The sequence below is a fragment of the Lissotriton helveticus genome, chromosome 11, assembly GCF_964261635.1.
Source record: "Lissotriton helveticus chromosome 11, aLisHel1.1, whole genome shotgun sequence".
NCBI classification, from domain to species: Eukaryota; Metazoa; Chordata; class Amphibia; order Caudata; family Salamandridae; genus Lissotriton; species Lissotriton helveticus.
Genome location: NC_136072.1, coordinates 292,089,426 through 292,233,604, shown reverse-complemented (window position 1 = coordinate 292,233,604; position 144,179 = coordinate 292,089,426). Strand labels below are relative to the sequence as shown.

Genomic DNA, 144,179 nt, shown 5'->3' with positions numbered 1-144,179 from the left:
CAAAACCCAAATCAAAATAGTTTTCTACCAACAAATAAGTCGCAAAATCTTTCCACTGACTATTATTTTCATCTTCACTTTTTAAATATAAATCAACTAACCTAGTTTGACTTTTGTAATGAATGCGTCGACAACTCACACATGAAAAATTTGGTTTTTCACCTGCAATGACCTTAAACTTTGTTATTTCCTGTTCAAAATCTTCAGTATTAAAATTTCCGACATTTTCGAACACATTTCCTTCTATAACTATATCAGTTTCTGCATTGTCTTCATCTCGACCAAAATAATTTACCTCAATTTCTGCACAAATCCTCTTAACATCTAATTGACATCCATGCAAAAGAGCACTATTTAACTCTTTAAGTTTAAGTGCTGGACTTTATGAATAATACATCTTTCTCACTAATTTTCTCATTTTGTTATGATGCACTGCTAACATCCTGAAGTGATGAAAAATACTCTGGCATATTTTTTTTAGAAAGACAAGCCAGAGAATGGCCTTGCAGACCTATTTTTTCTCTGACTCTGCAACAGTCTAATTCTTGCAACATTACAATCTTTTTTTTTAGACTTTCCTTAGTGTACTTAAGTAAGAAATTGCGAAAGAAATCAATTGAATCCTGTCGTACACTGCAAATACTACTACAATTCCAAGTGTAAACAGGAACATTAAGACGTCCCTGTAAAACTTCTCCAGCTATCACCTCTTCTGCATTTCTAACCACAATTTTCTCTTTCTCAATAGGACAACCATCCTTCACCTCATATGCTTGACCACTGGTGTCAACTGCATGCAACAAATCGTTACTTTGAAAGTAACTCTCTTCATTAAAAAATGGCTCAGAATTTGAAGTATGCATCCATTTCCCAGAAAACACTTTACAAAAATTACTTCTATTTATGTGTCTCTTCCATTTACGCTTAGCTTTTAAAACTCTGATTGCCTTATTCAGTGTATTTATTCTATTAATTACTAAAATAAAAAAAAACATTTGTCTCAAACGCGCGCTCAACAACATCCTCTATATATTTTTTCTTCTTATAAAAAGCAGATTTCCTTTTAGAAACTTTTTCCTTTTTTAATAAATTCGAAACCACTCTGTTATAAAACATACGCTTCCTGATTTCTGCAAACTGATTAGTACGTCTTTTACTGTACATATTTTCCTCACCGCTGATTTCAGAAACATTTTTCTTTTTTCTCGCATTTCTCCTTGTACATACTGACAACTGTTTTTCCTTTTGAACATTATCCAATTTACTTTTTGTTTGAGTCAACTTTTTTATGAAATCCTTGCTGCTCTTACCAGGAGCACTCTTGTTTTTATCCGTCCGTTGTTGATTACGTAATTCTTCTAATTCTTTCCTCTTCAAATGGTATGTCCGTTTATACAGCTTTCTTTTTTCATTTCTGGTCGGCATATTGATTGATGTTTGTGATAAAAATGACAATCTGTTAAGAAAATAGTTAAAAAATATTATAGACCTCTACTAGCATATAAAATAGAAATTATCACCACTGGTTTATTTTATAAGTACAATAAAGACAAAGAAACAGTCTCTGAACAGAGTAGGAAATCCTGTAGTGAATGTTGGTTCTAAATTTATGACAGTCCATAGTTGTGTCAGCATTATAGACATATTGTCTGATTCGAATTTTTCAGGCATATGAACACTACACTAATTTTCAAGCGCTGTAGGTGATCCTAGTGGTTTTAATTTTTTTGACTATAATCTCTTATACACTTCATGAAAACATTTATTCTCATTCTGAGAAAGCAGATCATCGACGAATAGTACAAGAAAACTGCCTTCAAGAATATTTTTCTATCAAAAATAATTTTATTCATTTAAAAGTTCATATTCTAAAATGACTTGTAGCATAATCTCATCAGGTACTTCTTCATAATCAAAATTTTCATCATCCAAATTCTGCTCTTCCCTTCCACCAATTCTAAGTAAGCACTGTCGAAAGTATTGTCCATAAAGTCCTCATTTTCTGACTCAATTTACTCTTCAAATACTCCATCTAGTAATTGCTCTATCACTTCATTAACAATTTCAAAATGTAAATAAATGTGATCGGAGTAATTTTCCATTTTAGGAATCTTTCTGTTTCTTCTGTAGCCTTTTAAAAAAATATAAAGACTAAATTATATCTTTTTCATGAATACATAACAAAAAATTACCTTTACTAATTTTTAAAGTACATACATTTTCATACTTTGTAACACATTAACTACATAGATTAAGATAGCACCTTCCTCTTGTTTGAAAACAAACTGACACTATGATCCTACACATTAACACTATCCCTTTTAATTTTTTTAAATAAATTCTGCTGTAAAAAGACATCTTACTGTGAAATTTGTTTTTAGGTTTTCTGGACTGTAGAACTGTTGATAGACTTTATAATTTATTTTTACGGATCTATTTTCTGAGTTCACCACTACAAACTGCTATTGAAACTGTATACAGACTGAAGGGGGAGCTCACAATGTACAAATGAAAACATTCACTAAACAGATTACTACTTCCCACAGAGACAGTTGCTTTTACCTTTCAACAGCATACTCAGCATGTGAATTTCATCATATGTACAAAATTTCATGCTAAGCATGAGGAACCACATCATAATAGACCTCTGCAAATACATACAAAAAGGGTGCAAACAGATAGTAGAGTCACAGACATGCAGAAAAAATGCCCATCACACCAACAGCCATATCATAATACATCTCTGTAAATGAAGAAAAACGACTGCACACAAATGATACAGCATAAGTTAGAGAGATAATGAAGACTTAGCAAGAATTAATCCACGCAAACAGCAAACTCTTACAGTCAAAGGATAGATGAACCAGAACTGCATAGAAAATAACACATGGACCAGCCCATGAAAAGATACTGCCAACAGACAGTGGAAACCTATCTCAAAATACATATCTAGTGCAAGCAGGTACAGACATGGTAAATATAGAAGATAAAATCCGCCAGCAAAAGAGAAGCAGTGCAAATATTCTTAAAAATCTTGCTTATTATTTTAATCTGCACAAAAATAATTTGCCTTAAAAAAAAAAAACTTACCTGTAAAAAAAGAATTTGATCGTTGAAAAGTCTATCAAGTAGAATACAGGTTGTTGCTTTTCAGCACCAAACACTATAAAAAAGAAAAATACTGAAATGTAATTAACATATTGAAGACATATTTATTACACAACATACACCCATTGTGCCAAATAACAAGCCTAACAGATATATTCCCTAATATTCTCTACCATTAGATATCCTAAAGCCTAACTAAGTTCAATAATTGTTCTTTAAACACATTAAATAACCACATTTTTCACCCACATTTATTTAAAAATGAAACTTCATTTACAGTGTAATCTCACACACATTTCGAGGATACTACATGCAATCTTTATAATTTGCACTGCTAGACAATCTTACTTAGCATATCTGTTACCCATCTTACTTGCCAAAATAAATCACCATGGAACACCAACATCACACTGTGATGAAAGCTTCTTTTTACATAATTTTGGGTGAATAATTTGCTTTCGAGTTTTATATTTAGATTCTGTTAATTATAGTGATTTGTTTTCTTTCCTACAATTTCGTAATCACTAGTTGCACAAAACTAATGACAGAGATGGAGAGAGATGTAGACTAGGAAACAGACACAGGGCAGGACGGACACACACCACAGGAGAAAGAGAGACAGTAGCAGGGACACGAACATACAGAGAGAGACCAGCATTGAAAGCACAAATGGAGAGAAAGAAAAATAACAGAAGGCAGAGAAAAGTCAAGAAAAAGAGGGAACATACAAAAAAGAAAAAGATGAATATGGACAGGGTATCACAGAGTAGAAACAAAAGACAGGGCACAAAGAAAACAAATGGTAGGAGGCACAGAGAGAGAAAGGACAGCAGGCAAACAGCACAATAGGGAGAGAGAGAACACAAAGTACGCAAAGATAGACAAGCAGAGTAGAAGGGAGAAAAATATGGAGAGAAGGAGGCTGAATAAGACGGAGAGAGAGATACACCACCATAGAGATAATGCAGGAGAAAGACTGAGAGCAGGAGACAGAGAGAGATACAAAACGAGCACGGAAAGGAGAGAGATCACAAGGGAGAGGGAAGGCAAGAGCGTGATTCAGGCCACAAAGTAAAAGAAGGACAGAAGGGAAAAAAAAGAATAGTAAAAAGGACAACAAAGAGAGGGAGAGCAAGAGATACAGAAAGAATAGAACAAAGAGTGAGGGAGAACAAAAACAGGATAGAGCGAAAATACATGAGAGACAGGAAGGGTAGAAATCAGAGGGTACACAACATGGAGCGAAACTGCACAATAGACAGAGATACAGAGAACAAGCCGGACTCACTGAAATATATGAAGGAACCAGCACAAAGATAGAGATGTTGAGAAAAGGGAAAGAGGAACACAGATATATGTATGCTAACTCCACTAACTTAGTGCATGAAGGCATCTGCTGCAGGAACTTCTGTATAACGTCATAGTCACAACTCTTTGTTTCCCATTAGCCCCACCCTTTTCCCCTCTGACCTCTCACCCACCAGTACAGCCCTCGGCCACAAACCACACTGTAAATTTTGCCCTCCATATCATAGCATGAGGGTATGGTACAACAGGTAACATCATACCTACAGCAACTGTGGACTATTGCCTTTGACACAGATTCATAACTGCACAAGTTAAATAAACATAAATTTTGACCTCTCATTAATTTTCAGAAAACTTCAACTTAAAGTCCGTCCGGGTGACACCACAACAATATTCTTATACTTAAGTTTCTGGGGAAAAAAAGGGAAATCTACACTAAAAATGACTCTCTTTAAAGAATTTCCGTTCCTTTACTACACTCACCTACCATGATCTCATTGCGTCACTTCTCCACTACTCACAACTAGGCAGTGTCAAAAGTATCAATACCACACATAATCTACCTGCACTTTCTGAACGTGTCTCTATCGGGCTCTGTTTTTTCCTCTGCCACATTTTCTTGAACTAATGCAACACCAGGCTGTCACTACAGGCCGGCTAAAAAAACAGTCTGCCTATACCAGGGCTCAAAAGTGCACCCCAATAGACACCGAGCCTAGCTTTAAGAAACTGCCTCTGCTCAGACCTGAAAAGACCCAGCCAACTTAAAGCCCTGAAACTATCTTAATGTCTCCTCTCTCTTTGCACCTTTAAATTTGACTTTCAAACCACGTTTGCTTTCCATGACACATGCTTCTTTTTCGGTGTTCCACATTCAACGCCTAGACACTTTACACTTTTTAGTATCAGAAGCCGCAGCTGCAACATGGCTAATCCACAAATTAATTAGTCTATCTTTTACGCTTTTTCAGTGTTCAAATTCCATATATTATTTTCACATAAATAGATACAAGCGGCTCAGTACCTCCTACTGGCATGAAACCAAGTCGCTCCCTTTCACTTATAAATTCCTTAGAGACGGCAAAAAAAGTTATATCTGTATAGAGATGAGTGTACTCAAACATGGGATTAGTCGTTCACATCCAGGCACTTCCAATTGCATTACTTATTTAACTGGAACCGCTGTAATGTTGCATGTGTTTTCAAAGGTACACCAGTGCCTGCTATAATGCCGACTTTTATCTTATTGCTCAACAGTGGTTATTTATTTTCAAGCAACGAGAATTGCTATGAGTTATTAAACGACAAACCTTACGCTGTAATAGTCACTCTGCGTATGCTTCTCTGTAAGAATGTAGTTTAAACACCCCCGCATGAGAACCTTGATGTTTCCATCTGGCCTCGAATTCCGGCCTTGAATTCAAAGTTCAATCACAAGACATGAACAAGAGCCTTATTGTCACAAAAACAAGTTACCCTAGCATCTGTTCACAAACATATCTCCTTCACTTAGCTAACATTCGCAGAGAAGTGCATATCTTATTAAATAGTGACCTTCCTTTACAATTTGCTGAGGTGACTCCCATATTCTTTAACACATCCTCCACTTCACGGCTGGCCTATTTTTTTTATAAGTACTAAGCAATGGTTTAGTGACTTCTTTGCCCGAAATGATTTGAAGTCATTCTGCTACTCTTCACTCCATATTCTCCGACCTATGTTTGTGGACTTCCTGTTCTACTACCAGTGACTGCTACTTTTGTGTTCCTATTTTGTTTTTTACAAAATGGATGTTCGTCCTGTCTTCGCAAACGATCCGGAGCACTTAGAACTGTTTTGCCGCAGGATGCTTGAGTACTATGGCATCCTGCCACTCGCGACTTTGAGTGCATCATATGGATTATCATTTCGATTTTCCTATTTCACCTGTGTGCAGCCTGTATTTCATTGCCTGAGCTGTGATTTCATGTGGGCCCTGGACTTATGTCTCTGCAACTTGGAATCTCCTGAAGTGAATAACAATCATCTCATGAATCCGTTAATTCATCATGAACAACTTTGTTCCGACGCAGGGATTATGGCCTTTGCAGCGATACATGGAGTTCTGGGTCATTGGAATATATTCGCAGCGGCGCAAGATTTCTTGGCACACAGCTCCATAGAAAAGTCACCGAGTTGTCCTCTGATGGTACTAGAGGCTCCGGTAATTGAAGAGCATGTATGTTCTTTTCCTCTTTTCAATTGGATGGCTGACTTGTTTTCGGATGATAACAGTGACTTCCTTTTAGAAGCGGTTGCTGCCTATTTCGCCTACTCAATTGTAGGATGACTCTTATGCAAGCCATTGACGTCTTAATTGGCTAATCCACGAATTATTTAGTCTATCTTTTACGCTTTTTCAGTGTTCAAATTTCATATATTATTTTCACATAAATAGATACAAGCGGCTCAGTACCTCCTACTGGCATGAAACCAAGTCGCTCCCTTTCACTTACAAATTCCTTAGAGAAGGCAAAAAAAGTTATATCTGTATAGAGATGAGTGTACTCAAACATGGGATTAGTCGTTCACATCCAGGCACTTCCAATTGCATTACTTATTTAACTGGAACCGCTGTAATGTTGCATGTGTTTTCAAAGGTACACCGGTGCCTGCTATAATGCCGACTTTTACCTTATTGCTCAACAGTGGTTATTTATTTTCAAGCAACGAGAATTGCTATGAGTTATTAAACGACAAACCTTACGCTGTAATAGTCACTCTGCATATGCTTCTCTGTAAGAATGTAGTTTAAACACCCCCGCATGAGAACCTTGATGTTTCCATCTGGCCGCGAATTCCGGCCTTGAATTCAAAGTTCAATCACAAGACATGAACAAGAGCCTTATTGTCACAAAAACAAGTTACCCTAGCATCTGTTCACAAACATATCTCCTTCACTTAGCTAACATTCGCAGAGAAGTGCATATCTTATTAAATAGTGACCTTCCTTTACAATTTGCTGAGGTGACTCCCATATTCTTTAACGCATCCTCCACTTCACGGCTGGCCTATTTTTTTTTATAAGTACTAAGCAATGGTTTAGTGACTTCTTTGCCCAAAATGATTTGAAGTCATTCTGCTACTCTTCACTCCATATTCTCCGACCTACGTTTGTGGACTTCCTGTTCTACTACCAGTGACTCCTACTTTTGTGTTCCTATTTTGTTTTTTACAAAATGGATGTCCGTCCTGTCTTCGCAAACGAGCCGGAGCACTTAGAACTGTTTCGCCACAGGATGCTTGATACTATGGCATCCTGCCACTCGCGACTTTGAGTGCATCATATGGATTATCATTTCGATTTTCCTATTTCACCTGTGTGCAGCCTGTATTTCATTGCCTGAGCTGTGATTTTATGTGGGCCCTGGACTTATGTCTCTGCAACTTGGAATCTCCTGAAGTGAATTACAATCATCTCATGAATCCGTTAATTTATCATGAACAACTTTGTTCCGACGCAGGGATTATGGCCTTTGCAGCGATACATGGAGTTCTGGGTCATTGGAATATATTCGCAGCGGCGCAAGATTTCTTGGCACACAGCTCCATAGAAAAGTCACCGAGTTGTCCTCTGATGGTACTAGAGGCTCCGGTAATTGAAGAGCATGTATGTTCTTTTCCTCTTTTCAATTGGATGGCTGACTTGTTTTCGGATGATAACAGTGACTTTCTTTTAGAAGCGGTTGCTGCCTATTTCGCCTACTCAATTGTAGGATTACTCTTATGCAAGCCATTGACGTCTTAATTTTTTTTTCCCTCCCTATCTTTCTCGCGTTTTTGGGACTTCTTTTTTTATATAAACAGACCTATTGGCTTTACTAACAGTGGACATTACAATTCCGTGCTGGTCAGATTTTCGTGTTTTATGTGGACTAAATTTTCTTTCCTCACCTGCTCGATTTCGAACTGAACATTTCATTGAACTCTAATTTCAACAATTCACTTGCTTATCTTATCTTATCTTATTTGAAACAAACTCGAAGCAAGGCAGGGTAATATATGGTTAAATGTGCCCTGATAAATGTGTAAAGTTAGCATGAGTTTTTTATAAGTTTAAACGCCATTTTCCCTTTCTGCTCCTTATTTGCGCCTCACACACATCTGCTGCTTTACTTTTCTGCCTAGTGAAATTTTTTGGATTCATATGAGAAAAATATGTTGTTACACTGATATTACCCTTGCTTATCGAGCTGTATCTGACATCGAGTACTGAAACCTTCAAAAGATATCTCAATACAGTAGTTGTTCTGAACACTGATTTTCGAACATCCCTACAGATAACATACATGCAGCTCCAGCCAAGTTCTCGCTTTTGGCGCGTTTTTTATTTCCTTACACAATACCATAACACAAACTTGATAGTGCTTCGCATGCAGAGAACTGATTGTTAATGAGGTGATGTCTAACCACTAGCATTTTCATATATGGTTGCTGAACTTAAAGTCAAAACACACCTTCTTAGATTTAATATAATTTAATATACTTGCTCAGGAGGGTGTAGAATATGTTTTGTTAAACCCTATTCATTTTTCATCATACTATGCTTGCACCGTTTGTGTTCTATGCACTAGTAACTATGCCGATTACTTTGTTTCTTATAATATCTTTACGCGTATTAGATAATAAACTTCGCTTCAAAGCATTGCATTAGTGAATAAACATTTCAAATATACACGTTCCCTCTTTTAATCCATATTGTGAACTGAAATTATTGTATACTGAAAGTGTATTCATGTGTTCGACGTAACCTCAGCTGTACTAAGTTCATGTTTTCTTTTGTCGACCTGAGTTACTCATACTGCAACCCGTTGGCCTGTGACGGCCCGTCAAGCCTTTCTTAGCGGGTCGCGGACCATGCAAACAATCGTACCCCTGGTAAAAAAATAATTTATTACTGTTACCAAGCACCGTCGCAGTTGCGCTTCACTCACACTGATAATCACTGCTCCCCCGCTTCTACAGAGCAGACGCTATGTCGTATTTCACTACTTATCACCCTTTCATCTCCACTATAACAAACACTTCTCCGCCAGCCACCAGAGAACAGAGTGGAAAAACAAACGAACTAAGTAGTGAAATACGACAAACCCTCTGCTCTGTGGAACCGACCGAGCGGTAATTGTGAAAGTAGACATTCACTAGCGCTTCAAAAAAGCATCTCAATTATATAAATAGTGTTTTGAAAACCTGCCAAATACTATGATACGAATATCTGTGTGTGCCTGCATAGCAAACTTCCTCAGCCCAGACTGAACGCAGACACAGACAGACACACACACACTCACTAAGATAACACAGAGCAACGGATACAGAAAGCAGCAGGGAGATGAAGATGGAGTCACACGGCAGGAGGGAGAGAGATCTATATATACTCTGTCTGCTACCTCAATGTATGAAGGCATGTACTCCACGAACCTATGTACAACCTCATGGTCACAAGTTTTCATTTTATTTCACTCGGCCTCCTCCCCTTCTCACCCCACCCCCACCAATGCAGCCCTCGGCCACAAACCACACTGTAATTTTATCCTCCGACATAAATTTTATAAATACCTTAAGCATTAGCACTTTTTGACGACGTTATCACATATAATCTACCATTTTTCTCTCTACCTGCATAATCTGTGTCTCTGCTAATACCATTTTTTGATCTCCAAACCAACTTTACAGATTATACGGAAACGCTCCCAAATCACTCAAATAATTACTGTCTATTTTAAACATATTTTATATACCATTTATTCAGTATACCAAAAATATATGCAAAACTATAATTCACACTTGAAAGAAAGTGAAGAAAGGGCGCCCAACCCCCATTAAATTCACAGGACTTCCCAAATACACACAGAGCCGCACCTGAACGTTTCACATCTCTATGAAGAAGCATTTGAATGTTAATTAGGCCTTGCAGTTGTTTTACCCCTTCTAAAAGCCCCTGCAGCTTTACTCTGCCTACTGATTAAACGTTCAGGTCCCCCTAACAAAAAAAATGTTGTTTCCCCCCCCGAAATTTCGTTCCAGTTCCGTCTCTGACTGACAGTGATTAAAAAGAACTTACAGTAAGGGATAACATAAGAACATGACTGAAGACCTCTGAGCTTAATCAATTTTATTAATCGAAATTTAAAACTAATAATTGCAAACAAATAATGTATATAAAGAGTGATGAAACGAAATGGAAGAGTAGTTGAAAAAATAGAAAACAGTGCCAAAGTCAAAAATGAGGTTACTCAGAGACTGTGAGGGAAATATACAATTATACTGACCGAACCACATTTTACGGTACATCGCAAAAGAAACAGTTAGAGACTCACCTTTACCAATGCTTTATAAGATGTAGAACAATGACAGTCACAAAACAGATATTCGTTTGACGGAAATCTCAGTAATGCTTCTATCACTGCAACCAAAGATTAATGGCACAGATTTCCTCTCAATACACACTCATATATGTCTCTTCAACCAATCATATTTGTTCCCGCACAATTTTAAAATCAAATTAACATTTCAGTTGGTTATCCCTTTCAATATTTTCAAAGTCACATAAAGGTCACCTTTCACCCTCTGCCTTCTCTGGCTGTTACCATGGTAACAGCTCATTCTGCACCTGGCTGAAGGCACAGGTCAAAAGTTCATATCTCAACGTTCTAAATCAAAGCAACAAGGCTAATTTCCCTCCAAACACACCTGCCTATCCACTGTTTTTTTACATTTCATTTTTTTTCACGACCAATAGTATTTTTCGTTTAAAAAAAAATAACATGCAACGTAGTCTTCAATCTCGAGGTATAAGAATCAACCAATCATTTTTAGTTTTTCAACAACACCAAACTTCATCCACTTTTTTATCCTGACTTTCAGCTTCTAACTGCCATTCCACTTCCAGAACCCATCGGAGTACTACTGCATCTGCCTTGAAAATGAAGGTTTGGCTTGTAGGACACACCTATATTCACTGGAGTGAAAAATATGCAGCAAACAGACGAATTTCCAACCTTGACTTACCAAATGTGCACATTACGTGGATTGGACAAAGAGGATTGAGATGTCACCAATTGATACCATTGGTGAAAACTTTTATGCATCTCCCTGAACCTATCCTTATCATTGTGCACTGTGGTGGGAATGATCTAGGCACATTGACTGGGGTAGGTCTGGAAATGCTTCTAAAGGACACCTTTCGTCAATTGATGACACTTTTTCCTCGAACTGTCTTAGTGTATTCCAATATATGCCAAAGACAGAAATGGAATTGGTCCAATCAACATTGTCCACAGATTGAGAAAGCAAGGAAACATGTAAATAAATCTGTTTCTGCTTTCCTCAGAGAATATAGCATGGGTTCTATATACAACAACAACATGCGTTACAACATGCAAGGCATCTATAGGAGAGATGGTGTTCATTTCACGGATGAGGGAAATAGAATCTTCCTCTGTAACATGAGACTCTGCATCAGTACTTACTTATAAGTGCAGAAAAATCTCAATTAACACAAGGGCTCTTTTAAGAGCCACCTTACATCTAAACACTCAAACTTGTAATTTATCTCCATCTTTATTTATATTTTTGTTCGCCGTGCGTGACCGGGTGCGCGCACCCTGCAACTTTTTTGCAAAAAAAAAGCTACTTTTACACTTTTGGCGTCCTTCATAAACCCCTGAGGAAACCTGCTCCCTTTCCATGCTCTCCACTATAGTTTTTCACAGTCTTGTGAATAGGGGTGCACTACCGAGTGCGCACACCCCGCAACTTTTAAATTATTTTCGCGTTCAGGGTCCTTACTGCACCCCCTGAGAAAAGCTACCCGGCCAGACAATCTCTACCTTCTCCTCTTTCCTTGTTCTAACCCTTTGTTCTGTACAATATATTCACTCGCACTAACAAAATGGTGGTCAACACTTCCTGATTTCCTCCGAATCGAATGTTGACAGACGTTAAACAACAAATCAAAATTCCGCTCGCGCACAGCCGCATTAGTGCGCGCACCCGTGCCCGCTTACAGATATATAATTGAATTCAACTTTAATTTTCTCAGCAACTACTGAACAGATTTACACCATTCAAAGAAAAGCGTAATCTGCGAGCCGGACTCTACCTTTCTACCAAATTTCTTATAAATCCATTCAGCCGTTCGAGCTGTAGCCGTGTCTAAACGTCCTATGGAAAATAACATGGGGAAAACACGTTTTGGGACCCCCCTTTTATCTCAGCCCCCACTTGACGAATCCCCCCAAAACCTTCAGGGAAGGAGCGGAGCGGAGCAGGCCATCTTCTTTGAGAAATTCGCAAAGATTTGTCCACCGGTGCCAAAGTTATTGTCAGTAGAATGTTGCGGATTTCCTATGGAAACTAGGTGCTAACTATAACTACCTACTGGCGACCGCCAGTAGGTAATATATATTCACTGAAAAAACCATTGGTTTTACAGATGTTATAGTTAGGAACTAGCATTTAAAAAACCTTAGAAATTCACTAAAAGAAACATAGGTTTCAGGGACGTTATAGTTCGTTGAACATTTGACTCATATAAAACCAGAGAAATTCGCCTTTTATAGTTAGTTGAGCTAACTATAACTTGCGCGCCTGCAATGCACTGGTGATGATGTCACATATTACATCACTCATGTCATGGTCAGTGGCATCACTGATGACATCACTGATGACATCTCACCCTAGATCACATGTGACAAACAGTAAACAGTAATGTGTAGATTTGTATTGCTGTACGCTCTGTTGTCAGGCTTTACCAATATAGTAGTGTGTCATATGTGAGACTTACAGATTCACGTTTGATAATCATTGTTGACTGTAACAAGCGTTATCACTGTGTATGACGTAGCCTCACTGCTGATTCTCCCTCCATCCGAGCACATTCTCATGTGTACACTTTGCGATAGCAACACTTTCAATAATACCACACACCATGTCTGCGCATATCCACAACCTTGACAACGACATGTAATGTTCGCCATTCAATCTTTTCAAACAGCATCTCATTAGCGATTGTTGCTGCCCTCCGGATACATGCTACATTATTATAAATTGTGCATTCTGCGATGTCAACACTGCAAAAGAAACACCCATAACTACACTTCCTGGCCAGGCAGGAACTGAACAACGCCCAGATCCCCGGAACAAATTATTTACAAACCAGCTCACTTTGCGTACATATAAATAGGATAACGACGACGCCACATGTCCCAGTTCTTCCACACTGCCTCAGGTGATATGGTCGCAGCCACCTCGCATATCACAATACGTAATAAAAAAAAGTGATCCATGAGGTGTACACCATCCTGACAATCAACACTGGTTCTAAATTGTGAACCCTACTGCCCGTCGTGTTTCCAAAGGGATTCATGAGGTGTACACCATCCTGCAATCAACACTACAACTGAATTGTGAACACCGCTGCCTGTAGTATTTGCACACACAACAATGACAGCAGGTGAGCAGTGGCGCCTGGGTGCACAGCGGCTCCAATTGAGCACGGTGCTGCAGGAGGGATGGGCTGCATCAGCCTGAGTGTACAGGTGCGAACAAGCAAAGTTCCCTGCGTAATGATGTGATCTCTGACCTCATTTAGTCACATCTCTGTCTCATTTTACAGACACGTGGCGTTGGCTTTTAGGGCACTGTAGTGAGCTCATTACTAAGTGTACATGCCCACAGACTTCCGCCTCTGCATTACACGCGCACATTATGTTTCTAGCATGTGCTCTGTTCCTTTGTATGTGAATCCTTCTTATAACCTATTATTATTTAACCTTGTGTATTGTTGTGCACTCCAACTTCTCTTTGAACCACGATTATCACTAACAGTTCGTAGATCGTACTTCAAAAACGAAGGATGCACCCAACTGGTGTTTCCTATTAAGCTTGAAATAAACCTTCATTTACCTCCAGACGTTACCACCATTAAATTATTTCTCCCTTTTCAGACACTGAATTGACCGAAAATGGGTGGAGCGGGTGCTCACTCCGTGATGATGCCCTTGGCATTCTGACACCTTCCATTGTGGTATCAAGACACCATCCCCGACCTGAGACCTGCTCTCCCACCCTACAAAAGTACCCCAGACTCTGAGCTTGCACCGGCACTTTGTTGGACCACCGATGGTGGCAGGTGAGCAGTGAAGACTCAGTGCGCAGGACCTACAATTGAGCACAGTGCGGGGGAAGTGGCTGGGGTATATCAGCCTGGGTGTGCAAGTGCGAACAAGCTATATGGCCGTCCGTAATAATGTGATCTGACCTAATTCAGTCACATCTCTGTCTCATTTTAACGACCTGCTGGACCGTACTAAAGGCCTGAACCAGCGGGAAGCGCTAACCTACAGACATGTGGAGAGCGCGGTGCTGCAGGAGGGGTAGGTTACATCAGCATGGGTGCGCAGGTCCGAACAAGCGATATTGCCGTGCGTAATGATGTGATCTCTGACCGGATTCAGTCTCATCTCCGTCTCATTTTAAGGACCTGCTGGACCGTACTGTAAGCCTGAGCCAGCGGGCAGCGCTGCCATACATACACGTGGTGTTGGCTTTTAGGGCACTGTAGTGAGCTCATTACCAAGTGTACATGCACACAGGCTACCACCACTGCATTACACGCGCACATTATGCCTCTAGCATGCACTCTGTTCCATTTGTATGTAAACGTTAGCATAACATATTATAATTTAACCTTGTGTATTCTTGTGCACTCCAACTCCTCTTTGAACCACGATTACCATTAACAGTTGGTAGATTGTACTTCAAAAACGAAGGAAGCACTCAACTGGTGTTGTCTATTAAGCTTGAAATGAATCTTCATTTACCTCCAGACGTTTCCACCATTAAATTATTCTTCCCTTTTCAGACACTGAATTGATTCAGCCAAAATGGGCGGAGCGGGTGCTCACCCCGTCATGATGCCCTCGGCATTCTGACGCCTTCCATCGTGGTATCAAGACACCGTCCCCGACTGGAGACCTGCTCTCCCACCCTACAAATGTAAGCTTGCACCAACACGTCGTTGGACACACCGATGATGACAGGTGAGAAGTGGGAGGGGGCGTGGCCAGTCAGGCAACATGGCGGATGTGACTCTCTAGAGCTCCATCGTAGGGCCCTGAATTGTCCTATAATTCTCCTGTGAGAGTGTTTTAAGTTCACCCATACCGGGCAGAGCAGATGTGGAACTGGCTGAGGAGCCTGCCGGTGTGCAACTCGATGGAAAACGAGGTCGCGACGGAGGAGAATCGGCCGTCGGGCTGAGGCGGCGTAAGGGAGCTGAAACGGTGCGAAACCCGGCCGGGGCCTAGACGCGCAGGAAGACCCCCGGCTTCGGAGCTGGGACGGAGGCGGAGGAAGCCGGGCATGATTAGCGCTGCGGACCCCTGTGCAGGCCTGCCGTGAGCGGCGGCGGCCCTGGAGTGAGCGGTGAGGTGAGGCCGAGAGGGGGGCCGCGAAGTGAGACCCTGAAGCGGTTGGTTTCACGGTGCCGGGAGCGGACAGAGGTGCGCCGCTATTGACCAACACTGAGGCGAGGCGAGGGAACCCCCACTCAGCGCGTCCACATGAGTGCCCTGGAGCAAGAAGGAGAGGCGGAGGTGGGATTTCGACCACCGGCGGACCCCGAACATAGGCGACAGCAGGGATGAAAACAGGGAGGAAGGCTGCAGCGCGCTCACCCTGGTGTCAGCGCGACCTGAGGACTCGCAGTGTGGCTGAGTGCGAAAGGGGCGAATTAACGGACCCGTGGCGGTCCAGTGGCGGACAGTGAGAGCGAGGCATGGCCCTGGTGAGCGGCCGCTGTGAAGACGTTATCGATACCGCCCGTCATCCGGTGAGTCACTGGGGCCCGGGACACTGCGCGCCGGCTGCCTAACAGCTATGGGGGCATCAGGCGTTGAAGCAGGAGCCAAGGGACACAGCAGGACAGCGGAGGCCGGGGCCGTGAGGCGAGGAGGGTGCGATAGTCCACAGAACACACTACTCTGGCGCCATTTTGTCCCGGGTGCCATTTTGGCCACCCATAGGATAAGAGGCCCCTGGCTCTGTGCCACATCAGTCGTTCCTCCTTTTGCTGGCACCACTGGACACTGAAGCCGCGCCAGCAGCAAGGCATCGGAGGGGGGACCCCCTGTATTGCTGGAGAGGGGGTGCACTTGGGAGAGCATTGCTGTCTGTACCCCTTCGCCCCTCTGAGAGGGAGCGCACACTGAAGGATAGGAGCCGGTCTGTGTGGCGAGCAGCCCCTGAATACTCAGGCAACGACGCCCAACGGCAAAGGACTGCTGCAGATGATCTCCACTTAGCCAGCGCGCAGCCTTACCTGATTGAGTAAGACTGATCCCCCTACAGTCGCAACTAGACATAAAACCGGACGCGTTGATGCCCACGGCACAGCAGCTCGCAATGGGCAGACTAAGGGACCAAACCCAAGTGAAGCAGCAGGAAGAGAGTGGCCCTGACCCCACGCAGGAGCAAAGATGAACAGTCGTGGAGCCCGTAGCTGCCCTGGCAGCCAAAATGGACACTGTTCTGGTGGCGGTGGAACGTATTGGCACCACACTGGCGCAAACCAAGACCTCACTGGAAGCGTGACTGGACAAAGTCACATCTGACTTCACACTACTCCACGCGGACCGGAGTCAGTTGCTGCGCAGCACCAAATGGTTCAAGATCTACAGCCAGTGGTACACAGCCATGCCTTGGCTCTACAGGACCTGGTTGACAGAGTCCACGCGCTAGAGGACCGCGTGGAGGATGCGGAAGGGCGCTCTAGGCACAACAATGTCCGAGTGGTAGGACTACCGGAGGGAGAAGAAGGGAAGGATCCTTGGAGATACACGGAGGATTGGCTGCGGTCACTCATGCCGGTTGGAACATTGTCCCCGCACTTCGTGGTGGAGAGGGCGCACAGGGTACCGGCGCAGGCCCAGAGGCCCGGGGCTCGGCCTCGGCCGTTTCTCTTCAAGCTCCTCAACTATTGGGACCGGGATGCAGTGCTCTGCGAGACCAGGAAGATGAGCGACCTCAAAGTGGGCAATGGCCACGTGATGCTCTTTCCGGACTATAGAGCAACAGTACAGAAGAGACGTGGCTCCTACCTGGCAGTGAAGAAGCAGCTAAGGGAACTGGAGCTGCCCTACTCATTGTTGTTCCCCTCCTGCTTACGAGTGGTCATCAAGGAGGGAACCCGTTTCTTCGAGGCTCCATCGGATGTCTGGGACAGGCTGGAGGAGACAGGGCAGTGGTCGGGGACGAGACCGGCGGGCCCAGAAGACGACGGATGGCAAGAACAGCGCTCCAGGAGGTGGAGGAGGAAGAAGGGGACCCGGCTGAGCGCGGGCCTAGGACAGGCAGTGCCCAGCCCAGAGAAGATAAGGCAAGAGCGGCAGGAGGCACTCGAGGCGGTTGCGACATTGGGAGTGGTGAACGCTCATGACAGCCCAGACTACAGGCAGCAGAACGAAAGGGCCGCAAGCGGATCGTCCTCGCCATCCACCGTGATGTCAGATGACACTACTCTTCCCGCAGTGACGCCACAGACGGCTGACTTCATAATGTGACTGATGATGGACTTGAGATGGACTACTGTAATGTCTGTACTCATCAGGCTGTTCGCTGTATCCTTTACATGCCAGCTGCGGCACGCTGTTGGGGCTACCGCTGGTCTTAGCACCTCGCGCAAATTCAGAGTTAAGAACCGCTAGCGCATCACAGATGTACAGCCGCGCATTAGATTGTGAGAAGTTAGGCATCTGACACGCGGGGCGGCCTTCGCGGGCAGCCCATGCCAGCCCGGTGCGATACAATTGACTAGTTATACCAAACACACCTCATATACCCCAAGTGCCCCAGATGAGGGAGTACCCAGGCATAACCACTGGCCACGCGCTTCACCGCACACACTCCAGTTGCGGACACGTCACACTAAGAGGCAGACATATTACCCAGTTTGGACGCATGCCCAGTTGGGAACTCGCCCATAATGTTACAATGTTAGTTTTGGTTCACACATTCCAGAAGCGGCACTTAGAAACTTCCAGCCTAAAGCCCGACCCTAGGCCCAGCATGATTGTCCCCTGATCCCCCGGGTGGCTGCATCCCGACACAAACCATGGCGTGCACTAACTTCATGACCTGGAACGTCCGCGGCGTGCACACCCGGTCGCGCCGGTACTCTGTCTTCACCTATATGCAGCGCCACAAGGTGGGAATTGCGATTCTGCAGGAGACCCATATGTCCCGGTGGAACTGGAGAGACTTCGCAGGCGCTGGAGAGGGCAGGTCCATGGCACGACATATTCCGCGCATGCACGCAGCACTTTAATATGGGTACGGACAGGCGTCCCCTTTATATGCACTGACACACAGGTGGACCCCGAGGGGAGGTACTCCTTTGCGAGGGGGAGGCTCAATGGACAGGAGATACTGTTGGGTTCCATTTACGCCCCTAATATAGAACAGCCAGCCTTCCTGGCGTCCTTAAATCCTGTCCTTCAGCGATACGTGGCCCTCCCTTGGCTTCTGGGCGGAGACTTTAACATGGTACTTGACACACACCTGGACCGCTCCTTCCCGCCACCCTGCGCAGCGACAGCAACATCAACAGCACAGGCTCAGAGGGACTGGTTACTGCACTGGGACATTCATGATCTTTGGCGCGCGCAGCACCCTATGGACAGAACGTACTTATACTACTCGGCGGTACACGGCCTACATGTCTGTCTGGTGCCCGGGAGGGACTTTGCTACGAACCAGGAGCCACAATCACAGTTCTCTCTTTGCTAGCTCAAGGTGCGACAGGTGTAGTCCAGCAGTCGGTGCAGTCTCTATTGCCTTGTCCAGGGGTCAGCAGGGCAGTCCTTCTTTGTCCTTTCTCCAATTCTGTCATGAAATGTGGTTCAAGGTGCCAGGAGTGCCATATTTATGCCCAGAAAGTGCCCTGTGCCGATGATGCAGTTACTAGCCAATGGGTTATCAGGATCCCTCCCGCCCAGCGACAACTTTTGAATATGTGTGACATCTAGCAATCCCAGAGTGCGCTATTCTGCTCACTCTCAAGATGTCTGAACCCTTCCTTGGATGTTAGTAACTTGGTAGAGCACCCTGGTGGTGGAGCTACCAGTGGACTGCATGTCCGCGGGGATACAAGTTTGGCTACTGGTTTGCCTTCTCTGTTCCTGCTGCCAGCCTGTCTATCTGTACAAAGGGACAGCTCTACAATACTATGATCATTATTTGCCCATTACAACCTCTGAGGCTCAACTTTTGGGCCAACACCCTCTGTGGAAGGCTTCTATTGTTTCTGAACCTGGGAGTTGTTCACACTACTCTTCAAGAGGGCAGAAGGCTGCCTGGTGGCCAGCAACTGTGCGAGGCCACTGGACAAACTGGGCAATAGATTGGTGACTTTCTAAAAGTTGCCATTCCTTGAAAGTGACATTACATTCAACTTGGGCATCAAATCAGGTTTAATGCCAATATTAATTTGATACCTTGAAGTACCAGATTAGGTAGTCCTATTCAGAAGTTAGCTGGACTGAGAGGTCAGCCGGTAACTCTGTGTTAGACAATGGGGCTACAAATGTTTCCACAGCAAAATTACAATTTGGAACTGTTGCTCTTAGGATATATTCAAAGCATATATCCAGCTTAATAATATACTGCTCCCTGCCTTAGGTCTCCATATACCTTTCTTAGAGGAGACTTATATATTGTTAAGGAAAATGGGGGCTTTGCCATTGGTTTAAACTGCAAAATTGAATTAGTAGTTATAAAACTGTTCTTCTAGGCTGAAGTTGCAAACTGGGAGCCATGTTTTACTTTGTCATGCACATGGTGGCACAATCAATGCTGCGGCCCTGGGGTGGACACTCCAATTCACAAGCCCTTGGTACCCTTGGTACCATATACTGGGGACTCATAAGTTAGTAAGTGTAAGAAACTGGGTTACTGATTGTGGGAGCTGAAAACCTCCTCAAGCAGCAACCACAATTCTTATCAGGGTGAAGCCACAAGCAAAACTTAAATTAACGTGCTCAACACTTGGGTAGGTGATATTACATTTTACATTTTTTTTGTGAACAAACCCTTTCGGGGCGAAACGCATCACCACAGGTTTATGAATACAATAAACCTTTGGATGTTGGCATAAGACGAGGTCTTGGTGTTTATTTTGTGGCCTGAGTGCTCAATTGGAACGCCATTCGCAAGATATAGATTTCACTGGTTTTCTCCGCCGGAATTGAGCCACCCCTCCAAGGATGTGGGTTACTCGGAAGGAGTGCTTTAACTTGGATATATATATATATATATATATATATATATATATATATATATATATATATATATATATATATATATATATATATATATATATATCTTCAGGGTTCGTAGTTGTTTAGTTAAGAATAACAAATCTATATGGAACCAAATATACTCACCGTCACAATATTTGGTGGATGATATTCGGGCTATAATACCCCACTTGGATGAATATCAATGGACTGGATTTTAGCCCAAAAATTTACAAGTGGCCGATATTTATTTTAAAAAACACCAATCACTTTATTACTTTCCTATGTGCGATGTCTTAAGTGCGACTGGTATGCCCAGGTGTAGATTCTGTGCTTGCCGTGCCCTAGAATTCAAGCTACACACCACTGATGATGCCTAAGAAGGCTGGAACTGGTCGTTGGTTGCTTATGATCCCATTCAGAGGGTACGTAGCCTGGTTGTTTGGGCCGGAAAGTTTCTGTTGGAGCAGGACCAATTCTGATTTACATATGGCTGTTTCCTGTCTGAGGTTGCATGGGACACAAAATGACAGATTGGTTTATGACTCAAAGAAATTGATAGTACCTGAGATTAATTAGGGCAATCGAGACTTTCATCACTTTATTGTTTTACATTTTTTTTCATTGCCATGCCCTAAGTGTGCAAATGATACCCAGCATGAGTCCCGTGTTCACCCGTCCACATGATTCAAGCTGCAGTCTACTGATAAGGAGTATATTGGTTGAACCCTTTCCGGGGCTGCTTGTGTTCCCATGCAGAGGAGACCTGCCCTGGCATTTCTGCTTGGACTATTCCTGTTGGAGCAGAACAAAGGCAAATTTGGGTATGACTTATCCCTGTTTGAGGTGGTATAGTGTGCAAACAATTGATGGACTGGACTGCGGCCCAGGGTAATTTACCACGATATTTTTGTGCACATTATGATATACAACTATCATATGAGACCTGGATACGAACCAACAAAGCATGAATGCATCCAAACTCATCCTCTTGGAGGAGCAACAGGTCAAAGTAGTCAACCTAGAAAATACAGGACAAACACAGCATTCTTGGTAGGGAAATTACATTTTTTATGGCAAGTCACAGACTGTTCACCAGCGAAAGGCACATTTCCTATTTTACATTGGAAGAAATAAACATCTTATTCTGTTCAACATATTATTTACAACTCATACTATATCGCGTAGTTGCTAAAATAAGAGAACATCATCATAAATACAACTACAGATTTGTACACAGTGGCATCTATTTACATTGTGAACATGTGCAATATCATAAAATGTATACATGGCTTTTTTGTGCGTTGCTCGAATTCTCTCAATGAAGGGTGAACGGTGGATCCTCTCCGTCTTAAGTTCTGTGCACATTTGCACAATCACACAATTAGTATTTTTACTCAGAGAGTCCAAACATGTTTGAAGTCCTTGTGAAAAAAATGGTAAGGGGGAAAACCAGGAAGCTTTCTGCCCTTTTCGGCCATTTCAGAAGGAGGAGCTGGCAGGGGCAAAGCTTTGACTGAACGAAAAGCTTCTTTTATAGGGGAAACAGAGGCAGACAAGTTTATAGGAAAATCTCTCAAAGGAAATTTCATCTCAAATGCATTGAAAAGAAATAGTTACTTCTCCTGTCACATGACTCAGTTCAAATCAGCCCTACAGGCCTTTCAGAGGAACTACTTTGTGGAAAAATATCCGAATTCCCTAACTGACATGTCCTCAATTATGTGTAACTATGTAGTGCAAAATCGGGAAGATTTACAATCTTTTTGGCCAAATGCCTTTAAAGCGTGTGAAAAGTATAAGATATCCCTGCAACTGATTACATATGACTTTGAGGAAAATAAAACAATTTCCCTTTTCCTATACCAACCAGTCTAAGCCTGGTTAAGAAATCTCTTTCAAGCTCTGCACATTGCTTTAGTCTACAAACTCTGGGCCTCATTTATGAGAAGTGTTGCATCGTTGCATGAAAGCAGCGATGCGTCACTTCTCTGCGCGCCCTCATTGCGACATGATGGATTTGTCATATTTACTGTATGATGCATCTTGTTGCAAGGAATGACAGACATTACTGACATATTTGTCGGCGCAAAAGTGGCGCATTGCAGGAGTTTTTCTGACAACAGACGCAACTCCAGCAATGTGTCCTTTCACATGGAACAAGCCCCATGTGAAAGGACCTGCATCACATTTACGCCTGCCATTAAGCAGGCGTAAGGTTTTGACGCATTGGCATCCTAGAAGGGGCGCAGTGAAATCTTATAGATTTCACTGCATCACTCCTATGACCCTTTCTTGTGGGGGAACGCCCACCTTGCATACATTATACCTGATGCGGGTATAATGTAGCGCAGGGGTTTGCGAAATGACGCGTCTGCCTAGATGCGTCACTTCGTAATATGGCGCATTATTTATGCCACCGCAGCAGCACAAAAAGTGACGCAACAGTGGCGTAGTTGTGAAACAGGCTTCATAAATAAGGCCCTCAGTACCTACGACTTTACAGTACAAGACGAGAAGAAGGAAGTGATGTGTCTGCTCATAGAGAGTTGGCTTAATCGATGGAAGTCTCTGCAGTTCAGTGGTATCAGTTGCGATTTTTATCTTAAGATTAATTACCAGCGTTCCATGCAGCCAGAAGAGGAACACAGGTACCATGTTCCCAGACCTAGAACCTAGAACCCAGAACCTCATACAAACCAGCAGGGTAGCTTTGCTAATTGGGTACCTGGTTGTTTCATATTGACTTAAAAAACACTCGCTTGTGCCTCCCTGTTCGGAGGCGAGACTACCCCAAGTCTCTCAAGCGATTGAAAAACCATCCTCTGTACATCAGCCATATGACTAGATGGAAGCAGACCTCTATTAGTCAACCATATTCATGGGTCATAGGGGCACCAAGACCCTAGTATATTGGTAACAAGTCAGATGCATAGCAGCTACCAGTTTTACCACCAACCCATTGGCCTCTTCTTCGATGGTCATGGTTCCCTGAGGTTTCTACCAGATTCTTTACTGTCATGTGGTCTATGCATATCCTCACCTGAGGCTTCCCAGGGCTGATCTGGCGATGAAATACTGGCCTTGCACTGGAAGCCCCAAAAGGATAACGCCTTTCCTTATTACTGCTGCTTGAGCTGACTCCTATTTAAAAATCCTCCTGTCCCTCCGGCAAATCTCTCAGAAGCAAAAATAAAATAAATAAACAGAAATACATGGCGAAAGTATACAAAACCCCTGGACTGGATGGCACAACACTTTGACTACTGCTCACGACACAGACTTTCTTTTTCTAAATGCTTTAAACCATGCTAAAGGACCAATTTAGACTTGGGCGACAATGCAGAAACATCCAATATCTGCAAAAAATACAAAAACTCGAGAAAAGTTCACTGGTGGAATGTCCACCCCCATCAGAATGGTATCCAGATGGTTCCACTGGTGGCTTTTCTCCGGATTTACGACTTCCTCCAAAATTCATAGCATATACCATTAACGTCCAAATGTAATGAAACCCAGAGTTTTTTTTAATCCTCTCAATCACACAATTTTCATTCATAAAATTGCCTGCAAAAATGTCAGCGATAAAGCTTGAATATGATGAGTTCGCCATTTTAATCAGCTGATCCCCGTTTTGGTGAGCACAGAGGGCAAACTAATGGTTATTCTGACTGTACGACAGTCGCAAACCAGAGCTAGCTAAGCACACTCATGGTTTCGATGAAGCGACTCTTGCGTAAGAGCGCATTTTCCATCACGAGTGATCAACGAGGGTCACAGCTCTAGCACTGTGGTGATTGTGGAGGTTTGGAAGCTATGTTTGCTCATTTCAATATTTGACCCATGAAAAGCACGACAAAGCACCTCTCGCATGTGCAATCGATTGGAAAACAGCAGTTGGCATCATTTTCAAACAGGCACAGCAAACTGAAGTCTAGGAAACGCATTATCCACGTGTGAACCATGCATCATGTTATGGACTTTGTACCTCTGCATTAAAAAGATATCACTGGGTTAACATTTGTTTCACTCAATATGGAGTCTTGAGTCCAGAAAGCCCGAGGGCCTCAGTATAATTATACACACATCTCACTTACTGGGAAACTGCCCAAAATGTGGTCAGGGAAAGTTGAGCCCTGGGAGCCCAAGCATTTGACATTGCTGATCCCATTTGGAGATGGTTTAAAGACTCCCATTTGACAGAAAGATAGTTGGGCACCTCGAAATGAAATTTGTCATATGTCCTGAGAACATGAGGTGAGAGTAGGAGTGCGGGAATATCAGCTATAAAGATGTTTTAGGCCTACAAGCTAGTAGAACAAGGGACAGAAACTATTTTTATATCTTCTGATAGTCAGAGAAGGATTGGCCCTCAGCTGACACAGGAGATGTCTGGCAAACTGGAGCCTCCAAATGGCCACTAGGGCTGGACCAGAATATCCTAACCGACCAACGTAAAAGTTGGTGATATTTTAAGGAAAGTTTTGCATTAGAAATGCTGGTTGATTATTGGCAGAGACTACTCCATCTCAGCTGCTGACATACACCTTCAACGGCCCGCCAGAGTAAGAGCCATGAAAGGTTTTGCTATTTGTTATGTTATATTATGTTGTATTGATTTGTATGGCACATTATTCACCCAAGAGGGTAATCAGGCGCTTGGGCAGGTGTATTCATTTGTTTGCCAACCCTATTTAAATTGGGCGGACAAAGTGGTACATTTGTCCCTCGCAACAGGATAAAATGTGGTGGTAATGGACTGTGAAAACTGCAAAATGAGCTCCGAGCCCTTGTAGAAATGTCCCATGGCGAGGAGGTTGTTGCTTTTCTTATTTTCAAAAACAAAATCCGAGTTTGCACACTCGACCCATGATCATTGCAGCGCTTTACCTGGGCACCAGTTTCATTACGCAAGGTCAGATTAATTATTACTCATTTGTTTATTGGTTTTAGGCATGGGAGATTAAGTGATTTGGCCAGGATCACAGGATGATGAGCCAATATCCGACTCAAACCTGGCTGCCTGGTTCCAAAGTCAGCAGTTCTGTCCATAATGCCACATTCTCTCCCCAGTAATGATAATGGTAGCTACCAGTCCTATCTGGATTACAAGATGTATTTCACCTGAAGACTTCAACTTCTGAAAGCAGCCAAACTCTCCAGGTGGCACTCCAGGGGAAACCTCTGCATGGAAATACCATCTCTCACGTTATTTACCAAAAACATTTAAGAAGAAGTATTTCTGGCTTCAGATGCCTCTGGTATCAGTAACTCTAGGATCAGGTGGGCGAATACAGATCTGCCAACTTGAAAATATGTTTCACAGTGTGATGAAGGGGGCGTAGCCTCGGAAGGGCGGGACTTCATTCATAGATCTACCAATCCACTGGGTGCCCATATGAAAGGAGCCTATATCATCTATTACACAGCAGCGGCCTGTTAGTTGGCACATCTGAGAAGAACAAGCGCCCTTATAATATGGCCCAGTGTCGCCTTCATCGAATAGGGAGTGCACACTTCTAAATCAGACTCACAGCTCACCCTATGGCACACAGCTCTCTTCCTGTGCTCTGGAGCGCAGTCCTTCTGCACTGGTAGAGTGACACTGAGATTCTAAGAGACATCTGGAAAATCCTGGACTCTTGCTAGGATTCTTTGAAATTAGGTTCCAGTCAAACTTGATGAGCACAAAAGAGAGAAAATTGGAGAAGAATTGCTCCAAGGCTGTGCCTACAAATGTTTAGTATGTGCTACAGCTATAAGGAAATTAAAATATTTTTTTTTTTAAAAGAAGGAGTTTTGTCTACAAATAGCAATCAGAGGCAAAATGATCTTTGTGGTCATGTGGCAGGTTGTGTAGGAAGAAACCTTGAACAATGCTCATGTGCATGTCCATTGTCCTGTTGTGTGCATAATGACTTTCTGGATGTAAGTGGAAATTATTTGCTCCCACAGATGGGATGTTCTAGTCTGCCATCAAGATGACCAGAGCATGCCATGGTATGGATCTATAAGAGTGGTAGGAAAAATGCCATCCTTGTTACCTGCTTGCAGTGCATTTTAATGGTAATTCTGCAGAGCAGAGATTCATAATTGTGTTTCTGACGCACTGCACTGTATTCACAACATTAAGGAAACATAAGTATATAAAGCACAGGTGACTGAAGGGCCAGGTTGATTCGCGTGGCTCAGTTAAAAAGTGCTGAGGTGCAATTTTTGTATGTAGAAACTTTTTGTCATGTTCTCTCCCTCAGATGGAAACCACAGTGGGGATTGCAAAGTATTAGATTTGTTTGATTTGAACCCAGTTCTCTATCTTGCAATTGGTTGCCTGGGGGTTCCACAGGTGTCCAGTGCCAATGCTCGTGCGATTCTACATTTATAATCACTATGAACAGATATTTACAAACAATTCTGGCCCAGATTCACAAAAAGCTTTGTGCTGGGGAAATGCAAAGCATCACCTAGTGGTGCAAACAACAGCAATGGATAAACTTTTTGACACAAACCCTTTGTTTTGCTGAAAGTTGACACTCAAGCTCTGCCCATCCCCATTATACTGTCCCTTCTCAACATATTCAAGGAGGCATGTCTTGGACTGGCGGGTGAAAAAACGCTTACGTCTGGGGGCAAAGCCAGGTCCACTATATTAGGATGACCTGGTTTATCCCCTGAATCTAATGTCCAGTAAAAGAAGGCCCAAGCAAGGAGTCAAGTGGTTTATTGACTGATATACCTACATGTGGCATACTCTCTGTACCCTAAAGCACACATCGTGTGCCTGACCCTCATATAGTTGTCTACACCTAGCAATTTGTACTGGAGGGTGTGCGTTCAGTGCAAATCGGAGGAAAGCTACTGCTAACTTGCCATTGGATAGGAAGCTCTACCACCAGTTTAGGGTAGGTTCTCAGCCGGTTAGAGCTTTCACTAGCAGACGGCAAAAGCCCACAACAGATCTGTGCCCGTCATGCTTGGCTCAGCCAGAATCCATCCCCCATATATTATTTGTCTGCCCGGCCTACACCTCACCAAGGAGGAAGTGGCTCAAACCCACCTGTACTAATCTTGGCACAAGAGTTGCCATCGAAGCCTTGAGGATTTTACAGACATGTACCTAGGAATCTATTGTTATTTCTTTTGCTAAATTCCTGAGTTGTGTATGGATAATTCTGGCTCATAAACTTAGGGCACATTGATAAATTGTATGTGGATGTGGGTAGTATGATTCCGTCTTATTTTTGTACAACGGGGTGGATGCCGTACGGCTTATCCTATCTTACATTTTAATATTTTTTGTATATCTACTGTTTTATAACACAAGAGACGCTGGATTGTGGTTTAATACTTATTTAAACCATATTATTGTGTCTGTTACATTCATTATTTCTTAAGAAATTATCTTTTATCCGGTAACTTTTAATTGATTGTACTGTCTTTTATGGTTTTATAATCGAAATAAATACTCCATGATGATGATGATGACTGATATACCTACATGTGGCATACTCTCTGTACCCTAAAGCACACATTGTAAGTCTGACCCTCATACAGTTGTCTACACCTAGCAATTTGTACTGAAGGGTGTGCGTTCAGTGCAAATCGGAGGCAAGATACTGCTAACTTGCCATTAGGCAATAGCGGAGGCTTAGTGTCATGCAGAACAGCAAGATTTACAGTCGCTGATGTTATTGGCAGGCAACTCTTACTAACTCTGATGAAGAGCTATTTTCTGCCCTTCGCGTAACACAGGAGAGGAATTTGTCACGAGGCAATCCGTTGTATCAAGGACAGTAAATCCAGAGCTCAGTTCCCTAAACTCCAATCTAATGACCCTCAACTATCACATCATTAGGGACACCCAGTTCATGAAAGGTGATCCTGGCAATTGAAATCTACTGTTACATAATTAAGTTCAAATCCAAATAGCAAATGCCATTTCAGTGAACATCATTTACAGCTATGCTGATTTATGAAGGCACTCTTACAAGAACTTGTCATAAATTGAAAGATGATTTCTGAGTCAAAGATAGTTCCAATGCTATATCCCTGAACATTCTTATGTTACACCTGTTCATCTTGACCTAGGCTATCTATTTTTGTGTTTTAGAACAATATTTGTGTAACTGTTTGTAATTTCCAACCACGTTTTATGCTGTTTGTTCAAGCTTGACATAATTGCACTATTCAATATGCTATTCTACGTCATCTATTTTAGAAGAGGTTGTGTTGGGAAATAAGATCAGGAAGCCTAAACATGCATGTCTAATTCTGTACTCAAAGGTTATTGTCTTATCTTAAGGTGATAACTTTTAATAAACCGTTGTTTTACCCTTAATTTTGCTTTGGTGGCCATAAATCCCTAAAATGAATAGGCATGAGATCTGATTCTGCTTTAACCCGATATAGCACACAAAGGTATAAGAAGGTGCAATTAAAATAAAGAAGGGCTTTAATCAAGCCACTCTGTTTACTGTCATCATTAGTCTTTAATTATTGTCCTTGACAGTTAGATCTTCCAGCAATAGGCACAATTAGATGTGTTGATGCAAGGACATAACTTCATAAAATGTCTTATTAAATATGATTTCAAAGAAGAATATTTAAATGAGGCCTTGGGGAAATTTAAATTATGCTGCTGTTAGTCCCATAATTTTAGGATTTTCACATTGCACCTGTTACACAAAATTCCTGCAATTATGCCATGCTGCATAATTATGCCTTGTTTGTGGTAAACATATAGCATGGGAATGCAGAAACAACAAGAATCCCAGAAGGCGAATGGCTGTTGTTCACATTTGTGTTTGTGGTGCTATTTTTTGCATGAAATGCATCCTCGCATCCAAAATGGACACAAGGGCGCATTTCATGCAAACATATAGTGTTATGTACCAGGTTTTATTTCTGCATGATTTTGCACGATTTTCTCAGAAATGTACTTAATTAAGCAAAAACTAATTATGCACATTTTTCACACCCATAATTTAAATGAGATGTACTTCAGAGTTTGCATACAATTAAAGAATTTCTGTGGAGAAAATCACATTTCTATGCTATTGGGTGTTATATATTGGTATCTAGAGACCAGGACGTTTTTAAACGTATTAATCTAATCAGTAAATAGGGTTTCTGCTCATATTTTATCCACATGCATAATTCCTAAAAGAGGAATTGACCTTCTCCTATTATGGTCATATTTTAATGTCAATCAAAACTCTCCTTTTCCAACGGCATTTCTACTCCTTAGCTTAGCATATACAGTTGTTTTGTTCATTGTTGACACTGAAACATTATTTTATGTACTTAGTTGACTAACTGTAAATAGTTCATTTATATTCAGCCAAGTTGTTATTTGTATCCCCCTCATCCTTATCTCTGTCTGTCTTTCGGAGACGAATGCCTGTCTGTTTTTCTCTGTAATGCTCCGAGTCATTTATTGTTGGAGATAGCACATGCTGTCATTATTCTATTTAAAGCACTGTAATATCGAGATGGCTCTGCGAGCACATGATACAACTGCATAAAAAAATAAAAGGTAAAATAAAATAAATTATGTCTAACAATACCTAGCACGTTTACTTCACATTTATGCCAGTAAATGCTTGATCTTGTGTATTTTCTTTGAAGGTTCACTGTTTATTTTGCTTTATTTATTGAATTTATGGAATGGTTTGCTTTTAGTGTGCAAGATTGATCCCAATAACAAGAAGTAACCAATAACAATGAACTAACTATTAACCTTGGGTTCCTGACCAGCGTGCTGCCTGAAGTAAAGCGCTTCCACGCCTTGTCTGGGGTAGTAAGCGCTATATAAATACAATTACAATTCAGTTTTTTTTCAGCATTTCTACTGCATACATATAAGGCACTACTTAAGTGCAGATCTCTGATACGCGTGCATAAGAAATTTTTGTTGACTCAACAGAAGAACTAAAATGGCGGACAAGTACCTTCACACAATTGTTGTTGCTGTCAATCATTGCAAAACACTAGTTTTAAAGGGGCTAATGGAGCTATTGAATGTAAGAGGAAGCTTGTTTGCTGTCAGGTAGGCGGGGCTGTGTAGGGGTTAGGAGACTGGTGACAACCTTGACGCCTCAGTAAGGGTATAGGCAGGGCTTTAAGTGGGATGAAAAAACTGGGGGGGGTCTCTCAAAGGGGCACGGACGATGTAATTTAGGGCAGGGCTTAAAAACACATAAGCTAAAAATCTGTGCTTAGCATAGTGTGCCGCTCAACTGGTATTTTTCAGCTTCAGTCATTGCACCCAGAGATATAATACAACAAGTAACATTACACCTACAACAAGACAGGACTATTGGCTTTGTCAATGGTTGTTAGTAGAAATAAATAGGCAACGACTATGACTTTGTCGTATATAGTATTGAAAATGCTTCGATTTTTTATAATGTTGAGACTGTGAAAGAACTTCAACCAGTCTCTTAGAAGTTGCCTCAAAGGCAATGAAGGGTGGTACTGCTGCAGAATTAAGATTATTTTTTCACCCTGAGAGTGAGCGCAAAAACAGAGAGCCCAATAGGGACCCGTCTCAGCACCTATTTTTTTTTTTTTTGTAAAATTTTTATTTTGATTTAAACAGTGGAAAACACGACACGGGCCCCCGAGGTGCCACACATTCCCTCGCACAGGAGGACAGTTCAGCTTAGCATCATTGGCGTAAGTTCCGTGCATTAACACAAGTACATAAGCAAGGTCAAAGTACTTAGAACAGTAAACCACGTAGCTCTGCAATGATGACAAAAAGGGTAAGACCACTGAATGGCTTGTAAGCAGAGTACCCTGTGCAGAAATGCATGGAGTAGTGTGCCCTGCATTATGCATCCCAGGAGCCCAAGAACAAAGGAACATAGACCGCCCCCCCTCCCCGTCCACCCCCTCCCTCCCCATGGTGGTGATTCATTCGCTCCAACTGCCATTCCATCATTCACTCTAGATTTGAAAGAGGTGTAGTGACCGTAAGGAGGCGGGACACACAGCTGATGGTAACCCCTTAGAAAGGAAGGTAACCAGCGGGCCCCACTGAAATTGAAAGTTCTTGAAGTTACCCAGGAAGATGTCCGCCATTCTTTCCATACTCAAAAGCCTCCAGAGCCGTGCGTGCCACAAGGAGATTGCTGGTGCCCCTTTTTGTTTCCAAGCGGCAGCTAACGTGAGCTTGGCAGTTCCTAGGCAGAGCCACAAGATCTTCTTGTCCGCTCGAGTCTGGTATTCCAGGCCAGGTTCCCGCAGGCCCAGCAGGACAGAGGCGATGGAATTCTCGATGGGATAGCGAAGAATGTCTTTGATATGGGAGAGAATTTCCTCCCAATAAGGCCGAATCACCGGGCAGTCCCACCATATGTGGCGGAAGTCTCCAAGGAGCCCACAACCCCTCCAGCATTTGTCGGACGTGGCCGGGTATATGCGATGGAGCCGAGCCGGGCAGAGATACCAAAGCATAAGTGTCTTAAGATGCGCTTCCCTTAGATGTAGGGAATGATTAAACGCAGTCAGATCCCGCCACAGTGCAGACCATTCGGTATCAGAGATATCTCTCCCCACCATTCCCTCCCACTGTTCCATGTAACGCGGCCGGGGCGCCACAGCAGATCGAAGCAAGAGCTGGTACAGGAAGGAGATAGTTCCCTTCATGGCAGATGTCCGCAGCAAGAAGGCCTCAAATGATGATAGTGGTCTGGTAGCCGCCTCCCGTATTCCAGGCGACGTAGCCCAGTGGAGCAATTGTACGTGGTGATATCGTTCAGTCTGGGGGATCCCATAGTCCCGTGTACAATTAGCAAAGGAGAGAGGATCCTGCCCATGAAACAGATGGGTCAGTGCTCTACAACCCCCCTCCCTCCAAGTATCAAAGGGGCCCTCTCGGAGCGCTGGTGGGAAAGCCGGATTGAAATGTATGGGTGTGAAAGGTGAGGGAAACGTAGTCCACCTCTCGTCCGAAGCTAGCGAATCCCAGACCTTCAACGTCGTCCCCGTTGGAGTGCTAATGTAAGCGTTGAGAGGGCGGTCTTTTTTCGGTTTCCACGCCAAGTCCCAGGCTGATCTACCCGACACGCTCCTATCCATATGAAGCCAGTGCTTCTCCGACGTTTGCTGCGACCACTCTACTAGCACCCTCAGTTGTGCCGCTTTATAATAAAGCTGCAGGTCCGGAAGTCCAACTCCTCCCTCAGATTTTGGTCTACGCAAGACCGTAAAGGGGAGGCGAGCCCGCCCCCCTTGCCATATAAAGCGCAATATCTGAGTCTTGAAGCGTCGAAAGAAGTCGCTGTCCAGTGGGATGGGAAGTGCCTGGAATAAATATAGATATTTGGGAAGGAGAACCATCTTTACAGAATGAACCCTGCCCAATCAGGACAGAAATTTAGGTTTCCACTTGTCCATTTCAGCTCGTGTCGTCGCTAATAGAGGGGGGAAGTTGGCCGAGAACAATCCGCCCACAGTCGAAGTCAAGTGGACCCCCAGGTAAACAATCGAACTGGCGGCCCATGCTAGGGGCGTCAAAGGACGCACCCGCTCCACCTCCGTCTGCGACAGGGTGAGATTCAGGACATATGACTTACTATAGTTGACCTTGAAACCGGCCACCGCCTCAAATTGCAATAAAGCCTCCCTGATGCAGGGCAACGAGTGTTCCGGGTCCGCCACCGATAGTAGAACGTCGTCTGCGAAGAGCGTGATTTTATGTTGTTCTCCCGTGAAGGGGATGCCCCGGATCCCCTCGTTCTCACGTACCGCCAATGCTAAAGGTTCAATGCTCAGCGCGAACAGGAGGGGTGAAAGAGGGCAACCCTGCCGGGTACCCCTGGAGTGTGGAAAGAACGCCGAGAAGTGTCCATTCACTGTCACCCGTGACCTGGGATTGCAAAAATTGGCCCCCACCATAGTAATAAATTTATCCGAAAAACCATATGCCGACATTGTGTTAAAGAGGAAGCCCCAGTCCACACGGTCGAAGGCCTTCTCGGCATCCAATCCAACCAGGACCGCTGGGATGCGAAACCTATCCGCCTTTTCAATGAGGTGTACCACCCTCCGCGTATTATCGTGAGTCTGACGTCCCTTGATAAACCCGGACTGGTCAGGATGAATGATTGCCGGCATCAGATCTTGCAACCTGCGTGCCAGGACTGCGGAGTACAGCCTAGCGTCTATATTAAGGAGCGCTATTGGGCGGAAGGAGGCGCACTGGGTAGGATCCTTCCCCGGCTTTGGCAGGATCGTAATGACCGCCTCCGCCAATGTTCCGGCCGTGGAACCAGAGGCGGCCATATCATTAAATAGGGACACTAGGAAGTCGCAAAGTTCAGTAGCGTACGTCTTGTAGAAGGCGGCTGTATAGCCATCTGGCCCAGGTGCTTTGTGTAATTTCAGATTGTGGATGACCTCAAGCACCTCTTCCCTGGTGATCGGGGCCTCCAACAAATCATTCCACTCCTGTGATATCTGGGGGAGTGGTAGGCGCCGCAAATACTCCCTTTGTGCTTCTGCGTCTAGGTCGTCCCCTGCGTAGAGATTCGCGTAAAAGCGGCCAAAAATGCTCGCCTTCAATTCGTCCCTATGCTGTAACACGCCCGCGTCATCCTCAATCCCGCCGACATATTCGCGCTCCCTCTTGTCACGCAGTTGACGCGCGAGGTGTCTACCCACCTTATTCCCAGAGGAATAAGATTGTCGCCCCAGCCGCAACATCGTGAGTTCAGCCCTGTTATTGTAGTGAGCCCTCAGTTTCCCTCGGCCCGCCGTAAGCGGACGTAGGGTCGCCCTCGACGGACGGGTTTTGTGCTCTTGTTCGAGGACGGCCAGCTCGGCCTCCAGGACTTCCCGGTCTTTCCGCCTCAACCTGTTAAGTATTTACAACAAGGGGTGGTGAGGGACAGAGTCTCTGAATTAGGCAGAATACTCTCACCCAGTCAAGAGATCAGGGCTAGATCCAACACCGTTTTTTAGCTCATTGCACCATCCCAGTTTCAGAACCTGGCTGTATGCAAATTAGTCTGTCCCTGGCCCAGTGCATCATGGGAACAGGGCAGACCAGACTACAAAAGCCAATTCTTACACTGGGAAGGAAACAAGCTTCCGGGGACCGGTTTCTGGCATTACAGCCGTCTTCGGCCCGGCTTGCTTGAATCCTGATGGTGCAATGAGCAAGGGACTCATGTCTGAGTATACCCTTCCACGCTTAGGGTGGACAAAAATATTTACAACAAGGGGTGGTGAGGGACAGAGTCTCTGAATTAAGCAGAATACTCTCACCCAGTCAAGAGATCAGGGCTAGATCCAACACCGTTTTTTAGCTCATTGCACCATCCCAGTTTCAGAACCTGGCTGTATGCAAATTAGTCTGTCCCTGGCCCAGTGCATCATGGGAACAGGGCAGACCAGACTACAAAAGCCAATTCTTACACTGGGAAGGAAACAAGCTTCCGGGGACCGGTTTCTGGCATTACAGCCGTCTTCGGCCCGGCTTGCTTGAATCCTGATGGTGCAATGAGCAAGGGACTCATGTCTGAGTATACCCTTCCACGCTTAGGGTGGACAAAAATATTTACAACAAGGGGTGGTGAGGGACAGAGTCTCTGAATTAAGCAGAATACTCTCACCCAGTCAAGAGATCAGGGCTAGATCCAACACCGTTTTTTAGCTCATTGCACCATCCCAGTTTCAGAACCTGGCTGTATGCAAATTAGTCTGTCCCTGGCCCAGTGCATCATGGGAACAGGGCAGACCAGACTACAAAAGCCAATTCTTACACTGGGAAGGAAACAAGCTTCCGGGGACCGGTTTCTGGCATTACAGCCGTCTTCGGCCCGGCTTGCTTGAATCCTGATGGTGCAATGAGCAAGGGACTCATGTCTGAGTATACCCTTCCACGCTTAGGGTGGACAAAAATATTTACAACAAGGGGTGGTGAGGGACAGAGTCTCTGAATTAAGCAGAATACTGTCACCCAGTCAAGAGATCAGGGCTAGATCCAACACCGTTTTTTAGCTCATTGCACCATCCCAGTTTCAGAACCTGGCTGTATGCAAATTAGTCTGTCCCTGGCCCAGTGCATCATGGGAACAGAGCAGACCAGACTACAAAAGCCAATTCTTACACTGGGAAGGAAACAAGCTTCCGGGGACCGGTTTCTGGCATTACAGCCGTCTTCGGCCCGGCTTGCTTGAATCCTGATGGTGCAATGAGCAAGGGACTCATGTCTGAGTATACCCTTCCACGCTTAGGGTGGACAAAAATATTTACAACAAGGGGTGGTGAGGGACAGAGTCTCTGAATTAAGCAGAATACTCTCACCCAGTCAAGAGATCAGGGCTAGATCCAACACCGTTTTTTAGCTCATTGCACCATCCCAGTTTCAGAACCTGGCTGTATGCAAATTAGTCTGTCCCTGGCCCAGTGCATCATGGGAACAGGGCAGACCAGACTACAAAAGCCAATTCTTACACTGGGAAGGAAACAAGCTTCGATGGACCGGTTACTGGCATTACAGCCGTCTTCGGCCCGGCTTGCTTGAATCCTGATGGTGCAATGAGCAAGGGACTCATGTCTGAGTATACCCTTCCACGCTTAGGGTGGACAAAAATATTTACAACAAGGGGTGGTGAGGGACAGAGTCTCTGAATTAAGCAGAATACTCTCACCCAGTCAAGAGATCAGGGCTAGATCAAACACCGTTTTTTAGCTCATTGCACCATCCCAGTTTCAGAACCTGGCTGTATGCAAATTAGTCTGTCCCTGGCCCAGTGCATCATGGGAACAGGGCAGACCAGACTACAAAAGCCAATTCTTACACTGGGAAGGAAACACGCTTCCGGGGACTGGTTTAAAATCCCCCATGAGGAACAGGTGCCCATCAGTGAAATCCCCCACCTTCTGCAGCAATTCCTGTAGGAACTTATTTTGGCCAGCATTAGGAAGATAAACCACCACAAAGGTATACATTCGCCCCTGAACAACCCCTTTCACCATCACCCAACGGCCATCCTTGTCATTGCGCACCTCTACAGGTTGGAAATGCAACGCGGCGCGGAAGAGGATAGCCACCCCTCTGTGTTTCGTAGTAGCAGAAGACCTGTAAATAAGAGGATAAGCCTTATGTCTGAGGCGCAGCTCGTCTTTGCGCGCTAGATGAGTCTCCTGGAGACCCACCACATCCAGCTGATGGTCAGTCACATATTTCCATACCTTCTGTCGTTTCTGCGGTGAGTTAAGCCCTTTAACATTCCAGGTCCCTACACTAACAGGCATCATAGAATCTCACCCCGACCCCCGCCAATGCCAGCCCATGAGTCTCCCCTCCCAGAGGAGTCAGACATCCGAAACCGGGGGTAAGCCCTCTCTGCCCCAATCCTCCGCATTCCAAACTTGCACCTCTGCCACACACACCCCCTAGCGCCATTGTCACCACCACGTACCCTCCCCGACCCCTTCCCCTCATGCCCTCCTCCCCCCAGCAATCCCCACAACAAAGGGAACCACCCCCCCCAAACACCTACCCCCATCCACCCAACAACCCCCCAACCCTCCCCACCCTGCCCCCCGCTTTCTTCCCAACTCCCCAACAACCCAAAATACAAACAAAAGGAGTCTCGAAGTGGACATACCCCGTAGAAAGTCTCCCAGGGGGCATAGACGGGGACCCAAGAACGGGTCTCCCAGGGCCAAAGACCGAGGTGTCTTCTCGGAAAGTACATTCATAGCCCCGTTACCTGAGAGTGCGTGCCCCTCCGGCACCAAAGCAAGCGAACTGAAGATCAGGCCGCCCCAGAGCTCTGTTGCGACGGCGGAAGCGTGGCGGAGGCCACAGAGGTCACTGCATTCCCTCGCTCCTGAAGGCTAGTCGTGCGGTCGGGCCTCCTGCGGTTCCTGTCCGGGCCTACCCTGTGCCAAGACGAGGAACGGCGCCTTCTCTGTGGCGAAGGACTTCGATGTTCAGGCGTTGAGGTCTCATCCCCAATCCCCAGTAGTTCCTTCGCTTCCCGGAGAGAGCACCTATTTTTTAGAACTGCCGGTGCTGAGCACAGGCAGGACCCAGCCCATTTAAAGCACTGGTTATAAAGCAACCTCCTGGTAGGGGTGTGTGGAACTAGCTCTAACACAACTTTATTAGTCTTTCAGGGGCGCTTGGCGTGTTTGGAATCAGCCTGGTATGTGACGTAGTCTGCATTAACCCAACTGCCCTTTTTGCAGCTCTGGACAGGCTTGAAAAACTTCCAATTTACACTGAGGCCTGGCTGCCTTGCGGCGCTACACTTTACCATACATGGGAAAGGAAGTGCATTATAGACACAATGATCCAGTGTAAGGTACTAGCCAGTTGCAAAGAATGACAGCCCCAATTGCGCAGTTTTTCTGACAGGTCCGTCAAGCTGAAATGCCTATATAACTGTGGAAGAGTCAGATGTTTAATGCAAGATTTTTGGCGCCAAAGTAACATGATGTTTATACCCTTTTCCCATAAAGAAGGATCATATTTGTTGCTTATAGGACTAATATTGATCACCCTGCTGGCCCCTGAGAACCTCTTTCTGTAGAGCTCTCCGTGAGAGTCAGCCACATGTCTACCACCTGAATGACTTCAGCAACGCACCCATACCTTTAGAAGCACAGACTTGCCGGGTCTGTACTAACCCTGGGCGTAGTTTGCATAGTAGCACTACGGGTAGCTACAGGAAATGCACTTTGCACTACGCAAGCTACGCGTAGCTACGCGAACTGCGTAATGCAGTAGGGAATATGCTGTTCACACTGATTGCACAGTGCCGGATGCTTGTCCGCACTGTGCAATCATTGCAAACGGCATCTTGCCCAGTGCAAGCGGTCATTTTCTGCCGCTCGAGTAGATTTGTACTCGAGCGGCAGCTTTCTCAACGCGGACTGGTAGTTTCTCATTGCGAGCGGGTGCGAGCATACGTGACCACTCGCAATGAGAAACCTGACCTCCCCGCGTTGAGAATCTCAATCTTGCCAGGAGGTTTATTTTCCACGCTCGTGATCGGCAACTTGATGTTGCTGATCGCGAACGAGGAAAAGTCTCACCCCCAGGGCGCTATTCCAGCAAAGTCTGGCCCTGATTGCATGGCATCAGTGTACGACACTGCAAAGCCTTAGTACAGCTGGGTTCAAGTTTCCTTCATCCCTCTCAACTCTGCATATCTCACCAAGTTGTTTCCACATTATGGTTTGTTCTCTTGTCCCCCTTCCCTCTATGGCTCCACCTTAAGGGCTTAAAGTGGGCTATGAGAAGAGTTAGCGCTATAAATACAACCAAGATAATATAGCGTCAAGCGCATTCAGTCTCTGCCACAACTGCTGCAGTACTGCGCAACCACTAGCCTTCACTCGGACATCTGGGCAGACTGGACACGACTATACATTTTGATCACAACTGTGTTGAAACTGTAAACAGAAAGTGAAATTCTTGCATAAGCAGGGCAGGCCCGTCTGGGGTGGTCCCTGTGATATTTTGGGACGGGGAACGAAATGTTGCAGTGAGAACTGGGTGAGGGAACAGCGTGTCTGTGCTCGGGGAGAGTGGACGGACAGATGCGAGGTGGGAACTCAGCCAGGTGTCGCTTAATTCACTCCTGATGCAAGGCCTTTCATTCCATCGCGAGGCAGAGGCGGTTTCCACAGACTGAGTTGGACACAGCCCCTCGCTCTGTCAGAGGTACACACCAGTTGTGAAATCTTCCTAACACCTCACATGCGACTGTCTCCCAGCAGCAGAGACCTTTCAGAGGCAACCGTCTGTTTAAAAACCTTAAAAAATTCAGAGACCTATCCGCCTCCGAGACACTTCCGCCTCCCGATTGTCTGTGCGGGAAAAGTTTCCTACTAAAGTGAAATTTTGACTATCTCCACCAAAACCCTCCTGAGCGCGAAAGTGAGGTGGACTCGCTGCTGTTTGAAACATAAAATACATAAATATTGAGGTTCCAGTGGTCCTGCCTCTGGGCCCCGGTGCCCATGCACCTGCTGCACCTGCTGCACCAATGGAAAGTGCGTCCCTGGGTATCCTGCATCAAAGCCATTTTTGATGAATAGGTTGAGGGCTATTTCCCGCTGCCAGCTACTGCGGGCTTACGTGCTACACGCAGTATCACATAGGCAAGTCCCCGCTCACGAGTGTGAGAATTGTAGCTTCCAAAGGCCAAAGGAAGGGAAAAGAATGCGTGCGGGCTGTACCACTCCACGTGCGACCCCTGCAAAGGTGGGAATCAAAGCTCTCCATCGTTCACATTTTACGAGGACGCCTGGCTTGAAAATGCCCGTCCAACGTAAACTTTCACAAACATGCACTGGAATAATTTAAAGGAGGGAGGTAGCAGGGATATAGGTTACTTTTTGACGAAAAATAAGCGTAAATTAAAAATGGTCACTAAATGAAGGTCAGTGGAGTTTGGATTGTACCATTATAGGAGTGACATAAAATGTAATTTAATTTAAGCTGAAACCTGAATTAAAACAGCTTTGTGGTCCCAGTTTTATATCTATATACATTAAGTATAAAGCATCCTAGTGCCGTGTTTATGGTGTGAGCATTTGCTGCCAATTTCCTAATCCACTCTTTGAAAATCCATAAAAGACAGTGCCGGCCTCTTTGGTTTTGCTTTGTTCGCCCTAAATTGGTAGGATATGCCCAGACGTGGGTCCCTTGCTCACTTTGCCACTGGATTCAAGCTAGCCGGGCTGATGATGGCTGATTAGCCAGAAACCAGTCCCAGGATGCTTGTTTCCTATCCAGTGAAGACATGGCTTGGCAGTTCGGGCTGGACTGTTCCCATGAGGCACAGGGTCAGACTGATTAGCATATGGCCATGTCTGAAATGGGGTGGCGGTGTGAGCTAAAGAATGATGATGGATTAAACCCAGATCAGTTGACTGGGGGTGAGTGCTTGCATTGTTCAACACTCTGTCCATCATCCCCTTTGGTTTTGCTGTGTTTATGGTGTGAGCATTTGTTGCCAATTTCCTAATCCACTTTTTGAAAATCCATAAAAGACAGTGCTGGCCCTTTTAGTTGCTGTTTCACTACTGCTTCTATGACTTTAAAATACTGTATTGGGTGACAGAGCAGCGTCCCCTAAACAGCTTCGAAGAGGTACCACTGTTGCTTACTTTTAAAGCCGTACGCGCCCTCTTAACATACCAGCATAGTGTGATGGGTTCAGAGCAGTACAAGCATCCATAGGCCTCAACGCAAAATTTAATGGAGTTCAGCATAGTGGCGTCCACACCGGTTGAAGAGAAAATGAATGCCAAATTAAACCGGTACTACACCGTTGGCGAAAGTGGAGATGGGTGCTGTTATTTCGTTTTGTTTTAATGTGTAATGTGGATACTTTTTATGTAAATTCCATATATTACCTGATGCCCCCTTGGCTAGTCGGATTTGGGATTTTGTACTCTAGAGTATACCTCTAGTAGAAAAGTGATGCAAAATGTCTCTCAATATTGCTATCCATAATCTAATTTGCCATGGTACAGTGCCAATTTAGCATTTAGGATTGCATGAGCGGTGCAATATGTGTGTTTGCAACTCTAGGGCTGTCATCTGCACACGGCCTGCTATAAATGTGACTCTGTGCTATCTTTGGAACTTCGTGCATTTGCACCTATTTTTCATGCAGCTTTGTGTGAACATTAACAAATCTGTACTCAGGCGATTACTGACAGGTGGTTCTTTGAAACCAAGGTCAGTGCTGTAAACAATATGATAAAGACCATAGCAAAGTTTCTATATCTCCTCCTGCTAAAAAAAACCCAAAAAAAACAGGTGAGCTTGGGTATGTCCACTAAAAGGCCCAAGAGCCTGGGGCATAGATTGCCACATATCAAGTCCACCGGTGATGGGTCTCTAAGGCAAGGCAGAGGGTTTACCCTCCCTATATCATATGTGTTATATGACATGAAAGTAATATCCCATCCACAACGCTGCAAGATAAGTATAGGTGTGGAGATATGGAGGTAAGAATAGAGATTACAAACTATTTATGGCTATGTAGTAGGAAAAAAGGTAGTGGATATGATAATATTGTAGGTCAATTGTATGAACCTAAAGCCAACAGAGCCATTTGTTTGCACTACAGACATGAAATACAAACCCCTATTGAATTGTTCAAGATAACAGCCATCCCCATTTCTACAAAGTGACACTAATGTAGTAATTTGGTTAGACTGTGTCTAAGAAGCGACAATGACATCAAACCAGCATTGTTGTCTAGTGAGAGAGCAGAGCCATTTAACAATTATTCCATTTGTGAACATCACACTACTGCAATAGAAAGGAACACTTTTTAAAGGTTTTTTGTTTATGCGGAGGAATTATTTTGGCTTGCAAACTAAACAGTAATTCACTTAAAGTTAGCTTGTGAGGCAAAGTATGTAAACCACAGTGGTGTTGGACAAATCGCCACTGACTGTTTCACCAATGTCATTTTTCATGGTTCTATTGGTTAAAAATGTTGGTTTTGCTCGAGTCAGTCGGTGCAAATATAGGCCTAAAGATTATCTTTACAGGTGTAAAATTGCACATCAAAGGTGCAAAATTAGCAAGTGCCCTTGAAATTGACATAATCTTCCCCCTTGTCTATGCTAGACCACCCCCTTCTAATTCATGAAAAGTCAGTTACCCATATTCGATCTGAAGAGACAGAACAGGAAACCAATCGGCTAGAGCCTTCCGTGCTTTTAGTACAACCAAAGGACCCCATGAGCCAATGAGAATACACAATGCCAGTTTCATCATGGTTTTGTGCTGCTAGATGGCACGTAAAGTGTTTAGAAATGTACTTTGTGATAATTTAAATGTATGGGGGTGTCTGGCCCCAATTTCTCTGATGTAGAGCCTACGCATTGCCTCGAAAGAGTCCTGCATAGCTTTGCAAATCACAAGTTACCATAGACAATTTAAACAGCATTACCACAAAATGACCTTTCTGTCTGTGACTGGCGTTATGATTCACAACCACAAAGAAAGTGCTCTTTATATCGACTTTCTAAGGAGGACAGTCTAAGTTGGTCAAGCCAGGGGTGGGACTTGTGAACTTCCGGCTGCACACGTTTCTCTCCAACAGCTGTTCAACACACTGAGGTATATGCCATGTGCACCAATGGATACAGTGACAGTGGTTTTGATGACAGATTTGGCTGCGATGAATTGTCAGCGCTGGGTCGTATCTGAAATGGCCCATTAGTAATTTCTTAGACGGTGTCATGGGCTCCACCATTTTTTTTTTAAAATTTTATTTAGGAACGGAAAAAATAGAGTAGCGATTACATTTCATTCTGCTACCTGAACAATATGAAAATAAACATGTTCTTTTTACATTTTGCCATTTATATTTAACACTGTTAAAAATAATATACTCCGGTATCTTATGTACAGCGTCCTCTACAAAATGTCAGATTTGTAACGTTGCGGGGATGGGGCGGAGCTCGTGGGAGTGTGCGTTTCGGAATACCTGAGCAGAGTTCGAACAATGAGGGTATACTTCCCAAGGGAGGGGTAGCTTAAGATGCAGTCCGAAGAGAGGGGGAAGTGCGGTGAACTGGCAGCTGCCGTTTTCTGAAACGAAACAAAGATACAAAATGTAAAGGTATAATTTAGAATTGACAGAAAATACTATGGTTATTTCACAACATTCCTTCCAGCTCACCCCTTTTTCTTCAAACACATCAAAAGGAAATTCTTAAATGAGAAAATTACCATAATCTATATATCTATCACTATTGCCTGTAGAGTAAAATATATAATAATTCATTTTTAATATCTATCTATCTATCTATCTATCTATCTATCTATCTATCTAGATTACATAGTTAGTGATAGTAACTCTGTAGTTATGGTTAGATCACAGTTTCAGTTGGAAAGGCAATTTAATTTGTTGAACAACTTTTATGCTGTCAAATTAATCAGCACAACACGACGTTTCATGCAAATCTGTCGTCAGGATGTCAAAAAAGTGGCTTTTACCCCTCGAATTGCCATAGGAATGTTTGCTCTTTGCTACAGGAAAAAACGGTGAGCGGAATTACACCAAACTTGCCATGAAAGTCGAAATTTACTCAAAGAAGAGACTTTCCTTGGTTTGCTTTAAATCTGTTAAGTAGTTTTCTAGAAATAGCATATAAACAGGGCAAAAGTCCTAAAAAAAGAAGTGGGGAGACTAACCTAGTTAGATGCAACTGGCAACATGGGGTGTGACATCACGGTGCATGAAATCGTGGCGCGTGACATCGTGGTGTGTGACATCGTGGCGTGTGACATCGTGGCGTGTGACATCACGGCACGTGACATCACAGGAAGTGGCATCATAAGAATTGACATCAGATCTTAAGCCCTCACATTAAATGTTTAACATGTCTATCATGAGTACGGTATACAGACATAATATTGATTAAAAAATATAGAATAGCACTAATATTGAAGTCAAAATATAGAATGGACAAAATATCGAATAGACAGAATATAGTGGTGAAAAATATCGAATTGAAGGTAAGTAATATAATATCGATTTTTAAAATATAGAAAGTTAAAATATCGAAGTATATAATATAAGTATTAAAATATATCGATTTTTTAATAATATTGAATTTTTTAAAGTACTTTTTTATGTAATTTAATTTTTGCGTAATTTAATTCTGTAGCGGGTTGTGGGTTTATAGGGAAATAGGGTGGGAAGTAATTTAATTGTAATTAATTAAATATGTTAATTTATTTATTGGTATTCATTTTGAATTAATTGTTAATTAATTTTTAAATGGTAATTAACTTTTAATTGGTAATTTATTTTTATTAATTGATTAATTAATAATTATGTTAATTGTATTAATTTATTTTCTGTAGGGGGTTGTGGGTTTATAGAGGAATAGGGTGGGAAGTAATTTAATTGTAATTAATTAAATATGCTAATTTATTTATTTGTATTCATTTTGAATTAATTGTTAATTAATTATTTAATAATTTTTAATTGAGAATTATTTTTTATTAATTGATTCATTGATAATCATGTTAATTGTATTAATTTATTTTCCATAGTGGGTTGTGGGTTTATAGGGGAATAGGGTGCGAAGTAATTTAATTGTAATGAATTAAATCATTTTTATATATTCATTGGTATTGATTTTTTATTCATTGTTAATTAGTTGTTAATTGGTAATTAATTTGTATTAATGGGAAGTTAATTTTAATAACTAATATTTATTTGTATTTTTAATTGATTAATTATTACAATAATATTAAATTGGTAATTTATTTTAATTAATTTTTTATTGGTATTGATATTTAATTTATTTTTATTAATATATTAAATCTTTACTTTCCCTACTGTTAAACTCACTAGAGTGGGAAAAGTAATTTTTATCCCTACGCTATCCAACGCTTTACCTACTGTTGAACTCTCTGGAGTGGGAATAGTAATATTTACCCCTACGCTATCCAACGCTTTCCCTACTGTTGCACTCTTTGGAGTGGGAATAGTAATTTTTACCCCTCCGCTATCCAACGCTTTCCCTACTGTTGCACTCTCTGGAGTGGGAATAGTATTGTTTACCTCTACGGTATCCAATGCTTTCTCTACTGTTGCACTCTCTGGAGTGGGAATAGTAATTTTTACCCCTACGCTATCCAAAGCTTTCCCTACTGTTGCACTCTCTGGAGTGGGAATAGTAATTTTTACCCCTACGCTATCCAACGCTTTCCCTACTGTTGCACTCTCTGGAGTGGGAATAGTAATATTTACCCCTACGCTATCCAAGGCTTTCTCTACTGTTGCACTCTCTGGAGTGGGAACAGTAATTTTTACCCTCCCGCTATCCAACGCTTTCCCTACTGTTGCACTCTCTGGAGTCGGAATAGTAATTTTTACCCTCCCGCTATCCAATGCTTTCCCTACTGTTGCACTCACTGGAGTGGGAATAGTAATTTTTACCCCTACGCTATCCAACAAACGCTTTCTCTACTGTTGCACTCTCTGGAGTGGGAATAGTAATTCTTACCCTCCCGCTATCCAACGCTTTCCCTACTGTTGCACTCTCTGTAGTGGGAATAGTAATTTTTACCCTCCCGCTATCCAATGCTTTCCCTACTGTTGCACTCACTGGAGTGGGAATAGTAATTGTTACCCTCTCGCTATCCAACGCTTTCTCTATTGTTGCACTCACTGGAGTGGGAATAGTCAGTTTTACCCCTACACTATCCAACGTTTCCCTACTGTTGCACTCACTGCAGTGGGAATAGTAATTTTTACCCCTATGGTATCCAACGTTTACCCTACTGTTGCACTCACTGGAGTGGTAATAGTAAATGTTACCCTCCCGCTATCCTTCGCTAAAAATATTGTATACTTTTTATTAATATGATGTTAATATATATATATGTTAAAAAATAAAATTGTATGTTTATTTTTTTTAACTTAAATTAATTATTTAATAATTTTAAGGTTATTTAAGTATTTTTAAGTATGTTCTAGTTAATTATATTTATTATTTCATTGATTTTAAATTACTTTTAGGACATTTAAAAAAATTCGATATTTTGACTAACTATATTTTTTAACGATATTTTTGATTCAACATTTTTGTACTTACCTGTTTGTAGATAGGACTTCGATATTTTTGTATTCTATATTTTGACATCGATATTTGAGGTATTCTATATTTTTGTATTCGATATTTTGTCAGTGATCCATGAGTACAATGGAGCATATTTCGAGTATATAGGGAAACCCTCCAGATTGAGGCAGAATATTCACACTTTTGTAAGCTACACATAAAACAATGTAATCTTTTGTCAGCGTTAACTTCCTCTACCCATACTGCTATACAAGAAAAAATAGTGGTACTTAAATTATTTCAATGCCTCCTCAGGGGGAGTAAGCACTATATAAATTAAATTTATTTTGTGTAAGTACTTGGAAAGAACAATACATCTGACATTCTTACAGTGCATGCATATGGACCTAAACAGAGTCTGAACAAAGTGAAAAGCTGCCTCTCTAAAGTATGTGTGAAGTGCTAACAAGGTGTGAGCCTATGTTTCCCATCTGTTGTATTTGCTTCTAGGTGTGAGTCCTGACTGCTGCCAGCCAGGAGACTCCAACAAAAGGAGGCCTGATGACCCCTCAGATTCGGCCTTTGTCATGGGCCTAGCAGGAATCTGAAAGAAGAAAGCCCCCTCCCCGCCTGCATGTTGTTGCGGATTGAAAGCAGACAACAACGTGCAGGCACTGCTGAATGTGTCCCGGTGTTTGCAAATTACACCGGGACTAATTGAGCATATTTCTGTGGGCCCAACTTTTTGGAAGGGTGGACGGCGTCCACCCTGTGAAAACAGTGGGTGGATGCTGTCCACCCACGTGTACCCCCCGACTCGTGCCCTGCATATACAAATATATTGATTTAGCTAAGAAGGGTTAAAAAGTTAGAGATATTGTGGCCATTAGACTGAGGAAGCGCCCTAAACTCAGATTTGCAGACCATCTGCTAAGTTAACAAAGTATTTAAATCAAATTGGACGAGAGACCTTTTTCTCCTATTGTCCATCTTGGCTCGTCACACCTAAAATCGGACCTATGGATCTGAAGATCTTTGATTAGATAACTGCAACTGAGAACAATCTGTTGCAGATGATATTACAGGATACATTGGAGCGTCCTGTGACCCCTTTGTTTGGCTGGATGGAGACTCTTCGTTCAAGATTTAAAAAAGTAAATTTTGTTGCAGGGTTCACAGGCCCTGATGTAGGCTTACTGGACACAAGTGCTGTTCCAATGGTCTTACAATCCTATCTTGGGGTCCGCAAACCCAGACAAAGACTGCTGGACCCATGTAGGCCACCTCTCAGACGCATGAACCATAGCTCAGTGTTACCGAATCCACAAAGGTTCTTGAACATTTGATGGACCTGCTCCAAGTTTGGTGGACCTGGAACTTGGTCTGTGGACCCACAAGAGGTACAACAAGGACCCAACCCAAAAGAAAACCCCCCCAAAAATAAAAAAGAGACCAGGCTCTATTTAATCACACAAAGAACACTCATTGGCCTGGTCTAATGGCCAACCCTCACTGTGTATGGCCTTTGGTTGTACACTGCTGGGTTGACCACTTGCAGTAGTTTGTCGTGGTCAAACTCTGCTGTGCACAGCCCTTGGCCATGGGCAACAGGGTTTGGCCGCCTGTGGTAGGTTGAATGCAGAGAATAGATGCATAGGTTATATGAGTGGGATGAAAAAACTGGTGGGTCTCTCAAAGGGGTGTGGCCGATGTAATTGGGGGCGTGGCTTAAAAACATGTAAGTTAAAAGTCTGTGCTTAGCATAGTGCGCAGCCCTACTGGTATTTTGCTGCTTCAGTCGTTGCAACCTGATATGTAAAGCAACAAGTAACATACCAACCAGAAATCAGGACTGTTGGCTTGGCCATTTTTTCTTTGTTGCATAAGATAAATAAGCAACAACTGCGGCTTCATGGTATATAATATTGAAATGCTTCATTTCTGAAATGATTAAACTGTGAATGAACTATAACGAGTCTCGTTGAAGTTACATTTAAGACAGTTAAGGGTGATACTGCTGCCGAGTTAAGTTTTTTTTTACCCTGAGGGTGAAAATGCTTCATTTCTGAAATGATTAAACTGTGAAAGAACTATAACGAGTCTCGTTGAAGTTACATTTAAGACAGTTAAGGGTGATACTGCTGCCGAGTTAAGTTTTTTTTTACTCTGAGGGTGAGTGCAAAACTGGCGAGCCCGATAGGGACCAGTCTCAGCACTTGCTTTATAGATCTTCCGGGACTGAGTGCCAGCAGGACCCAGCCCACTTAAAGCACTGACTGAAAATATTTGTACTTAAGAAAACATAATGAAATAACTCATTACTCTATGATGCATTAATGGTGCCATAGATAAATCATGAAAATGTTGTATAGGTATGTGTCTGTTTTTGACTGCTCTGGCACAACTGGGCTTTCAGAGATATCAAACTGCTGGAAACTGGTTGACTTCTCCATGGATCCAGAGATGCCTTCTTTTGACCAAATTCAGTGTCAGGAATTGCAGGGATTACCGCTTAGAAGCAAACTGACCTTTACTGAAATTACTTCACAACAAGCCAGTACCTATATCAGCAGCTTAGCAGACTGGACTTATTTTCCTGGAGGGTCAAGACTGGTTCCCATATGTTTGGTTCCATTTTATTATAACAGAGAAGCTAAAATAATGAAATATAGAGCAGCCTAGAAAAATTCATTGTGTTCAAGATTATGTCAAGAGTGTCTATCAATCGTGTTTGTACTACTTAGTTTGGTACGTGAACCGGTGGGTAAGGTGGGTTTTCTACCCGTCTGAATTTTCTGGTGGAGGGTGTGGGGAAAGGGCAGTAAGCATCAGACAGGCAGGCTTTAATGTATTGTTTTTTTTTCTTCGGTTTATGATAATAAATCTGCTCCAGGCCCTGATGTTTGTGGTTACAAAGAGGCCATTACCTCAAATGTATGGTTAAACCACTGTCCGTGAAGCACAGGTTTTGAAACAAAGAAAATAGCAAAAAACTATTTGCAGTTCATCAATTACTTTTGCCAGGCAAAGGGTAAAACTGATTGGATTTTGCAGCTGCAGTCACATTATTGTGCAACATTTTGCTCATATATTACGGAAGCACTTACTCAATAAACAAGCTTCGGCTAATTTTGGTGATAGTCAGAGGTCTCACTAAACTGAAAAGGAAATATACAAACAATGGAATGTTGTCATTTTTGTTTGATCTTATTGGTAGTTATAGATGTCTTCAGTCCAACATTCCTCCAACAGTTTACTCTTTTAAGGCCACATGTGTAATAAACTTACTGAGCACAGGCTTCGTGGTACCAGAACTACTGAATTATTCATATTTTGACGTGTTTTTAAATGTTTCACTTTTTTACATCAAAACCTTGTGAAATGTTAGGTTTTCCCATGCAATTTGGGCTGCACTGGGGCTATCCTGCTGTTCTCCCCAAGGCCCCGCCCGCACGTGACCCCCGAGAATTTGACTCTCCTGAAGCCCCTGTTGTACTGTCAAGGCGATTGACCTTTACACCAGGCCCAGTCACGTGCCCTTCTGTCGAGGGGGGAAAACGAACGTTCGATATTACAGCCCACGCAGTGACGCACTGGGGACGTCCAAATTACACGTTTTATAACTTATTCTGGCGCAAGGAGCTCGTGAACTTCTCTCTCTCCATTCCACATCCTGGTTTCACCTCAAATAATTCGACATTTTGCACCGGGAACCAGGTGCCTGAGAAAGGAAGCTTCTCACGTACAAAGCCTCGGCACGCGGTCAGGGGAGACGCTTGGCATATTTCTTGGAAAGCAGCTTACCTGTCCCGGCTCGCCCGCCACCTGGGCATTATGTAAACAATGCGCATTCCTGGGTGACACCTGGGGCAATTGTTCTCTGCAGGCCCCCATGCAATGGCACGTGGCCTGACAGTCAGGGCTTCTGCCTGTGGCGAATGTCAGGTGCCAACGCGGAACTGATGGATGGCCAGCGATGCTGCAATTAGCAATGCACAAGCAACGCTTGTTTATAAGAATACCTGCATGGCTCTGCCCAGACGGCTGATACCACCTGTTTTGAGGACAGCATCTCCAACAACAGGAAACGCCATCATAAAAGGGTGTTCGAGTCCAGAGTAATCGCAGGTACGGCCAGCTATGCTTAAATGTATAGGCTGGAGGTCAAACGTTTAGTATATAATATATACGTCAATATTGCAGTGCTGGAAGGTCTGGTCTCACAGATCAGGGTGTTGGCTGATTTGTCGGCCTGTTTTATGTTCTGGTGGGCCGGTTTTTACTGTTGATTTCTCTGATATGAGTATTTCCACAAACATTGCCTGTAGCAATGACAAATGCACTCTGTCTCCGATACCATGCAAAACACATACACCTTGACTATCTTGGCTATCTAATTTGCTAATGGGGACCTAATGTATTCATTTGGATCCCAAGCCCATTTTCTGACCCATTTCTTCCCTGTTGGCCTCATTTAGTGTTTGATGGAGTGGGAAGAACACTGTAAAGGGTGAATGCCTCCCCGGCTACATCCTGCCCCAATAACAGACGGGTTACAATTGTAGAACAGACAGGCTACCATTGTAGAACAGATGGGTAACCATTGTAGACAGATGGGTTACCATTGTAGTACAGATGGTTTACCATTTTAGAACAGCTGGATTACCTCTGTAGAACAGCTGGGTTACCATTGTAGAACATGTTGGTTACCATTGTAGTACAGACGGGTTACTATTGTACAACAGCTGGGATACCATTGTAAAACAGCCGGATTACCATTGTAGAACAGGTGGGTCACGTCTGTAATGCCTATGGCGACCATGGCTTGTATTCTCCCTTGGGTCTTGTGACAAAAAACTATTAATTGGCTGTTGTGCCAGCAGCAGGATATCACGGAATTGTCAAAGTTGTTCTTATTATTGAGGAAGTGCCAGGAGAGTGTGCAATTCAATCATCTGGCAAGAAGCATCTGCTTATTAACAACATAAAATCGCCATTATATAAAAAATTGCCCTGACGAAGTTCTTTTTATAAGAACGAAACGTGTTGGCTGCCCGGTGTTTTGTCAAAAATGAAAGAAGAATAAAGAAAATCTGAACAATGTGAACTATTGGATGGACATTCATAAATTTACTGTTTTGGAATTTGTATGAGGTGGTGCAACCCTCAGTAGGTAGAAGATTTGCTGCGTGAGAATCTTTTTTGGGCATCTAGAAGGGGTAGATATTATTTTGATAACTGCAATTTTGCACCTATTTGTAATTTATAAAATGTTTTCTTAGTGATTGTTTTGTTGAAAAGCTTTTATTCAAAGCCTTAGTTGGTTATGCTGACAAGCCAGCGATAAAGACTGCGGACTTGATTGGCAAAATGTATGTCTGATGTTATAAGTTTGATCTCTTTATTATAAAAAATCGTTTCAAAGACAGTAGGCAGGACGTATTTATTGTGGAAAACACATGCACAGGTATGCAAACGATCTTTATGGGTGGGATGTTGTTAAACTGTCCTGACGTTTGTAGGAAGGTAATTCATTGCATGAAATCTCACAGATTACCATCCTAAACTAAGAGTTTGATGTTAGTTATCCCTTTGACGAACCCTGGAACTAAAAGATTTGTATTTCGAAAATATGTGTTAATGTTGTATGCTCTTCACACCGTGTAGTTGTTTACATCTTTGTAATTGTGTGACCGTATGCCTAATGGTTGTCTTGCAGGAAAACTTATTTTCAGTCTAGTAGGCATGTGTTGTTTGAGGTGACAAACCTACAGTAAATTGGTATAGGTCTGATAGCTTTGTTGGAAAAAGTGTTAGGTACTGTAGGTCTGATCTGTCTATTATGAAAGGTTAAGAGAATTTCATACAGCCGAACATATTTGTTGTGAAAAGCATACATTAAAGCCAACATGACTTTAAGAGTTGATTATTATTACACCATGTCAAAGCCAGTACACATGTATTTTTACATTGAATTTTATAAATTAGTATAGTAATAAAGGATAGTGGCTGACAAACCTTTGGCTTAAAGATTTGAACCGTGCTAATCCTTGATAGATAGCCTGACATGTGATTGCATGTTGTTCTGGCAAACATAATTTTCTATATAATTGTAATACTAGACTCTATGCACAATGATTGTCTTGTGGGAAAGGTTAATGTCATTACAGCCTCTATAACCTCCTGAATTGGTTATGGTGGCAATGCAGCAATAACGGGTATCAGCCTAATTGGTTCATTGGAAAACGTTAAGCCCGATGCTATGGGTCTGTTATTATGAAATATTATGATAGCAACAGTATGCCTAGTTCATTCATTGTTAAAAGTACATATTAATGCCAATAAATCCTTTCGCATTGATTGTTAGTACATAGTCTATCCACTATCTCCCACGGATCCCTCCAGCCAGCCTACACATTCCAGCAGCCCCCGCTGCTGGGACGTGATTGGAGCTTCGTTGGACAGCCATTTCCCGCCTAGGTGCCTTCAAGATCCCACACCTCCTTCGCATCGCAGGACTCCCACAGATCGATCCTGTCTACCTACACACCCCAGCAGCCTCCGCTGTTGGGACGTGATTGGAGCTTAGTTGGTCAGCCGTTTCCAACCAAGGTGCCTTAAAGAACCCACGCCAACTCACACATCGTGGGACTCCCACAGCTCCCTACCATCAGCCTACACATTCCGGAAGTCTCCACTGCAGGGGCGTGATTGGAGCTTAGTTGGACAGACATTTCCCACCTAGGCACCTACAAGAACCTGCACCACCTCCTGCATCATGGGAATCCCACAGATACGTCCCACAAGCAAACATATTCCTGCAGCCTCCGCTGCTAGGACGTGATTGGAGCTTAATTGGCAGCCGTTTCCAACCCAGGTGCCTTAAAGAACCTGCATCAACACATGCCTCGTTGGACTCCCTCAGCTCCCTCCTGCCAGCCTACACTTTCCAGCAGCCTCCACTGCTGGGTTGTGATTCGAGATTTACTGGATAGCTGTTTACCACCCAGACGCCTCAAGTACCTGTGCCACTTCCCAAATTGCGGAATACACGCAGGCGGTGCCTGGGTACAACTCGGGCCAAGGGCAGGCCCATCCACGTCATCATAGCCCATAGGAGGCTAGACCGGGCCACCCCTCTTTTGCCTGACTCTACATCTTATGGTACTATGCCTGCCATTCCTGCCCCTGCACTGCCTGATCCCCCATCCCTGCGCTACTTGCTTCCTTGCCCCTGGGCTACATGCCGTCACTGCACTTGTGCTGCCATCTGTTCCTGCACTGCCTGTCCTCCCTTCCCCTGTGCTGCCTGCCATCCCTGCCTGCTGTCCCTGTGCTGCCTGTCTCCCCTGCCCCTGAGCTGCCTGCGGTCCTTGCCCCTGCACTGCCTGCTGTCCCTGCACCGCCTGTCATCCCTGTGCTGCCTGTTGTTCCTGTCCCCGTGCTGCCTGCCATTCCTGCCCCTGCGCTGCCTGCTGTCCTTGCCCCTGCGCTGCCTGAAGTTCCTGTCCCTGCACAGACTGATATGCCTTCTCCAGGTCCTTGCCCTGCACCCAGGTCCACTTGGACCTCCTACCAGGACCACAAATAAAGGCAGCCACATGCCCATGCAGTGGACACGCACAGCAGGTATGCAGCTAATGCACCACAGGTTGGACAACAACCTGCATCTGGACCCCTGGCCCTCCTGTCTCCCTATGGTACACAGCAAAGGAACTCCTGAACCTGGATGCCAAAATAGCAGCTTTCTCTCCTCCTCCCAACGATCCATCAAAGGACCCTTCACCTCCAGACACTGCTACCTCTCCTGCGACACAACCTATGAAAGATTCTGCCCCACCCCTGCCCACAAGACCAAGAACACTCTGCAACCGCTCCATTGTATCCTGCTTAACGCCCGCTTACTCTGCAAACATGTGTTGGAAATCTTGGACATCATCACCACCCTCTCATGGACGTTGCCTTCATCACTGAAACATGACTCAACCCCTCCTTGAAGCCCAACATCACCACTATCACTCCCAAAGGCTACAAGATGATGCACCAAGACCGCACCAACAAGGAAACCATCAGATGAATTATCACAAATGATGACCCCCACGCCTCTCATGTAACACATCAACTTCCTAATACAACCTTGCGCGAAGACCAGGATAAGAGGTACTCTCACATACAGATTCCTGGGACCCCAGGCAACATTCTGCAATGCCATTCCCAACATTATCCCCCCCTAGCAACCAACTCTCACCACTACGTCCGACTTAGTGACCTCAACTTCCACTTGGATGACCCCAATGATGCCAACCCCATGACCCTCTTGGAAAACCTGAAGAACATTGGGCTCACCCGACTGGTCAACGAACCCAAACATAAAGCTGGACACGCACTTGACCCCATTTTCACCTCTAGCGAAAGTATCAAATTCAGCCACACCGCAGAACTCACCTGGACTGACCACACCATTGTACACTTCACCATCATCGAAGCCCAGCACATCACCACTAGACATCTGATCTCCTCCCACCACAGTTGGAGCAAGGTCACACAAACTCAGTGGTCACAGGACCTCATTACCTCCCAACCCGAGGCCTTTACAGACCTTGACCGGGATGTCAAGAACTTCGCCGTCTGGATCTCTGACACCATCAATAGAGTAGCCCCACTGAAACCCACGAAATCCAACACAACCTCCAAACATGCTAGCTGGTGAACCCCAGAACTCAGGACCACTAAGGGCGAATGCCACCAACTGAGAAACAATGGCGCACCATCAAGAACCCCACTTATAGAGCAGCTCAGAAATCAGCCCTTAGCAACTATCCCCGCCACATCAAAGAAGCCAAGAAAGCAGCCATTACCACCTGCATTGACTCTGTGGCCAACCACACAAAGGACCTCTTCAAAATAGTCAAAGAATTCTCTAACCCTACAGCCATAGAGAACACCATCCACCCCTCCTAAGAACTCTGCGATACTCTCCCAGGCTACTTCCACAGCAAGACCACCAATATCTACAACAATTTGAACCTCCAACCCGCCACTCCCAACCACAGCAACCATACCCAACCAGCAAACACCAGCCACACCATTACCACCTGGTCTCCGCTCACCACCCTGACCACCACAGCCATCAGTTCTTCCATCCACTCTGGGGTGCCCACGGACCCCTTGCCCCGCCACCTCTACAACCTCACACTGAACCCAATCAGCACACAACTCACAAGCATCCTTAACACCCCATCTCCACAGCAACCTTTCTGACAGCCAGAAACACGCAGACATCTGACTCCACCTAAAGAAAGCCTCCTCCGACCCCAGCGATTTAAAAACGTATTGTCCGTTCTCCCTGCTTCACTACCCACCCAAAGTTCTTGAGAAAGCCATCAACCAGCAGCTCCCCGAATTCCTGAATCAAAACCACCTACTGGATGCCTCACAATCAGGATTCCATGCCAACCACAGCACTGAGACCGTGCCGATTGCTGCCACAGATGATATCAGAACAATTCTAGACTATAAAGAAACGGTGACCCTGATCCTCCTTGACCTCTCTGCAGTGTTCAACACTATCTCCCACAACACCCTCATCAACAGACTCCACATAGGCATACAGCAAGATGCTCTCAAGTGGATCACCTCCTTCCCTACAGGATGCACAGAGAGCCTCTGACTGCCTCCCTTCACCTCAGCACCCAAAGACATCATATGCGGTGTACCACAAGGATCTTCCGTCAGCCCCACTCTATTCAACATCTATAATACCCCCTCGCACACATCAGCATATCCCACGGACTCAACTTAACTGATCCTCTCCCTGACGGAGGACCCCTCCAATGCCAAAACCAACTTCTGTGGCATCATGACCAACGTAGCCAAATAGATGAGAGACAATTGCCTCCAACTGAAGTCCAGCAAAACGTAAGTACTGACCTTCGGGAATAACGCTTCTGCATGGAACCACAGCTGGTGGCCTGCCGAACTCGGACTTACACTCGCACAGACCGACCATGTACGCAACCTCTGCATCATCCTCAACAGCGAACTGACCATGAAACAACAAGTCAATGCAGTCGCCTCCTTCTGTTTCCACACACTTCGCATGCTCTGCAGAATCTTCCGATGGATCCCAACCAACAACAGAAATACCGTCACTCAGACCCACGTCACCAGCTGCCTCCACTACAGCAATGCCCTCTAGTCTGGAATCTCTACCCAGTTCCTCAGAAGACTCCTGACCACACAAAATGCTGCTGCCAGACTCATCCAGGACCTTCCCAAATGAACCCACATCACCCCCACCTGAGAGACCACCACTGACTCCCCATCCGAAGATATGCCTGTTCAAGATCTTCACACACTCCTAGAAAGCCCTCCATGACCTAGGATTTGCCTACATCAATCATTGACTGAACTTCCACCAACCCTCTAGACACCTGCACCCCTCTTCACTCACCCTGGCACACAACACATCCATCTGTCGCAGCCGCAGCGGTTGCCACTCCTACTTCTACATCACTGCCAAGACCTGGAACTTCTTTCCCCTCCAGCTCGGTACAGCCCTCTAGCTGGTAGACTTCAGAAAGAGACTTGAAACCTGGCTCTGTGACTGAGACACAGCACCCAGATACCCCTGGGAGTGACAGCGCTGCACTTTACAAATACTGTTTGATTGAGTGATTGATTGAATATCCACAAGACCATTCCATGAAGGCTGCATGTTCCTATGCTTAATTGTTTTACTTATTTTTTTATTAAAAGGCTATGCCTGCCCCAACATTTTTCTTTTCTCATTTTATCTTGCATGTGCCCGTTGTTTGTGTGTCTTTTATTTTAAATGGGTGACTGATTGAATGCAAGATTGAGTCATTGCGTAGATGAATGGATGCAAGTTTGCAAGAATGGGTGACAGAGTGCATGTATATTGACTCACTGAGTGCCTAAACTTGCGGTGATAGTACAGCCACTTTCAGTTATGAGCCAGACTACTGCCCTTTTACTCTATATCTTGCTTCATTCATTCTTTACTTCACTCATTTACCAATACCCTAGACTATAATGTTGCCTTTCTTGAGAAGATCCTGTCTATTGGCTACATAACTTCTGTGTTTATCCTTTAGAGATGATATCCGTAGACCTTAACCCATTTCTTCATATGTGGCCAGGATAGATGGACACAAAACTGTACCTAGTGCCCTCAGAGAAAAGCACAATACAATGGATGATTCCACCACAGAGGACACAACACTCCACCTATAGCTGAAAAAGCTGGACACAGTACTTCAGGTAAGGCCTCCATATCAGCACATAACAGCTCAGATGTGGCCCTCAGGCCTAGTCATAATACTCCTGATGTGACCTCTGATTAGCTGTACCTTAATATTTTGTATACATTTTCCAGATAAATAGCATCAGTTTGTTTTTAACACTCCTGATTGTATTGCTTCAAAATTATAGGGTGTCTGTTGAACGGAATTAAATTGTGATACTGTGAAAAGCAATGCTTAATGTTGTTTACATTTTGATCCGAAAGACTAAAGTACACTTTAACAATCATAAACATACATTAAATTAAAGATATACCCAATGGTGACACTAAACAAATGTAATTGTAGGGGTTATTGCTTTACCCCAGTCCATTCACCTATTTTTTTTCATCATAGCGTTTTTCCAGAATGACAGGGCTAGGTTGCAGATGTACTGTCACAAACCAGGGAGCTCTGGAAGTCTTGTTTATGGTTCAAATCTTTTTCTTGTTTGCAAAACACAAAAAGTACCTTAAATGGGAAATGAGCCCTCAAGCTACGATACATATATGAATATACGTAACAATCCCCAAACTACCCCCTGCCCCCTGCCCCCTATGGAACCACACTGCTTGTGAAGATGAATGAGAGTGTAGTCTCTTGGACGCAGATGTACAAAATCAATCATAACTCCCTTGTGTGAAACTATTAGGAGCTTTGGTTAATCGGAGAAGGCGCTGGTATCGAGGGCAAGTGAGTTCCAGAAATTCTGAAGTTAATAAACCTAGGAAGGGGCACCATAATTCAGAGAAAGAGGCACCATGGGCTGAAAGAGAGAGGGTCAAGTGCTCCATCCCCAAAATAAAACCAAAGTCGATGTAACCAACCCTGGTAGATAGGGAGCTGTCCCTTACCCCAGTGTCATAGGATGTTCTGTGCCGCCCATATAACCAAACCAATTTGCCTTCCTTGACGGGATTTGAGGGAAAATGTGAGTAGGTTGGTTAGTCCCAGAATTGTTTAAGCTGGGAAAAGTTGGAGTTGTATATTGATATGGATAGCAAGATCATCAAGCACCTTTTGTCCAGTAGGAAGTGAGTTTCAGGAATTCCCATAGTAAGTGTAGTAATGAACTGGCAGTACACCTGGGTTAAAATAAGGAAGAACAAGAATAATTGGAATGAGAATGTTCCTGAATTAGATGCCAACTTGCTATAACAATTAAAGGATGTTTATATATTAATATATGTATGTTTGAATTTTATGAATAAGTATAATAGTTACATTTAATTTCAAACGTTTTAAATACAACTAATTTGTATTGTATCTGTTACTTTTTAATATATTTAATGTTTAATATTTATATATATTTTTTAAACTATATTGTGTACAACAATATTAATGACAACGATATTTTTAAATGTATATTTTGTCATTATATTATAAATATAGGATGCCAATGTTTTAGACATCAATATTTATGTGACAATATTTTGGTATGGCGATATTTCCAGAGGCAATATTTTGTCAGTTAACCCAAGTGGGAGCCTGGGTTCCTTTAGAACTGAGGGATTAACTGGCAACCTGGCAATTCCAGTTCTCATTTCTCCACTAATTCCTCAATTTCCCCCAATGTTTCACCCAGAAACACTGATTTCTTGCAGCAGCTGAAGTCCTCCCCACAGCACAAAGCTGTTGTTGTGCATCTCTTAATTTAAATGCAGCCAGTAACTCTTGTTTCTGACCCCAATAGAATTAAAAGGGCACTGGAAATATAGGCCTCAGGGGATGATACAGAGAATGTAGTTAGCACTTTACCTACATGCAGTTCGAATTCATAGATAGGACCTGCATGTAGGAAGAAGGCTGGGATTGCCAATCAATTGCAGCTCCCCAGTCTCTGCACCGTTCCTTTAATAGTCTGGCCTTTGAGACAGCTTTATCTGTTTCACCAGACTATTGTTTTACAATAAAACTCCACTGTAATTTAAGTTTTACCTTGGCCTAATCATCTCGTCATTCCAAAAGGGCCGTCAGGCATCTTGGCAGGACAAACGAATAGTAAAGCATGCAATAAAACATACAAAATAGCCACAGTGAGTTTGTATTCTAGTGCAAGCATAAGTATCCATGTGTGCCCTTCCTTTAATTGTTTCTACCATAAGAATAAAATTCTTATGGTTCCATAAACCTGTGAAAAAACGAATGTGCCAGGCTTCGTAGGAGCTGCTCTGTCAGGTTCCAAAGAGCCGCTCCTAGGAGGCGTGGTGCGTTAGTTTTTTCACAGGAATATTGATCTGTCGCTATTCCTTTGTTAAAGTTTAAACGATTGGGGTCTTGAATACCCTTCAGGACAGCACTTCATTTTGGATCTCCTCAGCACGTCACACCACATTTTAGCGGACTATTCACCACATGGGAATAGTTACCTAGGTCGCCCTTCACTGGCACCAGGACTCGGTTGCCACCTCCACCCCCTCTGTCCTGAAGAAGACCCTCAAGCAGAGGTCACAAGTCACCCTCTACGCACAAGTCGGGTCGAAACGTCGACGAATTCCCCCCAGCAAGGGCCTGTACCACATCCTTTTCCCCACCATTGGATGTTGCATTCATGCACTAACAGAATAATGCAAAATGTGTTTTGAATAAATATTGTGGACAGGTTACAATGTACTGGTTTTTCTCTTAAACCAGCATCTTCTTGGAACAAGGAACAGTTTGCAACTCTAAATCTTGGGATTTCACCCTTCTCTCCTCTAGCATGAGCACCTCCTTCCCCCTTTCGTTGGAGCAACATTTTAGTGCAGCTGTTGGTTAATGTCTTTACCGTTTGATTTATGTTTGCATTCATCTTTGAAAAATATGTATAAAAAAATGAATTTACTCAACTACAAAACTGTGGCTGTAGTGTGTATGTACGCATTGTGTATCTTGAGGAATTCTATTTTCCTTCCAGGGTGTTCTTTTACAGTTGAGTGGTATTGATTACCAGTGGTTGACCAGTAAGGCAACCCCATATGAAGTTTCTCTCATTATTTGGGTTTTCGCTCAAAAGTTAGTCAAGGCCCAACTTTTTCATATTAAACCTATTGTCCAGGCATGATGGAAGTTTGCATTGCTGCTGCATGTGAGGAACCTATTTCTGTTGTTATAGAGAAGATTGCATTGGTGTTGCCTTAGCTTTAGCTGCTTTGTGTGAGCGACTGTTGTACTTGTTCTCTTTTGCTGTTCTTGTTCTGTGTGTTTAGGGAAACCTGTAATGATGCCTCTTATGTACTACCTCGTCTTTGTGCTTTACTGCAGAAAACATTACCACTGCACAAAAGCCAAAATGATGCTTGTTTTGCTACATAAATCCCTTTCTCTCTAGTGATCTTATTCCATCCCATAACTATTCATTCCGACATTTGAGATGCGTCAGCTGAAATGGAAAGGTAGAGAGGCCTCTGGTGCTGTGATGCAGGGACAGACCGCTAGACAAGGAAGAAGCCTTCTCTCTAGAGTACTTGCTTCTTGAAATAAATGTTAAGGTGCTCAATTGGGTCATCAGCAAATGTAAAGGCATCTTAGGAGTGAGTATATGACTTTAATTGATTGAGGCTTTTGAGGCTTTGTTATGCCAATTATTTAGTGATGTCAAGTTTTACCAGCTGAGTTTTGGAGTGAAACCTCTTAATGGACACATAAACAAATCACTTGGTAAATTCTGAATGCTTATTACTAAAATGTTTATTTTGAAAGCACTTGCTTTACAGCAAACACACAATCTTTTTCAACATTAAATGGCAAACTACCTTGTACTGACTGTTATGTAATTTTATATGACTTACATATTTGCAATGCTGTCACCGTCTGGGACCTCGTAACTTTATAAATACACAAGGCACTATTTCCAACACTATTTCCCACTGCACCAAGCAGAATTTAGTTCTGTAACTCTCTGGTTACGAACAGAGACACATGCAGTGATCACATTGACCAATACAGGTTTCATTGAGCATTTCCCACAGATTAGTTTAACTTGCATATATTTTTCCTTATATTACATGCAGTTACCTGAAAATGAAAGATCAAAACAATATTTAGGTAATATGTTTTTCTCTTTAGCTGCGTCTTTGATCCCACCCCCACCCACATTGCCCTCAAGCTCACAGTTCCCATACTTTTTTTAAATGCACTTCGATCGCTGTCACAGACTCGTCGGTAGGTAGTGTGCGACTTACCCACATACCCCCCTCCGGCTGGCCTCAATCACGGATTGGAATTTTTCTTTTCATCCCTGTGGACAAGCCTTTCCAATACACGAACAATGGAAAGAGAAGAGATACAAAATAAAGTAAATGCATTATATATGCCACAGCGTATTACATGATACTGTTAAAATAGTCACTAACCCCCAGATTCATCAAGAACACATTTTGCTATTCCTTAATAGCGAAAAATACCGATTCGCTATTAAGGAATAGCAAAATGCTATTCATCAAGAAATCACACCAAAAACTGCGAATTCTAATAATTCCTTAATTGCGACTCGCAAATTAAGGAATATCTCCCCATTCATTTCTATGGGCCTAGAGCCCCATGGGAAAGAATAGGAAGACAATCTCAATTTGCTCATCGCAATTAGCGATTCGCAAATTGAGATTGCGATTTCAAGGGTGCAGGGGTGTCCAAAGGACACCCTGTTGCACCTCTGAAATTGATGTGTGCACATATGTTGAGCACACACATGCCCTTAGGGCATGTGTGTGTGCAACATGAAACTTTGAAAAATGCTTTTCAAAGTTTTTGCTATTTACCACGTAGTTAGACTTCGCGGTAAATAGCGGCCCCAGATTGCGTATTCGCAATTTTAAAATGGTTCATGAATTGCATTTAAGGAATCTCAAATTGAGATTCCTTAAATGCAATTAATCGCAATTTAGCGATTTCTAGAATTGCGATTTTTGCATTTGGGATGATGAATCCCAAATGCAAAAAAGCGCTCGCAAAGGGCTAGATTCTCAGAATCTGGCCCTTTGAGAGACGATTTTAATTTGATGAATATGGCTGTAAATCTTTGAGGAATGTGCCTTGCTGGGGTGAATAATGTACTTTATAGAGGTGGGCAAGCCAACAAATTAACTGGGAGAGCTGATCCACGGCCGAGTCAAGGGTCTGGCTGGCCTCTTAGAGGCCCTTCAAGAGCCGCATCCTGAAAATAGGTGGCTTCTAAATCATGCAACAATCATCATGTAAAAATATGACAGTCTCTTTAAAATCAAAAAAAGTATTTTTAACATGCAGAAGAATTTAACCTTAATACATCAGGGTCTTTTTATACAGCCCACACCGTTAAGTCATGTATTAGAAGGTGCGCTCATATTTGGTACCAAAGAAAAAGGAGGCTCTGTAAATTAAAATATTTGCCTGGGATGCCACAATTTGGTCAAGAGGGTAAGCCAGAATTGGTTCCAAATTTTTTAGGGGTAACAAAATACAATTCACCCACTCCATGGCTACCTCTTTTTCTCCTTTTTAAGACAAAAGGTTTATGTTTTGTTTTTAATTCTTGTTGTATGATGTCAGAATGTGAGTGGCAGGCAGAAGGCACATTACAGCTCGACTAGTTTTGGGTCAAGAATCAGCGGCGTCACTAGAGGGTGCGGGGGTGCGGACCGCACCGGGTGTCACCCCATCATGGGGTGACACCAATCTGGTTACACTGCTGGCTTGCTGTGTAACACAAACACAGCTCTGCACTGCAGCTCAAGTCTGTTCAGTTCTGCTGCTTTATTATAGTGCAAGTGCACGGTGTGCAGCGCACGCACCTGCTTACAAATTAAAATACTGCAGTCACTGCAATGCACGTCGCCACGCACGCACGCATCTCCTACTATAGAAGTGGTGATGTGACCGGCGTACCCAGTTTGTGGGCCTCAGGGCCGTCAATCTTTAGTGCTACCAATGACGGCCCTGGGACAGCCCCCGCGCGTTTTGCTCCTCTGACGCGGAGGTCGCGCGCCAGCACCACGTCTGTGGAGAGACAGTCTCGGCAGGGAGTGCGTGCGCAGCGCTGCTAGAATAAATTGTCACCTCTGTCGGTGTTTGATATCGCGCGCCGGCCGTTGTCTCCCCTTCATCCGGTAATGGGCCCGGAGGCCGAGGTGGGAAATATTTATATTATGAAGTTTACTTTAGAAATGTGAAGATTATCCTTATGGAATGGAAATCATTTAATTCCATCTCTTATCATACTTGGTGGACGTGGGTATCTTTTTTACGAGGAGCGCATACCTCCGTAGATGAGGCTCATTTCTCCCCATCTATTTCTAATGGAGTTTGGAGAGCTTTAGATGAATATATGGATTTGGCATCAAAAGGGTTGGCGGAGCAATATCCCTTTGTGGCGTCTATATAATTACTGTTATTTCTTTCTTTTTGTAGTGTTGCAGGAGATCCTTCCTTCCTCCCTTCCCTCTCCCGCCTCCCCCCCATTTTTTCTATCTTTTTCTTTCTGTCTTTTGCTTTCTTTCTTCTCTTTTTCCTTTTTTCTCCCCTTAATCAATTTTCTTTATCAAAGTGATACTTTTGACTTTTATTATGGTTCCTGCTTGTCATTCTTCTTTTTTTTTTGCAACACGCAGATGAAATGGTTGAAGGAACTATGAGACATATTTGTCTTTGCAGCTGATATCTTGTATTTCTTTTTTGATCAATTGTATAACTTTTTTATTGTATTTAACTTTGCATATGCCTCTTTGCAAAACTAATAAACGAATTGAACAAAAACAAAAAAAAAGAAATGTGGCACACAACAATCAGATCGCATCTGCTGCTATGAGCAATCACACCAGCACTTTTTGGATGAGCACTTTATTACACTAAAATGTCAGCACAGTCTATGTTTTCCCCCAGGAATGCTCTCTGCATTTGCTCTGATATTTGAAAAATAGCGAGACCTGAGAATTTCAGTGTGTCCTTTCAATATGTGCTGGTGACCTCAGTGTCAGGCAGTAAGGGTGGCCAGTTCCCTCTAGCCAGTTACCGGTACCTTTTAAGAATCGCACAAGCACTTTTTCATACTAGATCATTTGAGTTCTTACACTTTCACAACAAAATGTTAATCAAGTTCACTGTGATGAATCTTCCAGTGAATGCACAATGAACTGATTTGAGACTTCACTACTCCTTAATCTATTTGAAAATAATGTGCGCTTCTCATGTGGGAGGAGAGTTCAATGTTATGTAACACGGTCGGCAGGTATTTTTTATACATAACTACTTGCACAAGCACCTTACCACACTAGTCCAGTCATTTAGCAATGTTGGCACCTGTCAAGGATTCCACATTCAATCTGAGTTTGGACACACAGTGAGTCTTTAGCACCTGTGATTGTTTCTTAAGTATTATGCAATATGGCTGGATGACTCCCATAAGTGAATTGTAGGTATCTATAACACACTGCACAACCTTTTTTTTCTTAGTTTCAGATACATTGGACTCTAGCACCAACAATTTGCTGTATTTCAGACCTTGCTCAATTCATTGCGATGTATATATTTGTGAGTCTCCCTTGAATTGACTGTGATATTTATCATTTGTAAACCTACGAACACAACATGTGTTCATTATGTTTGACAGCATTTTTAGACATAATTTTCATCATTGCTAACCCCTCTGCACAGGCAATTTTCTACCATTAGTTTAAGCATCGCATCTGTAACCTGTTATAACAATAGGCCTGTCTTTTTTACATTTATGACGTGTGTCCTGGGCTGCACCGAGTTAATAATCCTTGCTTTTTCCTGGTGCAGGACAAAGCTGGTCAACAGTGCACATTTTTGTTTTTTTTAGTAGTAAATACATTTATTTCGGCATACATGGCATAAATGTTTTCAAATCTTCATCAACAATACAAAAATAAAAGCACATGTAAATTGAAAAGGTAACAATGCATGACCTGATTCTACAATTACACAACATTAAAAACATATCCTAAGGTGCTGTTTTTAATTTAATAACAAAAGAACTGACGATACAGGGGTTGGTCTGGATTAAATAATGTCTTTTCCAAAGGGATGGATGTAGAAAAACTGTTTTCTTAATTATCTTTATTAGACAGCATCATTGTGTGCCAAAATACAAGGACAACGCATTCAGATCATCAGTGCTGGGCGCATTTCAGAGCAATTACAGCAGATTCCAGCTTTATTTGAACTCTTGCCCACCACACAATGTGTCCACCACACAAGGCTCTGTCTGGCATGCATCGTCCACCCTGCCAATCTGCCTCTCCTTCTCTGGCAGATCCCTTTGTTGACCATCTGAGATCAGAATAACTGCTGTGCAAAACATAGAGAGCATCCTGACTTTCAAATGTCCCCTCGATTGCTATTTTTCTGGATAGTCTTATGTGGGAATCACAACAGTTAACTGCATCTAGCCCCGAATTTACATCAAATTCGTGGTTGAGTACTTTAGTAAATACAAAGTAATGCAAGGCAGCGCAAAGTGCTGCCTTGCGCTACTTTATGTCTTGTAGGCATTACATGGGTGCAGCATGGGTGTTCGCTTGCATCCACCCATGTATTTTGACACAAACCCAGATTTACAAAGACATTGCGGCAAAATGGTTCGCCTACCCAACAGACGTAACAAGCAGAAATATCTTTTTCTCCTTGTTAATTACTCTTTCCATGCATAGATTGTTTTTGTGTAGGAAGGTGTCCTTTCCTACCCAAGGACAATCCTGCCTGTAACACAGGCACACTTATTCTATGGCAAAGGTGCCTGCAGTGGAGTTAGGCAGCTCACAGTGAGCCAGAGCAAGAAGAGAGCATAAATGTTGCATATCTTTGTAAATATGGAGAAATTTTGATTTCTTCCTTTCAGGCAGAACGGCACAGCAAGTTCTGTTGCTGCGCCACATTGCATAAAAAAATAGTAAATGCGTCCTTAACTATTTTCCAAAGTATGCCTGAGTTGCCACATTGGAAAAGTGCCTGCTCTGAGCTAATCTACAAAATATCACGCTAAAATGACGTACCTCCGCATATCAATGATTGTAATCAGTTTTTCAAATGAACGCTGGTGACTGGTCCCCTTGCCAGTGCTCAATGTTTGTAATGTCTGTCGGGGAGTCACCTTTGTGGTAGGGACAGACTGTCTACTATTCTGTGCATGACCTAAGCACCGTCGATGTGAGGTTCACAAGCTTCTTGTGTTTTTCTTGCTATGTGCATACGTCAGCGGCAAGTGGTGATTTTAGGTGGGACAAAACAAAGAACATGTTCTGGAAGCAACTACGCAAATCTTATAAATATACTTGTCCAAGCTGGAGGAGCAAAGTCTGATAGATGAGGCCGCTCGTCGAGGACACTATCGGTACTGCTCTAGCAAAAATGTCACTTTTCCTGGAAATCCAAAAGAGAGGGAACTCAGGCCAAAATAAGAATTATTCACAGGCTCAACGTACAAGAGTAGTAGGACTCCAGCAGCGTTTGCCAGATGAGGACGTACTGTGCATTCATGAATTAGAACCAGTACCGCTTGCACAGGTATGAGCAGGGGGGGGCGGGGTGGTGGAAGCCGACAGACTACGGGTTAAGTAATATTACATTTAATTTTTTTATTTTACAGAGTTTTACATAGCGCAAACTTCACCCAAATCGGATATCATACAGAGTTTTATGTAGCGCGAACTTGACCCGAATCGGGTATATGAGTGCTTTACATAGCACCGGTTGCATTACATGAAGACACATTCATTTTTTGTTAGGCACGGGGAGATTAATTTATTTGCGTAGAATCACAGGATGTTCAGCTTCATTGCCGAGACTCTAGCCAAAATGGTAAGTCGTGAGGGGGTGACACCATGAGTTACCCGCACCGGGTGACACCAACCCTAGTGACGCCACTGTCAAGAATCCAAAGAGGACCTCGACCTGAGCCAGGGCCTTTATCTCAAGCCGGACTCCAGTGTTGAGTAGGTCACCCACCACTAGCTCTTTACAATGATCGTGAACGCTAGGCCAAGCTTCTAGACCATGAGTGAGATTCAGGGATGTCCACAGTTGTGAGACTAAACTGATCCAATAACGTGACTAGTAACGTCGTGAGAGAGATAGTGAAGGGATAGTGAAGGAAGGGTGGTTGTACACAGTATGGACTTGGTGTACTGCCTGAGGGACTGAAAGAAAGAAAGAAATAAGAAAATGGAGAGATGATGAGGATTCAGGAGATGCAAGGGGATGCAACATGGTGTGACGGGAGGTCAATACAGAATTGGAAAAAACGAGACGCCCCTGAGAGCAGAAAGGACCAACAGGAGAGTGAAAAAGCGAGACAGGTCAAAGACAGCGAAGAGGAAAGGGGCAGAAAACGAGGCACGGGTTGGGAAAAAGAGCGAGAAATAAATTAGGAGAGAGGGAGGAGGTGAAAGATTCAAAGAGGGAAGGAGACTGAGGGAGGGATACAAAAAGAAAGGGTGGGACTGAGATCAGAACGGGCTGTACTGTGGAGGCAGGATGGGAGAGGCAAGAAGGGAGTGGAAAATGACAGAGGAAATTGAGAAAGGTGAGAGTATGAACAGAAAGAGAAAGGGCTATGGAGAGAAATTAAAGTATTAAGAAGAAAGATGGACAAAAAATGGAGGGGAAATCCAAGTAGGAAAGCAGGTAAAAACAGAAGCATTGGCATAGCCAATAGATCTCACCTTTGGGATCTTATAAGTGTTTAGCCAGAGCTATTGACTTTGGCAACATCTTTAAGCTATGTTGTAGAGCATTGTGGCTGCTATGTAGCATGTTCAAAAGTCATAATTAGAAAATTGTTATAATCATTTTTGTTACCTTTTATATCACCAAGAAGACATGTATAACTGAACGACTATTAAAAAGAATTCACATAAATAATGTCTTCTAGTTGTTTTGTTCTTGCAATGCTGGCAGCATATTCCTCACTGTTCTAATGCTTTTTTGTTGTAGCTTTTTTTATTGTTATGTGGAGGAGACATAAACAACGGGCTAGTGGAGGTTGGGGAATAGTACCTGAATTACAAGAGAAGCGGACGGACACATGGGCAGAATCAACCTATGCCAGAGTTTGAGCGCAGACTGAGGTGGTGCTTAGTGATGCTGAGGTGGTGGTGTTCTGGTGCAGAGGTGATGCTCAGGTGATGCTGAATAATACGCAGGTGATGCTGAGTGATACTGAGGTGGCGTTGAGTGATTCTGAAGTGGTGCTGAGTGATGCTGTGGTGGTTAGTCATGCTGAGGTGGTGCACTGGTGCTCAGGTGTAGCTGAGTGATGCTCAGTTTGTTCTGTGCTCAGGTGATGCTGCGCTGATGCTGAGGTGATACTGTGCTGATGCTGAAGTGGTGCTGTGTTAGTGCTGAATTGCTGCTGAGGTGGGGTTGTGCTGTTGCTGCAGTGATGTGGAGGTGGTGCTGTGCTGATGCTGAGATGGTGCCGTGCTGATGTTAAGGTGCTGCTGTGCTGGTGATGAGATGGTGCTGAGGTAATGCTGCTCTGATGCTGAGGTGGTGCTGAATGGTGGTGGTGCACTGATGAGGAGATGATGCTGAGATGGCCCTGTGCTGATGCTGAGGTGGTGTTGTGGTGGCGCTCACGTAATGCTTAGTGATACTGAGGCAGGGATACAGAGATGGTGGTGCGTCATGCTAAGGTGGAGATGAGTCATGCTGAGGTAGCGGTGCTGCACTTGTGCTCAGGTGGTGCTGAGCTGGTGCTCAGGTAGTGCTGACTGATGCTTAGTTGGTGCTGTGCTGAAGTGATGCTGTGCTGATGCTCAGGTGGTGCTGAGCTGATACTGAAGTGGTGCTTCATTGATGCTGAATTGCTTCTGAGGTGGGGTTGTGCTGGTGCTTAGGTAGGACTGCATTGTTGCTGAAGTGGGGGGGTGCTGGTGGTGGTGCACTGATGTGGAGGTGGTGCTGTGCTGATGCTGAGATGGTGCTATATTGATGTTGAGGTGGTGTTGCGCTGGTGTTGAGGTGGTGCTGCACTGATGCTGAGTTGATGGTGCCCTGGTGGTGGTGCACTGATGAGGAGGTGGTACTGTTCTGATGCTGACATGGTGCTGTGCTGATACTGAGGTTGTGTTATGGTGATGCTCAGGTGGAGCTGTGCTGATGCTGAGTTGGTGATGCGAAGAGGTGGTGCTGTGCTGATATTGTGCTGAGGTGATGCTGAGTGATACTGAGGTGGTACTCAGGTGGTGATCAGGTGATGATGATTGATACTGAGGTGGTGCTAAGTGGTGCTTTGGTGGTGCTCAAATGGTGCTGTGCTGTTGCGCAGGTGGTGCTGAGGGATGCTGAATTGGTGCTGTGCTGGTGTGACGATGAACTGGTGCATAAGTGGTGCTGCGTTAATGCAGAAGTGGTGCTGCATTTGTTCTGAGTTGCTGCTTAGGTGGTGCTGCACTAGTGGTGAGGTGGTGCTGCACTGGAGCTGAGATGCTGCTGTGCTCATGCTGTGTTGGGACTGCACTGATACTGTGGTGGTGCTGAATCATGCCGTGGTGGTAGTGCCGTGCTGGTGCATAGCTGGTGCTGAATGATGTTGAGTTGGTGCTGTGCTGAGTTGATGCTGCGCTGATGCTGAGGTGGTGCTGCGCTGACGCTGAAGTGGTGCTGAATGCTACTGATGTGGGGCTGTGCTGGAGCTGGGGCTGCGCTGGTGGTGGTGCACTTATGCAGAGGTGGTGCTATGCTGATGCTGAGATGGAGCTGAGCTGATACTGAAGTTGTGCTGTGATGGGGCTGAATTGCTTTCGAGGTGGGTTGTGCTGGTGCTGAGGTGGGACTGCATTGTTGCTGAGGTGGGGATGGATGGTGGTGCCCAGATGTGGAGGTGGTGCTGTGCTAATGCTGAGATGGTGCTATGCTGATTTTGAGGTGGTGCTGTGCTGGTGCTGAGGTAGAGCTGCGCTGGTGCTGCACTGGTGGTGGTGCACTGATGAGGATGTGGTGCTGTGTTGAGGCTGAGATGATGATATGCTGAGGTTGCTGTGATGGTGCTGACTGATACTGTGGTGGTGCAGGTTGATGATGTGGTGGTGCAACATCATGCTGTTGAGGTTGTGCTGCACTGGTGATCAGGTGGTGCAGTGCTGGTACTTAGGTGGTACTGAATGATGTTGAGTTGGTGTTGTGCTGAGTTGATGCTGCGCTGATGCTGAGGTGGTGCTGCGCTGATGCTGAAGTGGTCCTGCGTTGGTGCTGAGTTGCTGCTGAGGTGAGACTGTGCTGCTTCTGAGCTGGGGCTAAGCTGGTGGTGGTGCACTGATGTGGACGATGTGCTTGGCTGATGTTGAGATGGTGCTGTGAAAATAATGAAGTGGTGCTGTGCTGGTGCTGAGTTGGTGCTGGTGCTGAATGCTGAGCTGGTGCCGCAGTGGTAGCGGTGCACTGATGAGGAGGTGGTGCTGTGCTGATCCTGAGATGGTGATATGTTGATGCTGAGATGGTTCTGTGGTGGTGTTCAGATGGTGCTGTGCTAATGCGAAGGTGGTGGGGGACTGATGCTGAGGTGGCTGTGCACTGATGCTGTGCTGATGCTGAGGTGGTGCTGTACTGGTGCTGAGGTGGTGCTTATGTGGTGCTGTGCTGGTGCTGAGTTGGTGCTGCACTGGTTGTGTTGCTGAGTCATGCTGCGATAGTTGTGCTTTGCTGATGCTCAGGTGGTGCAGAGCTGGTGCACAGGTGGTGGTGTGCCTGTGCTCAGGTGGTGCTGAGTGATGCAGAGATGTTGCTGCGCTGGTTTTGAGGTGATGCTGCACTGGTGCTGATGTGGTGCTGTGCTAATGCTGAAGTAGTGCTGAGTTGCTGCTGAGGTGGTGCTGAGGAGGTGCTGTGCTGATGCTGTGGTATGCTGAGGGATGCTGAGGATGAGGGGACTAGCCATCATCCTCAAAGCTGGAATACAGATGACCAAACTCAAACCTGCAGAATACCTATTGTTTGAATGCCTGGGTGTCGAACTCACCACCAAGGGCTCCTCACCCTTAAAATTCCACACCATCTACCATCTGCCTGGAGAACGTACCCTTTTTCCCGAAGAACTAACAGACCTAATAACACGGTTCTCCTTGACAGACACCAAAGTTCCTGGGTGACCTCAATATCCACTGGAATGACCCAAAAAACTCCACTGTCCTGAACATGTTCCCACCATCTGGAAATACATAACCTCAAACAACTCTGCAATAAGCCAACTCACATCAAAGGTGCAACACTAGAAGCGATCATTACCAACAACGAACTGATCTCTCGGAGAGCGATTTCTCCCATTGATTGGTCCGGCCACCACCTCATTCTGTTCATGATTGACACACCTGTCAGCCACCAACATATTTGTGACGTCAAACCAAAACTCTTTACCAGAAACATCAAAAAATTCCCTTTTTCCGAACTTGAAACCATGATTCACCTCCATCTTCAACTCCATCCCTCATCATGGACGGCTGATGACCTCACTACACACTTTATCTAAAAAATGACAGAGGTTTTAGACCAAGTAGCTCCACTCAAACTCATACAACAGAGGCAACCCAAATCGAAACCCTGGTTTAACGTGGAGCTGAATGATGAAAGGCATCAACTCAGACAAACGGAAAGGGCTTGGAGGCTTAACCCCTCGACCTTACACCTAACGCAACTTAGATCTGCTCGGCAGGCATACAAAAAACACATTTTCAGTGAAAAGGCGTCCTTTTTCCGAAGCCAACTAGATTTGGCGAAAAACAGACTGAGAGAACTCTTCAGCATTGTCAAAAGCCAAACTAACTGCACTCCCTCTCAAGATATCGAAGCTACCAATGAGCGATGTGAAGAAATTGCCACCTTCTTCACTAATAAAGTCTCTAAAATTGATCAATCCTTCATACAAACCGCAAACTCTCCCTCCCTCATAACCTGCCCCCCTTCTACTTCCCTTGACCACGCAGAAAGACTTCTGAATAAGGACAATCAGACCGGACTCCAGCTAAAAAACAATGCTCATTGGTCCGACTTTGAGCTAATAGCGGAAAACGAGGTCTTTAAGATAATTTCTAATCTAAAACCTTCCTCCCACACCATGGACCCCCTCACTTCCACAATTATAAAAGAACTCAACCACACAATCTCCCCTTTCTGGACAAAAATCATCAACACCTCTCTCACCTCAGGCTGTGTTCCAGACACCCTTCAACTAGGACAAATCACGCCCATTCTCAAGAAACCAGGGGCCGACCCTAATGATCTTAACAACCTCAGACCTATCTCCAACCTCCCATTCCTTGCAAAAACATTGGAGTCATGTGTTCTCCACCAACTCCATAAACACATTGATGAGTTCAACCTCCTCGACGCCTTTCAATCGGGATTCAGGAAAGGCTGTAGCACAGATACAGCTATACTCAACGCTCCAGCATAAATGGTACTGTTCTAAAATGGTTCACCTCCTTCCTCCAACATCGCTCGCAGCAAATTAAAGTCAACTCCTGTCTCTCAGAGCCAACAAAAGTCACACTTGGGGTACCACAAGGCTCGATCCTCTCCCTGTCCCTCTTCAATCTCTTCATGGAGCCCCTCACAATCATCTTGAAAAAAGCTGGAGTGAGCTACCACCTTTACGAGGATGACACCACATCTATTTCAAATCAAATCTCCCAATTACATCCAACACCTCAATACCACTCTAACGGAGATCCAAACTTGGTTCAACTTCAACCACTTAAAGCTCAACCCAGATAAAACGGAACTGATCCTATTCTCTCCAAAAAGCAACCATCGTCCTATCCAAGAGTGGCTCAAGAATCTGGTTGCCCTAAACTGCCCCCTCGTTCTATCCGACTCAGTTAAGTCTCTAGGCATCACCCTTGACAAGAACCTATTAATGGAGGCCCACATCAAAAACTCTGCAAAAAAGTGCTCTCTTCTCTCTAAAACACCTCAAGAAATTGAAACCTTTTCTTTCCCATGATGACCTCAAGACAGTATTTCAATCCTGGTTCTCTCTAAAATCGACTACAGGAATGCCATCCTAACAGGGACTCCAAAAGCTCACCTAGCCCCTCTAAGGGCAGTGCTCAACATGGCCGCTCGAGTTGTATCTGGAGTAAAAAGATTTGAACTCATCACTTCAGCTCTCAACTCCCTCAAATGGCTTCCCATGGAAGGGAGATGTATTTACCAGCTGGTCTGCATCACACACAAAACCCTCCACTCTCCGACCCCCAACTACCTGAACAACAAACTGGTAAGAGCAGGTCAATCCAGAACACTGAGAAGCTCCAACTTACTCCTTCTCATTCCGCCAAAAATGAAAAAGAAAACCACCCAATACCGATCGTTTTCTGGCAACGCTCCCAGGATATGGAACGCTCTCCCTGGAGTCCTCAGATGCAACCCCTCCTTCTCCTGTTTCAAAAGGGACCTGAAACTCCATCTCCTTAACAAATACTTTCCTGAACAACGTCAACTAACCTCGACCTCAATATCCGAGTTGACTCCCATTCAAGGATTGTTGGTGAACGGACTATGCTAATCACCTTGTTTTTCTTTTTATTCTCTCCCCCTACGTTGCACAGTTATTTATTGTTCATGCTGTATTCTTTATCCGTGGTTTGCTTACTTACTACCAGCCTTCTATGTAATGTAAGGCCCTTCTATTTTTCACAGTGTGTATGTGAAGCGCTCTGATACCTACTGTTCTAGCTAGCTCTATACGAAACGTTTAAAATAAAAATAAATACAAATATGCTGATGCTGCTCTGATGCTGAGATGGTGATGCTGGGGTAGTGCTGCGCTGATAGTGAGGTGGGCTGCACTGGTGCAGAGGTGTTGTTGTGCTGGTCCTGAGGTGGTGCCCTGGTGCTGAGACTGTAATGCAATGGGGCTGAAATGGTGCTGCGCTGGGGCCGAGTGATGCTGTGGTGGTGCTATGCTGGAGTAGTTGTGGTGCTCAGGTGCTGCTGAGTGATGCTCAGGTGGTACTGCTGTGGTCCTGCTGAAGTGGTGCTAAGTGAAGCTTACTGGTGCTGAAGTGGTGTTGTGCTGTTGCTGAGGTGGTGCGGCAGTGGTGCTGAGGTGGTGTTGCACTGTTTACGTGCAGGCTATATTGATATGTAACCTCGCATTACATGCCTCATTTGGCGAGCACAAGGAGGCATCCCTTGATATAGGTTTCATTTTACCAACGATTAAAACCTAAAAGAAAGCATCAAAAGTTGAAAGCACGCAACTTAACGCTGCTTCCATTTTCATAAAAAAACGAGCAATAACAACATGTTTACCTCTTTAATCATATCCAAATAATCATGCGGTCAAAAGCACAATGTAAATAGGTTGATCCTACTATTGACCTTTTTCTTAAACTACACATCTATTAAGTTTGCATATTATTCAAGGTATGGACATCTGTGCTAACGAAATCAAGAATTTTATAGGAGGAAAAACAACATAGCCTTCGGCTGAAAAAGCATTTGTGAAGATAAGATAACAACGTGATTTGCAGCCCACTGCTGAGCACGTTTGGAAAGTCAAAACAAGCCTAGGCAAAAGAAAAAGTAGTGTGCCGAAACTAACATGTATGGCTGATAGTGAAGTCATCCATGTAACAGGGCCAGTCTCCAGCGCATCATCAAAACAGCAAAAGGAGAGACAAATGTAAAGTATTCACCAACAAAAACAAAGGAATTTCGAAAGGCACATAAAGGAACTAATCGAAATGAATGGGCCTGCTGAAAACCCATACAGTAGATACAGCGTGTGTCGAGAGACAGAGCATGCGTTGCATAGGCGAGACATAAAAACAAGCATTGGCCTGGCCAATAGGTCTCACCTTTGGAACCTTATAAGTATTTAGTTATGCAGTGCAATATCCTTGGTGCAACCACATCAACTGTTGCATGGCTAAACACTTATAAGGTCCCAAAGGCGAGGCCTATTGGCTATGCCAATGCTTGCTTTGTGCAAGTCTGGGGCGTACCCAAGCACTGATAAAATAGGCTGGGGAAAGAACAGGCAAACGTCACAGCTCAAGAGGAAAGACTGTAAATCCCCAGGAGGAAATGAAAGAAACCAGGTGCCTCTCAAAGCCGCCATTGCTGGCTGCAACGGGCTTTCTCCTCTTTTTAGCCAACAGTGTGTACATCTGAAGAGATGTTGGCAACAAAAAAAAAGAAAACAGCAATAACTAGGGAGGCCAGGAAATAGAGTGCCGAACTCCGATGGAACAGGAGAAACATGGGAACTGGGAACTACCGGTATGTGGGTCTCGAGATCTCTCTATTGAACATAGGGCGGGGAAACATCAGCAATAACCTCACAGGGAGGTTGCACCCATGAGCAGCGGAAACAGTGCAAGAAAGGGACAGGCTTTCTCCAAGTGACTGGGAAACGAGTACTATAGATGGGATATTTCCGTTGGTACCTTGATCGGACATATTACTCCCCAGAAGACCCACACATTTAACTAGGAAGGTTGACATACAGTCACAGGTTGTTTGTTAGGGCACAAGATATTTTACTCCTAAGCGGTAACGCTTCCAGACCTGAAACAGGTTGGGCGGCGTGGCTCAAGACCCAAAGCGTTACTGCGAATTACCATGAAGAGACGATAAACTGTACACTCAGTTCAGTTCAGTTCTTTATTTATTTCGGTGGTTAAAAACCATCATAAAAAATTCATAACATTACATATCCACATATAATAAGACTGAACATAACAATATTAAAAACAGATATAAAAATTGTTAATATTTACAAGCTTTACCCAAAAGGAGGGAGCAATACATTTATAACATCCTCCATCAACCCCTTGTATTTCTTAATTTGACCACAATTTTTAAAAAGCTCATAATAGTACACAGGGTACGTGTCTCAGTTGCTCTTTGCAAAAATAATAAAGCAGTTTTTGCATGATAAATTTTTGATTCCTTTAAAATGTCCACCAGGAATCTCCGGCGCGGCATTTTATAAAAAGAACAAAATAGTACAAAATGAAGGGTGTCCTGCGGAGACCTATTGTCGCAGCCGCAGGCACCCTTCTGCTCAATTGTTAGTGTAAAACCAGACGGGTAAGATAAAATATTGTGTAACAAATTGAGCCTAAAACGGGTCATTAAAAACCTCTCATGTTGACTGTGGATTAAAAAGAGATACGGTTCCATACCCATTTCATTGCTTACAAGCAAGTGGGCTGTTACCGAGGATTTTTTAGAATTAAATTAGTTCCTCCTGTGGTCGTATTTTTGTGACAACTGCTTTTGGACATAAGATTTGCAAGAGCTGTCCACGTTTGAAGGGTCAGAAAATAATATTTGCTGGTCAACGGACTCTAGGGTTTCTTTAATGTATTTTAATCAGGGGATTTGCAACCATCTGTCTCTCTGGAGGCAGTCCTTAATGATCTGTCTTGTTAATTCCGCATTTGGGTTTAGCCAAATTCTAAACCAGGTCAAAATTGGTCTCACTCTGATCAGATCAGATATATATGGAGTGCCCAGCTCTTTATGAATGATAGCTGCCGGGATGCTCTGTGGTAGCTTTAATAGTTTCTTTAAAAATGTGTCTTCCTCCACTTGTATCTGATGTACATCCCTAAAACCCCACACCTCTGCCCCGTAGGTGGCTTGGGAGGTACTGACCGCTCTGTACAGTGTCATTACCTGCTCAGGAGACCAACGTCCCATCCTTCGTGCGAAGTTTAGTATGGCCCCGTTTGCTGAGACGAGTTTCCTGGACCTTTCCTCAACCAGTGGGGCAAACTTAATCTTTTCGTCAAACAGGAGACCCAGGTATGGGAAAGTGGTCACAGTGTCCAAAACATGAGTTCCTATTTTGAACACAAATCTCTTGTGAGGTTTTTTCCCTGTCACCATAATAAAAGACTTGGTTAGATTAACAGAAAGATCCAGCTTCCTCATAAATTCAGCAAAGCCAGTAATTAGAAGCTGGAGGCTCACTGCTGTCCGAGCGAGGAGGACCGCGTCGTCCGCGTACAGCAGTACCGGTATATGGCGCGATCCCAATCTTGGGCAGTCAGTTCCCAGTGTCAGCAGGGCCCTCTCTAGATCATTTATGTAAAGAGAAAATAGGAATGGAGCCAGGATACACCCCTGCCTTACCACGCCAGAGCACGGGAAGGGATCGGTGCTCACCCCCCCGCTATAGCGGACCTTGGCAGAGGTGTTCCAATGCAGTTCCTTGAGTATGTTGATCAGATCTGGATCGATTCCCAATCTATACATAAATGCCCAGAGTTTAGCTCTATTAACATTGTCAAATGCCGCTGCCAGATCCATAAATCCCATATACAGGGTCCCGTCATCTGACTTGATGTATTTGGCTGCTAAAAGATATAAGTTTAGACACTGGTCACTAGTAGACCTGCCTGTTCGAAAACCATACTGGGTGTCCACCAAGGTGTTATGGGTATCAGTCCACTCTATCAGGCGGTTAAGAATTGCCCTACCTAGTACTTTGGCTGAGACATCAATCAGCGAGATTGGTCTGTAACACTGTGGGTTGTCTCTGCAGCCTTTCTTATAAATGGGGACAATCACTGCTGTTGACCAAGATCTCGGTAGACCAGATTTAATTGCGGCATTAAGTACTCGGGTCAGAATTGGTGCCCATAAATCAGTATTACTTAAAAATAGGTCTGGGGGGGTGCCATCCGGGCCTTGTGCCTTATTACGCGTCAGCCCTGACACTGCTTTTAGAACTTCCGGCAAGGAAAATTCTAAATCGGTTGCCCTGGGACCCTCCCAAATCCCATCCTCAATAACTACCTCCTTCTGATTGTACAGGGTCTTAAAGTGGTTAGTCCATTGGTCTGGTAATATATTGGTACTGATTACTGGTGAGCTTGAGTCTTGGTAACAGGGCCTATTTATGATTCTCCAAAATTGGGCATAATCCCTATTTTCCCCTGCTTCTCTAAGGTCTACCCAAACTTCCTTTTGAAGAGCACTCTTCCTTCTCTTAACCTGCGTTTTGTACTTCTGTCTACAGTGGGCGATTTCATTCTTATCTCTCGGGGCCTTCTTTAAACTCTGTTTTAATTCTCTTAATGCCCTCGAGCAATTTGTGTCGAACCATCTTGGAGAATGAAATTCCTTTCTCGGCCTCTTAGTTTTTAATAGCCCATCCACTATTTTGGTTAAAGATTCATAAGCCAGAACCACTCCTCTGCCCTCTATCGCCAGGTCTAGGCAGGTCTCTATGTGTTCTTTCCCTTTGCCCACTAGGTTGGTGTAGAAATTCTGCGGGTCAATCATTCCCCACCTTATGCGCCTCCCTTGGTCCGTAGGTTGAATGACAGTACTTCCTCCCATATTTTTTACTGGTATATCATTATATTTAATTTCCAGGGAGAGAGGATTATGATCGCTAAAGGGGCTCCACTCCGTTCTTGCTCTTATGATCTGATCTTTTGCAAAGGCAGAGATTACCATAAAGTCTATTATAGACGTACAGCCTCTACCTTTGAATGTAGGTGTGGGAGTCTCCCCTGCTTTCCACGGCACCAAGTCCATGGTGTGGGTAAGCACGAAGCTGTCTAAAAGCTTCATCAATAATGTGCCCTCCTTATTGTGTTCAAAATGGGGACCCTTTTCTACAGGGCAAGAGGACCAATCAGGAGAGATGGGGAGTAACTTAAGGCACAGATGACAGTTAAAGTCCCCCATCAACAAGATAGTTGGTTCAAGCCCTCCCCTCCTTAAATCTGTTTCCTCATTTAGCCTACTCTCAAGCTCTAGCAGAATAGGGAAATTTCCATCACTTGAACCCGGGTTATAAAAGTTTAAGATCAGAAGTCTCTGGCCCTGCCCCTGCAGTAAAACTGCTTGTAATGTGTCTGACGCCCAGACCGGTTGTGACCAGGTGCCCTTTATATCTAGGTCTGCATATATCACCAAGCCTCCTTTTGCTCTCCCAGAATTAACTTCTTTGGCTGATCTAAAAAAACCATTTATAGCCCTCCAGTTGACATGAGTCTGAGTCTCGCGCCCATGTCTCTTGTAGAGCTATAATGTTAAAGCCCCTTATGTATTCACTCCACTCCTTATTCAGTTTAGCCCCCAAGCCTGCTATATTCCAAGACAGGACCGTTAGTCCGGCCCTGTTCGCCTTCCTCCCCTCTGTCCTAGGTACCTTTGTTATACAATCTCCTAATTCTATTGGTTCTGCAGCATTTTCAATCTCGATCCTCTGCTTAGGGGGTTCTTCAAGTCTCAGTTTTAGCTCACGCCTTGCGCTAACAGGACCAACCTCTATTGCAGACACAATGAATTCCCCAGTTGCTAGAGGTTCTACAGGCTCATTTTCCATCATAGGTAGTCAACCATTTTCCTCGAGTGACTGCAAAGGGGCAAATCTATTTCTCCACTGCGAATAATCTCGTGGGGGTAGAAACTGATCAGGATATCTTGTAGGTATGGCTCTTTGTGTGTGTTGCGGCATTACAGGATGCCACCCAGCATTATCAGCGTTATTAGCGTTGTTACTACTCCTGCTCCTTGGGTAAAAATACCCCAGCGGGAGCGCGCATATTGTGCTAGTAAGGTTTCTGTTAGGGTTCTTCAGGATATAATCTACAAGTCCTGTGTCTCTAAAATTTGCTACTATGCAATCTCCTCTTATATCCTTCTTTCTCCCACCAAGCCAATTGACTCTTCTCACATGGACTATCTCACCTCTTTCCCCATTATTTAATGGTCTGTGTATATTTAACCACTTGGAGATCTTCGCATGCAATTGGGAATGAGATTCTTTTTCTGAGGCCCTAATTTCCGGAACCCCCGCAAATACTATAACAAAGGGGCTAGCATCTGGAGGAAGATTTATGTGTGGCGGGGGGCTATCTCTAATAGAGAAGGGGTCCTGGTCCATATGGGATGAGGTTTGGGGACCAATTCTTTGGTAGTGGTCTATCTGCCCCAATTGCATTAGTGGTTGTGGAGGGGCTTTATCAGAGTTTTTAGTGTTCATCTTGTGATTGTATCCCCCTCTCTGAACTTGGTTTAATCCTCCTCTCGGCTCTTGGGGAGCTGTCGGCGCATCGTGTACCTGGGCAATTGTATGTTAGGTATGGCTAACACAGTTGTTGCTTGACGGTGTGTTTTTGTCAGTGTTATCATTAGTGGCCGCCATACTTAGTTGGTTGGGGTCAGTGGAGGGTTTCTTAGTTGTGAGTTCCATTATCTTACTTTGTTTGGACAACTCATTCACTATTTTATCCACCTTACTTATAATGGGTTTCAACTGGGCAATTAGAAAGATTTCTAGATGTTTTTTGAGGTCTCCTAGGACTTCCTCGAACCATCCTGGTGGGATTATATTTATATGTTTGTTATCATCTACCAGGATGACCTCTTGCCTATTTTTTTTAGATCGAACAGCTCTTATGAGTGGCTTATTTTGCCTTTGTTGTCCCTTGGTCCTCCCCCGCCGTATTAGTTTTCTCTGGGGGGTCAGTTCGCTAAGACCTGAGATTTCTGTCCCCGGGGAGGGTGGGAGTTGAGCACAGGGAATGGCCTCAGTTGCGTTAGTTGGGGAGGCTACATTCCCCGTCATATTTGGACTATCAGCTAATAGCGGGTCTCTACAGGGTGTTGGAGTCACTACAATGGGATTAGGTGAGGAAGATAGACTCCTTTCCATGCGTTCTATTTCCCCGGATACCTTCTTTAGCATCAGGTCAATAGCGGTATGTTTTTTCTCTTTACTTGGGGCTAAATCTTTTGAGTTTGCCAATGTATGCTTTGGGGGTTTCATTTTGAGAGCTTTACTCATAGCCGAGCGTGTTTTAGGGTGGTTAGACATATTATAGTCAAGCTCTTTGCCTCTTATCCTCCCGCCAACAAAAACCACAAATCCTTATACTAAATAACCCAGTAACTCAACTCTTGACATATAGCTCAAAACACTTACACCCCAATCCCCCTTTTTCATGCAGCAACCGTTTGGGATCACAGAATCGTTTAAAGTCTTGAAACACAGGTGAATAGTCCAAAACCACGCTAAACAATACCTGACCCAGTGTGTCCGTGCCAAGGGGGGTGGCCACAGACGGCCCGCCCTTTGCCCGGGCTTCGCCCGGCGCGTCCCGCGGGACGAGGGACTGGCGTTGCCTTTATGCGCCTCCTGGCACTGGTGAGGGCGTCACTGGTGGTGGGAGGGGCCCCGGCGGAGCCAAGCCCGGCCGGGAGACAGGCAGAGCAAGGCCCGGCCCTTTGCTGGTGGTGCTGCGGCGGAGCAGAGCCCGTCCGTGAGGATTTCAGGTGCCGTTTGTGTCCCCCAACTGTTCTCTGACCTGGCGCTGCCTTTATGCACCTCCTGGCGCTGGTGAGGGCGTCACTGGTGGTGGGAGGGGCCCCGGCGGAGCCAAGCCCGGCCGGGAGACAGGTGGAGCAAGGCCCGGCCCTTTGCTGGTGGTGCTGCGGCGGAGCAGAGCCCGGCCGTGAGGATTTCAGGTGCCGTTTGTGTCCCCCAACTGTTCTCCGACCTGGCGCTGCCTTTATGCGCCTCCTGGCGCTGGTGAGGGCGTCACTGGTGGTGGGAGGGGCCCCGGCGGAGCCAAGCCCGGCCCTTTGCTGGTGGTGCTGCGGCGGAGCAGAGCCCAGCCGTGAGGATTTCAGGTGCCGTTTGTGTCCCCCACTGTACACTCATCAGGCAGGCTAGAATGGATGGTCTAATTAGGTCTGCTGGTTTGCTCAACTGCTCATGATCACAGATTTTATTCTCGAAGGTCCAGTCATCCTTTCATCCTTCAGAGGTCGATAAAATTAGTACCACTGAGATGGATAACAATATACGTGTAGCCTGCGCCAAAAAGCCCCAAGGGTTGATTTGTGCTCTTTACAAATACATGTTTTGTAAGACCCACTCATCTCTCGGCCCTTCAGGAAATATCTCTTTAAAAATAACACACGCCTTTCAAAACACACACCCACACCCGTGTGGTTCAGGAACAAATGCCTAACGGAGACCTGCTCTAGAGAATCGCAAGTAGTCAAATGTTTTCAGAAAACGCACGGAGGCAAAGTAATAGCCAGCTGCTGTGTTATACAGCTACCCAGTAGAGTAACATAGCATATGGTTTACAGAGTTAAATGTGACTAGTAGGCTAGTATGCTAGCTAAAGTTTTACACAAATATTATGCAGCAGCAATGAATCATTTTCCTTCAGATACTGCAAGTCACAGTGTGTGCCAAAATTCGTCGAGGTCACAAACATGCAGTTATACACAGGGGTTAAAACAATTTAAAACTATTTGTGAAGTGTTGTGTTCAGTAGTGTAATCATTACATCATCAATGATGCTGAGAGTACAGCAGTGTGTTCGAACCGCGTAAAAACTATCAGTTACCGGTTTAATTGCTGCTGCTCCAATGTTCATATACAACTGTAATTACAACAAAGCCCCCATTTGCAACAGATTGCATGTGATGCACACATTTTTCCTGGTTTTTCATATCAGTTACCGGTTTAATTGCTGCTGCTCCAATGTTCATATACAACTGTAATTACAACAAAGCCCCCATTTGCAACAGATTGCATGTGATGCACACATTTTTCCTGGTTTTTGTCATATTTTGCATAGCAGACTTTTAAAAAACGTTTTGAAGTTGCAATCGGTCTCAGATTTAAGCTAATAAGATAGTTGCACTTTAGAATAGTTAATGCTCGTGCCAAGTGTAAGTTTAGCGCATTTGCAGTTAGAAGCCTGTAAGTTGTACCTAGGCGTTTGTCTGTGTTAAGTTCATATACATTGTCTGAAGGGCATGAAAACAAGAACCTCGATGACAGCGACTCTTATAACAAATTCCGAACTGAAACAATCAGACTAAAACTCCAAGACAATTTAATGTGCAAGCAAGCTAATGATAATTTGAACCAAAGTTTGTGCTCCGAGGTTGCCACTGCAAATACAGTTTTTCACAAACACCAAGCAAAAAAAACACCGGCACTGAACAGGTGGTCATACATTCGCAGACATAAGGTAGCTGAGTTTGCTGTGTTTCCTCTTTTATTCCTCTTTTACACCAATGTTTAATACATAAATGACAAAGTACTTAGTATTCAAACCGTGTCTTCAATAATAAAGTTATAAGCTCATTTGAATTTTTTGAAATATTGAATTCGCAAATATTTTTGATAAAGATGAGCGTGAGTTACTTTCTCGGAACCTGGATTATCTACACCTTGACAATAGCATCGTAAACATTTTGCAATAATTTATATTCTCATAATATTACCACATTGAATGTATTCAAATAAGATGTTATTCAAATGTTTCTCAGATCGCGTCGAATATTTTCGTTCAGAACACTATTTTCCTCCGCGAAAGAACCCCGAAAATATCTGCTCTAAACACCTCAGCGCCTCGTCAGTGACAGTAGGCGCTATAAATACCCATTCGAAGATCTTATCCCACGGGGGAGAACACTAGCCCGGCTCGGTTCCGATGTATTTTAACTGTCCTAAAGGATGTCAGGAGACATAATCACCTGAATATAAATGCCAGCAATCCGAACCTTTCGGCATTTGCTAAAAACAAACGTGTGCTGGAAGTGAAATGACACTGGAGTTGAGGTTGTGAAAAGTTACCAAAATGTTGGCTGATCTTCGGATTGGGCATTAAAGGGGAGCGTGTGTAAGCGGTGGGCTGGGCAGCATGAAACGAGCGATGCCTCACATGAACAGGCTCTAGTTTCGTGCATTTAAAGACCTTGAGTGCAAAATGGAAAATGACGAACGCTTTAATTCTGCGATTAATATAATTGAATCTCTGAATAAAAAAAAAGAACAAGAAACAGCCATGTTGTGCCGTCCTAACCTAGGCGGTCCATACTCTTGAATGACAAACGCATACAACCAACCACAGGCTACGCATGATGGTACAGCTTTCAGTGACACAAGAGTAGGTTTGGCTGAACCGCCCAGTAGCTGGACAGTCAGCATGAACTCACTTTCTGATTGGCTCTCTATTTTTCAAGTAGCTCCAAACAGGAAGAAAATCCGGGGAGATGGTATTCGTGTGTTATTGACTAGGAGATGGTGTTATTTACACTTACGGCAAATTCTGTTCGGGTTCGGAAAGGCTGTCAGTACAAAACCCCAAAAAAGGTTTCTGAATGTTTAATAAAAGCGATAGAAGAGGCAAATAAAGCTGACGAGGAGGGAGGGGGAGAAGGGAGGTGGTAGTGAGAGCGAGAGCAGAGAGCAAGGGGGTGGAGGAGCATTTTTCACATGCTGTAAGGCTTAATGAGCCATTACAGAAAGCCAGATGGCAGCTGTGCACGTTCACGCAGGCGAGGCCCCATGCTTGAGGCCAGCAAAAGCCTCTGGTAGCACTTTAAAACCCAGTTACTAAATGTCTCGCAGAGCACCGCATGCGCTGGCTCAGACGAGACCTAAAAATGGCATTTTATGATTCAATCAGGTTTAGATCAGTGCCACATAGTACTTTCCACTGAACTAAGTCCCAAGTGGATACAAACAGAAATTCTGCAATATCATCCTCTGGTTGAAGGTTCTAGGATGTCATTTCTGGTGACGTCATCACCATGCTATCAAATGGTTTTGGAACATGAAAATAATCATGCTTCTTGGTCACAGATTGCTGCCAACTATGCAACAGCTATAAAACGTCTTTTGCCTTTATTAAAAGGTGGGAGGAGGATTCAAAGCAGAGGCCATACAAGGGATAGTAGATCATATCGAGATAGCTGGCCTTCCCTCACACCTTGCCTTGATGCAGGAAAAGGTAGTCTTTACAGAGCAGAGTGAAACAATCTTTGACTGACTTCGAAGGTTTCCAGTCAAGCTGGTGTCACTTTAAGAAATAGTGGCCTTTCAGAGGTGGCTGGTGGTTTGAAAGCAACCCAAATTAATCTAGAACAGTGCCCTTCTGTTCTAGAGAAAAGTTGCGAGGATGTTGCAGAGTCTTGACTCCCCTGCTTGCATCTTTTAGCATTAGAATCAGAAGAAATCAAACATTTTTTAAAATAAATCATAGAAATATTATTGCCACAGCAGATGCTTATCACGACTACATATCATCAGAGGAGCGTATTTATTTTAAAAAATAACTTTAGTCAACACTTTTCAAAGACTTGCTTTCAGTTTTATTGTCTTTCTAAGCCACGCTATTTTGCCTTCTTCTCTCACAAACAAGCATGGGCAAAGTCAAAAGATTTTGCCTTTAGGACGTATTGGGTTTGCCAATGCCTTAAAGCCATTCTGTACTGCATCTGTAGCATCCTGTGAAGCATGGCTGAAAGCTAAAAAAATAAAGGTGTGATGATGTTCTACCATGCACAGCTACAGAATGACATGGGTGACATTTTTTTGTTTACTGATCCAAGATGGATCGTTGAAATTTTTTTGTTGACTGATCCAAGATGGATCGGTAAATAAAAAGAAATAGAAGTATTGCAAAAGTGTTTTAAGGCAGATGGGCCAGTAGCAATTTCTAGTCTGATGTTCTACAAAATAAATTAATAAATAGATACATTTAAAAAAATGCTGCAGGTGCAGGAAGGGGGCTGCTACAGGGAGCAGAAGGGCGGATGGCGGCAGAAACAGGCAGTGAAGGGTGGTGTCTAGGAGTGCGCAGTAATTGGGAGCTGGTAGGTGTGAGTGGCCAGCAACAGGCAGTGGATGGATGTGAAGGGGAAGGGTTGTATGTCATTACAACGCAGGCTTTTACCACGCATGCCATTACACGCGGGGATTACAACGAAAGTCGTTACAACGACTTTCGCTGGAGGGCGCTGGATAGTGGAATAGTTTAATTTTCTATTCCAACTCCAGCCCACGTTGATAGTAGGGAAGGTGTTGGATAGAAAATTAAACTATTCCCTATCCAACAGTGCCCTCCAGCGAAAGTCGTTGTAACGACTTTCGTTGTAATCCCCGTGTTGAAATGGTAGTGCGGGGTAATCCCCGCGTTGTAATGGCTGTTCTCCAGGGGATGTAGTACTTGAGGGAGGAGTACATGAGTGAGAATACAATGCGGGGTAGCTAAAGCACATGAGGGTTAACCTAACACGGAGGGTGTTGGGGCTGAGCACTTGGGCAAGAGAGAGCAAAACTCAGTGCTGTGGAGGGGGTAGATAAGTACACAAGGGTGGAAGCTGGAAACACATGCACTCCTATGAAGTTCTTCACTAAAAAAAGGAAGGTAGCGCCTGAAAAGTAATCAGTGGAAGGACACAGGCTATGCTCCAGAGGAAGGGCAAACACAAGAAGAGGAAGGAAAGCCCCCACAAGCCAACAAAAAAAAAACAAGCAAGTGAGGGTGACAACAAACCCAATCAATAATAAGCCATGGCTGCTCTCTAATTACACTGTAAGCTATCAATTGGTCTTTCGCAACCAGACTGTTTGCACTGTCTGGTAGGCAAGACCAAAAAAACACTCACATATTTTGAGCCAACAGCCTTCTTTGCATTGAGATGGATATCACCAGGAACCTCTCTGCATCACTCAACAACCTTAATGGGATAAGACCAAGCAATTTGCTAAAAATCATAACTCACATGGAATAAGCCTAATGTGATGCTAACCTGTGCCCCTCATCCTAAATCAAATATGATACCACAAAAAAGCACTGTACATAGACAAGAGTTAATTTAAAACACACCTTTTACTTATGTCACATAACAATTAGCATGTTTACCCTATTTTGACAAATGTAATTCTTGACCAGAGCTATTCAGACTTGTTAGTCAGGACACCACCATGTATCTGTGAAGGTTTTGATGAAGATTCCTTGTTAAACAACCTTAATAAGCCATAGCCAAATTACAATTATTCAAAATGGCCTAAGGATGTTCATAACACCATGACACTATGTAATCCACTTTGATTTAAGGAAAGTGCCCCATTAAAAAAAAAGAGTTTGATAACCTATTCAAACCTGACATGCGCTGAAATCTTCCAACTTACCCCCAAACCTCTCTTTTTTGAGATTTAAAAAAAAAGATACATTAGCAAACCAGTATTCTTGTAAACATTTTTTTTTTTTACAAATACTGCATCAACGTTGGACCATTTTCAAGACCAAATATCCTTCAAGGCCACCATTATTGATAAAGCTGTATGGCATCTAAAAATCAAAAGTGGAGTACCAGCCAGCAGACCAGAATCACAAGCTAAATTTTGTAGTATGTGAAGTAGCAGTACAGTACTACTATTTATGTACTGCAAATGCAATTCACTAGCCTATGGATGGAGACCTCCACCTCTCCCATCATTTCTGTGTGGGGACCTCCTCAAAGGTGGCGAAGAGCTCCACAAACATAGGTATACATTTTTGTACAAAATGTGGGTGGGACATGGAGGAGTGGCTGAAAAGTTGATAATACTTGTTACTAAATTAGAGGAGTTATGTACATTTACGGAGGGATTTGGGAGGGACATGCTAACACACACCAACAAATGAATAAGACAATTCCAATTCACATAATACACTTTTAAAGTTACTACAGCCCTAGAGGTGTAGATACAGGTATAAATGTATTCCAGCCCAGACCTGGGGTATGTCAAGCACCACACAAGGCCAGCCGCTGCCACTGCAACACACTCTCATATAAATCATTTGAAGAGACAATTTGAATTACATCCATTTGAACTAATGTTAATTGAATTAAATTAGTTGAATATTTAAAATCATATATATGTATATACATACATATATATATATATATATATATGCACTCACACATACATGATTTTAAATGTTCAATTAATTAAATGACTTGAACATTTAAAATCATACATATATATATATATATTTATATATATATGTGTGTTGAAAAAAACATAGGTTTCAGGTACGTTATAGTTAGAAATTAGCATTTAAAAAACCTTGGAAATTCACTGAAAAACCATAGGTTTCAGGAACGTTATAGTTAGGTGGGCATTTCACTCTTACAAAACCATAGAAATTCCACCGTTATAGATAGTTCAGCTCACTATAACTTGGGCGTCACATATATCATTCATGACATGGTCAGTGACATCACTGATGACACCTCAAATGACATCACTGATAACATCATCCAGTGACTGTGTTTCTGTAAAGTTTAAATATGTTTTATATATATATTCCAAGGTGTATTGAAGAATGAGTGGGTATATAAGTGTCTGGATGGAGGATTTTGTATGTGCGTGACTGACTGTATAAGTGAGTGATTAAATGTGTCTTACTGAATGCATGGGTTAGTGACTAAACTGTGTGAATGTCTGTACCAGTCTGTCTGTTGTGCAAGCTGCTGCATGGGTTGGTCAATAGCAACATGAGTGTCTATATAGGTTATTGATTGGTTGTCTAAGTATTTTTTGGGGAGATTGAGTGTGTGTGTGTGGGTGGGAGGTGTGTGACTCTGTGCTTAGATGTGTGAGTGGTTGATTCACTGGGTGTATAGGTTCAAGAGTGCATGTGGAAACAGCAGTATGGGTGCATGAGTGTGTGTATGGGTGTGTTGATGAGTGAATGGATGTCTCAGTGGTATATGTCCAAGTAACTGCATATGTAAAAAACAGTGTATGTGAGAGTTGAAGTATATAAATGACTACATGATAGTCAGTTATTGTGAGACTGGCTGTATGGATGAGTTTGTACTTGTATCACTGATTATATAAGAGAGTAAGTATGTGTTAGTATTTGTATGAATAAGTGAGGTGGTGTGTGTATGATTGTATTGGTGAGTAAATGGAAGTGTGATTGATTCTTAGCATGACTGACTAGGTGTGTGAGTAAATGCATGGATGAGTGGCGGTGTGTGAGTGTCTGTATAGGTATATGCATGCATATGATAGTGTTGTATTGATGAGTGACTGCATGTATGAGTGATTGTATGGATGAATGAGTGGATGTGTGTGTAGACCTAGGAATCAGTGAGTGCGTATGTAGTAACTGGTATTGGTGTGTCAATGATTTAGAAAATGGTAGTCTGTATTTTACAGTGTTTGTATCAAAGGTTATATTAGACTGTGAGGAGGTGCATCAGAATTTCATGTGGATGATGTCATCAGTGGTGTCATTTGAGATGTCATCAGTGATGTAACTGACCATGTCATGAATGATATAATATGTGACGTCATGAGCAATGCATTCCGGGTGTGCGAGTTCTAGTAGCTGAACTAACCATAACTGTGGAATTTCTATGGTTTTGTAAGAGTGAAATGCCCAGCTAATTATAACATCCCTGAAACCTATGTTTTTTTCAGTGAATTTATAAGGTTTTTTAAATGCTAATTTCTAACTATAACGTACCTGAAACCTATGTTTTCTTTAGTGAATTTTAATAAATTTTTACATGCTAATTTCTAACTATGACATCCCTATTAAATCCCCTTGAATCCTGAAGGTCCCTGGTGGCCAAGTAACCCACCAGGTATATCCAGTAAGTGCCACAGACCTGCGTTTCAGAGATGTGCTCTGAGGTCAGGCCCCTTTTTACACCACACTGCAAACGCGGCTTCTGGTGCACTGCTGCTCAGAGGATGAAGTCCACTTGTGTCTTGAAGTCCTCTGGACACAAGGGGACCTCATCGCCCCACCAGCAGTGCAACAGAAGACGCATTTGTAGAGTGGTGTAAAAAGGGGGCGTGGCCTTAGAGCACCTCTCTGCAACACAGCTCTGTGTCGTTTACAAGAGTTACCTGGTGGACTAGTTGGCCCTCAGGGACCCTCAGGATTGAAGGGGAATTAATCCCCCAACTTAAGACGCGCCACAGGTCGCGTTTGCACTGTGGTGCAGGGAGGGGGCAGGGCTTGATGTGATAAGTGTGCAAAGGCACCCTGTGGCGCGTTTTAAGTTGGGTGATTAAGTCTCCTTGAATCCCCGAGGGCCAACTAGCCCACCAGCTACCTCCAGTAAGCGCCACAGAGCTGTGTTGCAGAGTGGTATAAAGAGGGGGCGTGGCCTTGGACCACCACTCTGCAACGCAGCTCCCTGGAGCTTCTTGGAGGTACCATGTGGGCTAGTTGGCCCCAAGGACCCTTAGGATTGAAGGGGATTTAATTCTATAACTTAAAACATGCCACAGGGCGCATTTTCACACTGGTCAAATCAGGCCACGCCCCTCCCTGCACCACGGTGTAAACGCACCCCCTGGTGCGTTGTAAATTGGGGGATTAAATCCCCTTGAGTCCTGAGGGTCCCTGGGGTCCAACTAGCCCACCAGGTACCTCCAGTAAGCGCCACAGAGCTGCGTTGCAGAGAGGTGTAAAATGGGGCGTGGCCTTGGACCACCTCTCTGCAAGGCAGCCCTGTGGCACCTACTGGAGATACCTGGTGAGCTAATTGGCCCCCAGTATTGAAGGAGAATTAATTCCCAAACTTAAAATGCGCCACAGGGCGCGTTTGCAGAGTGTTGCTGGGAGGGGGCGGGCCTTTGGCACAATGCCGGTCTTTATTTAAAAACAATTTTAGAAGGGGGGCTGTGTGGCCCTCCTTCTTTTTCCTTTTTTTGGGCCCTGGGACCCCTTTTTAAAAAAGGAAATGCAAGCGGGAAGAGTGCTGCGTGTGCCCCCCTCCTGTGGCCAATTCCAACCCCGGGGACCCCATCCCCAGGAGCATGGCCACATATATTTATTTGCATGGCCCCTCTATTGGCCCTGGGGACCCCATCACCCGGGGCGGCACTATCCTTTGGAGACCTTGGGGGGGGGGACCCCAATGCCCCCACGGTGCCGCCAGCTCCCTGCCAGCTGCGGGAGCCGCCATTGCTTTTCCACACGGGGAGTTGTTGACATGCAGCTCCTCATGTGGAAAAGCAATCTGCTTTGGATTTTGGAAGCGAGAGCAGTAACACTGCTCTTGCTTACAAAATCCAAACCAGAGTTGGCAATGACAGGGTGGGAGCCACACGGCTCACATATAATCAACAAAATCTCTGGCGCATAGGGGTGCTTAATCTTGGATCTTCTCAGGCTCCTGTTCCAGCATCTACGTGCTGTCCTGAGGTCCGCAGAGAGTTCCCAGTCTCCGCAAGGAAGTCTCAATAGTATTTTTGATAAAATCCTCAAGTTTGGGGTCTCTTCTCTCCCCTCTCCTGGCCCTCTTAAGTTTGTCTGCCACCCATTTTGTGAGCCATTGCATTTGCGCTGCTATATAGTAGTTCTCAAAGTCCAGAGCCGCCAACTCTCCCTCTGCCCTCAGTCTCATAATAGTAATGAGTTCTACTCTCTGCCTACTGGACCCCAGATGAATGCTGTCACCAGCGACTTGAGTTTGTTGAACTTTCATGGTGGGATCCAGACCCCTAACACTCCGTAATAATACAATAGTCTTGGGAGTATCACCATCTTTAGGAGGGCAACTCTACCCGCCACCGATAGAGGCAGGGTCCCCCAGAAGTCAAAGCTACCCTTAACCCCTTTCAGGGCTCGTCCTATGTTCCACTGCAATCGGTGAAAATCAATTCTTATTATTAAAGACAACCCCTAACAATGGTGCATTTGTGTTTTTCCAGACCAAGGGCTCAAACTATACTGCCTACCAGAATGGATGACATGTGACTCCTACACTTTGTAGGCCTCTGTCTTCTGTAACATTTCCTATACACTCATTTACACATCTATAATTGTCACTGTGCAATGTGTGTGTGATGTAAAGTGTTCTGACACCTTAAACTGGTATGAGTGGCGCTATAAATCTAAATTAATCTTAAGAGACAGAGGTTATGGATACATGAGGGACACTATCAAATGGTGGTAGTGAGGGAATCTGTGGCTGAGGTGGTCATTGGGGGGGGGGTGCCAACACACAGTCTCGCACGGGGTGCCATTAGGGCTAAGTGCAGCTTCATGCTCTTTAGAGGTCTCCGAGTCCGATGTTTTAGGGACCAGAATTACCGGGTCCAGAGTTTGCGAAACTGATCATTCTAGCTCCAGAGACACTGGAAACTTGTTGTTGCTCAAAGTGGTATTTAACTGGGGGATGCTACTCCAGGCCAGCTGTAGGAGAGCCCATTGCCCTCATTATGAGTGCCTGGTAAATGCACTAGATAATCCTTACCCCCAGGGTCACTTATACCAGGTGTACCAGTAAATTCAGGGATGGGGAATATCCAACCCATTGCAAGTTGGACTAAGTAACCAAGACTTACCAGAGGAATTGGCAACACCAGATCCGATTCCCACAGTAATTTCTCACTTTGACCCATGGTGAAAGTTAATTGGTCCACAGTGTAACTGCGGCTCTCATGATTCTGATGTGGGTGGTAACTGCTGAGGCTGCTCATAATGAGGGCCTGACTAGAGTGAACCATCTCTATATGCTATTGTCAAAATACAGAGCTCTTTTTGAGGCTGTCCTGTTTTTAGGGTTACCAGACCACTACACCTACAAGTTAAATTAAAGCAATACAAGCAAAACAGGACATTGTGCTCCAGGCTTGCGCTACTCATCAACATACCACCTTAAAATAAGAAATACATAGGTGGCACTGCTGTCTCAGTACAAGCTGCTAAGCTCTGAAACTCGCTACCACATAAGATTCGAAGCGTACAGGACAAGGGCGGCTGGTAAGTTTTGGTGGGAGGGGGCGGATGGGAAACACACACGCACACATACACATAACACTCACAACCATGTATTCACACATGTGTGCACACACACACAAACACATTTCTTCACAACACTCTTTCCCAAACATTCATACATACACGCACGCACCAAACAATTTTAAAAGAAAACAAAACATACACTTACCTTCAGCCAGCTCTGCACTGCCTCGGTGGTTCTTGAAGGCTTGGGACTGCTGCCTTCCCTCATTGGCTGACCTAAGGTCAGCCAATGAGGGCAGACAGCAGTCCCAACATCATCACAGAGTGGGATGGGGACAGTGAGACTACTGACCCCTACCCACTCTGTGAGTGTTGAAGTGTCACTGATTAACACTCGACCCTGGGTGCTTCAGGGCTTTAAACTGAAGCGCCCAGATGCGAGGCAATCAGTGAACTACCCCTCTTCACTGAGGGGAGGGCCTCAGGGACCTTTGCTAAGCTGAGGACATCACACCCACAGGAGCTGTGACTGCCTCAGCCCAGCAAAGTTCAGCTCAGGCAGCCAGGAGCCTGCTCTAAATGCGCATGTCTGGCTCTTGACTGCCTGAACTGAAAGTGAACAGAGTCTGTCAGGCTGACCTTTGTTCAGCCTGGCAGAAACTGTTCTGGCCCCTCCGCCCAAATGGGCCTGCTGCACCTGGTACAGGAGCATATACAGTTCAGGTGACAGTTGAAAACATGGCTCTTTTCAAGATAACTATATCATTCCACATTCCTAGGATAGAACCTGTAAAGACAATTGCGTCTTCACGTTCTCTATTCAGCTTACAACACACAAATAGGGACCAACTCAACCAGCAAACTACTTTCTATATGCAGGTTAGTTAAAAAGATCTGACCTATGACTCGCTTGGGTATATTATATACTTATGTCAATTTATTTATATCATTTGTATTTCACACCAAGTTGCCGGTGTGTGATGTCCATACCTTCTGCTCCATATGATTAAAGCTCCCACTTCCCTTGCTGGTGGGTTAAAGAGGCGATGTGCTGCAGATAAAGATAGCTTTATGTTAGGAACATAGTGCGCAATCCTTCCATGAAATTTCTGGCCCCAGTCCATTGACGCTTTTATAAAAAGAGCACAAGGCATTCATTCCATGTGATTCTGTTACAGAGGGAAACAATGCAATTACTTCAAACTGTAGGAATTATGGCTGCTTTTCCTGAGGCCTAAAATCAGTCGAACCCCAGCATTTTTTGTTTTCTGCAGTTGTGCTGGCCAAATTCAGGTTTATATATACATATGCTTTTAATGTAATTTAATCTTAAGCTCGTGGCAGCGCATCACACTTTTCACAGATCTGTCTGGAAATACATTGAATAGTTTTTCTCAGACTATGCAGTAGTTTTAAGAACTTATTCTTAACGGTCTTATTTTAGGATGTGTTTCTACTTGTGTTAACATTCAAAACAACAACTGCATGTTTTGTTTTATAGAATTCAATTTTGGTATCATCCTCTTAGCAACTTGAATATATGAATTTAACATTTACTGTCCTATTTTTTTCTGCATGGTTTCTGAAATGCAACACTTATTGGGGGAATTAAGGCTTTTTAACATTTCAACCATCAAAGCCACAGTAAGGGTTCCTGCTGGGACACCCATCATTTGAATAGGTAATTACTATCCACAACCAGGCATGTTTACACTACATTTTACTGTAAAGCCACTGTATAGCTATGCACTTTTTAAGCACAAACTCACAGATTTCAGAAATCGGTGACAACCAATCTACCTGTTCCGTTAACGATACTCGAAGGTACTGATTGTCTGCACTTCTTTCATTTGAAAGGGAGAGTCCATGCACTTCTTATGACGAATGCAATGTTTGGAATTGCAGAGTACCGGACCTTCTCCGTAGAAATCTGGGGGCAGATTTACAAGCCCCTTGCGCCACTTTTGCGTCACTTTTAACATGGGAAATATGACGCAAAAGTGGCGCATGGGGCTTGTAAATAAGCCCCCTGATCCTTTGCGATAGTGAGTGCTCACACCTTTAGATTTCCATTTCAAGCACTAACTTGGCTCCACGTGTAGACTTCACAAAGCTGTTTGGAAACGAAGGCACTCAAATTATAATTCTCAGTGTATTTATATAGCGCTTACTACCCCTGACGTGACGTTAAACTTCTTTTCGGTGAGTTTCACGCTATTCCGGAACCCAAAATGGATCAGCGGTGGATTATTATGGGGAAATATAAGTTGTTAATTTGAGGAGTGGATTTAGTAGGATAAAAGAGGGATGCATAAGGGAAGAATCTAAAAAGGGTTAGTTCAGAGATCAAAAAAGAGCAGTCTTCCCTTCTCTCCCAATAATTGTGGGTTTATATAGCGCTAGGAATCGACTCCCGGAGGAGTATCTCCACGCTTCGACCGCTGGGGAACCCGTCCTGGCTCACCCTGAGAGATGGTCCCTGATGGGTGTCTCTAAGGTGCGACCAAGCATCCCCGGCGGTCTGGGGGGGCCGTTGTGAAGATGAGGCAAGCTGATGCCCAGAGTTGCCGAGTGTGGTTTCTGACTAGAGTAGGCACCGAGGCGAGAATTATCGAGTCCGCTGACCCTGGTCCACAACCCTGCCGCGTCGGGAATCGAACCCTGGTCCCGGGCCGTTCTCTGCTTACGGGTCTGCCGCCTCTAACCAGTGAGCCACACTTCTCCACAATAAATGGTTTGCCGGGATTTTCAGAATGGAGTAGGGAGTGAACTAAAAGAGAGATTGCCTTGAACCCTCCTAGTAATCACCGACCTTTACAATCAGTTAACAGCTTTTGTCAGTTTTCTTTTGGGATGCTAAGTGTTTTGGCCGAGAGTAGGTGTGAGGAGTCATAGAGGGAATGCCACGCCCTTCTGATACACTCTTTCAAGTCATAAGTGGTTAAGAGCTATGTAATAAGAGTTCAATAAAATAAATCCAACCTGACTAAAAAGGCAACCCCTTTTCCACATTAGGATTAACATAATGTGATTGGAACATGGAGAGGCAGAAGGAATTGCTAACAATGCGCTGCATCTTGTCTTAGGGAAGGAATGAAAAATAGCATGCCCCTTAATTAACACTTGGTGTAATTCACTTATGTAGATGTAGGTGAATAAGTGTACTGATAATGACTGTACTTACAGGACACAGCACAATTTTAATCTGGAAGCTCAATAACAGATACAATTAACACACAAATCAATGGTATTCATATAATTGGCGATGGAAGAATGAACACGAGTTAGATTCAAATGTACGCCCTGCACCTTACATGCAGGTCTTGACAGCAGGCACATAACCCACTAAACTACTTTTTTAACTGCATTGGATATTGTGACATATGGGGTATGCCTGGAACTCTGTAACAAACGCATTACACTACTATTCTCTCTAACATGGATTCCAACATCATGCCTACAGATTACACCCAGTGCTCTACTACAGACCCAATAATCACCTAAGTTATTTTGCCAATGCTGGAAATTTAGAGCTGCTAGCTGCTGGAAACACTAAGAACTCTGCAGAATCGTGTGTTATCTCACTGAGATATCTTAACAGCCGATGGAGTGAGCGGAAGAGCGCAGTGGATTCATCTCCCTACTATAGAACTCTTTGGACAACTGGAAGGCTATGGGTTTCAATTTTATTGCAGTCAATTGAGCTTTTCATCTTTCAAAGTGTGATTAAATAAGTACCAGTGGGTTAACTAACAATCCTACCTAACAACTGTGGTAGCAAGTGTAATGCAACAAAAGTGAGTATGTGTATGCACTTATTTATGGCTGTATCTTTTACCAAAACCCAGCTTCAGACCACGCAGATAGTCAGCCATCATCTCCATTTGTGATCATCTAATACTCACAGTGGACAAGAACAGAGTGGCCGACCTATCGTCTGGATTTATCAGCTGCATTTAGCACTGTCTACCTTCGCACACTCTATAAAGACTCCATCATCTTGGAGTATGTGAAAATACTTTAAAATCGATTGCTTCTTCTCAGATCAGTCAAAGTGTAGTTTACTCTCCACCTTTCTCATCAGTTCCTCACGCCTGACACTGTGGCGTCATATCTCCTCTGTTATCCAACATCTAGCTAATCCCCCTGCTAAACTGGATTAAATCTTTCAAAATGATTTGTTACAACTATGCAAATGATACCTAATTCATTCTCTAAATGATTGGCCAGGAAGAAATAAAATTCAAAACTTGATGACTGCCTTCCCACCTTAAACACATGGATATTGAATGCACATCTAAAGATCAACGCCGCAAAAACAGAGATCATGACTTGTGAACAATGGCAAAAATGCCATTTTACTGCCATAAGGTTCATGGAACTCAAGGCTCCCTCCGTAAAAAAGAGAAGTCAGAAACCTAGGGATTACCATGGTTTCAGACTATCCTTCATACCATGTTAACAACGTCACAGAGTGCCTTTTACACAATGAAAACATTGTTTAACTTCTGCCCATACAACGGATACTAACTGAAACTGCAAGCCATTCCGACAATCGTAATCTGAAAGCTCAACTTTACCAACAGCCTGTACATTGGTGCACCCAGATTCATCACATGCCAAAAAGAACTCATCCAAAATGCTACCATAAGACTTCTTCTCTGCCTTCTCTCAAGAGAACGCATGACTCCAATCTTGCAATCAGCCCACTGGTACTCTATAGCTACAGTGACAATGTTCAAAGGACTCTGTATTAGTGGCGGCTGGCATGGCTCGTGGGTGGGGGGGCAGGCGCAGGGTTCGCGAGGAGGCTGCTGTGGTGGGGTCGCGGTGTTGTCGAGCGGAGGTGGGGCCAAAATAATCTTTTTTTAAATCTAAACTTACCTCGAGGCCGGGTCACGCGTCTTCTCTGGTCCTGCTCTCCTGCCTCCGACTGGAACAGGAAGCAGGCAGCCAGGCTCCCTCCCCTGAGCCAATCACAATGCTACAATGCAGCATTGTGATTGGTCTGAGCGATGGGGCATGGCGCTCAGCGAGGGGGGTGGGCATGTTCTCCATGCAGGCTGTAATACAGCCTGCATTGAGAATAGGGAAGTGTGCATCACTGGTATTGGCAGCCCGAGAGGGCCGACCAAACAGTCATTGTGCACTTTAGCAAACTATTCCTCCCCTGCCCTGAGACCAAAGCAGCCTTGCCTACCCACCTGGATGTTAGTAGCAAAGCCCATCCCAATAGATCTGTCCACTTTTTTCTTGCTCCAAACATGCCACCTAAAGACCAATAATATAAACAAAATTTCCGACTGGACAATCCAGTACAGAACCAGCTAAGTAGACTGAGATGATTAGAAATACAATATAAATGGGCCTGAAAGCTGCTAAAAGCTGTCAGCCTACTGAACACCATAAACTAAACAACTCTGTCTCACAGCTCATCATCCACCACACTGCTGACCTCTGTGTCCCAGAACACAATTACCACACTGTAGTGGTCATCACACACGACATGGAAACACTTCCTACAAATGATCAAAAAACAAAGACAACAACCTTCCAACCACACGCCGTATATGGCATAGCTTGTTGTCCATGCAAGCAAGTGTTTCAGTGCTCCATATAGAGGTAGTAAGCGCTATGGAAATATTGCAATACAATACAATTTGTGAAAATGGATGCTGAATAGGGTTATTACTTTTTGCACACAGAACGTGCCCAAACTCCAGATTTTGCTCTGAAAAAAGGCGAAAAAACAGTTGATTGGCCACTGCCCTTAATCTTCTTCCAGATATCCAAATCTCCTGGTTAATAATAAGGTAACGGACAAGAACGCCCCATTATTGAAGACGTGGGTGAGGGTAGGCAGACCTACTAAGTCAATATTGTGTCTGTATTATTCCTGACCATACTCCTCTGCCCTTTGCACCGAGCTGGACGGAACCAACCAGTGGATGAATAAGTGAAGAAGACATGTTATGTGCCCTTTTTAAATACAGGCAAAACACATTTGAAGTGTCTGACCAACATTTTTTACTCACTTAAAAGTTATCATTTGGAAATCCGTGGCTGAAGAATGGTAGATTGTTCATGAAAACTGAATGAAAAATGCTGTGTCTGGCCAGAAATGTACACTTGGTTTTGATTCATAAATCACAATTTACCTGCCTCAGTTTGAAGCATTTAAATGGAAGAGTGCAATAGGTGCAGCACCTTACTCTCCTCTTAAATACTTTGAAAGACTGAGAGCTCTCTGAAAAGCAAGACACATGCGAAAAGTGGTGGGGGAAGATGATGACATGGATATGGATCGATGGCCTAGTGTGGTGCTGTGGCATGTCAGACCCAAGTGCATGGTTTATGGTGGCATGATTTTCTGCTGAGATAGGATCACTTGTGAGGAGCTAAGTGTTCTTAGTGCATCTTGCAAACTATATGACTACTAATTGTACAGTTCACTTATGAGGGGCACAATATACAACTTACTATTTTTCTCACTTCAGTTAAACTTTATGGTCCTGATTCAGAGTTTATCGGAATGAAGGTGATATTTATCTCACCTAATAAACAATGATGCCATGGGATTCGTTATTTATTGGGTGCAATAAATACCATCTATCATATGTTTTTGGGAACTAATATACACATTTTGGTGATTAGAGCACCAAATTTAGCATGCTATAGTAAATAAAATACACTTTTTCATGGTTAAATTCCGGCAGGTTTGGCCTACTGAAATTTAACAAAGGGTGAGATATTTAACACATCCTGTAATTACAGAAAGTTCTGATCCTGTGACTATTAAGAAGTCATGTCCTCTCCAAGCCCCGGGGTGGATACAGCCATTTTGATTCATTGATTGTTTCTTGGTCTTAAGTAATGCTACTTAATATTTGCCCACCAGAAAAGAACTATGTTTTCGTGGATTATGTTTTAATTATGGAGTGTCATTTAAGTTTGAAGAGACTGGCAATGAATGGTCATTATTAGTTAATGAAGGGACACTTAAACAGAGAGCAACTTACTGTCTTTTGAAGTAAATTTATATCAATGAAAAATAAAACATCTTTGCAACATTTGTACAAAATCAAATATGCCTTGGGAATTTCAGGACAATTGACAATGGGCCCAGATATAATTTACAACATGAATTATTTTAGTTTAGAATGGGTGCCCAGAAAAATCAATAATATATTGAGGCTGGGGCAAATTTGTTGTCTAAGTGCTGCTGAACCCTGGGCAAACTTAACATAACTTGAAAGCATCATGCTGCTCTGTCCAAAAATTTAAATTTTAAAGAGAAAATATCTGAAACCTTTATTTATTGAGAACAGTCTCTTTACCTTGGGTGCCACATGTCACTGACCTTGTCATGAGTGATGTAATATGTGAGGTCATCAGCTGTGCATTGTGGGGGCACGAGTTATAGTTAGCTCAGCTAAATATAACTGCTGAATATCTTTGGTTTTGTATGAGTGAAAAATCAGCCTAACTATAACGTCCCTTTACCTTTGATTTTTTTTCTGTGAATTTCAGTTTTTTTTAAATTCTATTTCTTAATTGTAACTTCCGTTTTTTTTAAGTGAGCCTCTAGGATTTTCGGATTTTCTTTTTATAATTAGATATTGTATGTTATATCTATATTATATTCCACTCAATTTTTGATTTGGTATCTATTTATCATAAAGTACATTAATAACTGGGTTTATTTTTAAGAATTTTTTGAGTTGGCACAACTTGATTGCATTTACTGTGGAGAGTCTGTGATCAGCAAATGTAATTCACATATTGAAAAATACACTTAATGGCATTATTTAAATCAGAGCCATGTAAGAGGCAAAAATTGTGTTTTCTTGTCAAATAATTTTTAGGGATTTTTTTTAATCTGTGACATTGTTGTAAAGATCGTGATCACGCCGCGAAATTACAAAACAAATGCAGACATTCAATAGCCACAACCACATTCAAAACGTAGTACTGTAAGATGAATTATAATCAGCACACTAAACACATTACTATCTAAACAACTGTATAATAGCATGTACAGCTCCCTTAATACCTATATTACACAATGCATAACTTTTTCAGTGTAGTCTATGACAGCATGCACCACACTATCGCTAAGGCCCTCATTACGGTCGGCGGTCCCGACCACATTATTAGGATGCAACCACACGGTGAGGTCACACACTCCAATTTCTCTATCGGAGCTTGTGCTGGCGCTATAAACTGGCTGTAGCACAAGCTCCCATGGAGCAATGGGTGTTTTTGTTAATCCCGCCACCTCTGGCAGGCACCTTGTGGTGCCTGTCACGTGGTGCAGGGATTAACAGGGGGAACCATAGGTGCCCCCAGGCCTCCAAAAGGAGGCTGTGTGGCAAGGGGGCCCTGCTTGCTTTCCGACAGGCTTTTCATGTAGGAAAGCCCGGCATGAAAAGCCTTCCAGAAACCAACATCATAATCCCCTCAGCATAAACGCTGAACATAGAGGATTATGAGTGGCCTCCGACTGGCCAACAAGCTCCTTGAGCCCTTCGGAAGCCAGTTGGCCAACCGGCCAGTTTCAAATCCGACAGCCTTCATAAGGCTGTCGGATTTTAAACTAACGATGTAAGTCTCTCCTGTCACTGTATAAGTATTTGTTGGGATCTGTGAGACGATCAATCTATCAGTACTTCTGTAACGAATTGCGTAACTGCTTAAGTACATCTATGAGTGGGTGCATCAGTGTCACAATGGCTCTCTGATTAGTTGCGTAAGTCTCTCACTCATTCTGTGAGGAGGTGCATGAGTGCCTTTGTAAGTCTATGACTGTCTGATTCGATCTGTGACTCGCTACATAAATGTGTAAATCAGTGGTGTCTGAATAGGTGAGTGGGTCTGTGAGTGTGTCTGTGTGTGGGTACATGAGTCTCTGAGCGTATAACTAACTGGGTGCATAAGTCTCTAAGTGGGTCTATAAGGGGGGTGAAGGAGTGCCTGTATGGGTGTGTTTTGTATGAGTGGGACCATGAGTAGATGCATGAATGTCTGAGTGGATCTGAGTGGATGTATGAGTTTCTCAAAGGGTCTGTGAGTGAGAGCATAAGTCTCTGAGTAAGTGAGTAATGGGTGCATGCATCAGTGCCTGAGTGGGTCTGTCGCTGGGAGGTCGAATGTCTGGGTGGGTCTGAGAGTAGATGCATGAGCTTTGACTGGGGAGGTGAGTGAGTGCGTGCATGTATATCTGAGTATGTCCGTGAGTGGGTGCGTGAGTCTCTGAATGGATGACTGAGTGACTGAGTGCATAAGTCTCTGAAAGGAGCTGTGACTGAGTGTGGGAATGACTGTCTGTGTGTGTGTGTGGGTGTAGGACTGTCTTAGTGGATCTGTAAGTGAGTGTATGATTGTCTCAGTGGGTCTATGAGTACATACATGAGTGTGTGAGTGGGTCTGTAAGTGATTGCTTGAGTCTCTGATTGGGTCTGTACATGGTTGTGTGACACCCTGAGTGAGTCTGTAACTCAGTGCATGAGTGTCTGAGTGGGTCTGTGAGTGGGTACATATTTGCCCAGGTAGATCTATGAGTGGGTGTAAGAGTCTCTAAGTGGGTATGAGACTGTACGCATGAGTCTATGAGTGGGTCTCTGAGTAGGTGCATGAGTCTCTGAGTGGGTCTGTATATGGGTGCATCACTCTCCTAGGGAGTCTGTAAGTGGGTGCATGAGGGCCTGAATGGGCCTGAATGGGTATGGGAGTAGGTGCATGAGTATCTGAGTGGGTATATGACTGAATGTATAAGTGTGTGAGTGGGTATGTGAATGGGTGGATAAGCGTCTGAGTGAGTTTGTGAGTGCATACATGAGTGTGTGACAGTGACCGGCGAGTGTATACAAATATATATATTTTTATATATTGCAATGACATTGCAATAGTGATGATGTCCTTGTGACGGTACACGAGGTGGTGCGTTGGCGATTCTGAAGTTGTCATGAATATAACAGGCAATGAAAAAAAAACTATTTTGGGCACATAACTTGTGTCACTAACACACCCATTTCTCAAACATTGTGTCAGAGTACCTCCACCCTGACTCCTCATGTGGGATTTCACAAAAATGTTCCTCCCCGGGAACTGTTCCCAGACAAAAACATGGCAGCTGCAACTTTCTGTTCATGTTGCGTCCAACCAATCAGAGCATTCCTCTTAGCACGCGCAATCTCAATTCATTGCGAAACCACCATGAAATAGCTGCGACCAGATATATATCTCATTCTCAAAAACTACAAGACGGATTTGCACCAAATAACAAAAAGTACTATTTGCCTAACAACATCTACCTTTCAGTCAAATTTGGTGTCATTCTGTCCAGTGGTTCGGGCTGTAGGTTCGACAACGTGTTCCTATGTTAATTAACATTACAAATATACCCTTTTTTGCATCCCAATTTCTCACTTCACACCACACGGATCATCCCCAAGCTTTCCATGGCAAACAGAACCTACTTTGACACTTTTCCGAGAAAATTTCATGAAGATTGGTCCAAAGACACCAAAGTTATAGCCAAGTTAAAAAATGCTTTTCCTATGGAAACTAGGTTCTGACTATAACTAGCCACTGGCAACTGCCAGTAATCAATATAATATATATATAGTGTGTGTGTTTGTATGTGTGTGTGTGTATATATATATATATATATACACACACACACACACACGAGGAGACTGTTTGGAAATGAAAGATAGTTGGACAAATTAATGTTACTGGCATGTGTTTGTGTTTTTTGCTGTGTTACCTCCTGGCACAGTTACCAGCTGTGGTTGTGGGACACAAGTGGGACCAGAACACACAATGCTGGGGCCTGGGCCCCGTCTGACCAGTCATTCTGAGATGCCTATGAGAAGGTGAAACAGTGCGTTGGCTTGGGCGAGGGAAAGAAGCACACAAGACAGACCTTGCAGCACATGAGAAAGACAGGAATCTTGGGCTTTGAGTATTTCAACAGGCAGAAGCGCAAGAGGAAGGGAACTGGAAGACACAAGCACTAGCATGTGCTAAGCCAAAAAAAAGCTGTTCCCGAAAAGTGATTGTTGGCAGGATAGAAGCTAGCTTATCAGAAAAAAAATATAAGAGGCTAGGCTCCAAGGGAGGGACAAAGACAGAATGGACAAGGAAAGCCATTGAGCAAATGAGAGTGGCAATAATGCCAACCAATTGTAAGCAATGGTTGGGCTGTAAGTCCCTGTATGCTCTTGGTAAACCCACAATAAGTCCATTGTAACAAGACAGCTGTGCTAGCAGGTTGGCTCAACCTAAGAAATGAAAAACAGACAAAATGGACATCTTGGGCTCAAGTGTCAAAGCTTGAGGCTTAGCATTTCAGGGAAGACTGTTCCTCTGTGACTAGGCAAACATTGATTGTTATGCATACACTAGTATATGGCTTGAGGAGATCAAAGACCAGCATGGGTGATCTCCCCAAGAATTCACTAAACACAAAAAGACCCTCTGGTCTGGAAGAGAGAGAAAAACATAGACGGAGAAGGCTGACTATACAGGAGGCGTCCCTTTAAAGGATGGTTACCCTCACCGACCAAAGGTGGCATTCTTCATCATTGGGAATCCTCCTTGCACCATGAACCTAGTCATGGTGCGGGCTACAACCCCCTCGCTTAGAGGGAGGAGCTTAGGGATGTTTTGTTTGTTAGAAGCAGTAACAATAAGACCCATTGTGAGCTAGCTCGGTGTAGTGAAGGTGCAGTGCTAATAGTGAAGTGAATTAAGACTAACTACAAGGTACACTGGATTATTTATTCTGGCTGCCCTGTGCTAGGATTAACAATAGAAAATACGATAAGAACCATTAGATCGAATTGGGCTGATTAAATGAACATGTTTCAGCATGTGACCCAAAAGGTGTTGCAGGTTTCTTCAGGATCTAGTATCTGCTACTGCAATACAGGCATAATGTATAATGTCCCCAAGGACATCATCTTGGGGGTCCCTCAAGGATCATCCCTAAGCCCACCTCTCTTCAAAATGGCCCTCCTACCCACCCTGGTCAGATCTCACAATATGAAAATCATATCCTACGCAGATGATTCTCAACTCCTCTTGTCCCTCTCCTCAGACCACTCCAACACCAATGCTAACTTTAACAGTTGCATGACCAACATCGCCAGTTGGATGCAGAGGGAGTGCCTCAAGCTTAGCACAAACAAAACCGAGGTACTCATCTTCGGAGGCACCACCTCCCCCTTGAACGACAACTGGTGACCAGCATACCTCGGCCCCCTTACACCCACAGAACACCTAAAAACCTAGGCATCAGACTCGACAGCAAGCTTACAATTAGAAAACAGGTGAAATCAGTCCCTTCAGCATGCTTCCATATCCTCTGCATGCTGTAGAAAATGTTCAAATGGCTTTACACTGACACTAGAAACACCATCATCCAAACCTTTCTCACCAGCCACCCGGGCTACGGCAGCATGCTATACGTGGGGATCACTACCCAAATGTTAATCAGATGCCAGACCATTCAGGACGCAGCAGCAAAGCTCGCCCTTGACCTCCCTAGCAGGGCCAGACTGGCCGTAGAGGACACCAGGTGTTTCCCCGGTGGGCCGAAAGGGTGGGGGCTGATTTTGGACCAGTGGGGGCTGTTTTGTTACCAGTGCTACAAATTCGGCCCCTGCAACAAATGTGCAGCAGCAGTGTTTCCCACCAGCATCCCCCCTCCCTCAGGACCGGTCTGACATAATTGCCAAGGCAGTTTTTTTGCGTTCCCAGTCCGACCCTGCTCCCTAGGTGAACCTACATAATACTCCACCTCAAAGCACTGCACTGGCTCTCCGTTAACAAATGATGCCAGTTCAAAATTAGGCTCAAGGCCTAAGTTCTAATTTAGGGTTGTACCAACTAGTCAAGGGCATTACGCATCAAGCTGGACATTCCCTTGATGGTCTGTTCACAAACGATCCTGGCATATCTGTATCAGACATCATTCCAATCACTTGGTCTGACCATAGGGCTATCATCTTTCAAATAGATATACGATCCATTGCCCCCTCAGCTTCCAGGCCTCGAATCAGAATGGGCACACGTGCCTGGAAAACTGCAGATTTGCCTCAGATGCTACATTCCCTGGTTTCTTCCCGCCCTTTGGGTGAAAATACCTCGGCACTATCGGCCTCAGCTTTTCAGGACTGGATCCGAAGTGCCGCTGACCTTGTGGCCCCAGAGAAAATCACGAAGCCCAATAGAGTATCCCCCTCGGCCCCCTGGTACAATGAAGACCTTCGACTACATCGCCAACACTGCAGAAATCTAGAAAGGCGCTGGAGGAAGGTCTACTGCCCCATAGCCAGACAAACTTATAAGGATGCCCTTCAGATTTATAAAAAGGCAATCGTGGCCCGAAAAATTGATTTTTTCTCGGCACAAATCAAAACCGCTGCTAATTCGGCCAGAGAACTGTTCTCCGTTGTCAACACCTTGTCTTCCCCCCCTGTTGGGCCTGAAGTGGAGCCCTCACAGGTTTTTTGCAACGAATTAGCAGCCTTCTTCATCACAAAGGTTGCAGATATATATGCTTCTTTTGAAGACAATCCCAGAACTGAATGTAGAGGTGGTAGCGGGGAAGAACTATTGTCTTTCCACAACTATGACCATTTTTCCTGCTTTCTACCCGCCCCACATGAGGATGTGATCAAAATCATCTCTACTATTAAATCGGGCTCCCCACTGGATCCTTGTCCCCCATCCGTGATGTCAAAACTCACAGAAGTGATTTCTTGCCCTCTCATGGAGATCTGCAACATTGCATTTTCGACAGGTCAATTTCCAAGTATATGGAAGAACGCTGTCATAAAACCCCTTCTGAAAAAACCTTCCTTAGATCCCACAGCCGTTGCAAGCTATAGACCGATCGCGTGCCTGCCCTTTCCTGCCAAAGTATGCGAATACCTGATGAACCGACAGCTCTCAGAGTTCGTCGAGACTCACCATCTTCTCGACGATACGCAGTTTGGTTTTAGGAAAGGGCATGGAACAGAGACTGCCTTGAGTAAGGCCTCTGACGAGATCAGGGTGATCATGGACCAGGGAGGGGCGGCTGTCCTTATCCTCTTGGATCTGTCAGCAGCTTTTGACACGGTCGACCATGCCACCTTAGTCGACCGTGTCACTGCTTTGGGGATTAACGGTCGTGCCAAGGATCTTATCTCATCGTTCCTGGCAAACCATACCCAGACAGTAAAGTTGGGAGATTACTATTCCCCTATCTCTGCACTCCCTTGTGGAGTCCCACAAGGCTCCTCGCTAAGCCCTATGCTTTTTAATATCTATGTAGCGGACTTGGCGAGGATAATAAAGGCCTATGGGATACAGCTTACATCGTATGCAGACGATACCCAGCTGGTGCTGGGTATCCACAAGGACGGCCATACTGTAGCAGCCAACTTCCAGAAAGCCATGCTTGAGGTCAGTAGCTGGATGGCCCTGAACTGCCTTCGCCTTAACTCGGATAAGACCGAGATTATGACCTTCGGAAGACTCTCCCCTGAATGGTCTTATGGTTGGTGGCCAGAAAAGCTTGGCCCCCCACCTGTTCCAGTGGAAAAAACCCGAAATTTGGGAGTGATTTTTGACACTAAGTTGGTTTTCGACCTCCATACCAACAAGGTTGTGTCATCTTCTTTTTTCATTCTGAAAAAAATTAAGAAGTTGTTGCCTTACCTCCCGCCGTCAGCTGGGAAGACTCTGGTCTCCACCCTAGTCTTCTCCAGGATAGACTACGGGAATGCACTCTTCCTTCATACCCAGAAGCGTGTCACAACGAAGCTGCAATCTATTCAGAATGCGGCTGCTAGGATTCTTCTTAACATCCCTCGTCGCAAATCCACCTCTCTTGGTATCCGTCAGCTTCACTGGCTAAGAGTCGAGAGCCGCGTCAAGTTTAAGGCCCTCTGCATTGCTTATAAGGCTGTACATGGCATGGGACCTAGGTTCTTGATTGAAGCCTTTCAACTGTATACTCCCAGCAGGCAGTTAAGATCGGCCAACATCAGTCTCCTCCCTGTGCCACGCACAAGATCGGTCACCTGGGGAGACAGGCGCTTTCTTGTGGCCACTCCAAAACTTTGGAACCTCCTGCCACTAGCCATCAAAACCGCCCCGAATCTGATGAGCTTTCGCAGACTCTTGAAAACATGGTTGTTCAATCAGTAAGAGGATGGTTTGATGATAGACTCCAGTTGCTCCACAGCGCCGAGACACCTTCGGGTATTTGCTGCGCTATAAAAGTTGCGTAAATAAATAAATAAATAAATAAAAGTTTAAATTCCACACTCACACCTACAAAGCCCTTCAGAACACCGGCCCAACCACCTCCACCACAAAGTAAACTTCCACCAACCCACCAGACTACTACGCTCCATGTCCCCCCATATTGCCCAAACTCCTCGCATCTTCAGAAGTGGCAGCTGTATCTTCTCCCAGTTGGTGGCTAAATACTGGAATGACCTCTACCTCCAAACAGCCCAAAACCCTCAAGAGTTCAGGAAGAAACTGAAAATCGAACTATTCACAGATAGCCCAGAACTGTGGCAGTCCCCCCCCCCCCCCCGACCGCCACCGCCCCCCAGCGCCTGGATACCCTCACGGGTGATAAGCAGTGCTTTATAAATCGGCTTTGATTGATTGATGGATTTAATAGACTATGCCTTTGCTCCATCTAAATAACCACTGAAACCACATATATTTGCACAAAACAACTGATATTCCCCTTGGTTCACTAATGGCATTGTTGTCAGGGTGGCTGGGGCATGAATGTTTTTTACTTTTTTTTATTTATTTTTATTTAATTTATGTGTAAAGTTTTATATAGCGCGAACTTGACCCTAAGAAGTGTATCAGAGCACTTTACAAATAGTTCAATAACTAGAAAATAGATAACCAAGAAACATAGTTTCACTTTTAATGAGGATGTATGACGTTACAACGCAGGCTATTACAACGCCTGGCTTTACAACGTGGTTTTTACATCGCAATCCATTACAACGCATAGTGCTTTTGGGTGTTGGATAGTGAATAGTTTAATTTACTATTCCAACTCCAGTCCCCATGGACACTAGGGAAGGTTATTGGATAGTAAATTAACCTATTCCCTATCCTAGAGTGCCCCCCAGCGCAATGCGTTGTAATAGTTTGCGTTGTAATGACCGCGTTGTAATGGTAGTGCGTTGTAAAAGTTTCGTTGTAAAGGTTGTTTACCTTTTAATGAGTGCCTCTGAATACAGTGATGCATTGAATGCACTAAGTAAAACTCTCCTGTATGTTAAAGAAAGACACTTTTTGAGTTTTAGAGAGCCTTTGTAATAGTTTTATATCGTGTGTGTTGCACAATTTACATGCCAAATATGTTGATGGCTCTGCTTACATGATGCACCTTTATACAAGCTTGGCCTTTTACTGGGATCTCCCTTTTACATTTCTGGCTTGTCCTCCTCTAGGAATTTTAAAGCCGTGCGCAGTGCTGCATTCGTGCTCCAGCTGTTCCAGGCGGGTCCCCCCCTGCCTTTCACACCAGAAGTAGTCCCGGAACCCGCTTCCCTTTTCAGGACGACCATATTGGGAGGCGTTGATTTAAACAAGTTTTCCAAGCAGAGGCATACATATATGATGAACTGTTTCAGATATGCCACTACTTCTGACAGACCGATAGGGCACGGGCAGGGTCAGTCACCGGGCAGGCTCAGTCTAACATGAGGCCGGATTCTGCCCCAGCCCTACCACTGGCTGCCATGAAGCCTTCTAATTGAAAAGGCCTGGAAAAAAGACCCATCCACCAGCAACAAGGACGCCTTCAAAAGCGCCATCCGTACTCACCACCAACTGATCCGAAAAGCCAAGAAAACAGCATTCAAAGATCGACTTGACAACAACGCCCACAACAGCAAGGAACTTTTCAACATCGTCAAGGAATTTTCCAACCCCTCGGCCAACTCTAACGACATCACCCCCTCTCAAACCCTCTGCGATTCCCTAGCCTCTTTTTTCCACAACAAGATTGCTGACATCCACAACAGCTTTGACAACCAACCCGGAAGGCAACCCACCCTACCATCAGCTGACCATCCTCCCCCCGTTAACACCCTTAACGCCTGGAACCCAATCTCCACTGAGGACACCATCCGCCTGATGAATTCCATCCACTCAGGATCCCCCACAGACCCATGCCCCCACCACATCTTCAACAAAGCAGACTCCGTCATAGCTCCGCACCTCCGAGACGTCATCAACTGCTCCTTCAACTCCGCTACCTTCCCAGAAGACTGGAAACACGCTGAACTCACCGCCCTTCTGAAAAAACCAACAGCAGACCCCACCGAACTCAAAAACTACCGCCCCATCTCACTTCTCCCATTCCCGGCCAAAGTCATCGAGAAAGCTGTCAACAACCAGCTCTCCACCTTCCTCGAAGACAACAAATCACTCGACCCCTCACAATCTGGCTTCCGAGCCAAACACAGCACTGAGACCGCCCTCATCGCAGCAACAGACGACATTCGAACTCTGCTGGACAATGGAGACACAGTCGCCCTCATCCTCCTCGACCTCTCTGCAGCCTTCGACACAGTCTGCCACAGCACCCTTTTACAACGCCTCAGAAACATCGGAATCCAAGGAAAGGCACTGGAATGGATCACCTCGTTCCTCACCGGAAGAACCCAGAGAGTCCGCCTCCCACCATTCAAGTCCGAGGCCTCTGAAATCATCTGCGGCGTACCACAAGGATCCTCACTCAGTCCCACCCTCTTCAACGTATACATGAGCCCCCTCGCGGCCATCGCCCGCCAACACAACCTCAACATCATCTCTTACGCGGATGACACTCAACTGATCCTATCTCTCACCAAGGACCCCAGCACCGCCAAAACTAACCTACACGAAGGAATGAAAGAAGTCGCCGAATGGATGAAACAAAGCCGTCTGAAACTGAACTCAGACAAAACAGAAGTCCTCATCTTAGGTAAATCCCCCTCTGCATGGGACGACTCCTGGTGGCCGGAAGCCCTCGGAAATGCACCCATCCCGACAGACCACGCACGGAACCTTGGCGTCATCCTGGATTCCTCACTCTCAATGAACAGACAAGTCAGCGCAGTATCCTCTTCCTGCTTTAACATTCTTCGCATGCTCAGAAAAACATTTCGCTGGATCCCCTCCGAAACAAGGAAAACAGTCACCCACGCTCTAGTCACGAGCCGACTGGACTACGGAAACACCCTCTACGCAGGTACCACCGCTAAACTCCAGAAGAAACTACAACGAATCCAAAACGCCTCAGCCAGGCTCATATTAGACATCCCACGCAACGAACACATCTCTGGTCACCTTAAAGACCTCCACTGGCTACCCGTCAATAAGAGGATTACTTTCCGACTGCTTACCCACGCACACAAATCACTCTACGACATCGGACCAGATTGCCTCAACTTTCGACTGTCCTTCTACACCCCCTCCCGCCAACTGCGCTCTTCCAGCCAAGCCTTCGCCACTGTACCTCGCATCAACAAAACCACCATGGGAGGCAGATCCTTCTCATACCTGGCTGCCAAAACATGGAACTCACTCCCCGCTTACCTTCGCCTCACCCAGAATCACCTAGCGTTCAGAAAGCAGCTTAAAACGTGGATATTTGACAAATAATCCACCTCCCCTTCCTAAGCGCCTTGAAACCCTCTGGGTATGTAGTGCGCTATATAAGTGTTATGACTTGACTTGACTTGACTTTCAGTAGAACCCCCAGGTTCCATGATGAGTTCTCGCGGCTGCCTATCATTACAAGGATGAGTCGCGTGAAGAAGGTAGCGTAGCGGGTGAAGCGCTTGCTGCACAGATGCGTCTTGCGCCTTTAAACTAAAGGTTATAATTCTATCCATCGGGCCGACTTGAGTAATAATATCTGGTATTAAACGTTGTGGGAAAAGGCAAAGAACGCGAGTTAGCATCCTCCACAGAAAAACACAAACCATTGTTTTAATCAACGCCCAATGTGAGAGCCACGGCTGTAATTCAAGAACGAAGTTCAGCCTCTTGTTTAAAAAAGCTATGTTATGGCGGGAATGGGAATATCAACAATGTGTCATAGGATAGCGACCTGTTTGCTACTCTTTGGTGGAAATACGACCGAGAGGTAGCAATCGAAATCGACTGTATTTCGTGTTTTTTGATTGCTCTGAAATATCAAGTCTGATAAATCCAGACAAAAAAAATCCTGCTGGGCATAGGCAGGCTGTGATGATTTCCGGTAATACACAGGTGGGCAGAATAAGCCTCGTGACGGCCAGCCTGGAGATGGTAAACTGTCTGGGCGGAAATTGCATCTGTTGTTGAATACTGATCAGACTCCGCCTTTTAACCATACAAGACTGATAAAATGAAAATTGAAAGCACCGTAAAAGTGCGGCAATAGGTAACACTTGCAAACAGTAAATTATATCTTGTTCGTAAATAGTTTTGTACGCAGCTCACACCAGCTCTCTGTCAGTTCACCGGCAATCAATATTTTTGCTTTAGCGCGGTTCAACGGCACTCATTTTTTTTTAGGTTTAGCGCGGTTCACCGGCGCTTGTTCACTTAATTTAGTGCGGGAAGGGATCAAGTGGCCCGCAAAGGACACACAATACCTCTGGAGCACGCGTATTATCCCAGCGAGCTGCCATGTCAACCAGTCCTTGAACTTAAAAAAAAAAGATGCTTGTTTCTGACATGTGCCGGTGCTCTCAAATTACTAGCATTACGTCGCCCTTGAGAAGTTCCGATATTCTTCCTCTCAAAAAAAAAACCTCCGGTTCTCAGTACCGGCCCAGATAAAGCACTGCTGTCAACAGTTGGTGACTTAAAGGTGAAAACTGTCCCCTCCGAGTAGGGCTGCGCCAGCACATGTATTTATGCAGTATATTGGAAACACTACATCATTTGAAGCCCATGCTCGGATACACTATTCTCCTTGTTACCGCTAGGTGGCGCAAAAGCAACAGCACATTCCAAACGCAAGAGGAGAAAGGTCCCTTGAGACCAAAATAGATCACTCAGATCCAAAGCGAAACAAGAAGGAAAATCACGAGGGCGGGATGTGTGCTCTGAATACCCCCCTCCCCCACCCCTTCATGCAAGAGTGCCATCTGCCCACCTGCTGGGGTCACTGTGTCAGACTGGGGAACCACTGACCCCTGACCCCAGCAAGCGATGAAGCAAGGGTTAAGCTGCAGTGTGTGGGTCTGCGTGTGAAACGAGGGCAGAAAAAAGCTCAGGCTGTCCTAACAGGCACTTAATAAATAAAGACCGTTTGACGGGCGCAGTTAGTTAAAAAGAGCTTGCAACGTAATACCCTGTGTCCTGTCTCAATTGGGGACAGCGCGCGGGCAACTAATAGTGCTGCGAGGCGCTGGTCAAATTATGGAGAGGGGACAGATCCCTCCTGGGGTTGTGTGTTGGGTGCGGGTTTAAGACACCCCCGACAGAAGGCGTGGACTACCCCCGTGGGCACGTGTGTACTCTGGATCTGGGATTAGGGTGACCACTGACACTACATGTTTCGGTGAGACTCCCTGGCAGAAGTGACGTAGCTTTCCCTGGCTTCTGGAACGGGACGAGACGATCTTAGGCGAGGAAACCTCTCTGGACATCAGGGACGGCCCTAGGACAGAGGACGGGTGAAATGCGTGCCATGTGTGATAGGACTTTTCCGTGGTGATGGGAATGCCCCTGGGACATGGTTCGGAATTGGATTAATCACGAGTCCATGGTAGTGCGCCCATTGGCACAGTTGAAGTGTCAGTGACATACCAAGTGGATGATCCTCAAATGTCTTCTCCCTTCCCCGCTTCCCCTTCTCTCCATACCCTTGCATCCCTCCCACCCTCCCTTTGTGATGTGACTGCATCCACACTTATGGAACTCTGCTCTTTGACTTTTTGTAATAACTCTAATCAATGGTATTTGCTTCAGACCTTGCACCATATACCATTCCTATGCGACCCTTAGAGTATATCCAGTCATATCCCTTCCCATGTATATAGAGATAACTCTAATGACTAGTCTCCTATGTGATTTTTAGAGTATATCCATGTATATCCCTTCCCAATGTATATAGAGATAACTCTATTCACTAGTGTATGCAGTAGACCTTTGTACTCTCTACCATTCCTATGTGACCCTTAGAGTATATCCAGTCATATCCCTTCCCATGTATATAGAGATAACTCTAATGACTAATCTCCTATGTGATTGTTAGAGTATATCCATGTGTATCCCCTCCCTATGTATATAGAGATAACTCTAATCACTAGAACATGCAGTAGTCCGCTTTGCTCTCTACCATTCCTATGTGACTTTTAGAATATATCCAGTCTTACCCCTTCCCTGTGTATATAGAGATAACTCTAATCACTAGTTTATGCAGGAGTCCGCTCTGCTCTCTAACATGCCTATGTGACTCTTAGAGTATATCCATGTGTATCCCCTCCCTAAGTAGATAGAGATTTCACTAGTATATGCCTAGAGTTTATCGATTTGTATCTTATCTTATCTTATCTTATACGGAATTTGTTGAGCGCACGGTCACCCAGGGGTTTCATGGCGCTGAAGGAACCAGATGGTAAGTAAAAGGGCAGATGGAGTAGTGTTCTAACCGTACGCTTGTATGAATAGCCAGGTCTTCAATGCTCTTCTAAACTCTGTCAGCTTGGTACAGTTACGGATAGGTAAGGGCAGTGAGTTCCAGGTTTTTGGGGCGAGGTATGAGAAACAGGATCCGCCAAGTCGTTTTTTTTAAATGACGGCCCCGTGAGGAGGGACAGATGGGCAGAGCGAAGATCGCGGGTCGGTTCATGTTTGTTTATAAGTTGGTTGATGAACCTAGGGCTTTTTCCATGGAGAGCCTTGAAAATTATGCAGCCTGTCTTAAAGGTGATCCGATGGGTGATGGGAAGCCAATGCAGGGAGGCTAACAAAGGTTTGGCTGACTTCCTGCAATTGCTCTTGAATATTAGTCTGGCCGCTTGATTTTGCACAATCTGCAGGCGTTTAGCGATGGTGAGAGGGAGGCCCAGGTAGATATAGTTCGAGAAATCTAATCGCGAGAGGACCAGTGCGAGTACTACCTGGATGAGAGCAGAACGGGTCAGCAGGTGGGCGATTTTTTTTATCTTTCTTAGCTGAAAAAAACAGGAAGAGATCACTGTATCTCCTCCTTGTGTGACTCTATCTCTTGTACATTTGACATTTTTTCTGTGTGTACCTTTTTGTAACGCATGTAAACCTAAGTCCGTACGTTTTCAACTGGTTCTTATGTAAGTAAAAAATTTGCAAATTCCTTTTGTACCGTCAGTCCTTATGTTTGAAACTGGGTCCTATGTAAAGCGCTCTGACGCCTTCGGGTAAAGTTTGCGCTATATAAAATCGCATAAATAAATAAATAAATACATAAATAAATAAATAAGAGTGGCATGGGCTTGGCGAAGGCAAGGGAAACGCGCTCTCCTTGCCTCCTTGAAAGGCATAATGACGTTAGAAAGTAACATAAGAAACACTGCTTGGGTACAGCGCATGGACTTCCATGAACACGGGGGTGGGGGCGGCGCCTCTATCACATAGAGAGAGTTTGTGGCTTCCTTACACAGAAGGCACAAGGTTTCCCCAGAGCGCCAAAGAAATGGGGGGAGCGTTTTATCATAGCTGCAGCTCGTTCCTCGGATCCCCGTGTTCCCTTTTGCAATGCAAGAGCGATGCCAAGAGTAAACAGGGAGGGCCTGCTTCACGTCAATGCGTGACACGAGAATGCTTTTGTTTTTTGCAGTTAATATAGCGCAAACCCGACCCGAAGGTATTGGAGCATTTTACATGAGAGCCAGTTGCATTGCACCAGGACGCATTTTAAGGAGCGGATGTAAAGGAGTGGCTAATTTGCTCTCTCTTTCACCGGAATACATACATTCTAATCCTGGCGACCGCAGTTCGTCACTGTGTGATTTTGGGCAAAGACTAGTCAATTGCAAATAGGTGTCATGCATACACACAAAGCCCTGTCTCATCATAAGAACTATTTTGAATAAACTCACAGGCCTCACTTTATTTGCAGCACAAGGTCCTCGTCCACTTACTGAGTTCGGGCAACATAGATATACCAGTACGTGGTAATGATGTGAACGACCAGTCGACGTAAATGTATCCAGTGTTACATCATAATTTATAGCAATGCACTTTTGATATTCAGTCTGATTAACAAGTCTTTTTTAAAAACAGTTCTGTTTTGGACAAACACACATTGATCCTGATATTAGAGAAATGTAAATTGTCACCCAGTTAGTGGAGGGAGGTGCATAGCGTCTCATTACTTTTCGTGCAGTTGTATATTTTTACACAAGACGCCTGCGATGTTAAATCAAAAGGATAGCTGTTTCACTTAAGATAGCTCGGTGGGTTTGCGCTTTTGGTAGAGAAATGCATAGTTCACCCTCAGGTCACTGGTATGAATTTCGGGCAGGCCCACTCCGACTATCATCTGTCAGGGGGTTGATAGAATGAGTTTTATAATAAAACGTTTACTGTGTTGGACAACAGTGCCAGCAAGTTCTACTGAAAACATCGCTTCAAATCGGTTTAAGACTAGTTCTAGAGTTATAACTAGTTCCTGCACGCTTTTAAAACTCATACATTTTCAGAACCACATGCGGAAAGAGTGGAAAGCTTTTTAATGTTCTCTATTAATATTTCCGGGAGGTTTTCTCACTTTTCTACGCACTCACAGTTGTCGGACTGGGTGGTGTAATTTTATTATAGGTGGACTCAAACGGATAATTAAAGGAATAAATGAAGCATTACTTTAATGTTATAATTTCAGGGGATGGTTCCAGTGTGTTCACCTGGGACATTTACCATGGCACCCCCTGGGTTCTTCGCACCCGCTGTTTGGCACCTGATGTTCACGCTCGGCTGGATAACACGTCCATTTGCTGCGCTCCCAGGCAGTGTCAACAGCCCCGTTATCTTAAAATAAACACATCCCTTCAGTTAGATTAATGCACGTGAGTGAGCACGCTTCTCCCCTGCAAGGAAGTGGGGGCGCGCGGAGGTCTGTTTACCCTCACAGTGCAAAGTAAATGTGTTTGTGGAAAGGAAACCTCTGCCCGTGCCCAACACATATGTATGCATGTTCTCTCACACTTTCTGTCCCCTCCATTCGTCAGGACCGGCTACCCATGTCTCTGTCTGTCGGTATGTCTGGCAAATTTGTCTTTTCCTTCCTATTTCCAGTGCTTTTATACGTGGGTGCGAGCAGGTGCAATAACTATTCATTTTGGGTTGCCGCATCCAGTGTTAGCATCACCACTTCATTGGGCACAGCCCTAAGAGACAACTATGTACTCCACACGCGCTTTATAAGTAACAATACCATATGTTTCTCCGCTATTGTGTCTTGAATGTCTCACTCACACAGACCCCGTGACTTTCTTACTTACCTGGTTAGCCTTGCACTATGCCCGCTTCATGACAGAAAGCAGCATTTTCAAAAGCAGCGACTATGGTAATATTTTTAGCGCGTCTTCCCCATGCGAATTACCCCCTGGCGCTAAGACACCACACTAGAAATCTCCTGGGCATCCCACTGCTACTGTGGGGGAGCCATTTTATCACTTTTTGCAGCTTACTTCTTCGTGCTAAGCGATAACAAATGCTAGGGTCTTCGATTGCTTAACATCCGAAGTATAACATAATATATTTTCCTCTGTGAAGAGCTGTGACGTGTTGAAGTGGTTTCGACTGAAGAACGAGGGGAAAAAATGTGTTCTATTCACAACTACCCAGTTTGGCCTCGCCGTGTACCCTGCAACTTAGTTCTACTATGTAACAACCTTGGGGCTCCTAGAAACAAGCTAATTGCCTCTGCTAAACACTATACAAGACACTGAAATCTGCGTTCACAATGGGATATTTTATCTCTCGCCTGCCTCTAGGTATTCGAGCTGGGCTGCTGGTACTGAACGCTGCGAGGCGCGGCGGGCATCGCCCGTTTAGGTTCTGTGCCTGTTGGATGGCATGCACGCAGCTTGGGACCCCCTGCTTTGCTGAGTGGCATGCCCTGTGTGGTGTAGCCACCACAAGGCTGCAATGCTCCTAGCTCTTTATTTTTTTGCAGTTTTTATATAGCGGGAACTCGACCCGAAGGAATTGGAGCGCTGTACATGACCACCAGTTACATTACAGAGGATGCGTTCATTTTTGGTGGGCACGGGGTGATTAAGTGATATGCCCAGAATCACAGGATGTTGAGCCAACTCGAAACTCGAACCTGGTTCCCAGTCTTAAAGTCGTCAGCTCTGACCTTTGCCCCAAGGCAGTGGTAAGCTCAAGGGGGTGCCCTCTGCCTCCGACTAGAGGACTCCCTGCTGTGCTGTTTGGCCTGCACTAATGCCCTGCTGCAGGGGGTGGCATGTATTGAGCGTCTAGTCTATCCCCGTGTGGGATGGCATGCCCTGGGTGGTGGGATCCCCCTGTTTGTGGAGCAGGTATTGGACTGCAGGGATTCCTGCTGAGTAGAGGGATTATATTTGGCTGTGTTGGGTGACATGCCTTGGGCTGCAGTACTCCTCCCTTCGTGTGGTGGAATATATTGGGCTTTCAGCACTCCAGGCTTTGTTATGGGCACACCTGTGGGTGCAGGGCTTCTCGCTGAGTGGGCATGAGGCAGTAGAGCACCCACCTTTTTGCGGAGGATGTTTTGGGACAGAGAAGGTCCCTCTTTATTATTAGGGAGACATTGGCCTGCAGGACCCCCTACTGGGTTGGCTGGCATCCCTTAGACTGCAGAGCTCACTTATGTGTGGTGTGGGAAGCATTAGGCCCCAGGGCGCCCCCTGGTTTTGGGCAAGGAATTGTGGTACATTTGAGTAGGGTACCTTACATGTCTGACTCTTTCTCATGGTGGGCGTTGCCATTGCTGGTCCTGAGCGGGGTCTCATCAGTCCTGCTGCTGGAGCGACTGCTGCTGCTCAGGCTGCCATTGCCCTCCTGCCCATCGGTCGCCTGCTTGATCTCTTCACAAGTCCGTTGGGTGCTGAAGGCGCAGGGGCACCGGGCCACATCCCGGGGCACTGTGTGCAGCTTACGGTCCGCGCTCCGTGGGCAGCACAGCAGCTTCTTGAAGGCCTTCCTGAAGTCGGGGCTGCGACAGTAGATGATGGGGTTGAAGCCCGAGTTGACATAGCCCAACCAGTTCAGGAAAAGGAAGACCTGGCCCGGGATGAGGGACCGGTAGAAGACCTTGATGATGTTGGCCATGAAGAAGGGAAGCCAACAGAGGGTGAAGGTCCCCATTATAATCCCCAGTGTTTTCAAGGCCTTGTGTTCCTTGATGGCCATGATTCTCGAGGGCCTTCTCCTGGAGCCCCTTCGGTTCCTGTTGGGTTCTGGGGGCTCATTAAACCTCACCTTGTCTTTCTCGATGAGGTTGATCTGTCTGGTGGCCACGATGAAGACCCGCACATATACAAAGATCATGATGACCAGTGGCACATAGAAGGAGATGATGGAGGATGTGATGGCGTAGGACTTGTTGGTCACAAAGTCGCAGCACTTGGGGTTGTTGTAGCACCTCATGGACTCCTCATCCGCCGTGTCCCTCCACCAGTGGTTCATGATGGGCAGGAAGGAGATGAGGGCCGAGATGGCCCACACCAAGCACACCACCAGCCGAGCCCGCAGCTTGGTGACCAACATCTCATACTTCAGTGGCGAGGTGATGGCAATGTAACGATCCACAGCGATCACACACAGGGTCTCGATGCTGGCCGTCACGCACAACACATCCACTGAGGTCCACAGTTCACAGACAATGGTGCCATAGAGCCAGTCCCCACAAAGCACGCTAGTGGCACCTGGAGGCACCACAAGCACCCCCATGATCAGGTCCGCACAGGCCAGCGAGGTGATAAAGACGTTGGTCATGGTCTGCAGCCGCGGCGTCTTGGCTATGGCAATGATCACCATCAGGTTACCAAAGACAATGACCAGGATGATGAAGGTGAAAATGGTGCCCACCAAAAATTGTTGAGGGATAGTTTCTCCACTGGAGTCACTTGCGTTGGCTGGAAGGTTCCTCAAAGTTACGTTCTCTGGGGGGCTAGGAGCCATGGTGGTAGGGGAGCACTGGGGCTCCCGCTGTGGTCAGTCTGGGTGGATTTAGGGGTTGGGCTGCGGCGACACGGGAGTCCTGCTCCCGCGGGAAGGTGCAGGAGCTCGGCGGCCAGGCTGTGCCATGTCTCCGGGCTCTGTAGTAAAGGAGCAGGAGCCGGCAACAGCGCGCACTGAACTGAACGCTCGGGGCGGCTGACTTCACCCTGGCAGGCGGCCCAGGGAGGAGCTGGGCTGGCCAAGTCCAGCCCTTAAAGACACAGCTCGGCGGCAGCAGGTAGCGCGGCAGGGCTGGGACACTCAGAACTTGGGCGGGACAGCTGTCATAGTACGGCAGACCTCTCTTTGCATCTGAGCAGAGAACGCGCATTCCCAGTTATTGCTCAAAATACACACACTGGCTTCTGAATCTTCAGTTTCCTAGCGACGTTCTTTACCGTCTCAGCGTGTGCCTCCCACTTTGTTCCACTAACGTCGCATTTAGTAAACGCATTTTACGTCCTGTCCTTTCCTTTATTTTTTTTTTATTTTTTTCAGGCATTGTTTATTTTTCCTTCTCCTATCTTCAATTTCTCTTCCCTGCTCCTTTGCAGCCCTCCCTTCCTTTCTCGGCATTCAATCATTGCTTCCTTTCTCTCCCGCTTTTTACTTTCTGACTGATTCCCTCTTTAAGTTCTCCCCTCTTTCAGTCTTTCTTACACTTTATTTCTCTTCTCTTTCTTTTCAGTCGCATCACTTTCATCACTATTAGTGTATTTCCCGAATTTCCCACTTTCATATTGCCTTAATGTCTTCTATGCCAAGGGTCTTATCTTTTCTTTTGATTTTCCTTTTCCTCGCCTTTCCTAGCTTTCTATACACGGGTTCTCGTGTCATTTTGTCCTTCGCGACCCATCCCTTTGCCCTGGTTTTTTTTCTCCACCTTTTAGAGTATCTGTGATTTGTTCCCTCATCAGTGACCACCACCCACCCCATGTGGCTTCCCTGCTCTTTCTGTCTGGCCAAGGTATAATAATTCACTTGAACCATTTTTACCCGCGGGGTATCTCGGTGCGTGACGTCAGCTTCCTTCCACCCCCAAGGCCAGCCTACGTTTTAGTTAAACGTTTTTTTGCCAATTGCTTCTAAAGCGGCTTGTTGACGTCACATCTCTACTGCTCATCCCTATCACTCGTCCTTGGAACTCTTTTACACACTCCCTCTCCTTTCTTCAGCACAACCAGGGCAACTAAATGTCATTGTGGCTTTCGCAAACCTCACATCTTTTTAGTGCTGCCACTCGCAGACAGGAGCTGATCTTTTTCAGAGCTGCAGAAGGGGGCCACGAACTGAAGGAGAACCACGCTCCCCCTTTTTTCACCGCTTTCGGACATTTCTTGCGTTTTTCTCGGAAACGCTTGTAGCTTTGGTGTGTACTGGCAGCAGGAGAGGGGCCACAACAAGGAAACTACACGGACCAGTAGCCACTGGGGCAGAGAGACGCCCCAGAGCCACGCCCTGCACAGGTGTATTTCACTAGCCCCATAATCCCGCCCCGCGGGACGCGCGCTGGACGAGCCGGGCGAAGCCCGGGCAAAGGGCGGGCAGTCTGTGGCCGTTCGGGCCCAGAAGAGGCCGGGACGGGCCACCCCTCTTACATCTACGGTCGACCGGCTTCAGAGACAGTAGTAAGGAGGGTCCCGGACATTGTCAGACCTTGCTGAATTGGGCTAATTGCATGTCACAGTGGGGTTGAGAGCTCCGGTAATATACGTTGGGTGTGTAATATTGTATTTTTATGACCACAGTTAACCCTAAAGTGTGTTCTGGGGCTGGTAGGGTCGGAACCTTAGATGCCTTCCTTAAATTAGCTGAAAGTGCTGTGGCAAAAGAAATTGAACTTGTGGAAAGGAGGCGGTCCTTGGACCCATCTTGTCACATTGTTCCCCCAATATTAGTTCCAGAGACAATGGATTGCCCTACGGTTCTATCTACTCTTATAAATCTCCCGCAGGCTACTAATGGATCAGTTTTAGATGGTAGCTTATCTATTAGCTCGGCCCCATCTTCGGATAGCAGTTTAGCTCCTTCGCCCCCGGTAACACGCAATAGGCAGCAGCAGGCCAGGCCGTGAGCAAGGCCAAGACTGTAACGGGTAAAAGAAAGGCTAGTAATGCACCCAAAGGTAGCCAGCAACAAGCTAAACAACCCAGAAAATTAATTCTTTTACCAGGGTTGGGTGGGCAGCAAGATAAGGTTCTACCCAAGGCTTCTGAAGGAAGAACACCTAGTAGAAATGAGCACTCTGCGAAGGAAGTAGTGGCCAACCAGGGATGCAATATGACCGAGTTCATGAGAATTATGGACGAACGCCTCAGGTCCCTCATCTTGCTATTAATGGCCAAACTCGAGCAAATAGATGGCAGATTAAATGTTATAGAAAAACATTTTCTAGACCACAAAAGCTCATCACCGGAGAGTGACTTAATAGCGGCTCACCCTTTGAATACAATTACAACTAAAGTAAACAACCTCGTGGATTCTATGATGACTTCTTTTCCTCAGGACACTGCCCAAGTTGTAGCACCCACTACGACTTTCCCAGCTTTAGGATCCAGGGAGGTAGCAAAACAAGGGCCTCGGGGGCCTGTAGGGAGACTAAGCCCACTGGAACAGCCATCTAAAAAAATCTTCTCATTACACCTTCCCCCGGAGGCTTGCCCATATTCAGTAATCCTGTCAAATGTTCCGAAAACCCAGGATGGTCGCGAAGAACATTGGACCACACTAAAAAACAAAGCCCTTCATTTTCTCTCTGCTAAAACCGTGCTGGGTGATCATTTGCACAATAACTTCAAGATGGTGAGAAGGGTACCATGGGTGGGTAAATCCAAGAAAAGTATGGAGGGTGATTGCGTTGTGGTGAGTTTTAGATCCCCTAGATTGGTTAATGATATTTTGAGGCAGGCGGGATCAGCTATTATGGATGTATGACGTTACAACGCATACTTTTAGCACGCATACCATTACAACGCAATTTTTACAACGCAGGATCCATTACAACGAACTACCATTACAACGCATTTTTTTACATTGCAGATGCCTTTACAACGCACACCATTACAACGTAAGTATTGGTAAGTATATAATATTTTAAAAAATGTAAGTAATTAAAATTAATATTATTTAATTTAATTTAATTTTAATTTAATTTTATTTAAAACCCAAATCTAACCTTGAACCCTAAAAATACCCCTTTACCCAAAAACCCAAACCTAGCCCTGAACCCTAAAAATACCCCTTTACCCAAAAACCCAAACCTAGCCCTGAACCTTAAAAATACCCCTTTACCCAAAAACCCAAACCTAGCCCTGAACCCTAAAAATACCCCTTTACCCAAAAACCCAAACCTAGCCCTGAACCCTAAAAATACCCATGTACCCAAAAACCCAAACCTAGCCCTGAACCCTAAAAATACCCCTGTACCCAAAAACCCAAACCTAGCCCTGAACCCTAAAAATACCCCTTTTCCCAAAAACCCAAACCTAGCCCTGAACCCTAAAAACACCCCTTTACCCAAAAACCCAAACCTAGCCCTGAACCCTAAAAATACCCCTTTACCCAAAAACCCAAACCTAGCCCTGAACCCTAAAAATACCCCTTTACCCAAAAACCCAAACCTAGCCCTGAACCCTAAAAATACCCATGTACCCAAAAACCCAAACCTAGTCCTGAACCCTAAAAATACCCCTGTACCCAAAAACCCAAACCTAGCCCTGAACCCTAAAAATACCCCTTTACCCAAAAACCCAAACCTAGCCCTGAACCCTAAAAATACCCCTTTACCCAAAAACCCAAACCTAGCACTGAACCCTAAAAATACCCCTGTACCCAAAAACCCAAACCTATAAAATTTTTAATATAATTATATACTTACCAATACTTACGTTGTAATGGCATGCGTTGTAAAGGCATCTGCGATGTAAAAAAATGCGTTGTAATAGTAGTTCGTTGTAATGGATCCTGCGTTGTAAAAGTTGCGTTGTAAAAGTAGTCCGTTGTAATAGTTGCGTTGTAACGGTTGTTTACCGCTATTATTCACCAAGACTATGTAAATGTCGTTCCGCTGCGGTTCTTTTATCCCCCTCATAAATTTGGTGCTATTGGTGAGGGACAGTCTAGCCTAGATACAGTTCCCCATATTGACTTAATATCAACAAGCAATAGATATGAGGTCCTGAGCTCGTTGGACATTAACGACTGACTTGAGGATGATAATATCAGGGCTCGGGGAAGGGTGTGTCTAGGTGATGCAAATAGAGGATGTTTACCAGTGGAAACAGGGCTGCAAAGCCCATTGGTACAGCTAACCACCCCCACTGGGGGTAGGGGCGTAGACATAATAGAGACCAGGACCAGAGGCACTGAACATCTCATAGGGGATAATGGGACAGACTCTGGTCATGTTGAAACCTTGGAATGTATTCGGTCTATTGGGGGAACAGGGGAAGCTCAGGAAGTAGTAAGTGTTATCTCCTGGAATATAGCGGGTATGGCATCCAAATTCAGTAACACTGAGTGGCGCCACTATATTAGTAGTTATCAGATAATTAGCCTCGAGGAGACATGAGTGGTTGACAATAGCACCTTTCACATCCAGGGGTATAAATGTTTTTTTGTCCCGGCACAAAAATCCAGATCGGGCAGAGCCATGGGAGGACTGTCCATATATGTAGACTTGAACCTCCAGGGCACATGGTCTAACACGGACTGGTGCTCGTATGCCATTCAAGCCGTACGATTTAAGGGTAAGGGTTAAGGAATGACCCTGTTTAACATTTATAACAATGGGGTGGGTGGACACTATAATACACTTATAGGGGAATTGGATGACAGATTGAGCCAAGAAACTATAGCCAGGAAGGGGTCACGTGCACCGGCGATATTCGTCATGGGAGACTTTAATTGCCACCCATGCCTGGCCCTAGTTCCAATAGATGCAGAATGGTCTCATTGCCACGTGGAGAACGGGCCGCACTTTGACCATACGCCAGAAGGTCTGGCCTTTAGTAAACTCCTATACAACCATGATTTAGAGCATATGATTAATATGATGGTTGTACAGAGGGATGGCAGTCTACCACCGACATTTAAGGGCAGAGGGTGCTCCTCATTCATCGATTATATCCTAGCTTCTAGAGTTTTAAAAAACAGAATCACTAGTGTAGCGATAGAATGGAGCTCTTTCAGTGATCACAATCCCCTAGTATTGGAGTTGCTCTATTTGGCTCGGCCCAGAAGGAGACAGCCTGGTCTAATTATTGAGAAGGTAACGGACCAGGGTAGACGACTGAGATGGTCTAAAATAGATGGGGAAACCTTCTATAAAACCTTGATGGATATTGGGAAATCCGTTTTCGAGGATTGCTTAGATACGGCAGTAGAAGGTCCCCAGTTACTCTTGGCATTCGGGCAGATTGCTAAGTTGATAGATGGATTGTTAAAAACAAGGGCGCCTACAAGGAATCACTGTTACCCACGATGGTTCGATCGTGACTGCTCCCAGGCTCTAAGGGAGCTTAAAAGTAGCCTTAAAATTAGACCAAGGGACCCCCTACAAGTTGCTTTGTGCAGGAAAAAATATAAGAGTGAGACTAAGAGAAGGAAATTAGTCCTACAGGGGGAAGCATGGGCAGACTTAAGAGAAGCGGGGGAAAAAAGGGACATGTCCGAATTCTGGAGAATTATTAACAGACCAAGTTTCCAGGATGACAATGTCCCCGAAATAGGGACGAATATTCTGCCGGACCAGTGGGTCTCCCATTTTAAGGGGCTGTATAACCACGAAGCAGGAATAACGGAAGCGCAGGTAGGGAAGGTGCACCAGGGCCATCCTGTAGTTTTCTCCATTAAGGAAATTACTGCCGGAATTGAGGGTTTGACGAAAAATAAAGCCCCCGGCCCAGACGGGATCCCGCCTGATTTGTTTCTGAGCTGTGTGGAGCTGTGGGCCCCTATAATGACTAGGATCATAAACGCAGCCATTAGCTGTGGTTTGCCGCCCTCATGGTCAACAGCTATAATCGTCCCAATCTTTAAAAAGGGTAAAAGGGACGACCCCCAGTGCTATCGCCCGATTTCACTGATTGACGTGTCTGCTAAACTTTTGGGTCGGGGCATCCTTAATCGTCTGTCTGAGTGGACCGAGGAAAATAACACCATCTCGGACACGCAGTACGGCTTTAGGATAGGGAGGTCCACTAGCGATCAATGCCTGAACCTCTACATGCTGACTGCCAAATACACCAAGGCCAGCAACGAGGCCATCTATATGGGGTTCATGGATAGGGATAAGCTCTGGGCTATGATGACCCTCATTGGGATTGAGGTTGGCCTAATTAACATTTTAAGGGAGCTTCACAGTGACACCTCAGCAAAACTCCGGTACAATATGGAGGGTGGGTTGACTGAATCATTCCCTTGTAGGAGCGGGGTACGTCAAGGCTGCATTATTGCCCCGTTTTTATTCTCACTTTATATAAATAATCTAGAGCAGTTTTTGTTAAATTTAAGGACAGACTGTCCAAGAGTAGGGCCGCGTCATATCCCTGTTTTACTATACGCGGATGACGCGGTCCTGCTCGCACGTACGCCAAAGAGTCTACAGATTTTGATTGACGGATTTGTTAAATTTATGGGTTCTTTAGAACTGTCCGTTAACCTTGGCAAATCGTATGTGCTGTTGGCTGGCAATAAACTTTGCTCCAAATCCACTTACATGATAGGAAGCCACAAAATAGAAAAGGTTTAAACATTCACCTACTTAGGCTTACTATTCGATGGGTCTTTACAATTCAATTCCCTGGTAGAGGAGCGTTGTAGTAAAATTGCCACCAATGGCGCTATCGCAAGCTATGGGAGGAGGGTAGGTAGATGGAGTCCCGAACAGGTGATGAACCTTTATGGTTCTATGTGCTGCTCCAAAGTCACCTATGGGGCCGAGGTATGGGGCTTTGCCAACATCTCACAACTGCAGCGGGAAGAAAATAAATATTTAAGATCCATCTTGAAAGTACCACAAAGTACCGCTGGTGTAATAGTCCATAGGGAACTAGGGAGGCCATACCTCGAAGACTTGGTGAAGCTTAGACCCATAGTGGCTTGGTCGAAAATTTGGACTAACCCTGAGGCGTCCCTGAGTAGGGAAATTCTAAGTGATTGCCTAGGAAGAGAGAAATGGATGAGAATCCCATGGCTCAATTATGTAAAGGCCACCTTAGAAGCGCTGGGCTATGAGAATCTCTTTGTCGATCCTGTAGCAATTGTACCTCAGCATAAAGTGATCGTAAAGAGAGCTTTTTTAGCCCAGAAAATAACACAGAGAGCTGAGGCTGAAGGGTCAAAAAAGACTGTGAAGGCCCATAGTTTTGTTAAGAGCACCGAGGGAATAGAGCCATACTTATACGTTATGTATAATGCCCAGGATAGATTTTTAATGTGTCGTTTTAGGCTCAATTTATTACCTTATTTATTAGCGTTACCAGTAGGGTTTTTAACTACAATTGAGCAGAAGGGAACCTGCGGCTGCGACAATAGGTCTCCGCAGGATTCCCTTCATTTTGTATTGTTGTGTCCTTTTTATTCAATGCCTAGGCGTAGATTCTTGGTAAATATTTTAAAACAAGCTAAACTGAAACATGCTCGAGAGGCCTTAATTTATTTACAACAAGCAACTGACCCGTTCACATTGTGCTGCACTATGAATTTTATTAAAGTGGCAGTTCGACTAAGGGCAACCAGAGGGGGGTATGATTGTCAAGATCTCTATCGTACTCTTTTAGATCGTCTTTTCCCCTTTTAAAGAATTAGATTGTACTACAAGCAGGATTCTGATAATGATTTAATTGAATTTTAATTAGTTGTATATATATGTGCTTTTATGGTGATTTTTAATCATCGAATAAAGAATTCTTGACTTGACTTGACTAGTGCTGCCCCTTTCGTCAAAAACGATCTGCCCCAAAATAACCCAGAGGCAAAATAAAAAAATATATGTTATTGTAATTTTATGTTTTCTGTCCTGCTGCTTTGCAGCGGGCGGGTCTGCTCTGCTCTCCAAGCAGGGCAGGGGAGGACTGGTTTGCCCACTCCTGAAATCCGCAATGACTATTTGATCGGCCCTCTCGGGCCGCCCTAAACAGTCGTGCGCACTTCCTTGTTCTCCATGCAGGCTGCATGCATGGAGAGCATACCCACCCCTCCAGTCCCTGGCTGAGCACCGTGTCACGGTGCTCAGACCAATCACAACTGCTGCAATGCAGCGTTGTGATTGGCTTAAGAAAGGGAGCCTGGCTGCCTGCTTCCTATTCCTGATCCTGTAGGAGGCAGGAGAGCAGGAGCAGAGAAGACGTGGGACCCGGCCTAGAGGTACATTTTTTAAAGGTTTATATCTGATCCCTCCAATGCGATACCCAAACTCCTGCGCCCGCAACCCGCGAGCCATGCTGGCCACGACTGATACCAAATACTACAGTGCACTAGAATGTAGCATCAAATATCAACACCAGGCAACAGTACATCACATCACATATGAGAAACAAACATTTAAATCAGCAACAATTAATTGGATGTGTATTTGCAATAGAAATATGGTGATCAACAAATACGTACGCTAACAGAGTATGGTGGTTGGGAGTCTCACATCGATTCATTGATGTACTCTCTCTCTCTCTATAAGAGGCGTGGCTTTAACAAACTTACGCTAAAAACCTGTGTTTAGCATAGTGTGCTGCCCGACTTGTATTTAGCTGTTTCTGTCATTGCATCCAGATATGTGAGACAACAAGTAACATCATACCTACAACAAGTAAGGACTATTGGCGTTGTCAATGGTTATTAGTTGCATAAGATAAATAAGCTGCAACTATGGCTTGTTACATATAATACTGAAAAAGCTTCCAATTAAAGCCCTGGTGACCCTACCACAATGTTGCTGCTCTTGCGTTTCAGAAAGAGAAGGAAAACCCAGAAAGAAAATGACTCTTTAAAGGATTTCCCTTCCCCCACAACGCTCACCTGGCATGACGTCATGCCGTAATTTCTCCACTAGTGAGAAGTGAGCAGTGTGGGTAGCGCACATCGATGTGCTTGCTATCTCGAAATGGGTCTCTATCGGGCTGTTTTGCGCCCTAGCACTTTTTTCCGGACTGCAGTGACAGCAAACTGCTGTCACTGCAGTCCGGAAAAAAAAACGGACCGCCTATGCCAGGGCTCAAACAGAGCCTGATAAAGGACCCGTTTCGAGGCCCCCTTAAAAAAATCTGGCAGTGTCAGACCCCCTGAGACCCGGCCCACTTAAATCCCTGCTCCCTTTCTCTTTCTCCTCCACCTTCTTTCTCTCGCTCTCTCTCTTTTCCACTCTCTCTTTCCCATGCTCCCTTGACCCGGTCACTCCACTACCGCACGGCTCCCGTGTGCCGTGATTCTGCTGCCGCTGCCTGCTTGGCCCTCTTACTGCCGCCTCTCCTTAGGGCCCCCGCTCCCCAGGCTTGCCCTCGCTCTCCAGGCTTGCCCAGGCTTGCCCTCGCTCTCCAGGCTTGCCCTCGCTCTCCCCCGCTCCACTTTCCCAGTCTTTCCAACCCCCCCGTCTGCTCCCCGCCCCCTTCTCCTGAATCCCGCTCCCCATTCGCCGCCCCGCTCCCGCCTCCCAGCTGCTCCTCCCTCCCACTTCGCCATAAATGGCGGGGACCGAGCGTACGCTAAAGGCAAGCCCGTCTACGCCCATCCACGCCTGGACCGCGCCCAGCGCCAGAACCCCTGGACCCAGCCAGAGTCAGCCAACCCGACTGAGCTACGCCGCCGCCACCCTCCACGCATTCAACACCGGCCGACATCCAGCCTGCTACCAGGCCACCCCGAAACGCACCCACGGAGCCTTCACCTGCCACGCCTGCTACTTCACCTGTACTCGGTCCTGCACCGCGCCAGCCAAAACAGCCGCCAACAACAACCACCTCAAGTGCATCCTGCTCAACACCCGCTTCATCCACAGGCACGCCGTCAAACTATGGGACCTCCTGGACAAAACGGCACCAGACGTCGCCTTCTTCACGGGAACCTGGATGAACGCCTCCTCAGCCCCCGACATCGCCATTGCCATCCCAGACGGCTACAAAATAATCCGGAGGGACCCCATCAACCAGACCGGAGGAGGCATCGCCATCGCCCACAGAAACACTATCCGCATCATGACCAACACCGACGACACCCTCGCCACCGCAGAGCACCTGCACTTCCAGATTTACACCGACCCCAAGACCACCCTCAGAGGAACCCTCATCTACAGACCCCCGGGACCACGTTCACACTTCAGCGAGGCCACGCAGACTTCATCAGCCCGCTCTCCCTCGCCTCCCCCGACTACATCCTCCTAGGAGACCACAACTTCCACCTGGAGAACGACCAGGACAACAACACCACCGCCCTACTAGACAACCTCGCCAACCTCGGATTCAAGCAACTGGTCAACACCCCCACCCATTACGCCGGCCACACGCTCGAACCCGTCTTCTCCTCCAGCAACCACATCTCCTTCAGCCACACCACCGAGCTCCACTGGACCGACCACAGCTGCGTACACTTCAACTTCAGGAAAACAACGACCCACCACCGCCCTCAACAAACCCCCCGAAAATGCTGGAGCAAGATCACCACCGACCGACTCACCACCTCCTTGAGCCTAAACCCTCCCACCAACACCACGGACCCCAACGAAGGAGCCCGCAACCTCACACAGTGGATCACCGACTGCGCCGACACCCTTGCTCCACTGAAAAACCCTCCCAGCAACCTCAACAGCAAGAAAGCCGCGTGGTTCACCAACGATCTCAAAGACTCCAAGAAATCCTGCCGTGACCTCGAGAAAGCCTGGCGCCACAACCAGTCAACGGATAACATGACAGCCCTCAAGAACGCCACCCGCAAACACCACCAGCTGATCCGCACCACCAAAAGGTCATCCTTCAGAGAACGACTGGACAACAACACCCACAACAGCAAGGAACTCAACGTCGTGAAAGAGCTCTCCAACCCCAACGCCAGCAACAACGACATCACGCCTTCTCAAGACCTCTGCAACTCTCGGGCCACCTTTTTTCAACGCAAGATCGTCGACATACACGACAGCTTCGGTGCTCAGAACTTGTACCCCACCACCGAACCTACACCCCCCACCACCACCCTGTGCGCCTGGACTCAGGTCAGCACGGAAGATACCACCCACACGATGAACACCATCCACTCAGGCTCCCCAGCCGATCCCTGCCCATACCACATCTTCAACAAAGCCGACTCCATCATCGCACCCAAACTTTGGGACATCATCAACAACTCCTTCATATGCGCCACCCTCCCGGAGAGCTGGAAGCACGCAGAGATCAGCACCCTCCTGAAGAAACCCACCGCAGACCCCTCAGACCTCAAGAACTTCTGCCCCATCTCTCTCCTCACCTTCCCTGCAAAAGTCATTGAGGAAACCATCAACAAACATCTGACAGCCTTCTTGGAGACGAACGGCTCCCTCGACCCATCGCAGTCCGGATTCCGAGCGAACCACAGCACCGAGACCGCCCTCATCGCGGCCACTGACGACATCCGGACCCTGCTGGACAACGGAGAAACCGACGCCCTCATCCTGCTCGACCTTTCGACTGCGTTCGACACGGTCTGCCACCGCACCCTGACAACCCGCCTCCGCCACGCCGGGATCCAAGGAAAGGCCCTGGAATGGATCACCTCCTTCCTCTCCGACAGAACCCAAAGAGTCCGTCTCCCGCCCTTCCTCGCAGAAGCCACCAAGATCATCTGCGGCGTACCTCAAGGCTCCTCGCTCAGCTCCACCGGACCGGTGAAGAGAGCTGACAAAGCCTCCCCAGCGAGGGAGACGGACAGAGGGCCGATCCCGAGAGCCAGTGAGTGAAGGCTCTATGTTGTTGGTGCCTGTTCGAGGCACAGTGTCGATGTCCATTTCCTGAGCAGCCCGCATGACGGAGGGCAGCTCCGATGGGGGGGGGATTCTTTCTTAGAGTCCCTGTTGGGAGGGGTGCGGCGGGGCACATTGTCGGCGCCCGCCCTCCGTGGCCGCTCTGAGGGCCCAGTGAGCGCCAGTGTGCAGCTGCAACGATGTTATGCCAGGGACCTATTTGCTTATCCCCGGCTGAGCCGCACCAGCGCGGGCAGCTGCAACGTTTTGCACATTGGTTTAGACCAGGGCACAGTGAGTGCCAGTGGCCCCAGTACTTTCACAGCTGCACGGCACTTAGCAGCAGCTGCAACGGTTAGGCTGACATTTCTTTGGGGGCATTTTTAGTGAGCTAGGAGTGAGATGCACTCCTCTGCTCAGCGCAATTGCGCACTTGCGAATGCTGCTGCATTGGCAGCCGCCCTGACATTATGAACATAGGGCATTTGAGCCCTCTGAGAAGGCCAGTTGGCCAGGGAGACTCTTAGGTTGATAGGGCACCCGGCCCTTAATGTGATTTATGTGGTGCACAGGAAATGCTATTCATGTACTGTCACTTATGCACCCTCATTTATGGCTCTAATATGGTTTATGTTTAGGAGGTTACTTGCATACTATGGTTTATGCTTGTGAGGTTATTCTCCACTGTGATTTATGCCTAATGTGATTTATGATTAGGATGTTATTGTCTAATAGGTTTAGATTAATGAGATTGGCTCAGAATATATTTCACGCCTAAGGTGATACTGTGCATAATATGGTTTATGTTGCAGGATAATGCTGAGTACAGTGTTTGCGAGTAATTAATGGTTGTGTTCTAGGTTTACTATTGGTTCTACTTTTACTATTTTCACTCTGTGATGGTTCTGACAGAGGCCCCATTGGCCCTGTCAGGTGTATATAATCCCCTGTAAATATTGCCCAGTGCCAGGTGGCACAGTGTATATTGTGTGGTTACTATTCTAATGTGTTTATGATAATACAAAGGCTATTTTTATATATTACCTTATGTGGAGTTCCTTTTGTGGTGTGCTTAGTATGTTTCTGCTGTGTGTGTGTTGCACAAAAGCTTTACACATTGCCTGTGGGATGCTCGTGCCAAGCTACCAAGGGGGTGAGCAGTGGTTATCTTCAGCGTGTAACTCCCTTGTCCTGACTAGAGTGGTGGTTTCTGCCTGGCTTAGGCACAATCTCTAGCCAACCAGAAATCCTATTTCTAACAGATCCCAAGACACTTGTATCCTTCAACAACCTAAAGCGGAAATTTCAGCAAGTTTGTCGCTGTGCTCTTCCCAAATACCATGACTTTAGTTTTTTAGGTCGAGCCTGGGCAGCGCATGCGCTGCTCTGCAAGGTATGCTGTACTTGGATATGGACTTGAATCTCTGACCACTCTCCGTCCATCTTTTCAATTGGCTCCTGTTGTTGTCCTTTCTACATGCTTACTTCTGATTCGCTAATAGGCATGTTAGTTGCTCCTTAGTGATGCCTTGTCTGCATTTGTAACCTCACATGAGGACTGGACTTTTTACTTGTGTGGTTACACAGTATATTTTTTTAGTCCGTGAGCACTATTTTCTTTAATTATTTTGGTCCTACTGCAGACACAACTTTCCTGCAAGGCTTTTAAGATGAGTGTGAGGCACCTTCAGGTTCGAGGATGTCAGCTGCTTGATTCTTATGTTATGCGTGGCTGCGGAAATTTAACACAAACTCACTAATGTCCCGTGGCTCGTAGCCCCTCATCTCCGTCCCACCCCCAGGTGCCGCGCTTCACGTTTTCAGCACTGCACCCGCTTTAAGATTAACAACATGGGCGCCTGCTTTCACATTAACATTGGCGCCCGCATTATTTTCTCTAAAAAAGATTCCCTTTGGGATATTCTATTAGCATACAGTTTGTACATACAACACTTCAATACACATTCATACTTCACTGTTCAACAATATTGTTTAGAATACAGCGGGTCTGTACGGTCAGTTACCAGAAATTCAAAATATAAACAATAAAAAAAATTCCGTTAAAAAAATGTATTTGATTAATTCATATAAAATCATTAAAAAACACTAAAAAATAGCACATCAATATACACAATAAAAACATAAGAGAAACCAAGTCACAAAGATACAAAATAATTATAACGACACCCTTCACATTCATATATCAATGTTTGCATATGTTACAATATAGTGTACAAATACATTTATTTCATATGTAAGCAAAAGACAGCGACCCGTTTCGGAGGATTATATTGGTCCCACCTCCTTCTTCATGCTTGCTTATACATGTATTCCAACATGGTGCATCATATTTGGCACAGGTTATCCCAACAATCTTTAGGGGCTCTCAGCTTATTGCCTCCAGAATATGTTGTAAGGGCACTTCTTTACGGTTGCCACAGCCAAATAAGATTCTGGCAAACTTTAGAGGGCATTTCTCAATTTCCTCCAATGGAAGGCACCCAATCCTGTGTATCTTATGTTTATCACACCATCTCTCTTCTGAATTCCTTTCTGTATTTTTCTATTGTGACCAAAGCATCTAACAATCCAGCCGGGATTCAAAAATCTCCTGCTTCGAGTGCCAAAGTCATCTCATCGCTTTCTTTGCCGCCAATACACATAACAAGCATTTGCAATGCAATAGGTCTCGCATTTTCAAAACTTTGAGCTATTGGTATTGTAAGTGACAATGCCTTTTATTCTTGCAGGTTTTTTAAACACATAAATAAAAGGCATTGTCATTTACAATGCCAATAGCTCAAAATCTCTCAAATGCAATACTTATTGCATTGCAATTGTTTGTTGTTGGTTTATCGTGAGCTGATTACTTGAAACATGCATGGCAGGTGTGTTAATCGATCACTGTAGTGTGACTGAGGTCTGATCTACACCAAAAACATTATCAGCATTGTAAAGTGAACAGGTTTGTATAATGCCCATCTTAAAAGAACAATGATTTTGTCACCTTCAACGAAGGATCCAGGCCACTCAAAAGCATATGCGCTTAGTAAAGGTTGTGCAAAAACACACCCATATCCACAAACGCAGCATTACCAGTGTGCAGAACCTACTTGTCGACACTTCATTCGATTTTATCCCAGACCAGCTGTCATAGTACATTCTACTCAAGGGTTAATTATGACGGCCCTAGCAAGGTAGCCAGCCTCAATTTTATCAAAGGATTGTGTTGCCCTTGCACTACACAGGGTGATGCAATGTCAACGCAATCCTTAGGTCAGATTTACCAAGCCACGCAAAGCCATTGTGCATGGCCTAGCGTGGCTTGGTAAATCTGGAGTAAAGCATGGGAGCGCAAGTCCCTTTTATGTGTTACTCTGCCCAAGGAAAGGCGTTATATGGGTGGCGAGTGGGTGGTTCCACAAATCCACCAATGCTTATTGCTGCATTCCCCGATTCACCAAGAGTAGTAAATCTAGGAATGCATCAACAATGCATGCCCTCCCAATAGAGATACAACAAGGAGAAATATCGTTATTTTTCTATGTTGTTTCCTCTTTCTAAGTGTGCTGCATTCTGGAGCAGACTTATCAAGTGGAAACACCTCCAAAGATTGTCTTTATGCAGGCAGGTGTCCCTTCCTGCACAAAAACAATTTAGCCTGCAATGTAGGCATCCTCGCACCATGATGCAAGGGTGCCTACATTGGCGCTAAGCACCATTGCAGTGATAGAACAGGAATGTGCAATGTGTTAGTAAATATTGTGCATTCCTGCCCTCTCCATTTGACGCAGTGCAGAAAGATGTCTTGCATAAAAAATGTATAAATCTGGCCCTTAGAGTTTATTGCACGCAATAAAATCCAACCCTCCAAGTTTCCAAAGTTAGTGGGAGAAAACAAACACACCGATTTCTCACTAAATCCACCCCCCCCCCCCGATCATTTCTGGTCGGTTTGATCTGCTGAAATTTAACTGAGTTCCAAATACTGTTTCCCCTGGTAATTACGAGGTCTGATAAACATCGCACCACTCATATTTGTGTAGGGATCACAGTTTAATGGGTAACTTACCATTAGGCCCTCACTATGTTAATTATAAGTTATGGTAACCCTATTGAGCAAGTTTAATCCATAACAACCCACAAAAATAAACCAAGTCATACGCATTGGACAATTTGATATTCCCACAACATAGCTGTGCCACATTTGAACACTGCTTAACTAGCAGATAGTATCAACATGGTCTGCGTTAAAAGAAAGACTGCCTTGGCCTTAATCTAAACATCAAACTCGTCCAAAAGAAGTCTTACAAAACGTTTTGAAGGAGAACTGACTTCAGCCAGTAACGAGGCGTTTCTAAAATTCCTGGGATTAACCTTTTTGAACAATAGCACCAGCATTACTTAATTGTGGTTCTGTGGTAATTATTATATGCTAAATATTAAGCAAAATAGAAAACAGGTGATGACTAAACTAAATTAGAGTTTAGGTGATTGCTGGACAAGTGATCCGGATCTCTAACGTTAAACAATTTAGTACTTCCAAACAAAATAAGGCCAGGGCTCTTGAGAGCTTAACCAGCATATTGGGTAGTGGGGTGGCAGAGTGCCAGTTCTATGCCACAATAATGACAGCAAAAATATCAACTGTCTTAAATATAGGTCATAACTATCATTCACACAACATTGCCCCATTGGGCCTAGATTTCCTATTGGTAACCACAATTTGGCGATATTTTAGAAAACAATATTTACGATATATATATATTTTTGTCAGATACTATTTGCGTCTCAACATTTTTGTGACCATCATACATCTTGATGAAAGAGTTCCCCATACTTATATCTAATGCCACCACTGTCATTGGTCGATTTCAAATCCAATATACGTTTTGATACCAATGGGAATTTCTTCTTTAGAAATTTTTCCCTCTATTGAATCATTCATGTCACTTCTGTGTTTCAGAATAACGTTACTCTTTTTAAGCTTGACTCTGACAGTTTTTGATAGCTATGTGTCTAGTTGATTTTGTTTTATCTTTCTTTAATCTCCCAAGCATAGGCCTATATAGCTTTGATTGCATCTTAACATTTTGATCATCCCAGCCATTGACACCTCGCTTGCATTCCACACTGTTAAAGACTTCATGTTGAGCAAGTAGATTCATATGATGCAGCAGTACTTTGTAGCATCGACCTTTATTGTTTTGACGAGGATGTCATTACAAATACCCATTCAGAGCCTTCTTAATTGTGGTTTGTAAGAGTGCCAATTGAAATCATACAAATGTTCATATTCATGAGCATTTCACAGCCAATATCAGTCATTCCACCCCTACTCCTGCTATCTAACTTCCTTGGAGAAATCACACTCTTAATTGTCTTTCAGAACACACACACACTCACACAGGTACACACATGCACATGCACGCACGCACACACACACACACAAGAGCTGAAGCCTCGAGTGAGTCATGATCCCCCTTCCCCCCTCAACAATGGTAATAAATAACACATTACACTCTGTGCATCTACATATATGGTTTAGGTCATGGCATGTTGTATATGTTTTTATTTTAACAAAAGTATTTAAACAAAAACAGAATACAAGGTGTTAAGTTTAAGCAGCAGAGTACACTCACTCTCTAGCATATGGTGACCATGAAGGGAATAGTTTCCCTGTGTAAAGTGATTGTTGCGTGCAATCTGTGAGTCAGTAAGTGTTTTTGTATGTCAATTTTCCTGTACAGTTACATTAAACTCAAATGCACTATAGTAATAATTGTGTGAACATGTGTTTATTAATACAGTTGCTATAAATCCCGTTATTGGGCCATATTTATTTTCACTGCTGAGAGAGCGCCATGTTATCTTAAAAATTGTAGGGGTGCATTATAATCACGAGTAGTCAGCACCCCCATATTTAGAGGAACATGTTAATGTGTGATTTTAGAGATGTAATAGTAGGCCGGGGATCAGTGCAATATGTAGAAATAGAATTATAACATTTGCAGACTAATGTAGAGCTTTAAAAGGAATGTGATGCTATGAATAACGTAGAAATTGTGTTTATCATGTGAAATGCTGCATTAGGATAGACGTGTCATATTAAGAGTTGCACGTGTAGGGAGATATATTGTAATGCATTAACGTGAGTAGGAGTTAGGTTTTAGAATTGAAATGTAATAATGCTTTATAATGATTTTGAATGTATTGCTTATGATGTAGAATTAGAAATGCATTTAACCGTGAAAAGGCCTGGGACATGAAGAAGCCAGTAGAGGCCTAACTGTAATTTCTTTAGTTAGCCTTAGTTGAAAGTGGAATGATTCTCTCCTTGGGAAAGGCACTGTTCTCAGCAAATATTGAAATGTAACTTCAAATGTGTGCAAGGTTGCTTCTCACGTATTTCGGTTTGCAGGTGCAAGGTCATGTAGCTTGTTAGGTAAAATAATCCATTGTTTTAGGAGTTAGGATGGTAGGCGCGAGTGCAGAGGAGTGTCCTGGAATGCGGGAGTGCAACATTTGGCGAATAAGGTGCCTGGGACCTAAGGACACCTAAACGGACTTAGGATGGAGATGCCATGCTGGAAAGATCCGCAGACCGACACAAGGGGGTGTGCCACAGGGCGTGCCTAGGGTTTTGGGGTTTTGTATTAGGGACAGCACCCCAGGGTGGAGAGCAGTAGTAGTCTGGAGGAGCAGGATGTAGACAGTCTTGGGGCAGATTCGGGAACTTAGGGCTGAGTGGGGTGTAGGAAGTAGCATCATAGAACAAGCTCTGTAGCCTAAGCTACTTTTCTATGGATAGTGAGTGTACTTCTTAGGAAGTCTACACTGCTGACACATTTAGTCTTGCCTGGGAGGGATGTTAAGTAGGGATGTCACCTTAGAGTTAGTGTAGGGACAGACTAACCAAGTTTTTTCTTTTCTGTAAATGCAGTTCAGACTTCAAGTAGGGACTGTCATAGTATGTCTAATGCTTCTTGAACTGACTTTGATCTTTATTCTGAGTCGTCTGAGACTCTTGTGTAGGATTATGTTTGTATTAGTGCCGGTTTATTTCCTGAACCTCTTGCTGAGGTGTCTGTATGTCCAATTATTTCTGGCTTTGTATTAAACTTTTGAATTTCAGTTCGTAGTCAGTGTTTCATTGAATTGGATTTGGTTGTTGGGTTATAAAGTTATTTAAAGTTATGTATTTGGAAATCTTCCCTCTACACTTCTTAGAAGGTAAAACAATCTAGTCGGCCTGACCTGGGATTCCAAGACTGGTAAGGTAAACAATCCAGATGAGAATCCCAGCTTCCCCAGTTGGTAGCAGAGTAGGATGGTTTATCTCTAGAGTGAGGGAAGATCTAGATTAGGATAAAAGTTTCCCAAGGCCCATTGAAATTAGGTGATGTTTGCCCAGTGTATTATCGGCGAAGACGGCGTTTCATGGAAACCGACGGAGAGTGACGGTGCGGCGAGAGCAGCAGTTTGTGGAGAGTGAGTATGAATAGGGTTTTATGTTGTTAGATTGCGGTGTTTGTGTTGTGTTGTGATGTCTTGCGGAGTTGAAATGCCTGTTGTGTGAAAGGAGATCAGGTTGAGAGCGCGCACAGCCAGGGAAAATCTTAGGCTCAAGGAGTAGCTTAAGTGGGTCGGGTGTACCATACACCCAGAGTAATTGTCGACTATTGTTAAGGGGATCGTGAGTTACCATCGATTGCCCGCTGGACCGCGATAGGGGAACGAGTGTGTGAGTGTGTGAGTAACCGACTTTGGTCGTGGGTTGATGAGTGCCTGTAACCTATCAGTTTAGGAGATAATTGTCCGGTCGTTTCGTGGACAGTTGCCAGTTCGGTAGACAATTACACAACTGTGGACGTACAGTCAGCGAAGTGATTGCTTGGTCGTAAGTGATCATTTCAGTGAATTAATGGGATGTATGTGTGAGTGAGAGCTAAATTGTAAAGGAGGGGAACTGCTGCGAAGAGGAGGCGAGTGACGTCAGAAGGCGCCGGGCTGTGATAGGGCGGTTGGTGTGAAGCTGCGCTGGGATTGATGGATTGTCATCAGGAAGTAAAAGAGCGCTGCGAAAGGAGATGTTGAGTTTTCATCATGAAATGTTTTAAAGTTTTGCAGTAGAAGGAAAAGAAGTTAGAACCCCGGGGGGGGGGGGAGAAGAGGCTCCGCCCAAGGATACTCCGGACCATTACATGGCTACGAATTTGGGTTTGCATACTATATTATGGCTTGAGAACTGGTGCAAGATGACTGAAGGAAATGAGGAGTTGACCTTTCCCAGATGTGGAACTTTTAGATTGGAAGTGTTATATCAGTTGAAATCGATTATGGCTTCCTTGCGACCTTTGCCTAGACCAACACAGTTTGAGGCATTACATGTGTGGATTAGGGTGGCACATGAGCGAAACAGGGACAAGAGACAGGAAGGGGAACATCCATTACGACGCGGTGTTTACACCGCACTACCATTACAACGCTGGTTTTACAACGCAAGTCGTTACCACGACTTGCGCTGGAGGGCGCTCTAGGCTAAGGAATAGTAGATTTACTATTCCAACACCTTCCCTACTGTGCGTAGGCTGGTGTTGGAATAGTAAATCTTACTATTCCTAAGTCCAGCACCCTACAGCGCAAGTCGTGGTAACGACTTGCGTTGTAAAACCAGCGTTGTAATGGTAGTGCGGTGTAAACACCCCGTTGTATTGACATACAACCGACAGGAAAGAGTGAAACGGTCAGTCAGAGCATTCCAAGATGCAAGATGGGATGCATTAGCCAAGAGGTGGAGAGTACAGACTATTGAGGGGGATATGCTGTTACCGCTGTTGGTGAAGACAGGGGATGGCCAGAAAAAGAATGTTGAAGAAGAGACAGTGATACAGACGATAGCTTGATAGAAAGAATGTTAGCAGAGTGACCACCTCCGTACAATCCAGAGTTAGAAGAAGAGAGATCAACCCCGACAGAAGGAGCTAGGGATCCGCAAGCTCCACCTAGTATGGAAGTAGTGGGAAAGCTCTCGAAAGGGTAAAACCAGAATGTCGAAAGTGTCAGTTCCCAGAGGTTGCCGGATGCTCTTACGGTACCAGTTACCATTGGTCCCATAGTATCAGTGTACAATCCAGAGCAGGTGAGAATTGGAAATCCACCACAGACAGGGATAGAAGGGAGTACCAGCTTTGGCAGGAACAGTGTAGTGGGTGGTTTGAATCAAATGCCAAGGCCTGTGGAATCGAGTACCCCGTTACCAGCTACAGCAGATTCGTCAAGATGGCCGGTGGATCTGAGGAGCCCAAGACCAAAATCTCTTGGTGAACTGAGATCAGATTTAAGAACATGGGAGACAGTTGAAGGGGTTCAGAGTGACAGACCAAGAGAGGACTGGGACCATGGGAGTACGGATAACAGGACAGCTTTTAGAGAGGCATCTGAGGTGAAAAGGTGCAGAAAACAAGACAGTGCTTGTAGGGAATCGAGTGGTGTATCTAGTCGAGGTAAACTGTCGGCAGCAGTAAAGGTGAAGAGACGGGATGTAATGCGATTAAAAGCAGAAGTGGATGAAATAGTGGAGGGAAATTTGCCCTTAGAGAGAGTGGAACTCTATGAGCCAGACGAGTTGTTGTTTGTAGCGAAGGATGTGACTCGCAAAGCTAGGTCGGGACATGAGAAGTTGACTGAATTGGCAAAGAAATATGAAGTGGACTTATCGAGGACAAGAATGTTACAGGGCAATCACAGGTTGCAATATACTGATCAAGATTTAGAAGAGAAGAGTGTGATTGGACTAAAGACATTAGAGAGCTGGTTATATGGATAAGAGCCTGGAGTAGACTTGACAAATGGGATGAAAGATGGTCAAAGAAAAAGAGTGTCAAAAGGAGTGGGGCAGAGACAGCTCCTCCAGGAGGGGGAATGGCAGAAATCGGGGCATACCCTTTAAGTACCCTTTAAGTGGCCAATGAAGGCTACGCACATGTGCCTTGGAGTTGAGGAGACTTGGCGGCATTCACAAATGATTTTCCAAAGCTGAGAGAGAGCCCAGTTGAGTAGTACAAGCAGGTTGAGAGGTTTGTTAAGATCTCCAAGGTGTTGTGGATTGATTTGAATACATTGTTTGACATTTTGGTTCCAGGAGATTTGTGGGTAGCATGTAAGGTTGCTATTGAATGGTCTACTTTTGAACTGGACAGAGATGCTGCCACGAATTGCGAGTCACCTTTAGTTATGATGAAGTATGAGCAAGTAATCACATGGTTGAAATCCAAGGTACCACCACAGGATATTGACTGGGTGAAAATAGATCGGACGGTAAGAAACGGTGCATGAGTATTCTGAGAGACTGATGCGAGACTTTAAGCAGTACAGTGGGCTAATGTAATGGACCCTAAGGACATGTAACAGTTTGTTTCGAAGTTTGTTCTAGGGTTGAGACCGTATCTGTCTTATGATCCAGCAGCATTTGATTTGATGGCAGAACAAACTGCTAGACGAGATCTTGAGGTATGCTAGGTATTGTAGTGATGAAATAGACTCGAAAACACAAAAAGCTTAAAGACAAGCTGATGTTAGTCCAGATGCAAACAGCTGACAAGGGAGGTCAAACACAGTCAGAAGGAGGTACCAGGAGGAGGAAGAGGTAGAGGAGGAAGAGGTAGAGCAGGTACAGGTGCCTCAGGTGACAGCAACAACAGTAACCAAGCCCAAGTCCATGAAAGGGGGTACTTCGGCTCCTCGAGAACAGGTTCCCCAGCCACCAAAGATCCCATCAGGGACTCAGATCTACCAGCAGAGGCCTCTTTTTGATGAGAGCGATGATTGTTACTAAGACCCATTGGCATGACGGGGCCTGAGAGGGGAGGAAGACTGCACTCTTGGGGCAGTCTTGGAGGTAGACCAGAGGGGACCATTTGTGGAAGCGGATGTTGATGGTCACCCTTACACCTTTTTCGTTGTCACTGGTGCTACCCGTTCTACTGTGAGATCCGCAGTAGTCCCCAACTTACCCCTCTCGGGACAGACAATCCAAGTTGTAGGTGTTGCAAATAGAAAGATGAAGAATCCCTTGATGAGCCGATACCTGTGAAAATAGGAATGTTTCGAGATCAACACTAGTTCGTGGTGTGCCATTCAAGCCCTGTTTGTTTACTAGGGAGGGATCTCCTATGTAAACTCAATTGTACCATCTATTGCATCCCCAAAAGAGTGGAGTTGCAGACTAATGATGATGATGCTACCTTTAAAGTCACGAATCAGCATGTGTGCATAGAAATGTACCCTGCTTCGACAGTGGAGGAGCTTCCACTTAATTTGCGAGATTCAGTCTCACAAGAAGTGTGGGACTTTACTGGTGAGGAGATAGGATTGATCAAAGGAGTTGAACCAGTTAAGATTAAGGTTAAGCAGAATGCTGAATTCCCAAGAATGCCCCAATACAATTTGACACCAGAGTCAATTGCAGGGATAAAGCCTGTGATTGAGTCCATGATCAAGGAAGGAATTCTGAAGGACATAATGGGCAGTCCATGTAACTTGCCTATTATGGGGTTGCAGAAACTTAGTAGGAAGTTCAGGATTGTGCAGGATTTGAACATGGTAAACAACATAGTTGTTCCCTGTTATCCAGTGGTCTTGAATCCATCTGTGATACTGTTTCAGATTCCGTGCCAAGCTGGGTGGTTCACTGTGATTGATCTCTGTCAGGCTTTCTTCTCGATACCACTTCATGAGGAAAGCCAATTTCTTTTTGCTTTTAAGCTGGAAAACTGTGGCTTAACATGGTGTCGTATCCCTCAGGGGTATGCAGAGAGACTATCGATCTTTAATCAGATCTTGAAGAAGAATCTTGAGGGTCTTGCCTAAGAACTTTGTTCTCGTCCAGTATATTGACGACCTCCTTGTGGCGTCAGAGTCTGAGGATGCATGTAGGATTGATATC

General features: G+C 44.6%; 1 protein-coding gene across 2 annotated transcripts; it reads right to left on the bottom strand.

Annotated features, from left to right (window-relative positions):
- Window positions 1–42,990: 42,990 nt before the first annotated feature.
- On the bottom strand, window positions 42,991–120,456 carry ADRB3 (adrenoceptor beta 3). Of its 2 annotated transcripts, XM_078665393.1 has the most exons (3): window positions 119,045–120,455; window positions 61,795–61,862; window positions 42,991–43,341 (listed from the first exon to the last, which is right to left on the bottom strand). In XM_078665393.1, the coding sequence occupies exons 1-2, from the start codon at window positions 120,271–120,273 to the stop codon at window positions 61,823–61,825; spliced, it is 1,269 nt and encodes a 422-aa protein (XP_078521519.1). In that variant the 5' UTR covers window positions 120,274–120,455; the 3' UTR covers window positions 42,991–43,341; window positions 61,795–61,822. The 2 variants fall into 2 exon arrangements, with proteins under 2 accessions (XP_078521519.1, XP_078521518.1); XM_078665392.1 differs by lacking the exon at window positions 61,795–61,862 and having other exon boundaries at window positions 119,045–120,456.
- Window positions 120,457–144,179: the final 23,723 nt, after the last annotated feature.

Bases quoted from the DNA above. Each gene is read 5' to 3' on its own strand.
- ADRB3 (XM_078665392.1), bottom strand. From the start codon at position 120,273: ATGGCTCCTAGCCCCCCAGAGAACGTAACTTTGAGGAACCTTCCAGCC. The intron at 43,342-119,044 runs GTAAGGTACCCT...GTTTCGTTTCAG, and splicing joins CATGAGAAAGAGTCAGACAT to AAAACGGCAGCTGCCAGTTC.